Source organism: Urocitellus parryii, chromosome 15 (genome assembly GCF_045843805.1).
Source record: "Urocitellus parryii isolate mUroPar1 chromosome 15, mUroPar1.hap1, whole genome shotgun sequence".
NCBI lineage: Eukaryota > Metazoa > Chordata > Mammalia > Rodentia > Sciuridae > Urocitellus > Urocitellus parryii.
Genome location: NC_135545.1, coordinates 33,830,259 through 33,944,008, shown reverse-complemented (window position 1 = coordinate 33,944,008; position 113,750 = coordinate 33,830,259). Strand labels below are relative to the sequence as shown.

Genomic DNA, 113,750 nt, shown 5'->3' with positions numbered 1-113,750 from the left:
GTTGTTGTTAATATCAGTGTACTGACCCTCAAGTAAGACCAGACCTCTGGTTTTATTCTGAAACTTTAAAGACAGACGCCCCCCCCCCCAACACCCCAACCAACTAAAGGGAGATAGTTGGTCAGAAAGCTCAGAAGTTTCTCCTCCACCCAACCTTGCAGTCCCACTTGCTGCTGTCTGGAGGGCGGGCAGGGAATTCAGAGAGCGCAACTGTGAAAACAAAGCCCTTCCTCCCACCAGGAAGGCGCTCCCAGTTCTCAGCGGGAAATCTAACTCTCCAAGGAACCATTCCAGGAGCGTGACATTTGCCCTCTATCGGGACTTCTCTCCAGAATCTTGGAAAAGAAAGCATGCACTAGCCCCGTTCCAGCTGGAGAACTGCAACTGTCCTGGCCTGGCCTCCAGGACGCCCTGAGGCCCAGGCTCTTGGCTCTGTCTCCAGTCCAGATTCTTGACTGCCAGCCCAGTGCCTGGGCAGCAGCAGGAGGCAGACCTGACAGAGCTACAGGGCCACCTCCAGCCCGGGCCTGCCCCTCCTGGGCCATCCCCCTACCCACCCTCTCTGGTTATCTGCAGTAGCATCGGCCTGCACTGGGCTGGCTTCTGAGCGCCTTCTTTCTCCTCCTTCCGCACCCTGGAGGGGCATACTGCTGCTGACGCTGGAATAAAATGCAGCCTCTGTTTCGGAGACAAAGAACAGAGAGGCTCCTCCGGTCAGCTGTCCCTCTTGGCTGGCAGGCTCCCTGCTCTCCCCTAGGCCTCTCCCGAGGCTCCCAGGTGTTTTCTCTGGATCTTAAAGGCATGTTTGACCAGGACAAACCCCAGCAGTTTCCCTGTTCCTGGATGATGTTCCTTTGCTGGGATGGGGCAAGGAAGCACCAGGGCTGGGAAGAAAGCTTGTCTAAGCTGGGCGCTGGAGCTGGTGAGAGCTTGTATTTGCACAGCAGTGTGAGTGCGTGTGTACGTGTGCAGTTTCCTGAGCAAGTGCATATGTGTGTGTGCTAGGATGGGAAGAAACTAGAGTGAGTACATGAGAAACAAAGTGTGTGCACGTACCAGCTGCAGTGGGACAAAGTTTTGTACTCTTGATTTTGGAGCTGTGTGTACTAGTGTGAGGGTAACATTGTTACAAACGTGCCGCCTGGGGTGGGTGTGCACGAGGAAGCCTAAGTGTTCCCGTGCACTGAGTGTGAGGGCACGTGGACAGGCACGTGTTGGTAGTCGCGGCACGGGCGTGTTCAGGAAGGCACCAGCACACGTGCCGGTATGTATGCACCAGACGGTGAGTGCACACGCGTGCACCAGCGCGTGCGGGTATGCGGGTGTGCGTGTGAGCACCAGCCTTCAAGTGAGTGCGCACGCACCAGCGGCACCCCCACACACACACCAGTCAGAGCAGGTTGCCATGGGAACGCGCCGCTGCTCGAGTTAATCATTTCCTGTGGAAAGTGTGCGGGAGGGGCGGGCACGGGGCGGGCCGAGCCGAGGAGGCGGTGGCGTGGAGCTGCCTCCCGCCGGCTGGCCGTGCCGGGCCGGGCCGAGCCCCGGGCGCTGCGGCGACACCGGGATCCTGCCTCCGCCAGGCGGGTGAGTCGGGGCTTCAGCGGCTGAGCAGTCGGGCCCCACCCAGCCCCGACCGGGGCGTAGCAGCCGGCTGATTCTGCCCGCGGGACCCCTCCGCCGGGACCTGGTGGGGCGCTGGGAGGGCCGGGCCCCGAGACCTGGCTGTCCATGGGGTTCCCAGGTTTCTCCGGGGGAGTGGGGGCGGCCTGTCCCCTGGGATCGGAGCAGCCTGGGGACCCTGTTCAGATTGTAACTGCAAGAAAGAGCGCATACCTACCTGAGAGCCGCTGGTCAATTAGCACCGCCCCCTCCCCTGCAGGGGTCCCCCGCACCCCCGGGACACCCTGGAAAGCTGTCCTCGAGGTCCCTCCCACCACGTCCTCTGGGCAGTTGGCTTTCCCCCTGTCAGGCCGAGGGTGGGGTGCGCCAGCCCTGAGGTGGGGAAGCAGGGCCTGGGCAGTGTCCTTCCAACAGTAGGAATCAGCCGTTGACAGCTGCAGCCCCGTTCCGGCAGGGAGGGGGGCCCAGAAGCTGCCCCCTGCAGCCCCCAAGCCCGGTTAGAGCCACAACTCCGAACTGGGCTGGCTGGCGCAGGGAAGGGGCCTGGTCCCATCCCGGGAGATTTTTAAAACGGAAGCTGTATGTAAATTCTCAAGTACCATTTGTCACCCTGACCCCACAAGACATCTGTCTCAAGGTTGGGGGTTGTGACCACCCCCTGCCTTTCGGGTTCCCTGGCTTTTTCTCAGTCCTAGGCTAGGTGAGCACCAGGCTATTCCCTCTGCCCTTGACAAAGTAGCCATCTCCTTGGCCAGGCAGAGTCATTTGCTAGGAATGCAGCCTCAGAATGGGGCTCTGGATTCGCAGTGATTGGACTTAAGGGACATGGGGTGGTGAGTTCTGCTGCCGGTAATGGCACCAGGGAGCAGAGGCTTTGAAATCTGGATTGCCCTGGAAAACCCAGGATGTTTGATGTTGAGCAGGGGAAGTCCCAGCTCCTGTACAGCCCTCTTGCCCCCCACTCTCCCAGAGGAACCAGCCCTTCCCAGCAGCAGTCTGAGGGTGGGGTGCTGTGAAGTCTTTCCCTCCAACTTTGTCCCTGGTCCAGGGCAGTGGGGAGGGCTGCAGCTCTGTGTCCTGGCCCAAACTGAGGGGCAGATGCCCTCTCTCCCAACCAGGCCCTCTACATTCACCCAACACTGGGAGCAAAGTCACTGAATAACAAAAATTTGGATCTCTGAGTGTATGCCAGCATTGTTCTGAATACTACATGTGCATTGTCTAATCTTTAGACCAACCTTCTAAGGTGGAGCTGTTCCCATTTTATGGATGGTGATAATAAGGCACAGAGGCAAAGTTCCCAAGGTCACATGTCTACAAAGTGGCAGAGCCAGGTTCTGAACCAGTCCACCTCCCTACCCCATGACTCCTAGGTCCACAGAGGTCCCAGGACTCAGGTTGGGTATCAGAGGCCCATGCAACGAGGAGAGACAGACAGTGTAGAACCTCTTTCTTGGCCTGGAACCTGAGCTTGCTTGGGATTCCTTGAAACTTTTGACCTTCACATCCCTCCAGCTGCTAAATTCAGCTGCTTTTTCCTTTTGGGGATCAGCACACACCCTTCCTCTTTCTTCCTGACATCTTCCTGGCAGCCGCTCCAACTTCCCTTCCTGATAGCATAGAAAACGGTCTCCCCCACCCCTGCTGATCTTCCTCTCTTAACTGTGGAGTCAGCCCTCAGTGCCTGGCACCAGCTCACCTTGGCACACAGGTGCACCTGCCTCTCCTTCCTTGCCCCTTGTGGTGGGGCTGGGATTTGCCCAGCTCTGCCTCACACAGCCCGGTGAAGGGCCGAGAGTCTGCACCTTTGGCTCTCCACGCTGCCACTTCAGTTCCTCAGTGGTGCTGGGCCACAATTTGGATCAGGCACTGCCCTGTCCTTCAACCACATTCCTGTCCCCTTCCAGTGAGAAGCACCCAGGAACAGCCTACTTCAAGCTGTTTCCTCCATGAAGGAAGGAGGAGACCATGATTGCTGTTCTTCCACGTTTTAGCTCCAAAACATCAGAGATCAAAACTTCTGGCCTCCCAGCCCTGGACTCCCCCGCACCCCGCCACTTCTTTCCTGCACCTCTGTCTACCCAACAGGCCAACTCCCCTGTTCTAAATTCCACAGCCTCTCAGTGCATCCTCTCTCTCCCAAACTTCCCCAAGGAGAAGGAAGTAGCTGCTTCCTCTGGCCCCCACCCCACTTCCTGAGTCTTCCTCTGCCCTCCTCTGTGTGATTCTCTAAAAGGACCCCCAGGGCTTTCTGCCCATCTTTCTTCCACATTGACATGGCCACCTGACTGTCCTATCCTTCTCACTCACTCCCTAGTCCCTTATAAGGACTGTGGAGTGCCCCATGCTCCTGGCACTCGGATTTTCCTTTACCAGCTTCCCTTCCCACCCCTGGATGGAGCCCTGGCCTCGCCTAGTAAGCTCGTCTCTTGCTCAACCTTGGGGTTGTACCCTTACCTTTGGCAGCGGTGGCCTTTTGCTCTGGGTCTTGGTGTCCTGACCTGACCTCTCTTCCAAGCTTCAGTGGGAGTGTTTGTGGGTGTTTGTTTCAGGATGTTCATCCAGGGAGCCATGGCGAGCTCAGGCCATGTGCTGTGGGCCACAAAGGTGGATGTACCCTGAGCCCTGCAAAGGATGGGGAAAGTGGCCCACAGCACAGGTAGCTCCATGGGAAGTCCCTTGGGTGTCCCTAACTCAGTATTAAAACCAAAACCAGGGGCTGGGGATATACCTCAGTTGATAGAGTGCTCGCCTCGCACGCACTCCAAGCTGACTTTCTGTAAGTGGCTTCACTGAATCTAGAACTGTAGCTCAGTCATCTTAAATGTCCTCAAGGCTGCTCTGCACACAGTAGGTGCTCAATAAAGCAGTGAATGCACTGGATATGGTGGCCCACACCTGTAATCCCAGGGACTTGGGAGGTTGAGGCAGGATGATTGCAAGTTCAAGGCCAGCCTCTGTTACGTATTGAGACCTTGTCTCAAGAAAATCAAAAGGGCTGGGGATATAGCTCAGTGGTGGAGTGCCCCTGGCTTCACTCCCTAGTTCTGGGGGATGGGGGAAAGTGAATGTTTGCCGTGTGTTCTGTTTGTTTGTTCAGTTCACAAGGGACCTGCAGGGCTTTCTCTGTTGGCCAGAGCTCCCCACCCCACCTCTGTTCCCCACTACCTTTGGCCTCCATGTATCCTTTCACACCGTGAGGGTTTATTGAAGTGTTTATCTCCCTTCTGCCTGAAAGCTTTGAGGTCACATCTCCCCTAATCAACTAGAAGTTCCCCTAATCAACCAGAACTTCTAGGAGGAAGTCCATGGGAAGCTGCCCATGACCCTTCACACATTCAATAAATAACTATTAAATGGAGAATGAGTGAATCTTGGTGTCTCAACACCTGGCAGGGTTCTGCCATGCCCTTGGCTCAGAGGAAGGGTGCTGGGGTGCAGGACGGACTGAATTGTAAGAGAACGGCTGTATGTAAACCTGGCTGGCCACAGTCCGGGTTCTTCTGAGCCCCTCCTTAGTGAAATGCTGATGTTCGGAGCATTAGCTGAGGCAGAGGAGCCTGAAGGCTCAGGCCATGGCTGCTGATGATTAGAAAACGAGAGGTCTCCCAGAAACAGGGCAAGACTTACCAGGATGTTGCCAGCTCCCAGTGCTTCTTCCATGTGGGGCTCTGGCCGGCCATACCTTCCTGCTGCCAGGCTAGGGAGGAGGGGCTCAGACGTGAGGTCTCTTCAGAGTGCCCCAGACACATCTGAGCACTCCATATTCAGGAACAAGCACCCCCCAAATGGAGACAGAACCCATTTCGTCCTGCCAGCCCAGGGTCCTTGGGAGATGTTGCAACTGAGGCTGCAGGGCTGGGTAACAGGTGACCCATCCTTCACAGACCCTCCAGACTTTCCAGGGCGCCCCCAGCCCTCTTCAAGCTCTCCTCCCGTGTTCTCTCCGCAGGCTGCCCGGCACCCAGAGGAGGCTGCTGAGCCCCGGGCCATGGTCCCCTCTCGCAGGACGTGGAACCTGGGAGCCACGCCCTCACTGCGGGGCCTGTGGAGAGTGGGCCGGGCCCGGGAGCCCGAGCCGGGGATGGCTCGCCCCGCCCCAGCCCCAGCCAGCCCCGCCGCCCGCCCTTTCCCACACACCGGCCCGGGGAGGTTGAGAACTGGTGAGTCCGCATTTTTAAAATGCCTCTTTATTTCCCTTCCTTCCTCCAGATACCAGAGATGAGACTGAGGTTCTCGCCGGCTCCTAACCTCAGTCGGAGCTGTCAGGTAATTACAGGGTAACCGGCCCGGCCGGGCGTGGAGCGCGCTCCGGCTCCTTCCTGCGCCCCTGCCTGGAAGGAGGCGGCTGGAGCGAGCGGGCTGCCTCGACCGTCCTAGGGCAGGGCTCAGCCCGTTCTCGCTCGCCCGCCAGGTCGGGGCCCTGTGATCTGCTGGTGGCCTGCCGGTGGGTGCGCTGAGTCTCTGCCAGAGGCTGGTAAACAAGGTAGGTGAAGCGACTGCTCGGCCGGGCGCGGACACTTGATCCCGCCCGGGCTCGCCCCGGACGCACGGCGCGAGGACTGAGCCCCGGCGCCCCGGAGCGCGGCTGGCGGGGTTTGGGTGCTGTGCGCTCAACTTCAGGTCCACTTTGGCTTCTGTGGGGACCCTGACAGCAGGTGCACGGTGAAGGGGTTCAGGGCTCTGGGTCCCTCCGGGCCCCCTGGGGAGCTGTCAGAGCCAGCTTGTCTTTTCTGGGTCATGTCCCCTGGTGCAGGAACATCAGGAGTGATTCCAGGTGGGGCTGGATTGTCAGGGCTGGGGAGTTGCTCATGACCCTTCTCCGAGCTAATGTGTGGGCAGATCACCCAGAGAGTGTGGGAGATGGGGCTCTACAGGTGAGGTGCCTTCAGGGAGGGATTTGCCGTCTATCACTCCTGATTGACAGGGACAGGGGCTTAGTTTGCCAGTTTTGACCCTCTAAGCCATTAGGTCCAAATTTCTCAGTGTACAGAAAGGGAAACTGAGGACCAGAGAGGGCAGACTCCTGCCCACTTCCCCCCACTCACACTCAGACCACATTTTTAACATATTTATTTATTTATTTATTTATTTTTATATGGTGCTGAGGATTGAACTCAGTGCCTCACATGTGCTAGGCAAGTGCTCTACCACTGAGCTACCACCCCAGCCCTCAGACCACATTTATGTCATCAGTGACAGTCAGAGTGATTCCTTCCAAGGTCTCCCAGCAATTGGGGTGCCTGGGGCTGGCTGCTCCCTAGCATCCAATCCAGGTTGGGATAACCTGGAGACCCCCAGGAAAGGCTGGGGCTTGTGTGTCAGGTAGATCTGGTTGTCTGAAAAGGGTAGGGGATGTTCTCCATCCCGTGAGGTTGTCGTCAGGATTATAAACGTAATATGAATAAGTATGGCTGTTCTAGTTTAAAAAAAGAAAGAAAACAAAAACATTTTACCTTGGAAAACTTAAAAAAAAAACACACAGAAAAACATTTAAAAAAGGAAAATAAGTTGCTGGCCATGGTGGCACATGCTTGTAACCACAGCTACGCAAGAGGCCAAGTCAGGAGGGTCACAAGTTCAAGGCCAGCCTGGGCTAGTGAGACCCTGTCTCAAAACAAAAAGGGGATGTAGCACAGGGGGAAATTAACCTCTGGGCTCTATCCCCAGTGTGGCCAAAGAAAAGAGAAGTCAGTGGGCATTCTGTATAACTCTAATGGTGTGTGCACGCATGTGTATAGGTGTTTGAGACAAGCGTTACGACCACACAGACTTTTACCCACTTAAAAATTTAAGACAAAAGTCAAACAAAAGCCTAGGTGTGAAATGCAGGCAGAGCGGCAGCCCCTGGGCAGGATCTCAGCCGACTGAGCCCCTGTCCCCACCACCTCCTAGTGCCCTGCAAGGTGTGACGGTGGAGGGCTGGTTGGCATGTGGCACTTGAACACTAGCTCCACATGACTCTGGGCACTCTCCTGCTCCCCACCTCCCTGGGTGGTTGTGAGGAGCTGCTGGCAATTGCGGTCTTAATGGGCTGGACTGGGGGCACTTTCTGGGTGCTGGGCGCTTGGGGGTTCTTCTTGTGCCTCATCCCATTTGATCCTCAGCAAGGCGCTGAGGTTGGTTTGTTATCCCCATTTGATGTCAGGCAAACCGAGGATCGGGAGGCCTGCAAGACCTGAAAGGCACACAGCCCTGTGGCTGGCACTCAGGATATGATTTGTCCCCAGCAGTGGCTCGGAGGTTTGCCCTGTGAGGCAAGCCCCTTTTCCACGCTGCCCCGCCCCATGGCAGCCCCAGGCAGCCCCAGGCAATGTGTCAAAGGCCCATCAGGACGTGCTTCTGGTGACTGTAGGCACCAGGCCACCTGGCTCCTAACCTCAGTCAGTTTGGTCTTAATGAAGGCGGGGAGAAATTGCCACCTAGAGGCAGCCTGGGTAATAAAGCTGAGGCCCTGGGGTGGCAAGCTCTGGCCTCCTTCTCCTGCTGTCCTGTAGAGGTGCCGGTGAGGAAGTGCGTCCCATAAGCCACTGTGGGAAGAGGGGCCCCTGCCGGCATCTTGGGTGCCCTCCAGCAGAGAATCTTGGTGGCTTTTGTTAAGAAAGTTGCTCAGCTCTGCTGGTACCAGGCCTTTCCTCTGCACATGGCAGGCACGTGAGGGCATGTGAGTCCCTTCTGGCCACGCCTGGGCCAGCCGGGAGAATGCACAAGCCAGGCCCTGGCCAGTGGTCCATGGCCAGCAGTCTGAGCTTCTCACCTGTCTGTCTGTCCTGAGACAGGGCGTGGAAGAGATACCCTGGCTGGCAGCGAAGAGGAGTCCAGTGCCCGAGTAGCAGCTCGCCCAGCCCTAGCACGGTGCAGAGCCCTCAGCGTGGACTGGGCGGGCCCCGGGAGTCCCCACCGGCTCTACCTGACTGTGCAGGTAAGCCCTGGGGCCTTCAGCAAGGTGAGGGGTTGAGCTGGGCCGGCTGGGCCTTGGCCTCTGAGCTCCAGACATGGTCTCCCCAAAAGATTTCTGGGTAGAACAGGGGACTGCCTCATGTCTCTGCCCAGCTCCTTGCAGCCCACCCAGCAGCCCACCCAGCCATGGGCCTGCATGGATGGGGCACTTCGCTTTCTAAGTTATCTAAGGGAGACCACAGGTTGTGGGGGAGGTGACAGATGCTTTCACAGCCTGGCTGAGGTGTTGAAGTAGAAAGTATGGGGCCTTTGTAGGGAGAGGTCTTGGGAAAAGAGGCCCTTTTGGGGCAGCTGTTGATTTCCTCTCTGGCACATGAGCCCCTGGGGGGCAATGCTGTATTTCCTTCCTTTAAGTGAGAATCCCAAGCTAGACTGGGCTTTCACCAAAACTTGGGTTCTTTTCTCTTGCCGTTATCACTGACTTTTAAAAGGCATTTGTGTGTGTGTGTGTGTGTGTGTTTGGTTGTAGAAATAATACATAAAGAGAGTAGTACTCACGGCTTCTATTTATTGAACACTGTTACTACAGAGGCATTATATGTCCTATCAGGACAGTTACTGTTTTATAGATAAAGACAGGGAAGTAAGAGAGGATGAGTAAGTTGCTGCTGGTCACAGAGCAGGCTAGGACCTCAACCACCTAACACAGCTGACTTTATAACACACGGCACACAGAATTCACTCTATGCAGAGATACAGTACTTAGAAGCTAAAGGCCTTTTGTGGTCTTCTATCTTTGAAAAACCACTGGTGTGTATCCATCTGTCTTCACTTAGCTATATGATTTTTAGCACTTTGACCTATTATTCTTTTTTATTTTAATTTTTAAATTCGAGGCAGGGTCTTGCTAAGGCTGACCTCAAACTTAACAATCCTCCTGTCTCAGTCTCCCAGGTTACTGGGATTACAGGCATGCGCCACGGCGCTGGGCTCACATATTATTCTGTGACTAGTTCTTTTCTTTAACAGTAGTCTCGGTGATCTCTTTACACGTTAGTATACAGAGAACCACATTGCTCTTTTAAACAGTTGTATCACAGTCTGCTTGAGGTTTTATCATAAGTCATTATTGGATTGGGGATGTAGCTTATGATAGAGTGCTTGCCTAGCATGCTTGAGGCCCTGGGTTTGATCCCCAGTACCATTAAAAAAAAAAAAAGATTCTCTGCTGTTGTTTCTAATTGTGGGGAGCTCCTTGAACGTTCGTGCAGCTATAACTGAGTATTTTCATGGAGGCATGGGTGCTGCCCATCTTTAATCACTGAAGGGCATACCATGCGCCGGCACGTACTCTGGGTGGGGATACAGGGAGGAAATAGACCCACAGCCACCTTGTGGAGGCCCCAGGCCCCAAGTGGTGATGGCTGCCAGCCGGGCAGGGGCCATAAATGCAGGGACAGAGGACAAAGTACCAGGGTCATTGGGGGGCTTGGTGGAGGCCTTCCTAAGGAAGGTTGTACCGGGGAGGGCTGCGTTCCCCCACGTTCTTCTGACGTCGAAACACAGATTCCGCCCTTTCCAGAATCCCAGATGCACACAGCGCTGATGGTGTGGGCACAAATGGAGGTCAGGGGCGTGGGAAACTCACGTGCCCGTCTAGTGGACCCGAAGTCCTGTGGCCAGGCGTGGGGTGTATGGCCCCAGTCCCCACTGGTAGGGCCTGGGATTGGTGTTCCTTCAGGGACAGTCTTGCGTTCGGTGGTGGTTCTCAGCCCTTCTCATGTGGTTTATCTGAAAATGGAACCACATGGTCCTTCTTTTATCTGGAAGGCGAGGAAGGCCGGCCAGGGAGAGAACCACTCTTTGCTCTGCCTTGGGCCACTGGTAGTTAAACCCGGAGGCTGCGGTCAGGAACACGCAGCCTCAAGTTGGGTGGTGGCTCTGTTCTGCGCCTTGATTATGGGTGTTGGGCTGGGGCCTCAGCCCAGTCCTGGGGTCAGCAGATCTGCGGGTCTCAGAAGTTGCCGCCAGCAACCAGCTTCCGTGCTCTGGTCCTTCCCACCCCGCTACCCCACCCCAAGCTCTGTTCAGTTTATAGGTGCGTCAGGGTCTTGAACATGGGACGTGAGTGGGTTCCAAGCACAGCGAAGTGACCTGTAGCTAAGTGACCTGCAGCCTCTGCGCCAGCAGCTCCAACCTGAGCCCTCCGGTGGGGCTGCAGATTCCCAGCCCCCACCCCACCCGCCGTCTGCCCTTCCTGGGCCGAGGCCAGCAGGCCAGGAAGCCAGAAATAGTGTAACCTCTGCTGGGGTCGGCAGATGGACACTTCCAGCTGCTGCCGTCTCTGCCCCTGCCGGCGAGCTTGCTCGGGTTGGGGTAGCAGTTGGTCAAAGGGTGGGGACGGAATTAAGTCCCACCAACGAGGGGCCAGGGAGGGGCAGAGGGGTGGGTGGCAAAGCAGGGGGCCTGCCGAGGCCACTTCTCCCTTCTTTGCGATTCCTTCCACTGGGTTTTTAGTGAGCAAAACTCCCTGGCGCCGCGCTCTCCCCGCACCCCGCACTCTGTGCGCAGCCACCCGCCTGGACTCGAGCACTCCATGCGGCTTTAAAAAAACTTTTTTTTCTTTGCTTCAAAGAGAGAGGACACAAGGACGCACAGAGACCTGCCTGCCCAGGATCTCTCTCCCCAGAGGCCTCTGCTGATGTTAGAGAAACAAACCCCACTCAGTAGGCGTTTATAGGGTGAGCAGTTCAAGGGCCAGAAAGTGGAAGGCCGCCCCTGTCCCTCCTCCCCTTCCTGTTGGGACGGATCTTTTTGTTCCCCGAACGTTTACATGGTGTTCATTTCTTTTTAAAAAAAAAAAAAAATTATTAGTTGTTGGTGGACTGTTTATTCATATGTGCTGCTGAGAGTCGGACCCAGTGCCTCCCACCGGCCAGGCAGGCCCTCCACCACTGAGCCCCAGCCCGGCACTACACGGGGTTCGTGTCTGCCTGGCCTCTGCCCCATCACCAGCAATGGCCAGAGAGCCACCACCTAGACACTTCTCCAGGCTTCCTTCTCTACCTGATTCCTGTCCCTGATCACGCATCCCATGCCGATCTGCTGCTTGCCCGGCGTCTCTCTAGGTGAGAAGCCGGTGACTGTCTCTGGATGAAGCGCCTCTTTGTGGCCCTCCCGCCACCGGTCCACTGGTGGGCTCCGCCCCAGCTTCCTTTGCCTCAGTCTGTCCTTGGCCAGCAGTGGGGATCCCATGATAGCCACGAGGGCCTGGGGGTGGTGGCCCTTCCCTTGCTCTGGTGGCCCGTGTGCAACCTCCTAGCCCTGGGGGTGCCATCTGGAGGTGGGGGCCATTCCTAGGGGTGGCAGCAGCTGACATCATGGAGTGAGTGGCCTTGGTTTGATGTGCGTACAGCAGGGCCGGACTCTGGCCTGTGAAAGATGACCCTGGGCCAGAAGTGAGCCGGCTGCCAGGCCGGAGTCTCAGGTGTGGCCCACGCTTCACCGGAGCACTTCAGGTGCCCAGAACCTTCTTTGCAAAGTCTGGCCGCTGCAGGGCCAGGAGAGCCACGTCCACTGTCTTGCTGAGGGGTCTGGGCACGCTCTCTGCAGACCCAAGTGCTCCTGTGGCCCCAGCCCTTCGAGGGCTCGGACCCCGGGGCCCAGGCCTGACCAGCTCCGGGAGCGCAGCCTCTCCCTGCTCAGGGCCCCTCCGCAGCACGGTCCCCTTCACGTGAGGATTCTGGTTGTGTCTTGGCAGCGGGCCCTGCAGAACAAGGGGTGCGAGAGCCAGAGTCAGGGGACGAAAGAAGACAAGCTCCTGAAGAGGCCGGTGCCGGCCCCCAGGCGGGACCGGGAGGCCCTGGAAGCTGGTGGCACCATGAATGTAGAGAAAACAGGTAAAGGAGGTCCGCCCTGGGAGCAGGAGCACCCTGGCCAAGCTAGCATGCAGGGAGGCTCTCCTGGAGGCCCAGCTGTCCCCACACACTGTCCTCCCCAGCTGGAGGCAGCCCAGCCAGACGCTGGCCGCTCCTGAATCCAGGGACAGCGTCCGGTCTCTCCTTTCCCTCGCCACCCTCTGTCCCGTGCTACCAGGGCCCCACCCAGTGACAAGAGGCCTGGCCAGCGGGGGGCTGGGGTTGAATTTCCCTGCGTTTTGTCTTTCCCCAGCGCCTGTCAAAAGCAGGGCACAGGGTGCAGCCTCCCAGACGCCACTGCCCACAGGGAGGCTTCTGGAATCCTGGGCCCACAGGGTCTCAGGCTGCTAGGACAGGGCTCTGAGTCCACCGCCTCCAGTGGAGGAAAAGGAGCTGGTGGAGTCCTGCCGTGGCTCCTGGAGGCTGGTTCTGGAACATTCCACAGGCCCTCCCCCTTTGTAGTCTGAGGGCTGGTGCTGGGGTTTCCAGCAGGAAACCAGAGCCCAGTGACCACTGGGAAAGAGCATCTTGCAGGAGCCCCAGGGGAAGGCCGAGAGCGTGGGGAGGGCGAGGAGCTGGCCTTCCATTGTTTCTTCTTGTCACCGAGGGCTGTGTGTCTGGACTTGCCGGATGCTGTCAGGAGCTCTCCCTGCACGGAGGCTGTGCTAGGGCCAGGTTCACCTCTGGGCCCAAGCCCTCCTGTGATCCGGGCAGGCGTGGGCCTGGCTGAGTGGCCTCCAGGGCCCGGGGAGCGGCGTCTCCCAGTGAGGTGGGCTTTCCTCCCCGGGCAGAGCGGCGCTGATGAGAGGAAGGCCAGGTCCAGCTGAGCGTTAGGAGTGGCTTTTGGCAGGTGGCCAGGGCTGGGCGCACAATCCCCAAGCTCTGTGATGACAGCACTTAAAAAACTGACCTTCCAAGTCGGCGTCCAGCCTCGGGAGCAGGCCTGCTCTGCCTGGGGCCCCTTTGATCTATCCAGTCCTCCCTCTTACCCGTCCTCGGGCCTCCCTTAGACTCTCCCTTCCTTCTCCCCTGTCCAGGCCTCCAGGCTCCTTGCCCAAGGTGGCCTTCTGGGTCAGGCCCTTTGTCCCCCTCTCCCATAGGAAGACCCTGCAGAGTCCCTCCCACACACCTCTCAAGCGGCAGCACCGGCTCTGGGGCCTGAGTCCAGCGTGTTCCTGCCACACCGCAGCAGGCTGTGGGGGGCGGAGGGCCACGCCGGTCACATGCCTCCCGTGGCAGCCCCGTGTTTGGGCCTGGAAGCATCTGTCCACCCTCACTCTCTCTAGAACAGATCACAGAGGCTCGGCCAGCTCTGTGTGACTTGCATGCTGTGTCACATGCAGGCTACACAGCCAGGGTCACTGTCCAGCCAGGGTCACTGTCCAACTGGCCAGTCCCAGCCCTCTGGAAGGAGCCAGGCTCTCGCCCATCTGGCCCTGGGTGCCAGTGCTGAGAGGGTTCTGCCCAGCTGGGAGCCACCCCGCCCCCGCCCAGTCCACTGGCTGCTCGTGGGCAGTGAGGGCCCTTGCTGTGACTCGGTCGAGGCTGCCAGGAGCGGGCAACAGGAGGCTTCCACCAGAGTGTCCGGGGGCTCCTTTACCCCTGGGGAGCCCAGAAGCCCTGGCGCCCTGGGTTGAGGTGGAGGGCCACTCCCTGGCCAGCAGGTGTCCTCTTCTCTTCAGTCCTGGACACTTTGCAGGACCCTGTTTGGGCTCGAGGAGGCAGATCCCCTGCGCCTCCCTGTCTCCCCCTGTGCCCGCTCCCTGCCCGCCGAGCCAGGGCTGGTTCCTGGTGCCCTGCCAGTGAGCTGTGACCAGCAGCCAGGCCTGTTAGCAGGTCAAGGCCTTGACCCACGTCTGTCCTTCACCGTCTGCCTGTCTGTCTCTGTGTTGTCCCTGGTGACAGGACAGTGGAAAGCTGTGGGAGGAAGAGGCATCGGGCTGAGGCCCCGCCCAGCTGGGTGTCCGTCCCTTTCCGGTGCCCATGTGGTCCCCACGTGTCGGTGGCCTTGGAGCTGGCCTGGCTGACCCCCTTGCACACACCGCTCTTGCTTCCTTTGGTGACAGCTTCCCGCGGGGCCCCGCTGGGGGCCCCTCTTCTCTTCTACACTCTGGAGGGAGTTTGAGGTTTAGGAAGCCGTTTCTCCCGGGGACAGTGTCTTTCTCAGCAGCGGTTGCCTGCAGGCTGGCGGAGCGGTGTCTTGGTTCAGGCCGGGCATCTCCAGAAGCTTCCCAATGAAGTGACCTCTGGGAGCCTGCAGGCCCCCTGCTGGCTCAATGCTGTCGCCTCCCTTGCCCCTGCCACCCCTGCTGGCGTCCCTGTCCCACCGCCGATGGCCAGCCCCAGCCCTGTGTCCCTGGCACAGTGGGCCCTCTCCTGGGCCAGGCGGGCCCAGCTGCCCGGCTGATGAGCTGCTACTTTGCTTGTAGGTGGGCGGCTCTTTGGCAGCGGGAGGTGCTCCAGCCTGTCGGGGTCTCCGGGCGCAGCCCCCGTGGTGCATAGGATGGTGGAGGCCATGTCCCCGCTTCAGGAGGAGCTGGTGGTCCTACGGGAGAGGCTGGCCCTCCACGACAGTGACCAGCAAGCCACGTCCGCCCAGCTGCAGAACCAGGTACCCGGGGAGGCAGGGACAGCGGAGGTCCACTGTGGAGCGAGCGTGGAGGGCGCTGGAGGGAGACGGGGTCTTCTGAGCAGCCTCGGGGCGTGCTGGAGGGCAGGGTGCAAGAACCAGAGGCCTGGGCCTCCCTCCCAGCCTTCCTCCTGCCCGTCGCCTGTGGGGCCAGGTGTCCCCTTCAGGAAGTGCTGTACCGGGCCTGGAGCTGTCCAGGAGGACCAGCGACTGACCCCTGGCCCTCTTCTTCCCTCTCTTCTTCCCCAGCTCCATGTGGGCCCCTTTCCTGGGGCTTGGCTCCTCTTCTGGCTCAGCAGCTGTCTCCGAGGCCATCTTAGCCCTGCCGGCTCCCCCGCGGTCCCCAGCCCCACCTGCGGGGTCAGCGGCCTGGCCCGGCTCTCGGGCTCTTGGGCTTCCAGCCTGGGCTCTCTCCCGACAGCGCTGCCCTCAGGTGGGGCCACACTCTTCCTCTATCCTGTGATCTAACAGGTCACCTAGACGGGTGGCCGTCTGCCTGAGGAGCGTCACTCGATTCTGACTTGGCCTGAGTTCCAGGAGCAGTGGATACTCACCAGCCTCTTCTGAGCGCAGGGTCTCTTGCGGCTCTTCTTGAAGCTCTCTCTTCTGCCCACCCGCCCCTTGTGGCCTCCCTGTGTCCCCTTGTGCCCTCCCCTCATGGCTTTTCTGTCTTGGCCTGTCTGTCCCCATGACAGGAGGCTCTGCTCTGCATTCCTGTGCCCACTCGTGCCCGCCTGTCCTCCTCATGGTTCTGTGAGCCTTTCCTACCAGGCTGGGCATAGGGGATACTTGGGGACAGGCAAGCCTCTGCCCTGGGAGGCTCTGTCCTGGGGGCAGATGGACATTTGTTGCATCCATGTAAAGTGAGAATAGTGACGGGAAGGGCATGCACATGGCTTTGAGGACTTGCTGAGGTCAGGAACAGCCTCCTGAGAAGGCAGTCCTGGAGCTGAGGTCAGGCACAGAGCCGAGGGAAGTGCCTTCTGCACCGAGAAAACAGCCAGTGCAAAGGGACTGTGGCAGCAGGTGGAGGGAGGCTGGCAGTGCTGCCCTGGGGGCTGTGGTTGGGTCAGGGCCCACCCCGGAGGTCACACATCTGGCCCAAGGCAAGAACTCAGTAGCAGCACCTCCCTCCCTGGCTTAGGTTGACTAGACACCACTTTTCAAACAAGTTTTTTTTTATTTTTAATTTTTAAGAGCTTTGTGGAGACATAATTCATAGACCATTAAATCCACCCCTTGAAGGAGGTCAGTTTGGTGGTTGTAAGTATGTCAGGATGACGATGCACCCGTCACCCCTAATTTTAAGTCATTTTCATCACCCTAAAAAGACCTAGTGACAGTCATTCCCTGCTTCCCCTCCCCCAGCCCTGGGCAGCCATAATCCACTGTCTTGATGCTTCTCCTTTTCTGACGTCTCGTAGGATCAAAATAACATGGGGCCTTGTACCACTTGAAACACGTTTTTAAAAACTCTCTTTCCTTTTATTTGGCAAAACCGACTGACTTTTGAAGTGGGCACGTGGAAGGAGAGGCACCCTGGCTTCTGGTGTCCTTGGCCCCAGCTCTCCCGCCTGGTGGAGGAGAGCCCCAGCCCCCTCCCCCCCGTGACCTGGGAGTTCAGAACGGTCCCCGTCTCTGCTCAGGTCTTACCTGTGAAGCTTCTGATTCCCAGCACTTTTCTGGAAATTTCTCAGGGACATCCCTGAAACCCCAGGTCTCTGGGCTGCTTTCTGGAGGGTCAGACCCCAGGAGACGGGGCCCCCGCCTGGGCCTGGAGCCAGGGTCAAGCCCTGGAGTGGCCCTGCTCGTTAGCCATATGACCTTGGGCTAGTTAAGGACCACTCTGAACCTCGGCCTCCTCGTCTGTAAAGCGCCTGTAGCCACAGCACCTGGGTGAGGTGCCCCCCGCGTGTTACTGGGGTTGCCGTCACTGTCACCGCCATCACCATCACTGGGGCGCGTGTTGGGTTTGGAGTCCTGGGAGCAGAACCCTCATCCTGGCTGTGCTGCTCCAGCTGGGCCCCCGCAGGCAGCCACCTGAGCCTTCCTGTCCCCGGCTCTGGACGAGCTCGTACTTGTGGCTCTGTGGTTATGGGTGGGTCAGCTGCGAGGGAGGATGGAAACCAGCAGGCGCACTGTGGAGCGGGCGCCTGTCCTGCCAGGTCTGGTCCCCCGCGACCTGGCTGTGGTCGGACGCCCATTTCCACGTCCCTGAGGAAAGGCCACGTGGGGTACCCGCCGCCCGGTTCTCAGTGCTGGTCCCCGGCCTGGTCCAGACCCGCCCCTGCCTGTGGCGCTGACTCTCAGTGTGTTCTACAGGCCACCGGGGGGACTCTGCCAGGCAGCCAGGTCCCAGCTGCAGCCGAGGTCACCACAGAGCCACAGGGCCACCTCAGTCCTGCCCCTGGGGACCTCAGCTCTTCCTCCTGTGCAGTGGGCATGATGACAGCACCCACCACAGGACTGAGGGGGCCAGGTGACGTTCTTACCCAGCCTCTGGCCCCACTGGGACATGACAGGACACATGTGCCTGCTATTGTCACTCTTGGCACCTGGGCTGGTCTGGCCTCTTTGTCACTGTCACATGTGGTGTTTCTGATAATGAGAGCACTCAGGACAGGGGGCTGCAGTCCCCAAGGCACCCAGAAGGTCCAGGTCACAAAGGCCACTGGTCCTGCTCTGGTGACTGGTCCCAAGGACCCTACTGCGTGTTGGCAACCACAGCCCAGGCCATGTCCCGAGGCCTCCCACTCTCCTGTCCTCTATGGACGTCTCTGGAGCCATGGCTCTTGGTCCCCCAGGTTCCCCAGCGTCTTGCTGCCCAGCGGCCCCCCGCCTCTCCTCCCTGCACCCTGAGGTGGAGCCATCCAGGGCGTCCTCAGGGCTTGCAGAGCAGGAGACCAGCGCTGGGTCGCCACCGAGTCCTGTTTGTCCTGTTTTTTAAAACCCATTTTAAGCCAGGCACAGTGGTGCACACCTGTAATCCCAGCAGCTGGGGAGGCTGAGGCAGGAGGATGGCGAGTCCAAAGCCAGCCTCAGCAATGGTGAGGTGCTAAGCCACTCAGTGAGGCCCTGTCTCTAAACAAAATAGGGTTGGGGTGGGGCTCAGTGGTCAAGTGCCCCTGAGTTTGACTCCTAGTACCAAAAACCAAACAAACAAAAAACCCAATTTTAACCATTTTTCAAAAATCGCAGTCGAACGCACGTAGGATAAAAATTGCTGCCGTGACCACGTTGAAGTGCAGAGTCTGGGTGTGAAGAGCATCCACATCCACGGCAGCCGTCGGGTCCCTCCTTCTGCCTGGATGTCACTCGGTGCCTCCTGAGTGGGGTCCCAGCGGTGACTGGCTCCCCCCACTTGGCATAATGTCCTCAGGACTCCTCCTGTTGCATGGGGGCCAGATTGTCCTTTTACAGGCTGAAGACTATTCCTTGTGTAAACACACGACATTGCTTGTTCATGTCGTTTACCCTTGAACCCATCGGTGGGGTGCTGCACCTTCTGGCGATTGTGAATAATGCTGCTGTGAATGTGGGCGTGCAAATACTTCCTCAGGTCCCTGCCTCAATTCCTTTGGGAATAGACTCGGGATTGGAATTACTGGATCAGATGGTAATTGCATTGCTGAATTTTCGGAGGCACTGCCCTACTGGGTTCCATAGCGGCTGTACCATCTGACCTTCCTCCTAGCCACGCACAAGGGTTTCGCTGCCCCCACAGGCTCACCAACACTTATTTTTGTTACAATTTATAATTTTTTTTTTTTGGTACTGGAGATTGAACCCAGGGGTGCCTAATCACTGAGCCACATCCCCAGCCTTTTTATGTTTTATTTAGAGACAGGGTCTCACTGGGTTGCTTAGGGCCTCCATAAGTTGCTGAGGCTGGCTGCAAACTCTGATCCTCCTGCTCCGCCTCTGGAACCCTGGGATTACGGGCGTGCAGGCTGTATCTATATACCAGTGCTGTGAAGTGGCATCTCACTGTAGTTCTGATTTGTGCATCCCTAGTGCTTAGTGATGCTAGCATCTTCTCCTGGGCATTTCGGCCAGTTGTGTATCATCTTTGGAGAAAATGTGTAACCTGGTTCTTCGCCTCTGTTTTCATCAGCTTGTTGAGTTGTAAGAGTTCATGATGCAGGTTTATCTCCCATTGCCTTTTTATTCCATTAGTATACTTTGTCATGCAAAAGTTTTTATTTTATTATTAGTATTATTATTATTAGTAGTAGTATAGGAATTGAACCCAGGGGCATTTAACCACTGAGCCACATCCTCAGCCCTTTTTACTTTCTATTTTGAGTCAAAGCCTTGCTAAGTGGCTGAAGCAGGCCTCAAACTTGCCATCCTCCTGCCTCAGCCTCCCAAGTCCCTGGGACTCCAGGCATGTACCACCATGCCCCGCAAAGTTTTTAATTTTTTTGAAGACCAACTTATCAGTTTTTTCTTTCATGACTTGTATTCTTTCTAGGGTCATATCCAAGAAATCATTGTGAAATTCCAGGCCATGAACTTTCTTCTCAGAATATTGCAGTTTTATCTGTGATATTTAGTTGGTCCACGTTGAGTTGATTTTTGTCTGTAAAGTCCAGCTTCATTCTTCTGCATGTGGACATACCTGCGGGCTTCCAGCACCAGTGCTGAGAGGACTGACCTTTATCATTGAATGGTCTTGGCGTCTTGTCAGAACTTAATTCTGAGTCCTTTGTTCCTTTCCAATTGTCTTTAACTGTGACGGCCAAGGCCACCCTGCTTTGAACACCGCAGCTCTCCATTTTGAAGTCAGGAATGTGAGGCTTCCACCTGGTGGTTCTTTTCCAAGATTGTTTTGTCTGTTTCGTGTCCCTTGAGATTCCCTATGAATTTTAGGGTGAATTTATTATTACTTGTTTAAAAATGTCGTTGGAATTTCAAGGGTTGCATTGAACCTGCAGATGACTTTGGATACATCGAAACCTTGACAATAGGAAGTCTCCAGGATGGCATTTCATTCCTTGGTGTCTTCTTTCATCTCTGCTTTTTTTTTTCCCCCTTCAGGGCTGGGGACCGCACTCAGGCCCTGCTCATGCCAAGCTGTGCGCCAAGTCTCAGCCCCAGCCCTGCTTTAATCTCAGCAAACTCTTGTCGTTTGCTAGTGTCGAAGTTTTCACCTCCTTGATTCATTCCTAGCTATTTTATTCTCTTGGATGCGGTTGAAAACGGAATTATTTTCTTCTTTTCCTTGTTGAATTGTGACAGAAACACAACTGATTTTGTGGCCTCTCTGCGTGGACGTTCCTGACACGGCAGTCACTGCCTGTAGTTGGCCGGCAGCTCCCGTCTTTGGAGGTGCTGTGAGCCCCTTCCACACCTCCTAACCCACACCCCTCGTCTCACACACACTGTACCAGCCTCACCCACAGGCCCTGCTCCGCCCGGCCCCTCATGGATTCAGCATTTGTCCTCCATGTATTTACTGAGCACCTACTATGTGCACTGGGCACCACAGATAAAAAAATCCCTGACTTCACAGACCTTTTGTTCTAATATACTAGATATATAGGTTGATAATTCAGAATCAAATAATCCAAAGTTCTCCTGAATCCAAAACATTTGAGTATCAACATCATCGCACAAGTCGTCTGGTGGCTCAGTGTACACAAATTTTCCGTACAAATTATTACAAATATTGTATAAAATTATCCGAAGGCTATGTATAAGTCATGTGTGAAACATTAAAGGAACGTTTTTAGGGGGTGGGTATGAGTATTGACCTCAGGGGCAATCACCCACTGAGCCCCATCCCCAACCCTGTTTTGTATTTTATTTAGAGACAGGGTCTCACTGAGTGGCTTAGCGCCTCACTTTAGCTGAAGCTGGCTTTGGACTCACGGTCCTCCTGCCTCAGCCTCCCGAGCTGCTGGGATTACAGGCATGAGCCACTGCGCCCAGCATATGAATTTTGTATTTAGAGTTGGATCCCATCCTCAAGGTGTCTTATTACATATATGCAAATATTCCAAAATCTGAAATTAAAAAATGTGGTCTTAAGCACTTGGGATAAAGTACACTTAACCTGTAACAGGGTGCTGGGCCCTGTTGTAAGTGGTTCGTGGTGTATGTTTTCTCATTTAATATCCAAGACAATTGTGGTGAGGTAGCCTGATCATAAGATGAGGAAAATAAAGAGAACAGAGAAGGAAAGACGCCCCTCCAAGGTCACCTGAGGTCACCTGCATGTGAGAGGGGTCTGGGTTAGGACCTGGGCAGTCTGGCTGGAGAATCCATTGTTCTCGATGCTATTCCTGTTCCTTGGGGAAAAAGGACTTAAGTGTGAACTCTGGCAGCTGAGTGGACGGGCCTCCAGGCTGCTCCCTTGAGGCCCTCCCAGCTCCGCCACAGCCAATAGCAGGTGACCACGCTGCCCAGGCAAGGCGAGGTGGGCGGTAGGGAGGTAATGAGCAGGCTGCCCGCCTCAGGAGCTGACAGCTGATAAAACAGACCAGGGCGCCCCCGCCCCGTCCATTCTGCCCCAACGTGTGAATGCAGGTTTCTGTCAGGTCCGCAGAAGGCCTGGCTCCCTGGGCCCTGAGCAGGGCAGGGCCGAGGCCCCTGCACCGAGACTCGTCTTCTCTAGCTGGGAACCACCAGGAAGGGGGTGACACCTGCCCAGGCTGGCCCTGGTGAACTCTGAGTTGACCCCTGGGCTGGCCTGGGACACTTTCCGCCACCTGGTTGGGAGGCTGTGCTCCCCTGTGACTTGGCCTTTGGCTCAGGCGTGTGCACAATGCCTCTTGATGTCACTGCCAGTATTTATTGAGCAGCTACTTATGTGGGCCCCACACAGGGAGTGGCTCTCCCCTCTTAGGCTGACCGCCACGGGCGGCCATCCCTGGCTCCCCCCTCTCCACGCCCCACTGCTCCCAGCCCTGTCTCCTGTCTGGTCCTCTGGGTGCCCTGCTTGCTTCTGACTTCTTGTTCACTTTCCCTAACCCTGAGAGACTTGCCCGCTGTGCCTTCAAGTCCAGGAGGAGGTTGGTCTTGCCCCCAGCCCTCCTGGAGCGAGCCCTCCGCGTGGAGGGTGAGGGTCCCCCTCCTGGGCTGGTGTTCTTGTTTCTCAGCCCCTGATGGAGCTGGCCTGCAGGGGCCAGAGAGTCATTTAGTTGCTTGGGCCTGAGCAGGCTGAGTCACCTTGGCCAGGGTGCCTGAAGGGGTCAGTCCACCTGCTCTACTGCAGGCTACTTGTCCCAGGAGGTGACTTAGCATCTGACATCTCTGACCAATCCCACCCTCCTCCCCTGTTAAGGGCAAGCCCCCCCCCATCACAGCCCCACCTCCTGGGTGCTCCTGGCTGATTCCAGAGCCAGGAGCACCCAGGCCCCATTGTGATGCCAGAAAGGCCCAGCCTGAGGGGCAGGCCGGGAGGGGCACCTGTCACCCAGCCAACCTGCAAAACCCTCTTTCAAGGCATCGGTGGGCCTGAGTGCAGGCTTCGAGATGGTTGAGGTCAGAGCACAGCCCTGGGGAGGGGAGTGGCAGGGGGAGGTGCCCAGACCTTTGCATAAGCTGGACGTGGACCCAGGACCTAGTCCAGGGTGAGGGGAGTCCAGGGAACACACGTGAGACTTTCAGCAGTGTCTGATGCTGAGAAGCATCGGGGGTGGTCGGCTGTAGCTCTTCAGCCCGAGACCCCTCCCACCCTGGAATCTTGCTTGGGCTTTTCGTGTTGACAGCTGCGTTGGGCAGAACTGGGGTGTGTGTGGGGGGGAGGGGGTTGAGAAAGGGGCCGGGAGGGGGCTTCGTGGTCGCCGTGTGAAGCCCTGGCTTCCATCCGCAGCAGGGTGATGAGCAAGACAAAACCACCCCTTGGTCAGAGACTCCAGGTCCTCTCGGGGCTTGTGTGGGCAGCAGGCAGGAGGCAGCCGAGAGGTGGGACTGAGAACTCTTCAAACTTCACACAAACTCTAGAACAGAATCCCGGCCAGCGGCGCTGTGCGCTGAGACGCGGACGCTGTCATTTACCCAGCGCTGCCCCAATGGCGGCCATCAGGCCATTCCCCGTGCCATGACTTAGGATAGAAAAGCTGCCTCATGTGACAGATCCTTCTGGGATCTGAGCCCCTCCACATTCCAGGCTCCCAGCCCCAGAAAGGGGACACTGGGGGCGGGCAGAGGTGGCGCCAGCTTTGCCTCCCTGTCTGGCCCATGAGGTGCATCACTAGGTAGGACCATGCTGGAGGTGGTGACAGCGTGACAGATTTGGCCCTCAGGTCACCTGCATGTCCCCCAGGTGGCCATGGGCAGGCTGGTAGGATCGTCCACCCCCAGCTGGGTCTTGTGTCTGAGGACCCCTCCCACCCAGCAGCCAGCAGGGCTTTTGTTGAAGGAGGGGCAGATCTCCTGGCCCATTCCTCCCAGAGCCACCTGGAGGCAGAGGCCCAGCTGACTCCGGCCCCAGGAGGCAGTGACGTCCAAGGTCAAGGGCTGCCCACAGGCTTGATGAACAACAATATAAAATGGAGCAGCTCTGCACACCCCCAAATCCAATGTCAGCCTCCCTTGAGAGAAAAGGGAGTGTGTCCCCCTGGTTGAGGGACGTGGGGAGCACATGTGGCTGCCTCCTTGGGTGGCTCTTGGGCATCTGATCCCACACAGCCCCTCACCCGCCTTACTGGGCTGGCTCCTGGAGGTGATGGACGTTGTCGCCTGTCATTTAGTCATTGAAACCCAGTGTTTTTGTGGCCAGCTTATGTAAACCTCCTGAACCACCAGAGCAAGCCTGACTCTCACTGAGCCTTTTCCCAAGTGAGACGTGGTCATTGCAGAATGTTCTGGAAGAGAACCCAAATACACTCTGGTGAATGCTGGTGCTGAGGTCTTTTCTGCCTGTTATTTCCTGAGAAGAGGCTCCTGGGGGTGGGCGGCTCCTGCTGCAGGCCCAGGGTCTGAGGTGTCTGAGGCCTATGGGTCAGCTGGGGACAGGGAAGGGTCACCGTCCTGGGGTCTGTGCTCTAGGGTCTGGCCCCCTGTGGCTCTAGCCACTGTAGGGTGCCATTGCTTGCTGATGGGGTGAACACCCCCCTTTCTCTCTCAGCTTTGGTCAGCCACGGCTCTCCTGCAAAGGAGATTGGGGTCAGGGGTGGACACAGGTGCCAGGTGTGCTTTGGCTGTGGGCAGACCTGGCTCCACAGGCCAACCTGCCAGAAACTACTCGAAGAAGAAAATTCTGAGCACTAGGCAGGGATGAATCCATGTCTTTCGGGGCCTGGGCTTGATATGATTTGAGGGCCCTTTTAAAATTACAGACATGAATACAGGGGTCTGTGCCAAGCAGGGATCCCGTGTCTGTCTCAGAGCGGCTTCTGGGGCGGGCCCGGCCCAGCGAGTGACGCCTGTGTGCCTCAGCCTTTTCTTTTTTGGTACCAGGATTGGACCCAGGCACTTAACCACTGCTCACCCTCTCCTCCGTGCGGTCTCCAGGGCTCTCTTAACCACTGAGCCACAAAGAGCTGGGGAGCTCTGGCTGAGTTTCTTAGGGCCTCCCTGCCCCTCGGCTGCACTTCAGACCTCCCTGAGGTGCCTGGGCTGGCCTGGCCCTGGGGTGACAGGCACCCAAGGCTGTGGCGCAGGCCAGCTTCCTCCTACTTGGAGTCACAGGCCTGGCCTGAGGCTGTGGCTCGGGAGGGGCTGGGAGAAGCCTGGTCGGTCCTTGAACTGGTGCACATGAGAGGACGGGAGGGCTGAGGTGAGGACCAAGGCTCACCCTCCCTGGTTCTGTGCCCGCAGGTGGAAAATCTGAAGGAGAAGCTCATCAGCCAGGCCCAGGAAGTGAGCCGACTGCGCTCCGAGCTGGTGAGGCTCTGCAGGGTCACCCGGGGGCTGTCCTGTGCACCCCTGCCGTCCCCCAGGGGTGCGGCCCTGTCACCCAGCCCTCACGTCCCACCCAGAGACTACTGCCATAGCTGGTGGCCCTTGTGTGGCTCCTGAGCGGAGGGGGCTGGTTCTTCTTGGCTGACGTAAAACAGGAGTGTGAACTCTGTGCATAAATGTGACTTCTTGTTACTTTCACACTCGGGAAAGTAGGCGGAGGGGCGGGGCAGCGGGGCCCTGCTCACCCCTCTCCTTCCACTGTCTCCAGGGCTCTCTGGGCTCCTGCTCTCGTCCCTGTCCCTCTTCTCCTTCCTCCGTCGCTCCTCGCCTCTCTCCCTCTCCCTGCCCTTGCACGCCTTCGGTCTGCCCTTCTTGCTGTGCCACCTGTCCATGCCACATGCCCCCCCTGGGCCCTGGCTCTCCGCAGGGAGGCACCGACCTGGAGAAGCACAGGGACCGGCTGATGGTGGAGAATGAGCGGCTGAGGCAGGAGCTGCGGCGCTGCGAGTCGGAGCTGCAGGAGTGGCGGGCCCAGCCGGCGGGACCCTGCCCGGGCTGCGAGCACAGCCAGGTGAGGGGCTCGCCCCGGCCGGGCTCAGCTCCCCACGGGGAACCCAGTGCTCAGAGTGCCCCTGACCCCCGCAGGAGAGCACCCAGCTCCGTGACAAGCTCTCCCAGCTGCAGCTGGAGGTGGCGGAGAACAAAGGCATGCTGTCGGAGCTGAACTTGGAGGTGCAGCAGAAGACGGACCGGCTGGCCGAGGTGGAGCTCAGGCTCAAGGACTGCCTGGCCGAGAAGGCCCAGGAGGAGGAGCGGCTGAGCCGGCGCCTGCGTGACAGTCACGAGACGATTGCCAGCCTGCGGGCCCAGTCCCCGCCTGTCAAGGTGAGCCACCAGCGGGCAGCCAGGAGCAGTACCCTGTACAAGCTTGGGCCCGTGGCACCAGGGCTGGGCTGGCACGCAGGAGCAGCGGGTCCTGGGGAACAGGTGCGAGTCACCAGAGGAATCCTCCACTCGGTGCTCTCTGGTCCCTTCCCTCTGCGAATCAGGGCCAGGCCCAGTTAGGTAGCCAGCAAGCAGTGGCAGAGGTGCCCCCTGTATGCCAGGCCTAGATGAAGTGTAGCTTCTCGATTCTGCACCTTCCCGAGTGCTCCGGGCCAGGCTGGGTTGTGGCCAGGTCACTGTGCAGGATTTGTTGAGACGAGAAGATTCCACGAAGCCAGATTAGCAGCAGTCTGCAAAACTGGGACCCTGCAGCTCCTGTCATTTCTGTGGGGAGTCTTGAAGAGACATCCCAGTGGCCAGCTGTGTCTCAGGTACCCACACGCCTCCATGTGCCCATCCTCCCCTCACCTTGCAGTATGTCATCAAGACAGTGGAGGTGGAGTCACCCAAGACCAAGCAGGCCCTCAGTGAGTCCCAGGCCCGGAACCAGCACCTACAGGAGCAGGTGGCCATGCAGCGGCAGGTGCTGAAAGAGATGGAGCAGCAGCTGCAGAGCTCACATCAGCTGACCGTGCAGCTCCGGGCGCAGGTGTGTGGGCCGTGGGGTGCATGCTGGGCCAGGCCCTCTGTACAGAGGAGGGGTTAAGTATTTGAGGATCCCAGAGACTGGGGGGTCCAGTCCCTCATTTCTTTGATGGCCAAGTGGCCAAGGGCAAGTTCTCTGTTTTTTCGTCTGTAACATGATCTGGTCAAAGACCCTCCTGCATAGTGGGGACCCAGCATCATGATCACAGCATGTCTTTACTGCAGACCAGCCCAGCACCTGTGCTGTGCCTGGACCAGGTTGGTGCAGGGGCTGATGCAGGAGGTGGTAGTGCATGGAGCTCACAGCCCTGTGTGGAGGAGAGAGGCGGCCATGCTACCCCTCCTTGGGAGTGGGGTTCACTGCTTGGAGCGTGGCTTCTTTCCTGGTACCTGCCTCCCCCATTCGTGACCACTGAGCCTTCTTGGCCTGGTTGCCAGATCGCCATGTATGAGTCGGAGCTGGAGCGGGCACACGGGCAGATGCTGGAGGAGATGCAGTCCCTGGAGGAGGACAAGAACCGGGCCATCGAGGAGGCCTTTGCCAGAGCCCAGGTGGAGATGAAGGCCGTGCACGAGAACCTGGCAGGTGAGCCTGCGGCCTGGGCCCCATCCGTCCCACGCCTTGGCCTCATACCGTCAGCCTCATACCTCTCGTGTCCCCATAGGTGTCCGCACCAACCTGCTGACACTGCAGCCAGCGCTGAGGACCCTCACCAACGACTACAACGGGCTCAAGCGGCAGGTGCGCGGCTTCCCCCTGCTGCTGCAGGAGGCCCTCAGGAGCGTCAAGGCCGAGGTGAGGGAGGCCTAGAATCTGGGCAGATGTGCTGCACATGTTCCTTTATCTGCTATGTTTAATTTTGCGTGTGGTTTTGGTGGCTGAACCCAGGGCTTTGCACACACAGACAAGCGCTCTGCCACCCAGCCAACCCCCGAGGCAGTTCTCCACAGCTGTACTTGTGCACTATGGGAATAGGGCCACCTGCAGGCTGGGCCTTTTTTTTCTTTTACACAATGCCTTTATTTTCTGCAGTGCTGAGGATTGAACCCAGCGAGCTAGGCAAGTGAGCCACGATCTCAGCCCCATGCTGGACCTCTCGTGGCCTTTGGATCCTTGAATTTGTACGACAGCTCTTTCCAGAGTCCATACATAGAAAATAGTTCTCCTTTAAAAAAAATTCTGTAGCTGGCCGTGATGGTGCACGCCTGTAATCTCAGCCACTCGGGAGGCTGATCGCAAGTTCAAAGCCAGCCTCAGCAATGGCAAGGTGCTAAGCAACTCAGTGAGGCCCTGTCTCTAAATAAAATACAAAATAGGGCTGGGGATGGGATGGGGCTCAGTGGTCGAGTGCCCCTGAGTTCAATCCTCAGTAGCCCCCCACCCCCAAAGTTTAGCAACACATGGACATGGTGAAAAGCCAAGCCCTGCACAGGGGCGTGGAAAGGAAGGGGCTCTTGGCCACTGCATCCCCTTGCCGGGGGCCACCTGTCTCCCTGCCCTTCCCCCGATGTTCTGAGCATCATGAACAGGTACATGGTCAGCATATCCCTTTACCTGATGGGGGACATTACTGGACATGGGGAGGTACTGGACATGTGGCTTTGTATACCATGGCGATCTCTCCCTATCAGCTCCTGCAGATTTCCGGGTTCCATGCGTTACCCCCACTTTACAGATGAGAAGAGTGAGACTCAAAGGCCTTGGTCCAGTTCCTCAGGCCCCCCCGCTACTTGGGTGGAGCTGGAACTTGAGCCTAGCTGACTCTAGTAGTGCTAGTGCTGTGGAGGGAGGCGACTCCCGCTCTTTGCTTGTCCCCAGGGTAACCTTGAGCTATTGGCTTAGCCCTGGGGACCCAGCTTCTTCATCTTGACATGGGATGCTGGCAGTACCTCTCCGAGGGGTCATGGGAAATCGGACACGTGTCAAGCCCAATCCAGGGCAGCAGTCGGCGTCCGGCTGGGCTGGGCCGTTGGTGGGGTGAGGCTGATGGAGTCCGCCCCTCCCACGGCGCGTGTCCCTCCAGATCGGCCAGGCCATCGAGGAGGTCAACACCAACAACCAGGAGCTGCTGCGCAAGTACCGCCGGGAGCTGCAGCTGCGCAAGAAGTGCCACAACGAGCTGGTGCGGCTGAAAGGTGACTCCCGGGGACGTGGGCTGGTGAGCCGGCATACGGTTCCGAACTGGCTCTGCGGCCACTCTCTGCGCTGTGCCCTGTCCTCGAGAGCCACTGAAATCTTCTCTCGGTAGATAAGGAATGGAGGCACAGAGAAGCTGGGGGACTTGCCACGTGGCGGTCACTGGCCCAGCTCAGAAGCTCCAGTGCCATGGCAGGTTACTTGCCAGGCCCTGGTGGCCGAGGGGAGCATGTGGTGCTGCAGTGCTGGGTGGTGGGTGGCTGGAGTGCCACTTGTTCTGTCCTGGGGCCTGGTCCAGCTGAGAATGTCACCCTTGCCTGCACGCGCTCCAGGGACAACCTGCTCTGGGCCAGCGCTGTTCCACGCACAGGGGGTTCGGCTGTGGCCCAGACGCTGTGCCCGCACCCACTGTGCCCACACCCACTGTGCTCACTTTAGCCAGGGAGTGGACAGTGATGAGAAGTCATGGGGAAACCCTAACCCTGCCCCATGGCCAGGTGTAGGGCCCCCACGGTGCAGGGGGCTGCCCGAGGAGGCAGCGCCAGAGCTGATCTGGCTGTGAGTCGGAGAGGGAGGAAAGGCAGGGCCAAGCTGGCCACAGGGGACACTTCATCTTCATTGCAGGCACAGAGATCCCACCAAGGGGATGTGCCTGATAGATAACCATGCCAGTTGTCCACTGTCTCTCTGGTCCTATTGGCCCGTCGGGCACCCAAGCCTTGTCCTGGTTTTCACAGTGACCTTTTAGATTGATAGGACAAGTCCCTGGGCTCATAGGGCCCCAGCTCCTCATGGTGTAGATGGAATCCAGACAGGAGGTCTCCCCGAGACTGGGTGCAGTCTTGAGCCCCATGGCTGACCTTGCTCCCTGTTCAAGGCAAGACCCCCACCCTTGAGTGGTCTGCCCAGGAGGAAAATGAACTAAGTGAACCCATACTGTATTGTGAGTGACTAATGACAGCTGTGGGCCACCTTGTCCTGGGGGCTGTGACACTGGGCCCCTGGTCTGCCTGGGCTCATCTCTCCAACCCACACCACCCCAGGAAACATCCGGGTCATTGCTCGTGTCCGACCAGTCACGAAAGAGGACGGGGAAGGACCTGAGGCCACCAATGCTGTGACCTTTGATCCCGATGATGACTCCGTCATCCACCTGCTGCATAAGGGCAAGCCTGTGTCCTTCGAGTTGGACAAGGTCTTCTCCCCGTGGGCCTCACAGCAAGATGTGAGTGTGGCCCTGGGGGACAGCATCTGCAGGGAAAAGGGGGACAGAATAGACAAAACAGTGGGGGTGGGATTGACAAGTGGGACCCCAGGGTTCCTCTCACCTTCCCTCTGGGAGAAGAGGGTGTGGAAAGCCAAGAGCAGGGACTGGGGGTGCAGCTCAGTGGTAGGGCACTTGCCTAGGGGGGCCTTGCCCTGGGATGATTCCCAGCATGGCCAAAAGAAGCCTCCCTCAGGAATGGAGAGAACCAGGCGAGCCTTCCCACCCACTGACCATGGCCTCACCTACTGACCGCGGCCCCCATCTGCATGCCCGGGGCCTCCAGGCAGGGGTATGGTGGCTCAGGACTCAGTGCCCAGCCCTCAGCAGTGTGAGGACCTCATGTCTCAGCTTCGTTCTTCTGGCACCTCCACCCAGCTAACCTGCCAGGGCTGCCTGTCCTGTGCCCTCCTGTTCCCACAGCTGGCCCTCCTTTGCTCCATCCTGTCCCCTGGCAGGAAGGCCAGGCCAGAGGCGGTACAGGCCTGTGCTGCCTCTGTCTTCAGCCCTTCTTGGGCCCCTGCTGGCCCCTGTGGGCAGTGTGTGCCCACTGATGATGTGGCGACTCACTACTCAGGAGTCCCAAAGAAGGAGCTGGCTGCCGCAGTTCTGTCACTTTGAAGGGGCCCTGGGCAGGGGCGGTGGCTGGACTGGGCCCCTGGTCGCAGGGTGCTGGAAGCCTTCTCTCTGCCCCCCGCACCCCTCCAGGTGTTCCAGGAGGTGCAGGCCCTGATCACCTCCTGCATCGACGGCTTCAACGTCTGCATCTTCGCCTACGGCCAGACGGGCGCCGGCAAGACCTACACCATGGAGGTGGGTGCACCCCTTTTGCTGCTGGGGCTCCCTCGTCCCCTCCAGGGTGTGGCGCAGAGCCTGCTTCACCTCCTTTGGCCCTTGCACCCACCCTGGGACAGAGGCTGTCAGACTTCGGTCAGCTCCTGGCCTGAAGAGGGCCTTCCTGCCCCAGAGCACTGCAGTGTCCCAGCAGGACCGGCGGTGGGGACAGCATGCAGGGCAGCAAACCGTCTCGTCCAGCACAGGCCCCCGCAGTGCCCCTCAGGACGCGGCCTTCTCTCCCCACACACTGTGCAGAGCCTCCCCCTCCTTCAAGGCTGCCTCGAGCCGCACCAGGGTGGTGGGATGCAGGGGGTGGGGGCCTCACAGGCATCCCAGGGCATTGGGAGAGGCTGGCCACGTGATGGCTGTTGTGGGAACCCAGTTTTTTGGGGGTACTGGAATTGAACCCTGGAGTGCTGAACCACCTCCCCGGCTCTTTTAAAAATACTTTTATTTAGAGACGGGGTCTTGCTGAGTTGCTTAGGGCCTCACTGAGTTGCTGGGGCTGGCTTTGAACTGTGATCCTCCTGCCTCAGCCTCTTGAGCTGCTGGGATGACAGGTGCGCACCTCGGCGCCTGGCTAAACCCAGCTGTCAGGGCAGGGCTTCCTCTCTGGTGGGAGCAGGTGGCGTGGCCGAGGAGTAGGGCCTGAGAGGAGGAGGAATGCTGAGCATGGAGGGAAATGGGAAGCTGGCCTTCGGGGGTTTGCTGTTGGCTCATTAGTACTTTCCTGGCTCCTTGGGGAGTGTGTGTGTGTGTGTGTGTGTGTGTGTGTGTGTGTAATTCCAGGTAGGGGAGGAGGCAGGTGCCCCGTGTCTGGGTGAAGGTGGTGGAGGACTGGACGGACCCTTCCGGCCAGCTTATGGGTGCCCCCGGGAGCCTGCCGTGGCTCTGTTCTGTCTGGGCTCTCGCTCCCCCAGTTCTAGGGTCATGGAGCCCAGTTACTGAGGGGCAGGCCAACTGGCAGGCCAGGATGGAGGTGGTGACGTTAAGTGTGGCACCTCCTGGGTTCCCTGATGTCTTGGGGCTGCTCAGAGTTGGGGTGACTACCAGGACCACCAAGCATCTACTCAGAGCTCTGCTGAGGACTGAGGTGTCAGTCACCAGGCAGGCACTGGGGCCCCCACTGGAGCCCACCTGGCAGTGAGGAGACAGTGGTGAACAGAGCCAGTCAGCAGGTGCCAGGGACAACACAAAGCCAGAGGCGAGGCCCGGCAGGGAGGGCATCTGGGGGCTCCAGGAGACAGCACTGGAGCCCAGGGTGCGCAGGCTGTCAGGGGAGAGCATGGCTGCAGAGGGGACACAGCTAGGTCCTGGGAGAGCAGGGGAGTGGTGAGGGCCAGACCTTCTGGGAAGGTCTGCCAGTCCCTCAGGACCCAGCGCCTGTGGTTACCCTCCGCCACCCACCGAGCTCCAGGTGGCCGGTGAGGGGATCCACTCACTTCTGCTGCTCCTCCCAGGTGGCCCAGTGGGGCCAGGCACATCTCAGGTGCTCGGCAGCCCTGAGCAGAGCCAGGCCAGGCCCTCCACCCCACGGCTCTGTGTTAAGCCTCAGGGCCAACCTGGCAGGGCACTGCCCTCTAGGGGGGAACTGAGGCCAGGCAGGTGAAGTCGGCGGAGCTGGTGGGGGGGCTCCTGAGGGGGGGCGGGAGGTGATGGACTTCATGTGCAACATCAGGGCCACTGGGGTCTTCCCTTCCACCCTCAGGGAACCCCAGAGAACCCAGGCATCAACCAGCGGGCCCTGCAGCTGCTCTTCTCCGAGGTGCAGGACAAGGCGTCCGACTGGGAGTACACCATCACCGTCAGTGCGGCCGAGATCTACAACGAGGTCCTCAGGTGGGCAGCGTGCTGGAGCCCGGGGTGGGCAGCAGGGCCTTCCGGTGGGAGTTGACTTCCAAAGGCGGCGGCTAAGCAGCTCGTCCCAGGTCCACCCTGACGCAGCCCAGGAGGGCCAGGTGGTCTCAGCGGGAGAGGGCTCTCCCTGATCTTGCCTGGGAGGTCCTGCCCACAGGCCAGTGCACTGTGGAGGCCAGAGAGACCATCCGGGGACTTCTGGGGAACAGTCTGTCTCACCTCTTCAGCTGAGGCCTAGGGAGAGGCGTGGGGAGAGCTGGGCTTAACCTGATGGTCAAAGAAGGTGTGATGGGCAGGGACCCATCCAGGCTGGGGAGGTAGGGGGATGCAGCGACTGTCCTGCCTGCCCTTCCAGGGACCTGCTGGGCAGAGAGCCTCAGGAGAAACTGGAGATCCGGCTGTGCCCGGATGGCAGCGGGCAGCTGTATGTGCCGGGGCTGACGGAGTTCCAGGTGCAGAGCGTGGACGACATCAACAAGGTGCGTGCCTCGGGGACTTGGGGCTGGGGAAGTGCTGGGTGACACTCTGGACATGAGCAGGCTGTTCCAGAGGACAGGACCAGGCTGGAATTAGGCTCAGCCACGTCCCAAGGCCTCCGTTTCCCCGTCTGAAATGCAGCAGGTGGCGTCACCCTTCCCAGGGCTGCTTTTAGAGACAGGCGATCCCAAAGCCTCCCTCTGAACCCTGTGCCCCTGACTGTCCCCAGGTGTTTGAGTTTGGCCACACGAACCGCACCACCGAGTTCACCAACCTGAACGAACACAGCTCGCGCTCTCATGCCCTGCTCATCGTCACGGTGCGCGGTGTGGACTGCAGCACCGGCCTCCGCACCACAGGTGAGGCAGGTGACGGGTGGCCTGGCTGAGGATTGCCAGGGTCCCCGTCGTGGGCAATGGATGGGGACCAATGGCAACGGATCTGCCTGCCATCCTCCCCGCAGGGAAGCTGAACCTGGTGGACTTGGCTGGCTCGGAGCGCGTGGGCAAGTCGGGGGCCGAGGGCAGCCGCCTGCGGGAGGCCCAGCACATCAACAAGTCGCTGTCAGCCCTGGGGGATGTGATTGCTGCTCTCCGCTCCCGCCAGGGCCACGTGCCCTTCCGCAACTCCAAACTCACTTACCTGCTGCAGGACTCACTTAGTGGTGACAGCAAGACGCTCATGGTGGTGCAGGTGAGGGCCCGGGGGCAGAGTGGCACAGCCCTGGGTGCGCAGGATCCCAGGCTGCAGAGAGGGACCCTGGTCTTTGGTAGCTGTGGTCTGCACCCTCCCCTCAGCCAGGCCAGGCTGTCTCCACGAAGCCTTCTGGAGTCCCCTGGTTGGGAGCAGCCAGCTGGCCTGGGTGGGGTGCGAGCTGTCATGTCTCCTAGGTGTCCCCCGTGGAGAAGAACACCAGTGAGACGCTCTACTCCCTCAAGTTTGCTGAGAGGGTCCGCTCTGTGGAGCTGGGCCCTGGATCCCGCCGCACAGAGCTTGGGTCCTGGTCTAGCCAGGAGCATCTGGAGGTACTCCAGGCCTGTGTCACACTTAATGGTCACAGGCAGGGGGAAGTGGGGCACTTCCTTGAGTGGGAGGGAAAGAAGCTGCCTGGTGGGTGGGGTTAGAACTTGAACCCAAACCCAGTAGCCCTTTAATCCAAGTCTTCTTGGCTTGAGAGGTACTGAGGAGTGCATCCGTGGTCAGGGAGCTGCTGTGCGGGTCTGACACATGGGGCGTTACCATAGGAACTAGTTGACTCCTGTTCATATATTATCTCACTTAATTCTTGCAGGCAGGAGTATCATGAGGCCCGTTTTGCAGATGAGGAAACAGAGTTTTAGGAATGGGGGTGGGGAAGCATGGGGGAGGGGAGGAGCCAAGGCAGCCACGCCCACCCTCCCTTCCTCTTCACAGTGGGAGTCGGCTTGCCAGACACCACAGCCTTCAGCACGAGCCCACTCGGCCCCCAGCTCTGGGACCTCCAGCCGTCCAGGCTCCATCCGGAGGAAGCTGCAGCCCTCTGGTGAGATCCCCACACGAGGGACAGTCACAACCACCAGGCTGCCCTTACCTGGATGGGCTTTTCCTTTCCTTGTTAAAGCTTGTAACTTTAGCATGAGTCTCACATCCTCCCTGCCCTAGAGGTAGTCAGGGCAGGCAGGACTGTGTCCATTCTACAGATGGGAAATCCAAGGCCCCCAGAGAAGGGTGGTATCAGGAGGAGCTGCATCTCCTGCCCTGGGCCCTGGCTCTGAGGGTGGAAACTCAGGGCTCACCCGTGTCCCAGACGAGTGGGCCCCATCCCCAACTACAATCCAGGGCTCCAGCCTCTGCTGGGCTCCCATGGAAAGGCCTGGCCTGTTCCCAGTCCAAAGGGACAGGGCAGCATGTCCTGGTCAGGGGCAGGCCCACAGTGAGACGCCTGTTGCTTTGATTTCAGCCTGACGGCTGGGGCTGCAGTGTCCAGGTGAGTTGGGGCCAGCGGCCCAGGCTGCTTGCCTGCCACCCACCTGCTGCCAGCTTTGGGTGGCAGGGCTGTGCCAGTGTTCAGCTGCTTGGGGCTGGGCCCGTCCTGCTGCCGCTGCTGTCCTTGTGCTCTCCCAGGCCCCCTCCTGCACTGGCATCTGCCCCTGCTGTGGGCACAGCTGCAGTGCGGAACAGAGGCTGACGATCCCTGGCTCCTCCCACAGGGAAGTCCAGGCTGGTGCCTGTGTGAGGACATCCATCCTGCTGGCCTGGAGCTGGACCCTACGGCCTTGCTGGCCTGCTCCTGCTACAGCAGCACCACAGGAGGTGGAAGGTCCTCTGCCCTGCTCTCTTCAGAGATAAGAAACATGTCCAGAAGGAAGTAGTGTCTCTCGGCTGTGGCTCTGGGCACAATGTCATGGGCTTAGGGCAGGCAGGGATGGCCCGCCCTGCCTGGCAGGCCTGAGCCATCCGTTGGAGCTGGGCCCTCACAGGGAGGGCAGGAGCATGTGGGAGGGTGGGCCTCTGGCCCGGGCTGGCCCATCTCCTCCCCAGGCTGTGGGCCTGGCAGCCTGCTCCAAGGGGTAGGCTGAGGCCTCACGAAGGCACAGGAACCCTGGGAACAGAGCTGAGCTGGTGGGCACCAGGGGCAGCCTGTCCCTGCTCTCCACCAAGGAGAGAGGGGGGTCCCCAGCCGGGCATGTACATAGTGTGCCTAGGTGTACATAGGCGCCTGGTCCTCCCTGCCACGGGGCCAGGCTGTATTTATGGCTGGCAGAGGTGGCCAGTGGGCGGGCCTAAGTCCCCCGCATCTGCCTGGCACCAGGCGCTGTCCTTGCCCACTGGCTTCTTGACATTTTCCTTCCTCCGAAATCCTATTTAAAGACTTTTGGAAGCTTAGCCATTTTTACTTATTAAAATAAAAGCCTTTTTACACAAGTGTAGTCTGAGTTGGTCTTGGGGGAGTCCCCGCTGGCTGGACTGCAGGGAGCTGGGCAGGGGCATGACCAGCTGCCTCCCACTGCTGGCCAGTCACCAGCCCTCCCAGGACCACACATCTAAACAACTGGAGGAGGCGGGGGTCTTCGCTGCCCCCCACCCTGCAAAAGTGCCTGTTTCTGTTGTTCACGGTCACAGTTACCCTTCTGAGCCCAGCCTGTGCCTGCTGAGTGCCCTACCTGACAGGCTTTACCTGGGGAGCTGAGACTTGTCAAAGGTTTGCCCAAACCAACCCACCCACCACTGACCCTCTGCCCTGGCATTCCCGTCCTGGGTGAACGGGCCAGGGGAGGACACCACCCTCTCCTTGGTGCCTCTAGTACCCTGATCAGTGCAGCTCCCACCCCCCAGGGCGCTTGTGCTGCCCGTACTTGGTCCCAGCCCCAGGGGACCCTGTGCAGGAGCTCAGAGGGCCCCTCCTTTCCTTGCCTGGGCTGCAGTGCAGCAGGGTAGGGGCGCTGCCCTTTAGGGATGACCACAGGAGTGGGTCTGGCTGGCCAGCCAGCCCAGGGGGCTCCTGGAGGAAACGAAAGCTGTCAGTCCCCAGAGGACTACAGCTGCCCTTCCAGGCCTGTCCTAGAGGCATTCTGGGGGTCAGCCGGTGGCAGATCCTGGCACCCTGCAGTGCACAGCTGCCAGGGCTGGGCCTCTAGGGCCCTGAAGGGGCTCAAAGGACAGCTGGGAGTGTGGCCCAGCCCAAGCCCCAGCCCCACCTGTTCTCCTAGCCGCGGGAGGGGCTACCCTCTTCTCCAGTCTGAACTGACCTTTTCTGTTACCCTGCTGCCCCCTGCTGGCTTAGAGAGGACAGCACAGGCAATCGTGGGCCTGGGGAGCCCATGAGGCCAGAGGATGCCTCTCACAAGGAAACCAGGGAATAGTTACAAATTTAATAAAATTCGCCTTATAAATTACAGCAGCAGCCCCAGGGCTCAGTTTGCTGCCCCAAGAAGCAATAGTTGGGCAAAGCTGGGCAGCTGGAGAGGAAGTTGTGGCAGAATCCGGGCTGTGGAGGTGGCCGGTGGGCCAGCCCATCTCCAGGATAGCTGCAGCGGCAGGGGCCGGCAGAGCTCGTGGCCAGAGGGCACACAGAACAGAAGGGGGTGCCAAGGACAAGCCCAAGGGCTGCCTGGTGCCCCACCCACTGGCTCTTCAGTCCAGACTGGCCATGAGCAGATGCAGCTCGCGGAAGGCACTGCCGTGGCGGCCGCTCAGGCCCGACTTGCTCTTGACGAGGCCACTGATGCTCTTGAGCTGCTTGTAGCAGAGCCGGCACTTGTGTAGTCTGTGGGCAGAGGGTTGGCACCTGAGGCAGCCAGCCGGCCACCATGGCCCCGCCTAGCATCGGGACCCAGCTGTCCTAACAGCCCTCCTCCCAAGGGAAGGCTGTGGCCCTGAGCACAGAACCCTAGGCCATGCCAGGGCTCAGGGAAGAACCCAGGCTCTGGCCAGGCCCTGTGCCACCACCCCCAACCCTGTGTGCTTCCCCATGAGCTGCTGTATCAGGGCCATTAACATATGGGCCCTGTGTCCCTTAGCCTGCTGGGGCACCCCTGCCAGGCACACACTGGCCCTCACCTCTCCTCACGAGTGATGTCCACACCCACGGAGGGCGGAGCTGCCAGGATGTCAGTGATCAGCGGCAGAAACCTCTGCAGGATGAGCTTCAGGGAGGTACAGCCTGTCTGGACGTAGCTTCAGGGACAGACAGGTGGAGTCAAGGACAGACACCAGGGCAACCAGAAAGGTAGTGAGGTACAACAGGACAGTGTGGGGCGGGGCGTGGGGGGGCAGACACAGGCCACTTGCTCTGGCCACTGCTGCAGAGGGGCAGGGTCCCTGGAGGAGCCCCGCCAACCCCCATGCAGGCCCAACTCCCTACCTCTCGTACTTGCTCTGCAGAAGCTTCTCGATTTGCGGCAGCACCGTGGTACACAGGTCCAGCTTCCAGAGGGAGCTGGGGAAAGGCCAGGCGGGCACCATCAGGCCGGCCCCGCCACCCGTCCCTTCCCCTCCCAGACACTTACGCTTTCTGGTTGAGGATGTTCAGGAGGTCCACCACTACCGACAGGTCACTGATGGCCACCGCAGAGTCTACGGACGTCTGTGCAAACAGAGCTCCATGAGCGGGTGGGACATGTGGGGAGGTGTGAAGATGGGGCTGGGGTTTTACCAAGACCACGCGCCTAAAAGGAGGAGGGCAAGGCCCAGCAGAAACGGATGCTCCAGGAATGGCAGCGTGCGTCACACGGGAGGAGCGGGTCGGGTGAGACAGGGCTGCCCGCCCCAGCCCCGGCCTGGTGTAGTGTCGGCCAGGCAGCAGTGGGGCACAACAGCCCCGGGCAGAGGAGGGCACCTGCCTTGACATCGCCCGTGGTCCACACGGCCCGCACGGTATCCAGGTTCTTGTGGCGGCTGGTGAGCACCACACACATGGTGTCGTGGCCTTTTCGGATCTGGGACATGGCATCCTCGTCCACCAGCTCCGCCTGCTGGGGGACCTTCACGGCCTATGTGGGACAGGCACCCAGACGCTGACACGGGAACAGGTGGCAGGGCTCTGCCCTGGCCCATGGGCCTCCACCCACCCCACAGCTGGACCCCACTCACAGGCAGGAAGTCAGAGGCCTTTAGCCCAATGGGCTCGTTCCGCGTGGCAGGGATGATGGCGGGATCACCCTTGGGTGCAGGCGTGGAAGTGGTGACCAGGGGCTGGGGAAGGGCTTCAGGCTAAAGGGAGCAAAGGATTAGTAGGTGGCCACCCCGGGCCTCCCCTCTCTGCCTCCTAACATGGGCGACCCGGATCCTGGCTCAGGACTCCAGCCCTCCCAGCCCTGGCCACAGCCCTTCAGCTGGGACGTACATTTGGTGCTGGGAACTGCACGTCCATGGCTGCGCTGGGCTTCGCTGCCTCCTTGGCCGTGGTCGTGTCTGGGGCAAGAGGAAGACGCACTGGATCAGACCAGGAGAGACTGGGGGAGAGGCAGGCCCGGGTGGGACTCTAGGTGGCTCTGTGCCCAGGGGGTGGCACAGGGAGACCTGTGTCCGGGGGCTGGGCCCCTCTCCTCCTGTCCTCCAGTCTCTTTGTGGAAGGGACCAGGGGATTCACAGCCTTTTCTTCACTAGGAATGCAGCGAGTGCGGGTAGGGAGGGGACCTGGGCTGTGAACAGGAACTGGAGGGGGAGAGGGCCCCCCTGCCCCTTTCCATCTTCATCTTAACTCCCAGCAGGGCTGGCTTCCTGCTGGGCTGGCTGCTCAGCTCCAGGCCCCCAGGCCTCCTCAGTGCCTTCCTTCCCCAGGCTTCTCCCTCCTCTCACCATCCTCAGACCTCCTCAGAGCCGTCCCCTCAGCCCATCTCCAGTGGCCCTGGTGACCCCACTTCCTTCACAGCACGTGTCCCCAGGCAGGCCCCCTGCAGCTGTCTGTCCACTGTTTCTCCACCGTTAGGCACAGGCCTCAAGGGAGCACCTGCTTGCCTCACCCCCACTGTCACCAGGGCCGTGCCCTTGCAAACAGCAGGACTGTTGAGGAGGGAAGGACAGGAGCCCGTGGGGGAGGCTGAGGTCATGCCATGGAAGGGAGGCCTGGGAGAGCCAGGCCCCTAGAGGCCAGCTCTGCCCCAACTCACCATCCTCTGGGGGTGCTGGGAAGGGCTCACTTCTTCGGGGTGGTGTCCGACCTGCCGAAGCAAAGTGGGCTGACTGAGGACACCAGGGTCCTGTCTGTGAGCCCTCCTGGCCATGCCAGCCTAGGGCCCAGGGGCTAGTCAGAATGCTGAGATGAAGCTGTCCCCAGGCAAAGATGACACTGCTCCTGACCCCGGGAGCCCCCGCCCACTTCTCCTGTGGGCCCTCCCTTTGCCCAGGGCAGGGCTGGGGCACCGAGTGGCTGCTGGGCCTCTGCTGGGGAGTGCCCAGGCTCCTGCCCTCAGTCCCATGGAAGCCCAGCCCACAGGGCCTGGAGAACAAGGCAGAGAGGCTGGGTGCAGGAAGGGGCCAGGGACGAGGACAAAGGGCTCAAGCCCAGCCAGGATGTCCCTGGGAAGGACCAGGGCCTCCCCTCAGCAGGACAGGGGCCTCACTGATGCTGTTCTTGGGCTGGAAGATCTCGGTGTAGTCCTCGGCGTTCTGGATCTCCGCCCGGGACTCCCGCTCGTCCCGGTCGTCCTCACTGCTGGGGCTGCGACGCTCACTCTCCGAGTTGCGTTTCACCCTGGGGTGCAGGGCACAGCCCAGGGCACCAGGCCCAGGTGAGTCGGGCTGCCCCCACCAGCCCCCAGATGACCCGGGCCCACACCCCAGGCGCCCACCTCTGAGGTTTGCTGCAGGTCGTGCTGGGCCGTTCATAGATGCGCCGGAGAGGGACACTGGGGTTGGGCGACTGCTGCGCCAGGGGCTGGCTGTCCTGCACAGGGTCCTGGGCCACAGTGCCCGTCCTGGTGACTCGCGTGAGGTCCACCACGTAGGAGGAGACGTTGCTCTGAGAGAAGGCCACGCCTATCTGGGGAAGCAGGGGAGGGAGTGAGGAGGCTGGGGTTGAGGGGGCAGTGGCTTAGCAGAAGGGTGGACATGGGTGCCTCGGCTCTCTTACCAGCTGGTCATTGCAGATGGCCAGGTCGGCTACCTTGCCCCAGTTCACCAGGACCACGTCAAAGCAGCGCTCGGGCTCCCAGCCGTAGACACGCAGCGAGTCCTGACAGCCACTGTACAGGCAGCAGCCATCGGGGTTGAAGAGGACGCTCCTGGGCCAGGAAGAGTTGGCCGTGGGTCCCAGGGCACTCCCTGTACCCCACTCTGAGACACCGGGAGAGCCCAGGGAAGAGGCCAAGTGGAGACAGGGCACTGGGCCCACCGCATCCCCTGGCCAGGGCCTGGGCCCAGCGCTCTGCCCCTGCATACCTGACGGGGCCAGGCTCCCCTTCAATACAGCTCACCACCTGGAACTTCTCCAGATCCCAAAAACGGATCGTCCTGCAAAGGCAGCCGCTCTGTCGGAAACCAGTTCCCCCACCCGGCCGCCTACCCGCCACACGCCTCGGGCCTGCCCAGTGGCTTTCTCTAGAGACCTCTGTCCCCAGGGCCACAGGAAGCCCTGTCTTGGGCAGGGGCTGGCCCTGCACGGCAGCAGGAGGGTAAGCACGACCCAGCTGGGCTGTGTGGCCCTGCCTGCCGGGCTGGTCCCCAGTCACAGGCCTCCCCGACCTGAGGGAGCCCAGGACACCAGGGCCCAGGAACCAAGGCTGAGGGAGACAAGGGCCTGGCTCAGACGAAGCCCACTCTTCTACACAGTCACCAGAACATGACACCCAGGACAGAGGCGGGAGGGATGGCGGCCAGCTGGCCCTGCTCACCTGTCAGAGCTGCCGGAGGCCAGGAGGTACTCATTGGGGTGAAACTCTACCACGTTGACAGGTCCCGTGTGACCAGGGAATTCAGACATCATCTTGCCGGCAGTCAGATCCCAGAGCTGGGGACAGGGAGGGTGGGGGTCAGGGGCAGGACGGACACCTGGCTGCCTGCTCTCCCTCTAATCCAGCCACTGCTGACTCTGCCCAGGCTCAGGGCATGGGACACTACCGGGAGGGTGGCAGGTCAGCCTGAGTGTGACCAGCAGACCCAGGCTCCCGCCCCTGGGCCCAGACTGGGAGCTACCTTCACTGTGTGGTCGTCCGCGGCCGATGCCAACCACTTCCCATCAGGGCTGAACCGCAGACAGCGCACGGCCTGGCTGTGCCCCTGCAGAGACAGCACGAGGCTCGCGGGAAGGCCTGGACCCACAGGCCCCTCGCCCACCCCTCCAGCCCTGCCCCCACAGGGCTCTCCCGGGGAACAGGCACAGAGGGACAGCGAGCCACAGTCAGATGACTCCACATGTCACCATGGACTCACAGCCAGCAGGATGCCAGGATGTCAAGATCGTGGACTCTTTCAGAGATTAAATGCCCTTAAAGGCTCTGAAAACCCTCCAAAATAACTGCTGGTCGAACACAGGGCTGCCGGGCTCATATGGCCAGGAGCCCCTTCAGCTAATGCCATGCCACCTGCCTGCGGTGGCACAACACAGAGCAGCCTGGCACTCCGCTCACATCAGGGGAGAGCCACCCGTGGCTCACCTGCATCCGAGACCCACACTCCACGTTCCCACCCACAGCTGGCAATTCCCCAGACCCCAGGATCTGGGGCCACACCACACTCCCCACGCCATGGTACCAGAGGACACGGGCCTTACCCTGTACCGGAAGACACAGCCTTTCCTCCTGATGTCCCAGAGCTGTGGGGGAGAAGGGCCGAGGGGCAGTGTCAGGAGAGGTCAGGACTGGTCCCAGAGCCTGAGCCAGAGGGCAGCATACAGCCCTGAGCAGAGGGGACTCTGCACCTCCAGGTAGTGACAGCCACTAATGCAGACAGAGGCTCACTCAGGCTGGGCACTCTGAGCCCACGAGTCAGGAAAGCACCTGCCCGTCCCTTTCCCAGGAGGTGAGGGTGCTGCTCAGGAGGGAGGACATCCCCAGAACAAGGTGGAAGCCCACCCCTCAGGCAGCTCAGCCACAGCCAGCCAGTGTGGGACCCAGGGCGGAGCAGCGTCTCACCTTGATATTCGTGTCCTGGGAACCCGAGGCGACGAACTCGCCGTAAGGGTGGAAATCCAGGCTGCAGATGTTGGCTTTGTGTCCCATGAGTGTGCGCAGAACTAACACCGAGAGAGAGCAGAGGCCAGGCGCAAGGCCGGGTCAGCAGCGTGCTTCTCAGAACCAACCACAGAAAGCCGCAGCCCCGCCACCCTTGTCTCGAGAGATGGCAGCCACCTCTGTCACTGCTCAACTCCCCAGCAAACCTGCCACAGTGCTCAGCACCCAGCTTGTCCCAGCGTGCCCACGAGAGAATCTCGAGGCAGCAGAGCCAGACCTGCGCTCAGCCCAGGCTCCTGGCTGTGAAGCCCACTGGGCGAGTGACTTGCCCATGGCAGTGCCAAGGGGACACTAGCTGGCGGTGCAGCTGCAGGGAAGTGGCTTGAAGATGGAAACCCAGGAAGGCTTCTTGGGGGTGGTATCTGAAGAGGTGTCAGTGCGTGGAGGAGGGGCACTGGTGGGTGGAGGGGAGGACTCGTCTCGGGCTCTCACTGGCCCTCTGGGGTAATGCTTATCCACAGGAATTTTTTTTTTTGGCAGAGGGTACTGGGGTTTGAACCCGGCGCTCAGCCACTGAGCCACATCCCAGCCCTATTTTGTATTTTGAGACAGGGTCTCACTGAGTGGCTTAGTGCGTTGCCACTCCTGAGGCTGGCTTTGAACTCACGATCCTCCTGCCTCAGCCTCTGGAGCTTCTGGGATTACAGGCGTGGGCCACCACACCCAGCAATCCATGGGATCCTGAGAGTAGCCATGAGGTCAAATGAAGGGGCTGAGAGAACAAAGAGCGGCCACAGCTAAGGACAGCACTGAGCACCTCTGCTGCCCAGGAGCCACGCCCCCATCCTTTAAGGTTTGGCAGGCAGCTCCACGGCCCGGCCAGGGCCTGCTGGCTTCAAACCACGTTACTGTCTCAGGGTCTTCTCTGGTACCACGCAAAGCTGTCATGTCTTACTTTTTGAGACTTATACTTCCACAGTCTAGAGAAAACTGATCAGCCCAAGAGTACTGGGGCCGTGGGGTACGGGAGTCCAGCCATCTGAGGCTTGGGCCAGAGTGAAACCGGGTGCCTAGTGAAGCAGTGAGTTCTCTGTTGTGGGAAGTGTTCAGGACTTCGGGTAGAATACGTTAGGGACAGGAGCCATGAGACCCAAGCGCTGGGAGAACTCGAACTGTTGATCTTCTCCGTCCACTTACGTCAGGCTGTGAGCGGGGGAATCAGACCAAACAGACTCTTCCTGGCATGGCTCGTCTGCTCTGTGACCTAGGCACACACTCACCCCCGGAGCCTTGCATTGAGTTGGTAAGAACTGAGTAAGAAACTCATTGCAAATGCTCAGCTTGGACCTGACTCGTGCCAAGAGCTCAGTAAATGCCAGTCGTAATTATTCCTCCTCTGGTTTCTTCCTTGCTTTCATCCCCTTCTGTCTGTACCCCAGCTAGCAGTGAAGCCCACGGGCAAGCGACCTGCCCGAGGTGGTGCCAAAGGACACTAGCTGACGGTACAGCTGCAGGGAAGTGGGAGAGACCTCTCCTCCTGAGGTCCTGGAGCATGTGTCCTGCTCCTCTCCTCTGGCATAGTGACAAGGCACTACCCAGGGCTGTGCCATCTGGGCACCTCTCTTGTTCATCTACTGAGCACTCTGGTGCTCAGCAGGCGGATGTGGCCCTGTCCAGGCACTGGGTCTTTGTGGCCAAGCCAGGAGGCGTGAGGGTGCAGCGGCCTGCCTGAGGCCGGATGGCAGGCATAGGGCTGGGAGTCAAGAGTAGGTGCTGCCTCTTGAGCAGCGACCTTCACCGTGAACTTTGCCACAGCTGCTAGCAGAGGGCAGGCATGGCTGAGAGCAGGAAGAGAGGGAGCTGCTGTCCTCACCACCTTGGGCACAGAGTCCACTGCTCCATCTGGCCTAAGTGTCCTCTGCAGCAGGCCGTGACAGGCACAGGAGCTGGGACTACGCTTCCTTCCCACCTGGGGAGTGTGACAGGCAGCTGGCAGGTCTCCAGGGAGTACCCAGCCCACCGCGCTGTGCCCCGAGCTGTGCCCCTCCTGGCTCTTCGCATCTTGTGCTGCGTGGGCTCCCACTGCCTTGCAGGCTAACGAGGCCTTGGCCTGCCAGCCTCCAGCCCACCAGCGACTCACTTCGCCTCCCACAGCAAAGACTCAGAGGTCCTGTCCCGCCCTGCGTGGGCCAGCTTCATGAGGCACACACAGCCTCCTGGGGGACCCGCGCTGACCCGCCGGTGCCCCTGGCTGCCAGTGGAAGGCTGGCAGGACCACATTCTTCTGGCATGACTTCTGCCCTTGCTCGTCTCTGCCAGCTTCAGCTGCAGGATCCGGGAACTCTAGAGTCTGGGGAAAGCTTCTGAGAATCCCCAACTCGAGGCAGCAGCTGGCAGAGCAGGGAGCACTGGGCCAGGTGTCCTGCCACCAGGGTTCAAGTCCCAGGTCCTGCCACCTGTAGCCACGGGGATTTTACCAAGCTCAGTCCCCTCCCTGAACCCCAGTTTGCCTATCTGTAAAGTCAGGGGACCCTGTCAACCTGGCTCCGCATCATAATCACCTGGAAGCTCAATACAGCCAGACTTGGGGTCCACCCCACTACCAAATCAGGTCCTGGGGTGGGGGACAGCCATGTGCCCATGGCTCCTCATGCAGCAGGAACCCTCAGCTTCCAGTCCTTGGTCACTTCGTGGAATTGCTCACGTTTCTCTGATGAGAGGAAGAGCAGAGCCGAGGAAGTCTGGCCCCTGCTCTTCAGTGGCCTGTGTGCGGCTGCTGGCGCCCTCTGGGATTCGGGTCTAGGCAGAGGCTGCCCGGGATGCCGGCTTCTGACCCAGCTGGCTGCCTTCTCAGGTAGAGCCCGCATCCTAGATGAGCTCTCTCAGCCTGCTCAAGTCCAGCAAGGCCCACATGCCATATGGTGTGGCCAGGAGGGGACCCTAAGCTGAGACACACCGTGGGCAGCCATCTAGCATCAGAGGGTTCTTAGGACCATGTTGCTCTTCAATGGACCATCACTGTGGAGGCCCAGGGCGCCATCTTTCCCGAGGACTACTGACACAAACAGAGCACTGTTCTCAAGCACAGGGGACCTCGCTGCTGGGCACATGTGGCCAATGGCTGCTGTCCTGCAGATGCTGAGCATGTGTAAAAGAGAGGCCCGGAAGAAGCCCCAAGGCTCAGCCAGGCACGAGGGCCTCTCTGGAAAAGGCAGCCTTGGCACAGTCCCCACCCTCCTGAGCTGCAATGGTGGCCTCCTGCCTGGCACGCCCAAAGGTCCCAGCCAAAGCAGCCGAGCAGAGGTAGCAAATGGGCTCTATTTGTCTCACGGTGCTAGCCGTGCGGCATGCCACACAGTAGGGTGACTTAGCTATCAACAGTGAAGAGCGCGTGGGCTCCACACGGATTCCCAGACCCTCCTGACTTGTCCGTGGGGCTGGCAGCTGCGTCACTTTGCTGCACCCCAGCAGCTGCAGGCCTGGGACAGCCCTGCTGAGGGGAGGCGAGACTCCTGGAGGCCCAGAACCGAGGGCGTGCACCTCCAGACAGAAAGGACCAGGGGACCCCTCTCAGAGATGAAAACCAACCCACATCTGTGTTCCTTACTGTGAAACCTCACAAAGCTGGGGCACAGATCCTATAAGCTCAGGGCAGGGGACAGTGGGAGGGGAAAGGTCCCACATGAAGGATCCTGCAGAGGGACAGCACTGGAACCCCAGAGCCAGGGGAGCTGGACCCTCACAATCCTGAGGGCAAATATGTCTTGGGACCCAGGGTAGCAGACAAAGACAAGGAAGCCCAGGTGACAGAAGGGCTGCAGGTCCAGTGTTCCCGTGTCACTAGGACCTGAGAACAGAGCTCTGAGAAGGGACAGCTGGATTATGGGATGGGCATGAGGCAAACAGGAGGAGCTTTACTTTACTGGGACAGAATTTGGAATGAAGAAAACATACAGATGAAAAAAGAACAATGTTCAATTCCAGGGGAATAAATCGGTTGTGAGTACCATTCCCCAGGCCCTTACAACATGGCCCTGTTTAAACAGTGACACTGCGGGTGGTGGGGGAATGTGAGAGGGTCAGGGGTCAGATGTGAGAGACATCTTCATCTTCCACAGTAGGAGGACAATATTTTATGTGTATTTTCTTTTTCTCTGTGGTACTGGGGAGCAAACCCAGGGGTGCTCTATCACTGAGCCATATCCTCCTTTTTTAAAATTTTAAGTCAGGGTCTTGCTAAGTTGCTGAGGCTGGCCTCAAACTTGCAATCCTCCTGACTCGGCCTCTAGAGTCACAAGGAGTATAGGCATGTGCCACTATGCCCAGCTTATGACACATTTGTTTTGGCTTTTTAAACTACATATTACTTTTATCCAGATGAAAAATAAACTCAAAAAACAGAAGCAATCAGACCTGGCTGCTCCAGGCCCACGTCCCCATGGGGCTGAGTGGGGGCTGCCCCACGGAGATGTGCGCTGAACAGCCTCCCACCACCCAGGAGTCCTGTGCGGGCCCTGATCACTCCAGGCTCTGAGTCCACCCCCACGCGCACCTGCCTATCCACACAGCTACCCATCCAGACAGTCCATGGGCACCTCCCAGTGCCAGCTGCTCAGGGGCAGCAGTGCACGTTGCTCCAGGCTAAGGGGGCTGGGTGGGCACCACGCCATCTGGTCAGTGCCCCAGGAGGGAAGCGTGCGTCTGCCTCCGAGCCGGAAGCTGAGCACAAACTGCGCGCAGGGAAGTTAAGTTTGAGGCCTACTTTTGGCAGCTTCCAGGTCCCACACACGGATGGAGCCCGACTGGGAGCCAGCCACGATGAGCTCCTCGGGGGTGTTGAGGCGGACACTCTCCACTGGGGACGTGTGGCCTGTCAGGCTCTGTGGAGAGAGAGTGGCAACTTTAATGCGTTGTGGGGACACCCCCAGACTTTGCCCCAAACTCAGGGTCCCTGGGAAAGGCTTTGGCAAGAGGTGGCTGGTGTAGGGAGGCTGCCGGGGCCACACCCGGGCCCTCCTGCAGACCCCCTCCGTATGGCCACTTGCCCCCGCACAAACCCCAGTCACCCTCCAGCCCCTTCCCAGACATGGGTGTCACCAATAGAAATAGCCCTGAGACCCTCGCAGGGTAGCAGGTGACCATGATAACGAGACGCCTGCCTTTAGTGGTGAGTCCACTGCTCTCATCTCCCCCTCCCAGGCACAGGTCCCTGTGGGTACCAGACTCCCAAGGGCTACCCGCCCCAGTGGGAGACCCCACCATGGAACCCAGGGGGGCTGGGAGTGACTCTCGCCTACTCAAACCATCAGAGGGGAGCAGGGCCAGGCTGGACACTCAGGGTAGGAGGTGCCGGCATGTCCAGCTTTCTGGACAGAAGACTGGAACCTCAGTCCATGTGTTTGTGCTTCCCCACCTGCTGGTCCCCACACAGCACAGTGGCAACTCTGTCAGTGTTTGCTAGGACAACAGCCCTGCTGAGGGGGGGAGAGGACTGCTCCTCAGCGTAACTACCCAGAGGCCCAGTGGTTACGAGTAGCTTGTGGACTCGACCAGTCCAGCCCGAGTCTGGGGCACAAACGGGCAAAACCCACCCATATTAGAAATGCACGGTCCCCTCCAACCAGCAACTGCACCTCGGGAAAGTGCTCACCCTCTCTTTGCCCAAGCCCATACAAAACAATGCCAACCCAGGGAACTCAGTGCTGTGGACTGAACACAGGACCTTGCACAGGCCAGGCAAGGGCTCTGCCTCCGCACCACACCCCAGCCCAGCCGTGGATCTCTCTAACGAGAGACTGGAGACAACACAAATGCCCATCCTAGGAAAGCGGTTAGCTAACTATGGTCTCCATGATCACCTGCGCAACGAAAGACTAGTCAGTCATGGAGATGAGTAAGGCAGCCGTTCAAACACGACAGACTGATCGCCATGACCCCTTCAGGTGAAAAAGATGGACAACGGTGTACACAGTACGATATCATTTGTGTAAAAAAGCAGGAGCGGGGAACAGATATACATATTTGCTCACTGATGCACAGAATAATTCTAGAAGGCCACAGAAAGTATTTGGAGCCAGGGTTGCCTCCAGGGAAGGGGACAAGGGAGGAAGGAAGGAAGGAAGACTTCACCGTTCACACTCCATCTTTTGGATGTTGGGCCATATGAGCACATCACATGCTCAAACCTAAACCAAAGTTCACAACAGTGGACCTCCTGCAGAGGGAGCACATGTGTCCACGTCACAGGACACTCAGAATGCAGCAGGTTGGGACACTGAAAGATCTGGGCGCTTGGTCGAGGGTGAGTGACAAAACAGTGACCCAGATGAGGCCAGCTGGAAACCTGAAGGCTGCCCTGGTGCCCAAAAGGAGTCTGGCCTTCAGCCAGGTGGCTCCCCTATTCTTGAAGGCTGGCTACTGTCCTAACCAGCCTAGGTTGTCCTGGGCCTCACTGATTTAACCACCTGCTCTGGGGGACAAGTGCATGGGTCACTTCCTGTCCCATTTTTGATTATTTCCAACTCATGTATATATTACTTTGGCAATTCAGGGAAAAGAAAACCCCAAAATTTCAATTCCATTCTTATTGAACCCCAGTACACTGGTTGTAGTTCGAGTACATCATAGTTCTTCCCCTGGATGTCATAAAAATGCCTAAGTAATTAAGTTTCTACAAATAAATATCAATTCCCTCCGTTTTATCTTTATGTTTATTTGGGCAAGAGTCATAAGAATGGTAATTCCCTGTGTTGGCAAGGATGTGGGGGGAAAGTGCAGATTCGTATGCTACCGGTGAGGATGTAAATTGATTTCTGGAGGGCAATTTGGAAATATGTTTTGAAAGCTTTTTAAAAAGTGCACACCCTCAGATTAAATGCAATGATCACAGACGTGCTCAAAGGTTTGGGTAGAAGAGGATGTTCACCACAGTGTGGTTTAGCAGAGACAAAAATTGGCAACAGCCTCATGATGATAACAGGGTGTGGCTAAGCTAATTACAGCTCATCCCTATAATGGAATACCAGGAAGCCATTAAAAATCATGTTGTAAAAGAATATTTGTTGACATAGGAAAATCCTTATAACATTGTTATTCTTAAAAACCAGGTTATGCAAGAGAAAATAAGATGGTATTCTGGAGACAGAGTTTTATACATTTACATGTATATACACGTACATGTATTTGCACGTATGCACACACATACATGCCCATATATGTGCGTCTCTGAATCTAGAAAGGCACAGACCAAAATATCAACCATGGTGGTCTTTGGAAAATGGAATTGCCTGTAATTAATTTTTGTTTTTCCCTCCTTCATGCTTTCCTGCACTGAATATGGTTGAGTAACTAGGGAAACTGCTATTAAAGAACTAGCTCCCTAAGCAGCTTCAACTGGGTTCCTGCGAATCCTTTTTGAGGACTGAGGTTGGGAATCCATCACTGACCGGTGAGCAGGCCGGCTGGGCTGGTGTACTATGAGCATTTTGGCTCAACCACAGGCCCAGGGCTTATTTAGACTTTGAACACTCTGGAATTCTGCCCCTCAGCCAGGTGGCTTCCCAACTCTTGAGGGCTGGCCACTGTCCCAGCCAGCCTAGGTTGCCCTGGGCCTCACTGAGCAGACAGTGGGGGGCAGCACTGCTGGCCCCATCTGGCCTAGGTTGGGCCCCAGAAGACAGGTATGCCTTGGGCTTAACAGTGCCTGGAGAGCCACCTGCTGCCCAGCCCCCAACCTTGCCCTTCACAAGTCCCCTCCAGGTGCACGCCCCGACCCACCGAGCCTCACCATGATGCAGTTGGGCTTGTTGATGGACCACAGGTTGACGCGGCAGTCATCCCCGCCTGTGGCCAGCAGCCTCCCGGAGGCTTTGCCCAGCACCAGCGAGGACACATTGCTGGCGTGGGCGACAATCTCCTCTACACAGGAAAGAAAAGGGAGAAGGCAGTCAGGGTCCTAGTTGGGGCCATGTGGTGGGGGCCTGCTTGGCCACCAGCTCTGGATCGGAAACCTAGACAACTCCCACGAGCTGTAGGGCCAGCGACAGGACTGGGTATGGCCTGGGACTGAAAGGACTCTCAATGCCAGTCATTCCTGTCCTATGCATGATTTGTTCTTTTTCTTTTTTTTCTTTTTTGCACATCAACTGATAATACAGCTAACTACACAATCAGACCTCATTTTTTAAAATATTAGCAAATGAATGTGTGCACTGGACACAGACAGACACTCTTTTCTTGTCACTATGCTCTAAACAATAGAGTGTAACGACCACTGACATAGCACTTACCTATCAGGCATTATAAATAATTGAGAGATGATTTAAAGCAAATGGGAGGAAGATCATGGGCTCTATGCAAATAACATGCCATCTTATACAGGGGACTTCAGCATCATTCAGATTTTGGTATTTGCACATAGAGGACCTGGAACCAAGCCTACACGGATACCAAGGGACAAATAAACTCAAGTTTTAAGATTAACTTGCTATTTTCAGTTAACTTTGTCTTAAGCAATATGCTCATGATACTTTTTTCATAACAGGAAAAGAACAAAAAAAATCACCATCGAAATAAAAAAAAAAAAAATATAGGTGCCACTAGGTGCCACTCACACGCAGACCCACCCCAGGACACACTCTCAAAACAACGCAAGTCCACTCTAGGTGGGCTGTCCCCAGGTGAGCCCACATAGGGCTGCGCTCAGATTCCATCCTCAGGTGCTGGCTGAGCTCTGCTGGTTGCTACTGTGTGGCTTTAGACAAGTCACTTGTCCTCTGAGGGCTGATCCTTGTGTAATAAACAGGATGACCATAGTGCCTGCCCCGGGGGTTGCTGCGGGTTTGCTCCCTGAGATGCTGAGGAGGGAGCTGCTGGGGGGGGGGGGCGGCTAAGGGCCAGCTGCCCCTGGAGCGGGAGCGGCTACGGGGGCCAGGCAGGTTGGGGAGGGCTCTGTGGGGAGGGCGCAAGAGGCACCAGAGTGGGCTGGGAGGGGTGAGGCTGACCAGACACAGTAGGAGATAAGGCCTGTGGGCAGCCAGCAGGGCCCCTGGCCTGGGTTGTGGGGCCCCAGACCTAATCGTCGGGGGCAGGGAGGGGGGGGTGGGCTCATCTGTGCTCTGAAGGGAGCCAGGTGGCAGCCCAGGCCTCTGAGCCAGTCGCTGGGCCGAGTTCCTCCTGGGAACAAAGAGGAGCAAAGGCAGGCCTCCCCACACAGGCGAGGGAAATCTCCAACATGCCAAGGCCCTGAGGGTTGGTTTGGGTGACAGGAGGATAAGGTCTGTCGCAGCTGGTCTGCAGAGGGCCCTTCCTCTGCCCCAGCTCCGACTCCAGCCTGGCTGGGTGGCTCTGGTGTAGGCGGCAGAGCACAAGCAGGCTGAGAAAGTGGGCCTGGGAAAGCCAGGCGGCCTGACTCAGAAGGGCTGTCCAAGATGCCAGGGGCCCAGGCCACAGGCTTGACCTCACAGATGACACCTCCCCAGGGCCGGAGCTCCCTGCAGGCCCAGACATCAGCTGGGGTACTAGAAACCCACCATGAGGATTCCAGGGAGTTGGCCCTACTCAGCCCTCACACCAACCACAGAGCCTCCTGTTCTGAGCACCAGGGACAGAGATCTATTCCAAAGCTTCTGCCCAGCCCAGCAATAAGGGAACCCATCTTTTCCCTGAGCACTTTGCCCACAAGCTTTGAGCCCTGTCCCCTCCTCTGAAGCGATTCCCTATCTACTTTGCCCTCTCCCTGGACCAACTTGAGGCCTCCTTTAGTGTGCCCTGACTCTGATCCTTACCGCTGAAAGTTCTTGCTGGATCTCAGGAATGCGGTCCCTGGAGATGGCCATCAGTTCATAACAGAAGCATTTCTGGTCAGCCCTCACCCAGCCCAGTCCATTCTAGGCCTCGCACGGGGAGGCTGTGGGGAGTGAGAGCCAGGGTTCCTGCCTCAATGCTCCAGTGCAGTCCCAGTCCCAGCATAGGGCACAGGGATGGAAGAGCTGCAGACTCTGGGTAAGAAACACCTCTTCTCTAGCAGTGTGGCCAGGCACTGAGCACAGCCTAGGGGGATGGCAGGAGGCATGCCCCAGGAACGAGCAGGGGGCACAGGATGTGGGCTGAGACTCCCCCTTTGTCTTGGCTTGAAGGCCATCAACCAGCCACAGCCCACACCTGAGTGCCCAATTTTAATGCAGACACATCACAGTTCTCAGTGTCTAACAGCAGACTGGGTGACAGCAAACTGCTCTGCCCTGCAGCACAATCCCACATCACTTTTCCTGGGTAAAAAACAGAACACTTTGTTTTCTGGCCAGATATGCCAAGGACCTGCATCCTAGGTAGACGAAGCAAAACTGGGCTTCAACAGGTCCATCTGGCCAAGCACCTCCTGACCCTAAAGTCACACGATCCTGAGTTTTTCAGACAATTTATACCATGGAAAGCACTGTGCACATGAAATTGTCTGCAGATGCCCAACATGCCTGGGCACACTGCCTCCTGCTCCAATACTCTGATGGCTTGACCTTGCCATTCAGAGAAAGCTGTGTCAAAGGGCTGAGGTCCTATGGACACGGGCCCCTGCAGGACTCAATGGCTTCCTCTGGCACCATGTTCTCCCTACTGCTGAGCCTCAGCCCATAGTGTCCTTTAGGTCCTTTTAATACACCAACCTTCCTGCTTTGGGGTCTTTGCGTTTGCAGCTCAAGCAGCCTACAGCACCCCCTGCCCCAGTGCCCTTGTCACTCAGTGACTCAATGCACATGTACTATCTTGGAATTAGATAAGGTCGGAAATGGATGGATGTGGTTATCCACTCCTGCCTGTTGCTCTCCCGAGGCTGAGCTCCAAGTGTACAGTAACCCTGTCCATTCTGTCCCCCCACTGGGTCCCCACTGCCTGGCTCTAGGCTCAGCAGAGAATAGCTGTTGAAGGGATAGATACACAATCCCAATAAATATGAAATGGCTCTGTCCAAAGTTTCCCCATGCTTTGGGGAACCATAAAAGGGTTCTCCCAGAACTTTGTTCTCCATAAAAGTTCTCCACAGAGCTTTGGAGAACATTTTGCACATGCCCCGAGTGTCTCACTTTATAAGTGAGGAAAGTGGGATCCAGCAAACAGCTTTGCCCAGCACCTCGTGGCTAAAAAGTGGTGTAGCCTTACCCCAGCTCCTGAGAGCAGCCAGGGACAGTGGGCAGAAGATGAGCAGGTGGAACACATCAAATCTATGCCAACAAGTTACAGCTGAGGTAGGACCCAGAGAAGGGCCAAGGTGTACAGCAGTTCTCCAGATGTGCTCTAGGGATCCTTGGGATCCTCAAAATCCTTCTAGAGGGTACAAAAGGACAAAACTATCTTCCTAGCTACACTAAGATGGTATTTGTGTTTTGTACTTTCGTTTGCTCACAAGCATGCAGTGGAGTTTTCCAGGAGACACATGACATGATGACATCATCACTCTGTCCATGTCTGATTATACACTCTTGCATTTCAAACTGTCTCTATTAACTTCTAACATGGTGAATATTGACAAGAAAAGCACTTTGGGGTCCTCAATAATTTTTAAAAGTATAAAAGGGGTCTTAGATCAAAGAGTTTAGAACTACTCGTGTAAAGTAATGGTGGGGGTGGGGTGCTCATGTTCGGTTACATTCCAGAGCCCCATCAGCATCCCTCTGCTCACTCTTACTCCCACCACCCTTCCCCACCCATATCCCAGGATGCTTTCATTAGACCAAGGAAGTCCCATTCTGCCTGTTGGCCTAGCTGGCAATCCTAAGTTCGAAATCTCACTTCAAGCTCACAGCAACTATCGAATGTGGTGTGATCATCGTACAGACAAGAAAAGTAAGCCTTAGGTTAAGTCACCTGTACATTGTCACCACTCAGCAAAGGAGTGCCACAGCCACAATTTACATCTTTGTCTACCTTACAAGGCCTGGGAGTCTCTGCCTGTTCCAAGAAGAGACACAGCCGCAGGTTCAGGCTGCCCAGCAAAGAGCAGCTAACAGAATAAACAAAATGATACAGAAAAATGAAAACTACTCACGCAACTTCCAGGCTGTCTTCGTGACCACAGGGGTGGCCATCCTTCAGGGCTCGCACTTAAAGCCCCACCCACAAAATGGACTGTGCCTTCTTCTGGGGTGGGGGTGGATCCCCCCCAGATCCGCCAATCAAGGTGGCAGAGAGTTGACACACATCCAGGCAGAGGGAATGTCTCCTCTCCTGGCCCTGGACGACCTGGCGTCTTTAACTCATCCACAGCAGCAATAGCAGCAGCTTCTGCACATCTGTCAGGATCCCAGATCATGGAATATCAGGCATGGGCCATCTCAGCTCAACAGTGGGCTGGAATACAAACCGAGGTAAGGGTGTGTTAGGAAACATTTGGGAAGAGCTGCAGCCCCCTGGATCACCAAGGCCACTTGATAAAAACTGACCCGCACCAAAGCAAACCAGAACCAGGAGCTGCACTGCAAATTGTTGTTGAGGATTTGCAGAAGGGGCACCTCAGGCAAGGCCACTTAGAGCACAGGGAGAAAGGCCCTCCCAGAAGCTGTGATAATGGGCAGCAGCTCTGCCACAGGACTGCTGGCTGCCTGAAGTGCAGCAGCTGCAGTGAGGCGGGGAAGACCACGTGTCTAAATTTCTGGGAATGACTGTTTTCACCTGACGTATAGGATGGAGGGTGGAGTCAGAGGCTAAGCTTAGGGGCCCAGGAGAGGCACCCCAGAGGCTGCCATTGACAAGGTCCTCTCTAGGAATAATCCCAAAAAGGAGATTGAGGGTCCAATCCCCCAGCTCCTGGTAAGGGAACCTCTTCTGACCACTGAAATCCCCAAGGGCAGAGCTGGAAAGTAGGCCTCCATCAGAGCGTCAGAGGTATGACTCCTCAACTCTAAAGCCTCCCACAGCGGCTTCGCCTCTTTCCCATGAACCCTCTCCCTTGTGTTCCCTTTCTCCTGCCTCCTGGGTCTCCCATTCGAGCACATCTTACCTCCTGAACTCCCTAATTTGGTCCCCACCTCACCAGATCCACTTTACTTCCCTTGCTCCGCTGCCACCAGCGCCGCCCATTCATTCGCTCTTAGGCTTCATGTGCCCCTACTCATTACCCATCCTCCTTCAGACCCCCAACACTGCTTCCGGCCTCCCTAGCTTTCCCCCTCCGGCCTCCCAGCTGGCCCCGTTCGTCCCAAGGTTGGGGCTGGTCCATCGGGTTCGCCTGATCCTCCCACCCCTCTCGGCTGGCGGGGCACCGGCTGCAGGATCCCCCGCCCTGAGCCCTCTGCCAGCAGCTCGACCGGCCCTGCCGGGCTCGGCCCAGCCTAGGGCCCATCTTGCCCTTGCCTCCGCGCTCCCTTGCCCACTTTACCTGCAGCAGCTGCTCCGGAGGCCGAGGCTTTGCTCCAGGCGCGACCCCCACTTGCCTCCATCCCCTACCCTGATTGGCCGCTGCTTGACAACCGACCCTCACAACAAAACCTCCGGCCCAGAACCCCGCCCACCCCGCCTCCCACACCAATCATCCGCCGCGGACGCTCCGCCTTCTACCAAGTTTGCCCAATGGAAGCAGGCGCTTCTGCCGCTTTTCTTAAGTACCCGCCCCCTTTTCCTGAATCGGACTAATCACGAGGAGGGAGGGTTCAAGAGACGCCTTTTGGTCTCTACTATACCAACGCGGGCTGCCATTTTCTTTGACCCGCCTTCGCTTCACGTTTTCCCTTTCCTCTTCTTCCTCCAACCTAGGTTGCGTTTGAAAACTTTGCGAGTCGCCTCCAATGGCGGTCGCTCCAATCCCTTTAGCAACCGTCCTGGATAGACCAATCAGCATCCACATTATTGGAAAAACCAATCCCGCGGTAGCCAATGGGAAGGGAACTTGGAGAGCAGCCTGAAGCCGCGGACCCTTCCATCTTGGAACCGGGCGAAGCCAGCGGAGGACTTAGCATTTTGCCAGTAGTTCTCCTCCATGCATTTCCCTGCGGGCAGTGCCGCAGTGATCTGAAGACTTTGCGTCTTTGATCCAAACGGCGCCTTGAGTTCCCCGCGGGAAACTTGGAGCGAAACAGAGCTAGATTCCCGGTCCGAGTCAGGCGCGGAGCCCGGGAGTGCGGGCCCCTCAACCTGAGCCCCGGGCCGGTTGGATGAGTGGACAACAGCAGCAGTAGCAGCAGTAGCAGCAGCGTGTTGTCCATGCGGGATGCCCTCAGGGAAAGGCCTTAACTACCGAGTGCCTGAAGACCCTAGAACCGCCTGGTTTATCCTCCACGCTGCACCTCCGGTCGGGACAGCTTGGCCACAACCCCAAGGGGTAGGAATTACCCGTTTACAGAAGCGGAAACTGAGGCCCAGGTTAAGGTGCTTATAAAAGACCACGCATCCAAAAAGAATGGCCCCAGGACGCGAATCCTTGTTCTTAAAGTCAAAGCCTGGGAGATCCCCTCAGTACAGGACCCCCTCTGCCAGCGCAGGAAGCTGAGAGTCCACCCACCGTCACGTGGTACTTTTGGGAAGCTGATCCGGAGGGGAGTTTGGGGATTTTTAAGAGAGGGCTGGATTAGGAGAATAACTGCGAATGAAAGTTACCGCCTGCACTCCCCTACTTTACTTTGTACCGGACATTGCACCCAGCCCCTTTTATTTTTTGAGACAGGGTTTCGCTAAGTTGCTGAGGGTCTATGTAAATTGCTGAGGCTGATCTAGAAATTATGATCCTCCTGCTTCAAGCCTCTGGGATCGCTGGGATTGCAGGTGTGCACCACTTCCCGCTTTTTAATACCCCAAAAAATATATCTTTTTTTTTTTTTTTTTGGTACCGGGGATTGAACCACGGAACCACATCCCAGCCCTTTTTAAATATTTTATTTAGAGATGGGGTCTCCCTGAGTTGCTTAGAGCCTCCCTAAATTGCTGAGGCTGACTTTGAACTCAGGATCCTCCTGCCTCAGCTTCCCCAGCCGCTGGGATTACCAGCATGTACCACTGTGCCCGGCAAAACTTAATAGTAACTTTGAAAAATCATTTTTCTTAGAGAAAACTTGAAAATATAGCACATGATACTCATCATGTACATTGCGACGCTTGTTAACATCTTGCCATATTTGCTTTGTGTATTTTTTCCTGGACCCGTTGGAAATTGTAAATATTGTGACATTTCAATCCTGACACTTAGAATACTGAGCAAACATGTAGGTCTTTAAAATCGGGCTGTTATTCTAACATAACCGTTGTTATCACCACCCCTAAGAAAATTAATTCTCTGACAGCCAGTCCATACTTGATGCCCTCAGTTATCCCTCAAGTATATTTAAAAACTTTTTTCTTTTCTGTAGGAACCAGGCTGGGGGTGTAGCTCTTTCCTAGAGCCCCCATCTAGCAGGAGAACTGTTTACAGCACTGAAAAAAAAAAAATCTCACCAGGAACCAATCAAGATTCATCACACTTGGCTCTTTTTAAATTCATTCTGTTTTCATCCCCCAATCTTTAATTTGTTTTAATGACATTAATCTCTTGAAATTAAGCCCTTTCCTTATAAGGGACCCCATGTATTGGATTTGTTGTTTTTTCTTTCAACTGCCACTTACATTGTCCCTCCTCCCCTGAGTTTCTTGTGAACTGGAAGTTAGTTCTAAAAACTTGACAGATTCATGCCATGCATTTAAAGACATTTTTTTTTACAGTACACATACCCCAAAGCACGTGTTATAAGGTCAGTGAGGTTTTGCAGACTGAGAATCCCCTGGTGGAGATCCCACCTCCCACTAGGCCCCGCCCCTTAAGGCTTCCATCACCTCCCAAGAGCGCCACCCTGCGGACCAAGGCGTAGCGCATGGCCTTTAGGTCCTATCGATCCAAAATACCGCAGCCCCGTTGAGTGGATGCTACCGGTGGGATTGTTGGGCCAGAGTTTAGCTTTAGTAGGTAACGCCAGATGGTTTTCCAAAAGTGATCGGACTGATTGACACTTCACTAGGAAAGGTGTTTATATGAGAGTCTGTCCAGTGCTTCTCATGCCACCAACACTCAGCCCATGCTGGTGGGTGTGTAGTGGCGTTTCACTTTCCTGTTGACTAATGAGTTTTAAAACATTTTCGTGTGTGTGTGTGTGTTGGCCATTTTTTAAGCTGTCCTAGTGAGTGCTTGCTATGTGCCACTCCCAGCCCTCTCTGCTCTGTAGGTCTTATTTAAAGCAACAGTGGCGTCCCGTTTCACAGCCCGGTAAATGGTGAGAGGAGGAACCGGAATCCTTTGCACTCTAATGTCGAATCCCCGGACTCTTGGTTCTTGGGCATGGGCCTTGGTCTTGCCATTCGCACTTTGTAAGCAGGTCCACCCTCACCGTGTTGAGATCTAACCAGCTGTGTGCAGGTGGCTGTGGGACCCCTGATATTCCAACAGAGGGCAGGAAGCAGAAGAGCAAGGCAGCCAAGGAGCAGTCCCAGGCCGTAGGGAAAGGTTTTATGGTTTGGATTTGGATTGTCCCCCAAAGGCTTTTGTTTTTAAGGCTTGGTCCCTGATGCAGCAGGGTTCAGAGGTGGGCCTTGGGGACTGGTTGGTCATGAGGGCTCTGACCTCACAGTGGATCAATCCACTGAGGGATTCATGGCTGAGCAGATGATCAAAAGGTGGTAGGACCTGGAGGGGGTGGGACCTAGTTGGAGGGAGTGGGCCACGAGAGGAGAGCCCTTGTGTCATATGTCCTGTCCTTGTCACCCCTCTCTCCACTTCCTGGCTGCTGTGGGGTGAGCAGCTGGGCTCCCTCCCTGAGGCCCACGATTTATGGAGCCTGCCCACCCTGGACTGAAACCACGGGCCAAAATAAATGTTCCCTCCTCTGAGTCGTTTCTTCAGGTATTTTGTCACAGCAGCGAGAAGCTGACTAACCCAAAGGAAAGGAAAAGGGACAGGGCTGAAGCCTGGAGTTCAAAGGCAAATTCAAAGTGTTTATTCACAGAAACTATGAGGAGGGGGCGGCCGCAGTCGTGAGGCCAGGCCCTGAGTAGACAGGCATGAGCCTGCTCAGGGAGCACGGGGCTCACGCCATCTAGGTGTCCCTCCCCTGGCCCTTGCAGGGCCCCGCGAGGATGTCAAATGAAGACTTTCAGCAGCTCCGCCAAACGGGGGTCCTTCAGGAGCTTCTCCTCCAGCGCCAGGTACTTGAGTGGGGCCAGCTCCTTGTGCCTGAGGACACAGGGAGGTGGTGAGGGACCACGGAGCAGAGGCCCGGCCCTGCAGGTCCTCCAGGCCTGCCCCCTCACCGGTTGAGTCGCTGCTCCAGGATGCGGATGCGGAACATGGCCTGAGAGCAATCACTCAGGTACAAGTCCTCGTCCTCCGGGGTCAGCGTCACCTGGTTCTCCTGGTACCATTGCTGCTTCTTCTGTAGCTCCTGGGTCTCCTGAGGGTCAAGAAAACGAGTAGGCGGGATGGTGAAGGTGGACCCTCCCCCGGGCTGCCATCCCCCTGGTTACCAGGCAGCCCCACGGATGGTGGCCCCACTGTCCCTGCCCACAGAGTCAGAGGGACAGAGGCAGGGATCCCTGAGATGTCTTGGGTGGAAGAACTGGGGTCATGTTTAGAGCTGTTTCACATTCGTGAGGTCAGAGCAGGGTCAAGAGGGCCCCATGGCTCTGGACAAGGTTTTCAGAGCCTCTGATTCCTTGTCTCCAAAACGAGGGACACCTCTCCCTGCTCCTTGTGGAGCTCTGTGTGAGGACTAAGCGAGATGCTGCCTGTGTGCCAACCCAACAGAAATGGGTCAGGGGCTGGTTATGATAATGTGCCACCCACCCATCCATCTGCCATCCATCCATCCATTCAGTAAACCAGTGCCAGGAACAGCTCAGCCATCCAGAAATATGTCACCGACACAGTCGGTCCCCCACACATCTATGAGGTTTGGGCAGAGAGCCCCCGGCTGGACGAGGATGCCAAGGCCCCTCCCTGCTGCGGCCTGGCCCACCTTCTCGAAGCGGGCCTGGATGACGTTGGCCTTGTCAATGAGCCTCTGTTTGAAATCGCCGAGGCACTCCTCCTTGAGGTGCATGGCCTGCCAGCGCGTCAGCTTCTCTCCCGGGGGCAACTGGGCCAGGAATGGGGCCAGGTAGTCCAGCTGGGTCTCCACCTGCCGCATGTGCTCCTCGTGCAACACCCGCTCCTGTGGCAGGGAGGCGCGGCTGGATCAGCAGAGCCTTCCCCGACCCCTGACCAGCTCTATCAGCAGGGTGGCAGGTCCCAGTGCCTGCCCCTCTGAAACGGGACAGTCTCTTGTAGCCATCTTTAATAGTAACATCTAGTTCTATTCTTGACGTGAATTCACATCTCTACCTGAGCCTCAGGCTCCTCCTCTGAGGATTCAGATGCCATCACACCTATAAAGCACATGGCCTGGTGCCTGGGATCCAGTAGATGCTTGTCGGATGAAGGGCGGTGCTTACCGATGACATAGGGAATGCCAGCTGCCCCCTTCAGTTTTCCCTTTCACCCTGGCCCTTATGCCCTGCAGAGGTGACCAGGGAAGGTGGAGACATGGGGGCCGAGCTCTCCTCTGGGGATCTGAGAATGGTCATCTGATGGCGTGTCCTGCCTCGCCAAGCCCAAACTGTTTTTAGAAATCTGCACTTGGGACTTGGGTGGTGAAGAGGATTTAGAAGTTGGCTTTGAAAACCAAGCTGGGCCTTGTAGCCTGGCAGTGCGAGCTAAATACCTGGGGGGCCAGCGGCTACCCCTGGGCTACCAGCTCAGCCACAACCTGGAGAAAGCCAGGTGGAGGTGGGCATGCCATCCTAATTCTTCCACCATGACCACAGGCCTTGGCTTTGGGCACAGCCCCTGGGTGAGGGGACCTGGCCTGGATCCCAAATGTTTTTGGGGGTGACTCATGGGGTCAGCTCAGTGGCGAGGGTGATCTCACAGTATCAGAACCTCACCCCTCCTGGAGTGCTCGTGGCGGACTCCCTATGGGCCTCACCACCCTGGCGGCCAGAGAGTCCAGGAAAGCCCAGGCCTGGGCGAGGAAGGGCTGCTCACCATGGCCTCCCGATACTCCTTGCTCTTCTCGTTGCGCTTGGTATCGTAGATGGAGATGGTCAGCGTGTGCGCCTCTTCCTCCTCCTCCAGGAGCCTCAGGATCTCCAGCACCTGAGTTGGGAAGTGACGAAGGGCATGACTAAGACCCCGGCTGCCTCCCGCCCGCCCACTCTTCCCACGGGGACTCACCTCCAGCTCGGACTCCCAGACCTGATGTTTGGACAGCTTCTCCTCATTCTTTAGCTGCATCATGGTCTCATACTGGTAGAGAAGCTTCTTGGTGTGCTCCATGGGCTCCACCTGGGACCAGAACCACCACCGTGAGAGAGAGGCTGCCATGGTGAGGATGATGGGACCACTTGGTTCAAATCTACTCCCGCTTCTTTCTAGCTGTGTGACTTGGAGCAAGTTGATGAACCTCTCTGGATCTGTTTCCTCACTTACAAATATACAGATAGTAATGGAAGAGGAATTGAAGATGTGGGGGACTGAGGGATATGCCAGGAGGGTGTGGATTTGACTACTGACGGTGAAATCCTCAGAGGAGATGAGAACCTTCTCCCTTCCAGCATGGGTGGCAGGAGTCATACTGGAATCTGTTCTGACTGGGGGGCGGAGGGGGGACGGGGACCATGAGGAGCATTCTCAGCCTCCTGGGTTCTATTTTGGTGGAAAAGAGAAGATTTACAGGGGAGCTGCAAGGGGAAGGGTCCCCAGATGGAAGCTTTTAATTTTCGCAAGGGCAGAGATGAATTTCCAAGGTGGGCTTCGAAAGCGCCCATCCTGGTCCCCCAGGTTGCTGGAAGGGGACCCGGGGCCCGGGTCCTTCTGCTCCCCCCTCCGCGGCTGCAGCCCACCTCGAAGCTGATGCACATGTCCGGGGTCATGATGATTTTGTTGCCCTTGTTGTCCACCTCAGTGCGCCGCAGGAACTCGCGCTTGTTGGCGGTGATGTGGTCACTGCGGCAGTGGTAGCGCAGCTGGATGCGCTCCTCCGTGGTCAGGAACACGCGCTCGGCCACGTCCTCGTCCGCGGGCTTCTCGGGGTTGCGGTGGAACCGCTCAGTGATTTTCTGTGAGGCCAGAACATGCGGGGGTGAGAGGAAGGGGTTTCCGCCGATGCTCGGCGGCAGGAGCCGGGGACTCTGACACACTGGGTCTGGATCCTCTGGGTGGCCACACAGGGTACTCATGGCCCACAGAGTTCTCAGGGCAGGCCACTCCAGCCTCACATGGACCTGGACCCCTCTCCAGCTCCCTCAGGTGCCAAATAAATTGTAACGACTTGGAGAAAAATGCCGAGTTCAAGGGAAACAGGTTGATCCCAGGATTCTGATCCCCATCCCACCCAGATCTCAGTTAAATGAGAAAAAGACCAAACCCTTGGATCCACAGCAGCATCGAGGGCTCGTTGCAAGACATTCCCTTTACATTTCTGTTTCTGTTCCCATAGTTTCTAGGAGTTTAGTCCCACATTGTTTTTTGTAAGGAGGAGGAAAGAAATGCCGCCTTGGCCCAGGGCTTGAGGGCTCGGGTGGCCCCAGATGGCTGGGGGTGGTGCATTTGGTAAAATGCTTGGCCCTGGAAGTAACGTGGGCCTGATGCCACTCCACAGCCAGTGCTGTCCCCTTCCCGGGCGACCTCTGCCTGCCAGAGGGCAAGCAGCCCGGCCCAGGCCCAGCGAGCTCTTACCACCGTGGGTCGGGGATTCGAATCTGTGCTGTTCAGAGACAGCTTCTTGACCCTGGGCCCAAAGTTGATGTGGCGGTAGGAGAGGAAGTCTGGGCGTCCTTGGTAGTATTCTGTCATTGTCTTGGGCGTTTCCTCTCGCTTTAGCAGGCCATCGACGCGTGCCGTTTCATAAAACTCCATGACGCGGTCCATCTCGGGTTGCATGGACTTGTATGAGTGCACTGGGGGGGGGTGGGGGGAGCCTGGTGAGCACCAGGAACTCCAGCTTAGGCTCGGCACCCGGACCCCAGGCACTGGAAGAGGACAACGCTCCGTTATGGATGAGCAAGTGTTATGTCACCGATCCTGTATTGCTGGGTAGTTAGGCTGTGTCCAATTTTTTTTGCAATTATAAACAATATCATAATGAACCTCTGCACCATGCAGTTTTGTTCTTGTTCATTATTTGCTAAGAACAAATTCTCAGCAGTGGAATTGTTGGGTCAAGAAATTTTTGAATATCATTATTATTGCTTTGGCGCTCAGGACTGAACTTAGGTCCTCGCTCATGCTAAGCACATGCCCTACCCCTGAGTTACACCTCTAGCCCAACTGTATATTAATATATATTATTAATATATTCTGCCCAACTGTGCTCCAGAAAAGTTGAACTTGGTTTTGTTGCTCAGCATCTTCAGCCCCTTTAAATTCGGCCCCCACTGTGTTGGGATTTCTGCCCAATCCCAGCCACTGACTGGGCACACGGCCCTGGCTTTGACCTCCCTAGAGGAGCCTTGGCCATGCTCCCTTGGGCTCTGAGCGTCCCCCGACCACTCACAAGCCGGGTTTCTTAGGGAGGGAGAGGCGGGGTCTGTTGCTGGCCACCAAAACTGGAGGCTGTTCCAAGGCACGCACAAGGCCCCTCCCCAAAGCCCCAGGCTCCCAGCAGTGGGGTCCACACACCTCGCAGAGCCTGGGGGTGGCCCGGCTTGAAGTAGTCGATGATCAGGCCCGTGCTCTTGTTGATGTGCCTCAGCTCCAGCTTGTCCCCGCGGTTCTGGTACCACTCCTTGATCTCCAGCACCTGGGTACCTGTGGGGCCGATGGGTGCCGGCTGCAGCCAGGCCAGCCTTCCATGCTGCTAACCCGCCACTCCCAGCGCACAGAGTCCACTGGTGCCCATGCACACTGTGAGCATAGAGGGGACATGCCCCAGGCCACACAGCATGTTGGGGGACCCGCTAGGACACCCCACCCACCCCCACAGCTGGCGTGGCCTCTTACACTCGAGGTCCTCGTAGGTGGTGAGGCGGCACACCAGGCCGTTGGGGTTGAGGTACGGCGCCCACTTCTCCAGCTGCGCCCTCTGGTAGTGCAGCACCTTCTTCCCGTTGGGACAGCGGGTCTCGAACTCTGTGGATGCAGCGTTCCAGACTGAGAGCAGGGGGGCCACCACCTAGGGGCACTCCTCCATCTGCGGCCACCACCCTGCCCACTACAGGAGGCCAAGGAGCAGGTCACCAGCACTGGCTCCAGCCGGTGCTCGTTCTCAGCCAGGCAGAGCACAGATCCCCAAAGACGGGAGTCTGCATCCCTGCCACTCCATGCCCTCCGCCAGGCCCTGGGCGGGGCGGATCCCTCTGCCAGGGACACTGTTCCCTCCCAGCCTTGCTGAGCTCACTCTGGACCCTTCATAACTTGGCCCAAGTGTTCCCTGTTTCTGGACCCTGTTCTGTCTGCCCACCTCCAGTCCATTGTCCTGGGCTGGGCCGGGGGCTCCTGCCCTGGTCCCCGTGACAACCTCCCTAGCATCACCACCTGCTGGAATGACCTGTCCTCCTGCAGATGGGCACCTAGCAGTCATCAGGTGACGATACAGGGCACCTCCAGCCTTCTCTGCCTGCCCCTCCCAGGACCTGACGCCTCCTGCGCCACCTGCGGGCACTGCCCCTGGCCTTCTCCACCTGGGGTCTCAGGGACCAGTGGGTGTCATGCCCAGAGCCACGGAGCCAGGAAGGAAGGAGGGTGGGAGCCATGGTGGAGAGGGGAGGCCGGGCAGCCTCTGCAGAGTGGCCCTGCCCAGCTGTGGCTCAGACCTCCCCCGAGTCCCAGGGGCTGGTTCTGGAGAGGGGGCGTGAACCCGCGAACAGCAGAGACCTTCTGGGGTGATCTCAATCTGCTCCACCCACGAGGGCGGCATGTCGAAGCTCTTGTCCTCATCCTCCTTGCCCTGCAGGGAGAGGAGGGGGCAGGTGGTGGTGCTGAGGGCCTTGCAGCAGAGGTTACCGCAAAGACCCTGTCCCTGTCCCCCACTGCAGCCAAGCCAGGGTGGTCCCTCAGCTTCCCTGGGGAACCAGGGGCCAGGAGCATGACCCAAGATACAGAAGCTGAGGAGGACCCAGCTCTGGGCACGGAGCCCTCCCTGCCCCTGCCTGGCTTAGGACAGCGATGCTGGGCCCTGCAGGCCGCCTGTCCTGGCCAAGGCTCAGGCAGCCACCGGCTCGTGTCAGGAGCACACAAGACCCCACACACACACACACACCACACACTGCAATCTAACACCAACTAAGGGGTCCTGGGCAAGTCCTTTAGCCACTCTGAGCCTCAGTGTCCTTCACTGTAAGCTGAGCCACTCGGGAGGACTAGGTGACAATGTGTGTCAAGTGCTGTAGCGCCACCTTGCTGACATGATGACTTTTCCCTCTGAGCTTTGGTTTCCCACTCTGTGAAAGAAGGCCTGGGCTAGACAAATGGCCCTCGAACGAGGCAGCTACAGAAACTCGGATAGGATTTTCTCAGTTGATGACTTTTATCCTACGAACATTGCTCAGACCCGACACCTGGTCATCTAATCGTTACTTTCCACAGGGGACATGATAGGAGAATCATCAGCAGTGAGAATCGGCAGGAGTCTCTGAGGCATCTAGGTGACTGGGCTGTGGCTGGAGGCTCGGATTTTTCCTGGGGACCCACAGCTGAGTGCTCTTAAGAGGCCTGCCAGGAACAGGGGCTCCCTGGCCACGGAGGAGTCTGGTCCCATGACAGACAGGGTCTCTGGTCTCCAGGCCCGGCTCCCGGGGCAGGGGCTGCGCCACCTCTCATGACCAGCAGGGGGAGCTGGTGCCCAGGATTCACTGCATGAGGGAGGCTCCCGCACCCATCTCCAGAGATGACTCCACACAGGGCCAGGCCTGGCTCAGCACTGTGCCCAGCACGTCCCACCAGTGGCTCATTCTCAGCACTGTGCCCAGCACATCCCACCAGTGGCTCATTTTATTCTCACGCAGCACCAGGAAGTAGGAGAATCATTGATGAAACTCTGACTTTGGAGCCAGATTGTTTAGGTTCAAGTCCCAGCTCTGTGACCCTTGGGGAAAGTTCCTTCAAGTCTGTATGTAAAAGGGAGCAACAGTATGGAGGATGAAACCTGTCCCCACCTCGCTGGGTGGCTAGGAAGGTTTAGATGAGTGAATTCAAGTCCCTATGACAGAACCTGGCATGCTCCTGGTAGGGCCTGAGTGAGGTTTGTGGCTGTGGGTACTGCTCTGTGTCCCCCCAAACCCACATGCTGAAGTCCTAGCCCCAGGACCTCAGAAGATGACAGTATTTGGAGATGAGGTCTTTTTAAAAATATACAGACATATTTTATTAAATATTAAACATACTAATCTGTAGAGAAATTTACCCTCAATACAGACACTCAATAGACATTCAAGGGCAAATGCAGACAATCACTAAACTGACCACATATCAGGCCACAAAGAAAGCATCAAGATAGTCTAAAACATTTAACATCATGCCGATCACGTTCTCTGACCAGAATGCAACGCAAAAAGAAAGCAAGAAAAAAGAAACTGTAAAAACTCATACACCTGCCAACTTAATATCTAAAAAATAAATCCTTGGGTTAAGAAGAAATCATGAAAGAAGTTATAAGTAGGAATAAAAATACCATCAGCCAAAATTTACAGAGTATGTCTAAAAGAGTAATTAGAGAAATTTTTGTATCTTTAAATACTTTTTTTAAAAGAAAATCCTTTTTTTAAAAAAAAAGAGAGAGAGAGTGAGAGAGGAGAGAGAGAATTTTTAATATTTATTTTTTAGTTTTCGGCGGACACAACATCTTTGTTGGTATGTGGTGCTGAGGATCGAACCCGGGCCGTGTGCATGCCAGGCGAGCGCGCTACCGCTTGAGCCACATCCCCAGCCCTATCTTTAAATACTTTAAATCAGTAAACAATAAACACTGAAAACAAGTAAATATTTAAGATGTCGCTTATCTTAGATAAACACAAAAAAGCAACGAAGATAAAGTTAAGGTGAAAGGAGGAATCAAATTTGGTCAAGAAGAAAGACTTGACAGAACTAGAGGTGGATTCTGACAGCAGAACTACATGAAGACTGACTAAAGAAAAACAAAAGATAAAAAAATGGAGGAAATGTAAAATTTAAGCAAGATGCCACTTTACAACAATCAGAACAGCAAAAATTACTGTACTGACGAGGATGTGGGGAAACAGGTAATGCCGGTGGGAAGGAGATGAGGCCTTTAAAGAGGTGATTAAGGTTAAATGATAGCTGGGCACGCTGGCTCATCCCTGAAATCCCAGCAGCTCGGGAGGCTGAGGCAGGAGGATTACAAGTTTAAAGCCAGTCTCAGGGAAAGTGAGGCAGGCGCTAAGCAACTCAGTGAGACCCTGTCTCTAAATAAAATACAAAAAAGGGCTCAGGATGGGGCTCAGTGGTTGAGTGCCCCTGGGTTCAATCCCTGGTACTCCCCCCCAAAAAAAAGTTTAAATGAAGTCATGGGGTAGCCCTAATCCAATATGACTGGTGTCCTTACAGGAAGAGATTAGGCCGGGCACCGTGGCACATGCCTATAATTCCAGTGGCTTGGGAGGCTGAGGCAGGAGGATCACAAGTTCAAAGCCAGCCTCAGGAAAAGTAAGGCTCTAAACAACTCAGTGAGACCCTGTTGCTAAATAAAATACAAAATAGGGCTGGGGATGGGGCTCAGTGGTCAAGTGCCCCTGGGTTCAATCCTGGTACCAAAAAAAAAAAAAAAAAAAAGAGAGCGAGTGAGCTTAGGACAGATTCATACAAAGGGAGGGACATGTGAGAACACAGGGAGAAGAAGCTCTCTTCAAACCCAGGAGAGACCTGAGAAGAAACCCCCCTGATCCGGCACCTTGGTCTTGGACTTCCAGCCTCTAGAAGGGGAGACAGCATCTGTTTCTCAAGCTCCTGGTCTGTGCCATTTGTCACGCAGCCCTAGCAGACTGGAGCACTTATTTTTGTTCCTATGGATATGGCTTTGATTCACTCTCCCCATTGAACATACAGGTGAGGAAACCGGGGTTTTTAGTGGTTTTATTGGCCTTGGAAGGTTAGCCCAAGGTCCCAGCCAACAAGAAGTCCCCGGGCCCCTGACCTCCAAATACAGGGAAGATCATGCACACCTTCCCGGAAGACCCCTGAAGGAAGATCAGGGAGGTGAGGCTGGTGACTTGGGGAAGGCCCTGGGCCCGTGACCTTACAAGACTGACAGGGACAGAAGGCCACAGTGACTCCTGGGGAGGGAAGTGGAGGGCGGCTGGCCCTGGGGCTCCACGGGGCTGGAAGAGGCCTTATGGCCCCGCACCAAGGGGCAGCTCTCCAAGGAGGAGGACGAGCCCTGAACAGGGCAGACTGTAGGGGGAGGGAGACCAGGGTTCAAGTCCCCCCTAATCCTGGGGAGGGTCTCTGGAAGGCTCACTGAATGTGTCTGGCCTCAGTTTGCCCATCTTAAAGGGCCCTGTCCCAGGACCTTCTGCTTTGAAGACGCTGTCACTGGCCTGGTGCCCCCCACCCCACCCCACGCACACTCATGCTCTCAGGGAAACTGAGGCTGCCTGAGTGACAGGGTGCAAAGCTCCCCACACACACACCCCGGCCCCTGGCCTCGGGCCACTGAGACTCACCAGCGCTTCCACATCATCTTCATCGTTAAAGTCCTCATCCTCTTCCTCAGTCAAGGACAGGCGAGGCTTATCGGTCCCCAGGAGCATGTACTCCCACTTCACAGGGTCTCCCAGGTCAAAGACCAAATCCTGATGAGGGAAGGGAATCAGCCGAGTGAGCCACGGCCCCGTGCCTCCCCCTGCTCCCTGGGGACATGGGAACAGCTGCTCCCAGAGGACAGCGGGGGGACTGGGCAGCTCCGGGCAGCTCTGAGAGGCCACCCCACACTCCTCGTCGCACCCCGATGTATCAGAATGAAAGACACACGCTCGAGAAAGGAGGCCACGCGCCAAGTGGACAGACGGGTGGCCGAATGGAAGATGGCGTCGGTAATGTCTAAAAGTGACCTGTGGTTTGTATCCAGAATACATAAGGGACTCGTCTATAATAAACAGCAACAATAGAAAGGGGGAAGAATGGAAGTGAACAATTTACAGAAGAGGAAACCCAACAAGTTCAAAAGGACCTGAGACCCCAAGTCCGTTCAACAGAGAAGTGGGAAGGAGCGCAGCCCCCCTCCGCCCTCCCCAGCAGGCAGATCAGAAGTGGGGGCGGGCGGGGGGACAACGGGGTCCTCTCGCTGTCGGAGGGAGATGGACTGAAATGGTTTGGCCACTTCAGCTTCACCCCAGACCCCAGCTCAATGACACACAAACAAACCCCGGGACTCAGCGATCCCAGTCCTGGGAAGGGAGACCCAGGAAATTCTCCCACGAGGGAACAGGTGTCACTTGGGGACGTGGGTCTGTAAGGGGTGAGGGATCCTGGAGTCCGAGGCAGACAGCAGCCTCTGACTTTGAAACTTTGAAACAAGTGCTGAGCAGGAAACAGAAAAACTAAGAAAGGGTCCCACTCCTGCTAAGGGGACGAGGTCATGTGCTGGCCTTCTGCGTCAGTCACCTGCCACCTCTGAGAAAATCAACTCAGAGGGCGAAGGATTTCTATGGGCTCACAGTTCCAGAAGGTTCTGTCCACGGTGGGCTAGCTCCTAGCTCTGAGGCAGAGACAGGGTGGGGGAAAGAGCTTTCCTGGGGCAGTGGGGGAGGGGCAGGGAGGGTGTGAGAAAGGGAGGAGCAGGAAGTGGGGAGCCAGGGACATGAAGCCCTCCAGGGCGTGACACCCCCCACACCTGCTCCCGCACAGAGGTCCTTCCCCTGCACTTCCACTGCTTCCCAGTCGTCTCTACAGATTCATGTTAAATTAATAAGCAGGTTTCGAACTTGCTGGGTATGAGGGTAGTTGGAAAAATATCAAATGCATTTGGTAAATGCAGGACCATTCTAGAACAGCCAAAGGGAGCAGCATAGGAAATACCCAGGATCAGGACTTATGTCGGGGGAGCTCCTGGAACCTCCTGCGCTGCTGGGGACAGCGGAATCTGTGCGGTCATTTTGGTAAAATGGGCAGAATCAACTACCCCCTGTCACCCAGCAACCCCGCTCCTGTGTGTTCAGCCAACAGAAGTGATACGTATGTTCACCGAAACGCGGGTCGGAAAATATTCAGAGCAACACGGTCTAAAATATTTCCAAACTGAAAATGATCTAAATGTGAAACTCAAGCACGGAAAAATTAGATGTGGTGTGCTCGGGGGATGACAAATCCATGAGACAAATGAGAACTCACAAGCCACAGCTGCACACACTAACGATGACCCTCACAAACAAAACCAAGAGGGGAAGACTCCAGGCATCAAGAGCAGACGCGGCAGGACTCAAGGACACCCAGTCCAAAGTCAGGCGACACTAATGGGTGTTGTTTGAAATCAAGGGGGGCTCATCCACCCCAACCCCACCATGGCCGAGTCCCCGCAGCCCACCGCCCAGCCCGTCAATCACCACGCCCGCAAGAGCATCGTCTCCCTTTTGATCTGTGCCTCCTTTTGGAATGTGGGCTGTTGGTTTGCATGAACTTCTTTTTTTCCTTGCTGGGGATCGAACCCAGGGCTTCATGACGACGTTAAGCAAGTGCTGTACCATGGAGCCGGAGGGTGGAAGAATTAGTGACCAGGAGAAGAGAGGAAGGGGGCTTCTGAGACGCTGGTCCCGATTACACAGGAGTGTTCAGGGTGCGATAATTCAATGAGATGTACACCTAGGACGTCGCCCTCCTCTGCACACTCGTGTGTGTGTGTGTGTGTGTGTGTGTGTGTGTGCCAGTTACATAATATATGCATTCATTTATGGGAAGTAGTCCCTGGACACAGGGCTCCCTGGGGTGTGGGCAGTGTTCTTTTTGTTGATCTGGGTGCAGGGGACCAGGGCTCTGTCGATGGGAGCTCATGGAGTTCCACCTTGAAGAGGAGGACACATTCTGCTCTACTTCAACAGGGTCTGAAAATATCCAGGGGCTGGGAATGTGGCTCAGTGCTACATGCTTAGCCTGTGCAGGGCCTTGGATCCGATCCCTAGCACCACACACGCGCACACACACACACACGCACACACACAAGAAAGAAAGTGAATCACACAAACCAAGAATCAATATTTCAAAAGGATGCAGGAGGGGCTGGGGTTGTGGCTCAGAGGTAGAGCGCTTGCCTAGCATGCATGAGGCACTGGGTTCCATCCTCAGCACCACATAAATATAAACTAAGGATATTGTGTCCATCTAAAACTAAAAAAATAAATAAATATTTTTTTAAAAAAGGGTGCAGGAGTCAAAAGGGAGATGATGATTTTATCAGAATGGCTACTGACGGGTGCTCTGGTCGGGGTCTGAATGTCCCCCAAGGCCTGGTGTGTTAAAGGCTTGGACCCCCTGAAAGGAAGTTAGGTCACTGGGGAGGGTGTCCTGGAAAGGGATGTGGCCCCTTCTCCTCTCTCTCTCTCTCTCTCTCTCTCTCTCTCTCTCTCTCTCTCTCTCGGCCTCTGCTGCGTCTGTGTGTGTTGCCGGGGGTTGAACCCAGAGCCACACACATGATAAGCCTGTGACCTATCACTCTGAGTTACATCTTCAGGGATTTCTGCTGTGGTTGTTTGGGTGCTGGGGTGGAACCCATGGGCTCTGATCCACTGAGCTTCATCTTCAGCCCTTCTGGTCATTTTGAGACAGGGTCTTGCCAAGTTGCTGAAGCTGGCCTCCATCTTGCAATCCTCCTGCCCCAGCCTCTAGAGTCGCTGGGACTACAGGCCAGCGGCACCACTTCGAGCACCTGCCTCCTTTTGAGGAGAACAGACGTCACACACTCCTGCCATGATGTGCTGTGCCACCGCAGGCCAAAAGCTACGGGGCCTGGCCACCATCAACTGAAACTTCTGAAACCATGAGCCAAAATAAACCTTTCCTCCTTGAAACGTTTTTCTATCTCATGTATTTTGTTGTAGTATTGGAAAGCGGACGGGCACCCTGGGCAGGAGCGTGGGCTGTGGGAGCCCAGGGGTGGGGAGAGCCTTCCTGCAGGCTGTGCTGGCCACACATGGGGGGCCTGCCCCGGGGGTCACCTTGCAGCAGTTCCAGCAGTCCTGCATGTTCACCCAGTAGTTCTTGTGGTTCCAGAGGCTCTCGATGCCCAGGAAGTGCTCATCCTGGGGGCTGTAGCTGCGCCCCGAGAGCGCGTCGATGAAGAAGGTCTCAGGCACCTCGCGCTTCCCCGAGAGCACCAGGACCCAGGAGTGCACCCGCAGGCCGTGCAGGGAGTCAGGCTTCACCTTTGTTTCTTCCTGCATGAGAAAGATGGGTGGCCACTGACCAGCAGGGTGGGAAGAGGAGCTAGGGGTCTAGACTTCTCCCTGGGGCTGGGGAACGGGCAGGAGATAGGGTCCCCCTCACCCCAGTTTCAGGGATTGAACCCAGGGGTGCTTAACCACAGAGCCACATCCCCAGTCCTTTTTTATATTTTTATTTAAAGACAGGGTCTCACTGAATGGCTTAGGGCAGTGCTAAGTTGCTGAGGCTGGCCTTGACCTTTCAATCCTCCTGCCTCAGCCTCCCAAGCTGCTGGGATTACAGACATGCGCCACTGTACCCGGCAAGCTCGGTGTTTTAATGACAAAATGGAAGGATCCCACTGAATCCGTGGTTCACCAACTGGGCTCTGTCGCTCTCCCAGGGTTTACCAGCTGAAGGGACCCACCAGGAGCCGCTCCTTGGCCTCTTTGAGCAGCTTCTCCTCCTGGTCTCTGATCTCCTGCTGCCTCTTTTCCTCTTGCTCCTGCTCAAAGCGGCTGGTCAGGCCCCGGGGGGGTTTGATGGCGTACTTCTTAGGGGGCGCCTTCTCCTCCTTCTTGACCGTCTGTCACGCAGGAGAGAGGCAGAGTCAGCAGCCCTGATGTGCATCCTTCTCTCTCTCTCTTACACACACACACACACACACACACACACACACACACACACACTCTGCTCTGGCCCCAGGTCCTCAGCCCCTGGCCCTGCGACCAGGGCTCACAGCTGTCCCTCCGGCTGTGGGTCTTGTGGCCCTCAGAGCAGGGGAGCCACGGCTCCGGCTCTGGGAACCTGGGGGGTCTTCTCTTCTCTCCGGATCTCAGCTCTTCTGTAAAGTGGGCGAGAGCCCCGGGAACCTCCTCCCTGGCTCCTTCTGAGAAGTAGAGAGAGGAAAGTGCCCGGGGTAGGGGGGACCAGTAACTGGACACAGGGCTTCCTGGGGCGCGGGCACGTTCTCTTTCTTGATCTGGGTGCACGGGACCAGGGGGGCTCATGGAGCTGGGTGTTGAAGACGGGCACGCGTTCTGCTCTTCAAGACGAGGTTTTTAAAAGAGGATGAAGCTCAGTGGGAGATCGTATGCTTAGTGTGTGCATGTCCCTGGGTTCACTCCAAGAAAGAGAGAGAGAGAGAGAGAGAGAGAGAGAGAGAGAGAGAGAGAGAGAGAGAGAGGAAGGAAGGAAGGAAGGAAAAATTAATCTCACAAACCAACGATCCACATTTCTAAAGGATGCACGAGTCAAAGGGGGGTGATGATTTTATCAGATGGTGACTGACGGGTGCTCTACCTTGGGTCTAAAATGTCCCCCAAAACCTCATGTGTTAAAGGCTTGGTCACCAACCTGTGGTGCTTTGGGACATGGTGGAACCATTAGGAGGTGGGGCCTGGGGAAGGGAGGGTAGGTCCCTGGGGTGTGTCCTGAAAGGAGTGTGGCCCGCCTTTCCACTTCCTCGTTCTCTTTCCTCTTTCTCCCTCCCTCCCTTCCTCTCTCCCACGGTCTGTGCTGGCGGTTGGACCCCGGGGTTCTCTCCATCCCCGTCCCTGTTAGTGTCTCGCCAAGTTGCCCAGGCTGGCCTTGAACTTGCAACCCTGCTGCCCACAGGGCAGGAGCTGAGGGGTGGGAGCTTCTCCTTTTCCCCACCCACCGCCGGCCTAGGGTGACCTGGATCTGATCTAGAAGGTGGGGAAGTGGGGGGGGGGGTTCAGATCTTACCATTAGAGGGCTTCACATGTTGACTCAAAGTGTGAGTTGGCCAGCCCAAGAAGGAAAAGACAAGGCTGTGCACGCACGTGTGCATACATAAGGCTGTGCACGCACGTGTGCATACATACGCCTGTGCGAGGGTGAGAGCACGTGCACTCTGGTGCAGCTGTCTGTGTGCATGCAGGTGTGAGGGCGTGGCATATGTGTGTGAACATGTGTGTGTGTGTGTGTGTGTGTGTCTAAGCGAGTGCTAGGAGATAGGAAGTGTTCCAGCCACCGACAGTGCAGGGACAGTGCAGGGCTGTGGCAGTTCCTGAGACGGTTTGGGGAATAAAGAGGGACCCCGCAGGGGTTGGAGGCAGGCAGCCCCGGGGGCGGCCCTGGTCTCCCCCACATTGCTTCACCTCCCTGTGGGTCCCAACAGACTCATCTCTGAAATGACCGTGATAACACCCGTCCCACGGGGCTACTGAGAGGAGCAGCCACATCAACGACAGGGAGGTGGCAGAGACCGGAAAGTTCTCTCTCTCTGTTATTGATTGATCTAATTTTGATGATTAAAATCTGGGGCTTGGACTGCAGCTCCTGACAGAGCACTGGCCTAGCGTGTGTGAGTCACTGGGTTCCATCCTCAGCACCACATAAAAATCAAAAACATAAAGGTCCATAACAACTAAAAAATATATTAAAAAAACAACTCTTGGCCAGGGCGAGAGGCCCATAAGTGGGCTCAGAGGCCTTTGAAGTCAAGCTCCAGGCTCCAGCCTCCACTCCCCTGGGAGCAGAGCCCGAGCCACCAGGCCCTCCTCCCGCCCCTCTTCCTCCCGCCCCTCTTCCTCGCCTCCTTCAGCAGAGCCTGGGACCCCCAGGTGCTCCCCCAGGTGTGGCCCAGGTACCCAGCATCATGCTGGACCTCTCGGACCCCAGGTCCCATCCCTGATGGCAGAATCACCCGGGTCGCCTAAGGCACCTTCTGTCTGGAGGAGGACTAGATTCCCAGCGCAGAGAGAGGCCGCTGAGATTCTGATCATGGAAATCCACTTCAGGGCGTTTCCCCTGGCGCCCTCCATTGTGGCCCATCAGTCAACAGACACAGAATGGAGTCGCGCCCCGGGCGGGGCTGTGCGTGGTTCCTGCTGTTGTTTGTTGGTCTAGTTATTAAAGAGGCCTCTTTAGCTGAGGCGGGGAGTGGTGAGAGCCAAGCCTGTGGTCTCGGTTTCCCCCTGTGCCATCGACTGGCTGGATTTCTACTAATGACCCCAGATGGAAACCACGTGGCATTCAAAAAATGTCCCCGGCGGGAACACGGTAGCCTAAACAGAGTGAAGACAAGTGGGAAGGGACCGTCGGTTTGGAGAGTTGGGTGCTAAGGACAGAGAAGTGACTAGGGGCTTGGCGATGGAGCCGTGTCCTTGTGCCTGGGGAAGGACGCGCTCTCTAAGGAGGGCATCACGGTCCCGGGAAGGCACACCTCGGGATGTCACGGCCGCCGGCGCCGGGCGTACCTCCTGGGGCTTCACGGTGAGCGGGCACACCTCCCGCGTGAGGTCCATGTGGCACAGGTCCCAGGAGCCGTAGCCGTGGACGCAGTAGGCGTCGTAGCCGGCGCCCAGCAGCATGGAGCACAGCAGCGTGCTGAAGTCGAAGCAGTTGCCCTTCTGGCACTTGAGCACCGTGGTGGAGGAGTACAGGTGGGTGGGCTGGCCACCGCCAGCCGGTCAGCACGGCCGGGCACCTCTGCCCTCCTCCGCCCCATGCCACGGCCCCCGTCGGTGCCCAGGTGCCTCTTTCCTGCCTCGCCCCGTTCTCAATGAGAAGCTGACCCAACTAGTCAGAAGCCCAAAGATGGGGCTGCGGGTCCCTGGAAGCTGGGCCCCCCCACTGCTCTCTGTACCTCCTAAAGTCATGAAGAGGGAGACTCTGAGGCAGAAAGAGGAAGAGGAGACAAAGGAGAAGCCAGGAGACCCAGCTTGCTGTGCGCCCTCAGCCAAGTGGCTGTCCCTCTCTGGGCCTGCTTCCCCCTCGGGACTCTCTGAGGAGCTGTGGCCTGAGACTGGCTGAGGCTCCTTCGCTCAGACCCTGCCTGGCCTCCTGTCTTAGGCCTCCTGGGCCTCTGGAAGCAGCCGGGAGTGGCACTTACCGGCTTGAGGGGGTCGGGCAGGGGCACCATGGTGAGGAAGTCGGAGACGAACTGGGCACAGCTGTCCCAGTTGTAGAGGTCGGGGTAGGGCATCAGCGTGGGCCGCAGGGTCGTGCTCACGAACTTCTGCAAGTGGAGACACGGTCCTTGGGCCAGGCCCAGGGGGGCCGGGAGATCTGTGCCTGGGGAGACCCTGGAGCCAGAGCACACAGGAGGCCAGGCCCGCAGCCCCGAGATGGCGAGTCATGGCGGGTGGCCTGCTGGGAAGGCGATGCCCAGGCCCGGCACGTGCCAGCCCTCAGTGGCCGGGAGGAGCCCCCCACATGGGTGGCACTGGGGTGGCCCAAGCTTATTCCGCATCTGGACTGGGAAGGCTGAGGGAATGCCTTCCTCCAACCCCCGGGGCACCAAAGGGGACCAGAGAGGCCAAGCGAGCAGCCTGAAGCGACCCAGCAAGTAGGGCTGAAGGGGGAGATCAGGTTTCCTCCCAGGGCCTACAGAGGTTCCGGGCAGAGCTCAGGATGGTCCCCAGTCCCGGGGCTGTCCCCACCCAGGGAAAGGCAGGGAAAGAAGACAACGAGGTCAAGGCCAGGCCCCAGGACCCAAGCCACAGCTCCTTCCTGTCAGCCCTGTGACCCTGAGCACCTCCCTGGCTCTCTCCAGCTGTTGACAGAGGAGCAAGGCATCGTCCGGAGGTGACCCGGCCAGGCCAGCAGGTCCCACAGACCCCAGGCGATGTTCACCTTGTGTCCCACCCAAATCCGATTCCCCCCTCCTCTGGACCTGCTCACCCCAGGCCTCAGGCTGCCTGGGGCCAGGCCTGCAAGCTCCAGGCCACTGCGCTCCAGGGCCGGCCCTGGGACTAGAAACCCCGCCCACAGGAGCTCTGTGCGGTGGCCCCCAGACCTTGGAGAACCCACCCACCTCCCGCTGCCCTGGGCCCCGACCCAGCCCTGCCCTCGGGGACCCAGGCTTACGGGCACTTGGCACTCATTCAGGGGGTGCAGGAAGAGGGGCATGCGGTCGGGGCACAGGTGGCTGTACTGGCGGGAGAAGTTGTCCGCCACCTGCAGCAGGAGCTTCTCCCTGGGCGTGTTGGTTTTGTAGGTCAAAGGCAGCTTGGAGAGGTCGATAGTGTCCACGTCCCTGGAGAAGGAGGCCCTGTGTCACGACAGGGCTGGCGTTCAGTCGGAGGGGCTTCTCCTGGCCCTCAGGGGGATCCATGCGAGCTGCCATGGACTTTCCCCTTCCTCATGTAAACCTCACAACTAACTACCCAGGGCCGGCACCATGGTTAGCACCTGCCCTTGTTAAAGGAGACGGAGGCACAGAGAGACTGAGTGACTTGTCCAAGGTCACACAGCTGGGTCGGGGCGAAGTGGGGACTCACGCCAGGCAGTCTGAGAGCAGAGCCCCAGGTGCCACCATGGTGCTTGGCCCTTCCTGCGGCAGTCCCCGTCTGCCTGTGCCGGGGCTGCTGCTGGGTCAGAAGTCCCCACCCCGACACACTCACCGGTGATCCGCTGGGGTGGGGACCTCGATCTCCGACAGCTTCCTCTCCAGGTCTCTGAGCATCTCGGGCGACAGGGTGGTCTCCTCCTTCTGGGCCTCGGCTGGCCTCGTTTTCTCAGACCTCTCAGGCTGCTCGGCCGCCTCCTCCCACTCAGCCGCCTCATCCTCCTCTATTGTCTCCGTCAGGACCTCCATTCTGGGGGTCCCTGGCCGACTGGAGGGGGAGGATGTGTTGGGATCGGCCCAGGTGCAGGCCAGGGAGGCCCTGGAGGCCCCGGAGGTGGTTCCATTCCCTCAGGGAAGTGAGTCCCTCTTACCCTCTGCTTCAATCCAGGAGAAAGACTGTGTGGTGCTAGCGGGGACAGCAACTCCTGACACTTTAAAAAAGAGACAAGGCAGCCTCAGGCTGGGAGCCCTGGACAGGGCAGGAGCCAGTGACCCAAACACCTCCCCTGGCCTCGCTGCTGTTCGATGTTTATCTGGATGATTTCAAGCCCACGCTGAGGGATGATGGCATGCTCTGACGTTTCCCATTTAAATAGATATTCGCAAAATCCAATAAGTGAATTGGCTTAAACACAAGTCATGATAGGAAGGTGACAGAGACTAGGACCAAACAGAAAGGCAGCAAGTGAACAAGGCTTCGTCTCATCAAACTGGAAACCCAGGCACCAAGAGTTCCAGGGCAGGGCTGCCACCTAAGGTCAGCGGGTAACGCGACCCAGAGGACAATCATCCTGTTACCCACACTGAGGGGCCACACATGCCCAGCTGCCCCAGGAGAGCCTGGCCTGGGGCTCCTGTGGACTGCTGGTCACTCTCCAAAGACCCAGTCCCAGCTTCCAATGGCAGGACCGGGCTGGTTGGAAAGGTCCAGCTTCCCAGACTCTCTTGCAGCCATCGGTGGCCTGGGTGTGACCCAGTTCTGGACAGGGAGGTGGGGGCAGAAGTGCTGAGGGAGAGGGTAAAGGGCCCAGTGAGCGCAGACCGTGGTCCTCTCCCCACTCTCTGCCTGGCACCTGCGTGTGGAGCAGGGGGTGAGGGCCAGCCCATGGCCATGAGTGACCCACGTGAGGGCCAAGGCTGCCCGCTAAGGACGGCCGAGAGGAGACAGGTGAGCGGGGGGCCCCAGAGATGCTGCAGAGTCCTGAGTGCCACCTCAGACCCCAGTGCCTGTGGAAACTCAGCCTCTGTGGTGGTCCTGGTCACAGGCCACCCGATGCCACCCCTGCTGACCCACCAGTCCCCCACCTCCCAGCCCAGGCCTTTCCACCACCCACCTCTAAGACCTGCTCCCCTTTACAGCAAACAGGGCACAGGTCCAGGCCACAGGAAAACAGACCCAGCCCACTGGAAAGGCGAGGGGCCAGGGAGTCGGGAGGACTGAGAGTGGGGTCCCCCAGATTTGTCCTCACCCCCTGGAGCAGAGCCAAGACAGACAGGACAAAAGGGACCAGGAGGGTGGGATGGAGACGTGGCTGAGCGGGAGAGCCTTGCCTAGCACGCGCGGCTCTGGATTCCATCCCAGCACCGCCACGGACAGGGGACCTGGAGGTGAAGGCCGCCCCCCCCCCCACTCTGCACCCCAGGTCACCCGGGCCTCCTGGGGAGGACAGTCACTGGCTGCCAGCCAGGACTGAGCCTGCCAGCAGCCCCTGCTGAGCCCTTGGGCCACTCCCTGCCCCTTTCTGGACCTTGGTTTCCCCTCTGCAATAAAAAGGGGAGATGGATAGAATTTTCCATCCCATCCTGACATTCTGTGTCCCTGGACTCAGCAAGGCCTGAATGCTGAGGGTGTCCTGCCTGAGCCCCCGGTGGGTCAGCCGAGCTGACGCCTCGTGTCCAGCAGGCCCGTCAGGACCCCAGTTCTCTAGGGAGAAACCTCCAGTCGAGCAGCATGGCAAGGTCAGCAGATTCATTTGTCTGCCTCTTGGGGACAGAGCGGATGAGCCCAGGGTAGGCACTTACTGAACCCCTCTTGAGTACCAGGCCCTGGGCTAAGGGTTGCATGGAAACAATCTCATTTATTCTCAAATGACACCTTGAGGCAGACACTCTTCTGAGACCCACTCTGCAGATGGCAAGACCGAGGCTTAGGGAGACTAAGTGGAATTGCACAAGGTCACAACCAGAAGTGCCAGATCTGGGATTTGAACCCACATATTTCTGGCTCTGAAACCCATGCATTTCAGGGCCTCATGAGCCAGCCCTCAGCTGCAGCCCAGGGTGAGGAGGGCAGGGCTGCTTCAAAGACAGGCTCTTCTCTGCACCCCATCCCCAGCAGCAACCTCTCCCTCCCCACCAAACACACACATACCCCCCAAAACTTCCCCAGAAAGACCAAGGCCAGAGGGCCCCAGGCAGAAGAAGCCTTTTACCCCATGTCCCTTTTCTCCCAGCCAGGAAGGGTGCAGCCACCTCTGGCACCCTGCTCCCTCCTTACCCTGTCAGCAGGGAAGCCTTACTGTTAGTGGTCTCCGTGGTAACTGCTGAGGGCAGGTCCTGGAAGAGGGGCCTTCTGGGAAATGTAGTCTTCTGGGGTTGCCCCGTGTGTCAGCCATGGTGCTGCTGGTAGAGCAGATACCAGTGGGCAAGAGCTTTAGAAATCTTTATGAGCCCATCGTCAAACGGCTCTTTAAACATTTATTAAAAATACAGTAATAAAAACCTACAAGGAACTTTGCAAAGTAATAAATACATAAAACCCATCATCCCCTAATTATTTTCCTCTATTTCACATTTATCTGTGTTCTTGAGGTGGTTTACGGTTATTGTTTCTGTACAAGGGAAAAACTGCATAATAGTGAACTAATTTGCGTCTCTTCCTAACTTCTGCTCAGTGATGTCAGGCAATAGCTTTCAACTGGCTGTGGGGTTGTTTACACCCTGGAAATTGGTAAATGCTACAGACCAGGGCTGTTTCTCCCAGGAAGCCAATTGTTAAACATTTGTCAGACGTCCTCTATTCCACCACAGGGGGACTGTGGCCTTCGCCAGTGTGGGCCTGGGGCGGCTGCTCCTGTGGGGCCACAGAGCCGTGCTACCCGAGTCCCGGGTTCTAGGACCAGGTCTCAGACTGGGTCTCTGATTTAGTGGATTATCTCCTGGGACAAGAAAAGCTCATCTGTTTAATTAGAAGCCCATAACAATTTTTAATTTGCATTTCTTCAAAAATTCAGAAGAGGGTCTGGGTTTGTAGCTCATCGATACAGCACTTGTCTAGCCTTTGCAAGGCCCCGAGTTCAATCCCCAGCCCCACGCTTGCAAATCAGAAGGAAAAAAAAAACACCTGGAATAATAATGAATATATAATTATGATTATGCATTCACCCTGGGTTATACTTATCTTTGAGCCAATGCAGTCATAAAATACAAGTTTTGCTCTTTTGTTTTTGGAGAAAGGGACCCATGAAATTCATAATATCACCCTATGTGGGGCTGAGAGAAAGTCCAGAGAAATCCTATCAATATCCTGCTGAAGTTGTATAGTGATGCTATCAGTGGAAACTTAAGAATCTCTCACTTCTCAGTAAAAAAGAATGATTTCCCCTTTTCTGGCTGGACTATTATGCAGCCATAAAAATAATATCTGTATGCTGTATTAGTCAGTTTTCTGTTACTGTATCAAAATACCTGAAATAATTAACTTCAAAAGAGAAAATACTTCTTTGGTCTTGGGATTTGGGCTATTTCTGCCCGTGGTCAGTTGGTCCTGTTGTTCTGGGGTCTGTGGTGGCACCATACATCACGGTGGGGATGTATGGCAGAGGACAGCCTGTTCACCCCATGGTTGGGAAACAAAAGAGAAAGAGGAAGAGACCAGGGCCCCACAATTCCTTTCAGGACACACCCCCAATGACCTAAGACCTCGATCAGGCCCCATCTCTGGAAGGTTCCAACCCCTCCCAATAGTACCACTGGCTGGGACCACACCTTCAACACAGGGGCCTCTGGGGAGCCTCCAGATTCACACTCTAGCAAAGGCCAGATGAGGCAGGGGTGAGGGGAGGGGAGCTCACGACTATCCTATGTACCTCTGAGTGCTGGTCTTGGTACACAGTGACGGTGACATACCTGAGGGGGATTTGCATGGGGTGAAGGCAGGAAAGGAAGAAGGTAATGGAGATCAGGGGACATGTCAGGCTGGCAGAAGGGAAGGCAGCCTTCATTTCCTGTTTTTCCCACGTCATCTCATTCCTTTTACTTTCCTATCTATCCACTCTCCTCCCCCATCCTATACAAGCAACATCTTTTTATTCTTGTGGTCCTGGGGATTGAACCCAGGGGTGCTCTACCACTGAGCTACGTCCCCAGCCCTTTTTATTTCATTTTGAGACAGAATCTCACTAAGTCACTGAGGCTGGCCTTGAACTCGAAATCCTCCTGCCTCAGCCTCCTGAGTCACTGGGATCACAGTTGTGGCTACTGTGCCTGTCTCTCTACAATCATTCTGATATTGCTCTTTTTCCAAAATGAGCATTGTTTTGTCTGGTGGGATTTGTAATGTCTGTAAGTGATATCGTGTTTTTACATCTTTCTGTTTCTTATATTTTTGCTAAGAGCTGTGGGTTTAAGAACCCATCCATACTATTGTGTGAATCCACAGGAATTTCTCCTTAATCCTTCCAGGGATGGTGGCCCAGGGTAGGGCCCCCATCTCATTCCACTTTTCTTTGTCCTGATTGAGAAACAGAGAGCCCTGTTTTCCCTGGGCTTGAGCCCCAGCCGGGGCCTTGAACTTTCCCAGACGCCCGTATGAAGCTGTTTGGGTGGTTGCCTGAAGCACTGAATGATCAAACATGTCGCCAATTATGCAGGCACCAGCCCCAGGCCTGAGCCAGCTTCCTTCAACCCTCCGGGAAACTCCAGGCCCGACCCCAGGTGCAGACATGCCTGGGTAGAAGGCCTGCTTCCGTGGCCCCCCAGGACACAGGCGCCCCTGTCTGTGAGGTGTCGCTGTGATGAAGTACCTGGGGCTGGCAATTTTATAAAGAAAAGGGGTTTATTTCTCTCACAGCTCTGGAGGTTCAAGGGCTCACGTGTCATGAACAGGTGTCACGAGGGCAGAATCCCAAGATGGCCAAGGGCATCGCACTTCAAAATCTGGGAGGGCAAGCCACCAGAATGCCACCCTGGGGACCTCACCTGGTGATCCCATGGAATCCTAATCACTTTCACAGTCCCTGCCTCTAGACACCATGGTCAATTAAGTTCCCACCCTCTGAATTCCCCACAGTGGGGACCCTTGGAGGACCCTCCGTCCTTTCCCAAACCATTGCAGTCCCCTGGTAAATGTCACCCTGACCTGAGTGCTTCTGTCTTTGGAATGGCACCAGCCCTACCTCCGGACTGTCCCTTAATGGAATTTCGTTGTCTGTGCTTTTGGGACAACTCCAGCCATGGGCTGGGCCACATGGACGATGCTGCACACATGGCGGGTGGTGTCCCTTCTCCCCCTTGAGAACCTTTCTCTGGGATAAGTCCCGGGAGCAGGACCCCCCAGCCATGGCGGCTTCTCTGTCGGCGGCCACGCTCACTGGACCCTCCTGCCTCTGCAGTGCCTGGGGATCCTGGTCCCCCACCCCGCCAGCTGGCGTTGTCTAGGTTTCTGATGTTTGCCTGTTAAACAGGGACACGAGATCCCACTGTTGTAAGGGTCCGGCGGAGCGCCGGAGGGAGAGACCACACAAGAGACCAGCCTCATGCAATTGCAGGGGGAAGTTTTATTGAACCAGCATGCTGGGGCTCAAGGCTCACTCAGGAAGGGAGAGCAGCCCAGAGCCCAGAGCAGAGGTCAAGCAGAGCTTAAGTACACTTTTTGGAGAGGGTGGGGGGCTTTGCATACATCAGAACAAATCATCTTGAGGCACGGGAAAATTGAACAACAACCCTGAGCCATGATTAGTACATTCATTGGCGGGAACAGTCTGGGCAGGGGTGATTGGTCACTACTAAGCGGGGTACACATTTAAACTGATTGGTTTTGTGGCCTGGATGCTTTCCTACCGAGCTATTTGGAGCCCTTAGCTAATAAACAACCAGGGAATCAATGGAGATATTTACTGGGCAGTTCAGGTATTGTCCTAACAGCTACAGAGATTACAGGTTCCTGGGGTAGCAGAGGAATTTAACAATACCTGGTCTATTATTATTTTTTTAGCCCAAGCCTTTCAATTTAGAAACTTTACAATGCCCACTCTTTTACCCTTTAACTCAGACTCTTGCAGCTTAGAGTCAGCTTAGAAATTTTACCTTTACACTGTCATGGTAACATGCGGCCGAGGGGTGATGATCTGAAGCGAGCCTTCTGTCCTAACTCATCAGGGTTCCGTTTTGAAAACCTCAGCCCATTTTTCTCTATTAGGGAAGTGTTCGTGGTTTGGTTTGCCAGACTCCCAGATGTTAGTCCTTGGTTTTACATGTTTCGAGTACCATCCCCCATTCTGTCACCTGATAACATTGGCCCCGGTATCCTTCATTCAACAGAAAAACCTCAATTTTCCTTTTTCTTTTCTTTTCGTTTTTTTTTTTTTTTTCTGGTACTGGGGATAGAACCCAGGGCCATTTAAACACTGAGCCACATCCCCAGCCCTTTTAATTTTTTATTTAGAGACAGGGTCTCACACTGAGTTGCTTAGAGCCTTGCTACTTTGCTGAGGCTGGCTTTGAATTCTCGATCCTCCTTCCTCAGCCTCCCTGGCCACTGGGATTACAGGTGTGCACCCCTGTACCTGGGAGAAAACCTCAATTTTAAAGTAATGAAATGTATCCGTTTGGGGTCTGATGCTTGGCGAATTTTTCTTTGGGAAGTCGTTCCTTGCCCCTCCCTAGGTCACAAAAATATTTTCCTACACTGACGTTCACGTTTCACCCTCCCCTAGACTTTACTCCACCTGGAGTCCACCTGCACGGAAGGGGGCAGCAGGGATCTTGTCTTGATTTTTTTTTTTTAATTGACCCACGGATTTTAATTGACCCACGGACTCCTGTTGACCGTGCCATCTTGGTCGTGTGTGAAGTCCTCCAGGGGGCGCCACTGAGCACTCTGGTCCGTGGCCCCCCCCCCACCACCACCACTTGTCTTCCCTCCTGTCCCCACAGGTCTGCAGGTTGGCCTTGTCACTTTGGCCTCTGAACACCTTGTCGTCTGGAGGTCAAGTCTTCCTCCCGTGCCCTCTTTCAGTCAGGCTGACTCAGCGATGTGAAGTTATTCATAGATCACCATAAAAATTTCTAGAATGAATTTTCGGAGACTCTATAAAGAATAAGATCAATTGGAATCGCCTCTGGACCTGCATTGAATCAACAGACTCGTCTGTGAGGGATCTCACAGCTTCTCGTCTTCAGCAGAATGCAGAACTAGGCGAGGAGCCCGGGCGGAGGGACCCTCCCTGCGGCCCACCATGACCACGGGCAGGAGGTGCTCAGACCCCATTCCTGCTGGGCCACAGGGACCGGCGCTGGCAGTCCTTGCGGTCACTGTCTCAGGTCATCGTCCCCTGCCCATCCTGGGGGCAGCCACTGCGCCCCCTGTGTTGTGGGCCAGGAGGAAGGGGCCTGTACCAGGAAGCCGGCTCTGGTTTGGTTGGTCCCCACCCAGCAGCTCGCCTGAGGTTTCGGCTGCTCAAGGTTCCCCTTGAAGCTCAGGGTGGGGCCAGGTGACAGTTCTGGAACCCAGGGAACGTCCATCCTGGGGAAGGGTCAGCAACCCAGAGAGGCCAGCCCTGGCTTGGGCCTCGCCTGTGGAGGGGCTCAGCTGGGCGGGTCACAGGTCTTCCCTGGGCCTCTGACTGAGCTTTCTTTAAGTCAAAGGAGGGACTCGGGAGGAGGGAGCCGGTTGCTGCTGGGAACTTTACTTTGCCCCCCAGCATTCAGGAGCCCCATTTTATGCTGGGTAGACTCAGGCTCAGAGAGGCCAGGTGACATGCCGGGGTCACACAGCAGAGGCAGAATTTAAGCCCTGGACGGAAATACTCAGAGCGGCTGTTTCCCAGGACACTCAGGTTAGGAGACCTTCACCACGAGACACAGACATCCCTGAAGATAAGACCCCAATGTGTCCTCAAAAACACACTGTGGTCCAGCTGACCCAGTGTCCACGCCCCAGGACTTTCTTTCCAGGGACAGGTGACTGGCATCAAGTGACCCACCTTCCTGTCTCTGGTGGTCTGTCTGTTTGCTGGGTTGGACAAGAGGCGAGGAGGCCCCTCGGGTGGACACCGGCTGCTGGTGGGGGAGGGGGTCAGAGCCCACAGCTTGGGGGCTGCGGTGAGCATCTGGTCATGACAATGACAATGACTCCCCACCTTCAGGAGCCCAGCTGGAGGCTGGGCAGGGCCAGAGGGGAGAGTCAGGGTGAGCCTGGTCTCTCCTGGCTGCCGTCTCTCCAGGGCCACCTCTGCCTCTGTTCTCTGTGTGCATCAGCCCGTCCCTTGAGTCCCTCGGCCTCGGTTACTCTGCCACCTGGGCTTCCTACGAGGCCAGCCCAAGGCTAGGAAATGGAGAACCAGCTGCGGGAAGTGACTGGCCTGAGGCGCCCCCGGCGCAGAGCCCTGCAAACACACCCATCTGTTCAGCCCACAAGGATTTATTGAGATCTTATTGGTGCCGATATTTGGCTCAACACAGGCCCGGCCCTGTGCTCAGCTGGGCTGATGGAGGAGCCAGGCTGTCCTGGTCCCTGCCCTTGGGAGCTCAGACTCTCAGAAATGCCCACCTCTGCCCCGCCATCCCTCTCTCCTCTCCTGAGTCCCACACACTGAATGAATAGCTGTGGGGAGCCTGGCCCCGTGACCCCGCCCACCCCACAGTGACAGCAGATCTGAGGCCGGCTGGCCCACCCACCAGCAGTCACCAAGGGGGAGGGACGGGCTCCCGGGTGACACACACTAAGGGCCTCTGAGGTTCAGTGCCCCTGGGGGGCCTGGAGGGCTGGCCGTCCCCTGCATGGAGGATGGGCCCAGGACAGGCAGCTGGAGGACTGACCCACCCCTAAAACAGACCTCCAGTCCACGACTCCCCCAGTGCCCCAGGGGACAATGACCTCCCGAATGCCCCTCACCAGGACCAAAGCAGAGGGGGGGGGGCAGTCACACAGGGAGGAGCAGGGAGGCCGGGGTTAGGCCAGGCGCAGTGAAGGTGTGCTCTTTGCTCTTGGGGGCGGGGGTGGTCTCGGGACGGGAGGGCCTAAATCCCCTGCACATCTGCATCTGGGGACTCTGGGATCTGTGGACATATCTGGATGGGACCTTTGAGGCCACAGGATCCAACCCGTTTCCTCTTCAGCCGCGCCGTAAAGAGGAAGCAACCGAGGCCCCTGCATCCGCAGCAGCTGCCGAGGGCACACAGCAGACGGGAGGTGAGTCTGGGCGCAGGGCTGTGGCCGCCTACTCATGGGACACAGAGGGGGCCTGGTCCAGCCGGGCGGTGCCCCCTGAGGAGGAAGGCGTGGAGATCTGGCCCGGGAGGTAGAGGATGGCAAACCAGCAGAAGATGAAGACACCTGTGACAGGGAGAGAGACTTGGTGAGCCTGGGCTGCAGGGGACAGGCCAGCCTGGGCTGGTGGCTGCCCAGGGCAGAAGGGCTCCCTTGTAAACCTTCAAGGACTCATGAAAATATCAGGCAAAAATGAAGCCTACTCCTGAAAAAGAAGCAAACAGAAATCTTGGAAATGAAAAAACAAGGATCTTGAAATGAACAAAACAAAACAAAACAAACAAAGAAAAAAAAAAAACCCAGACATCTGTCACAGAAAAGAAAGAGCAAAATAAAAAGAATTGTTAGACACACAAACCTACTGCAGTGGGATTTCCTACCATCCTTCTCTAAAGGATTACTACAGGATGCGCTTCAGCAAGAAGGAAGGTGTGTGTATAGAAAATTGAATGAGAAACAAAGACTTTGTGTTTTAAAGGAATTTGTAACAAAAATACTGCACAGTAATTATAAAATTTAGAGGACTCAATGGCAATTAAAATGCCTGAAGTATTTGGGAGGAAGATAGAAATCCCAAATGACTCATACTCAATTGAAATTGAACTCAGTAGAGTGAGGCATGCAGGCTTAATTTCTGCAAGAATAATGGCACAATTTATAATTTCAAGATGTATCTCTCCCTAACTCTTAACCTCTAGAATTTTCCAGAGATGGACTCAATGATTCTTCAACTGGGTCTATCCTCAGATGGCTCTAAAGTCATCATGGCTATTGCTGTTAATACAGTTCCCACATATTGAAGATCTGTTGTCTCTCACGGACAAGATCGTAGTTATTCAACATGAAATCTGTCGAGAAAGTGCCGAGACTGTCCTGACTTTAGAGATGAATGAGGATCAGAGGCATTGAATGACTTGCCCGAGAGGTGAGTGAAACTGGGATTGAATCCAGGTGGGGCCTGGACCCAACTGCCATGCCACATGGTCTCATGGGGCATCCGAGACGACTGGGTTCCTAATGGCTCCCCTGGAAAGGGTGAGTCTTATCCCACCCTTCTTGCCTGTATCCCTCACAGTCAGGCATGATGAGCTGTGTGCATGAATAACTGGAAACCGAGGAGCAAAGAGATCAGGTGTGGGAAAGAGAGTGTAATCCATCGCCTGGGCTTCTCCTCCTTGGCAGGGGTCTCAGAGGGAGGACCCCGCCAGGGCCTAGTTCACATAGCAATCGCTTTCTTCCCATCTGACAGCTCCTCCTTAGAGACTATGTGACCTGCCCTGTCATGTAGACACCAAATCACATGACCTTGCCCTCCTTTCACAGTTGATTGGACCAGAGATGGTCACCTGTCCTCGAAGGTCATGCAGGGTCGAGGTGGGCCATGTGGGACAGCCGTTGGGGGCCATGGGTAGTAACAGGCAAGCAGAGAGAGGAGAATGAAGGAGTTTCCACAAATGCTAAGTGACCGACAACACCAGGCTCCGGAGAAAAGATGGGCACAGCCTCTGCTTTGATTGGGGTGGCTTTCCTGATCCTGGTGGCAGGTCCCATGAAGTCAGCCACCCTTGACGCTCTGATTGTAAGGGAGCCCTGGATATTTAAAGCCAGAGAGCAATCCTGTTTCACAGACCATCCTGTCCCCGACTCCCGGCACCTCCGGGTGCAGACAGGACAGCGGCCCAGGAGTCTCACCTTGCAGGGAGTTGAAGAGGGCGAAGATATAGATGGTGGACAGACCCAGGGGCGTGAGGACAGCCAGCCCCCAGGTCACGCCCACCAGGCTTGAGAGGCCCAGGATGGTGAGGACGGCCTTCCAGCTCTGTCCCTGCTCCTTGCCCGCTGTGACACTGGTCAGGGTGAAGAGCTTCCAGGCCACCAGGGCCAGCACCACGGCACCAAAGAGGAAGGTGATGAGGAAGTAACCGTGGACGGTGGAGTAGAGGGCAGGCTCTTTCTGGAACCAGCACCTGGAGGAAGTGGATGGCCACTGGGACTGGGGGAGGTGAGCCTGGCCAGCCAGCCCCAGGACTCCTGCCCCTGCTGACCTTCTGTGACCTGGAGGACACCTCCCCCCACCTCCACCTTCCACACCCCGCTCTTCCTCGGGGTATACGGGGCCTCCACGGGCTCCCTCTTGCATCTCTTTGTTTTATTCATTTATTGTTTTGGTACTGGGGATTAAACCAGGGGTGCTTCACCACTGAGCCACATCCCTGGCCCTTTCTAATTTTTTTTTTTTTTTTTTTTTTTTTGAGACAGGGCCTCACTATGTTGCTGTGGCTGGCCTTGACCTTGTAATCTTTCTGCCTCAGCCTCCCGAGTCTCTGGGATTACAGGCCACAGCGCCCAGCTCAGGTTGGTGTCTCTTTAGATCGTGGTGCAAAAGGGCCAGACCAACTCCAAAGGCCTGTTCCACTTGCTCCACGTTGTGGGGGACTAGAAGGACATTCTCCATCAAAGATTAGCCTGACAGCCCCCTGGGAGACATTCTGCCCTGAAGGCATCCTGCAGCTACCTATCTCCCTGGAACATCCTGCGGTTATCAGGATCATCAGACATCTTGCAGCTGGCAGTTTTACCACCCACATCCAGCAATTGCAGAGACCTTCCCCATCCCTAGCATATGAATACCCACCCAGCAATTGCTGATTAGAGAGCTTCCCCATCCCCAGCATATAAATACCCCTGTGTGAACAATAAAAGTTTGCAGCTTGATCAGAACTTTTGTCTTGCTGTCACCCTTCGTGTCTCTTGTCCCTTCATTCCTCCCCATGTAGGTTCGCTGCCCACGTTGATGTGTCCTGCCAGACGGGACACCATGTCATGTTGTAAAAAATATGAATTTGTAGCCAGTTGGGCATAAACACCCAGAATTTTGCTTCTCCTATAAAACCACTCATAGGCTGCCCTGTGGACGTCCTTCCTGGAGGATAATGATTGGCAGCCCCTTAGACAGACAGGGGACTCCCCCTCCACTGCAGAGCCCCGTGGCCACCATGTGCACTTATATGACTTATTGGGCTTCTGAGGACCCTGCATTTGGGGCCCTGTGGACAGGCACAAGGCTGCCCCAACCCCTCCCAGCACAGAGCCAAGAGGCCAGAGCCCCCCTGGAGATCACTGGGTAGAAGTCTGGAGGCTCAGCCAGTTCCACTGCTCCCTGCACCACAGGGCTAAAGGCCTGAAAGGTATGTCCATCAGCTGCTCCAGGGTACAGAAGAAGAGAGTGGGGTCCCAGTGAGGACAGGTTTTCCCAGGGTCACACTCACAGCAGTCGGGGGCAAAGGCTGACTGGACCCAGGGATGCTGGGAAAGGTTGGGCAGGTCATGTCCTGCATGAGGGCATCTGGATGAGGGTCAGGCAGGGGCTGAAATCCAGCATGCCCTGCACTCACTAGGCTGAGAACCAGGCATGGGAAGGGTGTCACCATGGTGGCTGGTGGTGGCCCCAGGGCAGAGGGGAACATCCTGGCCCAGGTCTCCCTCTCCCTTCCTGAGGAAGCCCCCTCTCCCATTTCACTTCCTTTCTGCAGATTTCAGTTTCCCCTGTGCCACGAGCCAGCTGGACCTGAGGATCCTTCTAGGCTTGACATTCTCCATGTGATTTCCTAGGATCCCCTCCCCACCTCCCTAGAGCATTAATATGGTGACGCTAGAGGCTCCTGATCACCCGTCTCCCGACAGCCACCACTCACAGCTCCAGAGAGGTGCGGTTCTCCTGGTCGCGGATGGTGTAAAGGCCATAGCTGTTGGCACTTCCGGTGCCAATGACCATGAGGGCGGGCAGGCCTGGGCACAAGAGCAGGAGGTGTGGCACTTCCGGGCTCCCTTGGCATGTCCTCCTCCAAATCCCCTCCAGTCCTGGGGGAGCGGGAACACCCTTCCCTCTCCCCAAGGCTGCCCCTCCTCTCTGTCCCCCAGGACCACCGTCCCCTGTCCCCCTCCACGCAGCACCTACCCCAGCCCACCAGGCTCAGCTTTAGGTAGTAATGGCCGAAGTAGGTGTTGAAGACCTTGATGACGAGGAGGTAGAGGTGGAAGGCTTCCAGGCCCATCCAGGTGAAGGTGCAGAGCAGGAAGTAGTGGAAGATGGCTCCCCGGATCCAGCATGCCGCACGGGACCCTGCCGAGCCGCTGCCCACGCTGACCAGGAAGGCCAGATTCAGGAGGAACAAGCTACTGCTCAGGGCCACGTGAATCTTGGGGGCATCTTCGGACTTGAATCTCTGCAGGGAGAACCTGGGGCCAGAAGGACCAGTGAGAGGCCCTGGGGGCTGCCGCTCCCTGGGGCCACCCAGGCCTGTCCATCCCACCATCTAGGTTCCTCCCCGACAGCCCGGGGCTCTCAGCCTCGTGGTCAGCTCCCGTGTCCATCTCTGCCAGCAGCCAGAGGTGAGTACCCTCAGGTTCAAGTTCAGGAGCCCTGCTGTGGCCCAAGGGCACCCTGGGTTCTGGAGTCTGCCAGCCTCATCCCTGGACTCTGGGCTTCAACCAGCTGCATAACTTGCCATCCCTTGAGCGCAATTTGCTTTCCTGCGCCTCCCAGACTTGGCCATGCCCAGCTCCGTTCTCAAAACCCTTCCTGTTCCTCAACTCTACCCAGGGGGTTCCCCGACTCCTGTTCTCCTCCCAAGCTCCCCGGGGACAGTTCCTTCTGGGGAGCTGTCTCCACACTCTCCTGACCTGAGCCCAGGCTGATCGGACGTTTCCAGCCACACAGCGAAACGTTCTCCTCTCCCCTCCCTGCACCATAGACGTAGTCCTGGCACAGGGCCAAAAGGGGCCCAGGGTTCATTGTTGGGTGAGTAGATGGGCATGTGGGTGAACAGGGGTAGTAGGAAGACAGGCTCATAGAGGGACAGGGACTTTCACAGAGTCACGGAGCCTGGCCTCAGCCTCCCTGCTCAGTGCTTCTTTGCAGGGCTCGCCTCCCCCCCACTATGGAGACCTCCCTCTGAATTCCTAGCAAATTAGATCCAAAAGGACTCTTGCCACTGGGAGCCGTGGCCCACACCTGTAATCCCAGGGGCTCCAGAGGCTGAGGCAGGAGGATCGCAAGTTCAAAACCAGCCTCAGCAAAAGCGAGGCCCTAAGCAACTCTGCGAGACCCCGGTCTCTAAATAAAATACAAAGTAGGGCTGGGGGTGTGGCTCAGTGGTTGAGTGCCCCTGAGTTTAATCCCCAGTACCCACCCCCCAAAAAAAGGACTCTTGCCTGAGGGATGGGAGCCTGGGGCTGCCTGGAGGGGGCATGAGGGGGCATGTCCCTAAGAACACCCTTCCCTTCTGCGCACTCATCCATGGCATGTGAGGGAGCTGGTGGCTGGTCCTGTCTGCTCCAACTCAGGAGCAGGTGTGTAGCCCGGCCTGGCCAGCGAGCGCCCTCCAGCCCCCGACCACAGTGGACCAGTGAGACGGCTCTGGTGTAGGCACAGGGTCGACGGCGGGAGCGGCCAGTTCCATGGGTAGGTGACCTCCGCAGGGCCTGGAGTCACGAAGGCCCTGGGCTTGGTTACAGCTCTCCTGACCCCATCCTGGCAGCTGAATAATGCCTGAACAGGGAGCCACGGCGTTTCATTTGGGAACAGGTCCTGCCGCTCCTGCCCCAGGACCCGTGTGTGTTTAAGATGATTAAAGTGGGAGGAGATCTGTGACCCACCGTCACCTTCCTGGCTCGGGTACTCTCTAGTTTCATAAGACGTCACCATCGGGGAACGTTGTGGGGAGGAACTATGGACTCTGTGCTATTTTTGCAATTTCCAGTTGGTCTATAATTGTTTCAAAATAAAATATGTTTTTACAAAAGACCAAGACCTGGGGACCTCTTTTGAGCCTCTGGATCTAACCCTGCCTGAAGCCCACACTTGTGAACCATGTCTGCCTTATCATGGTTTGTGAAGCCAATCTGAGTTGCTGCCACTTGACACACTTCAACCTCTACCCTGCTTCGTGGGCAAGGAGACTGAGGAGCGGTGAGGGCTCTACCCTGCTCCCCGGAGGTGTGGGCTGGGCTGGGGCCACCCACCTCAGGGTAAGATAGAGGACAATGGTGAAGGCCAGGAAGATCATGGAGACTCCACAGCCTGCCTGGGAGATGTGAGTGAGGACCTGCACGGTGGCCCGGTCCAAGACGGGCCTCTGCGGATGACAAGGACGACATAAAGAGCAGGTCCACACTCCCCCAAAACCCCGGCCCTGTCAGGAAGCCCCTCCCTGGGGCAGGACTACGGGGTCACAGTGGAGTGGGCTTTACCAACAGCAAGGCAAAGAAGGTCAGGTGGTCACAGTGGCAGACAGTCCCCTCAGCTCCGAGCTCGGTGGAGCAGCCCTTGGAGTCCCAGTCCCCAGCAGGCCCTGGAGGGGAGGAGAGGGGACCCGGAGGAAGGGAAGGGAGGCCCCTAGGGTGGGACTTGCCTCCCCCCCGTGGGAGCCCACAGTCTCCCTCTGACACCCCAGAGAGGGTCCTCCAGGCCTTACCTTTATTCACATCCCAGAACACGCAGGTGAGGGTCGCATTCTGAAGCCAGAGGGTGGAAGTCAGGAGAGAGGAAAGAGGCCAGGGCGGGGGTGGGCTGGGTGGAGGGGGGGAGAGGACACCGTCCCCAGGCCTAACCTGGGGTGCATTAGGGAAAAGTCGCCCCATGAGTTACATAGGAAAGTGGCCTGCACCTTGGTGTGCCTGGACCGGTAAGTGAGGGACACAAAGATGGCCTGGGGTGGTGGGCCGAGGGTCTGTGCGTCTGCACCTGTGCCTTTAGGGAGCCCGGTGTGGGCGGGTGTGGGAAACAGTGGGCATGCAGGCGGCTGGCCTGGTCCTCACGTGCCCCGCTGTGAGCACGGAAGTGCCAGGTGTCTCTGGCACAATTGTGTGTATGTCCCTCATGGCTTCTCTTGGGCAGATGGTCCCACGTGTGTCTGCACAGAGCCCCGGTGCCTGTGTGTGCCCACCCGCCTCACTGCCTGATAGTGAGGCCAGGCCCCAGGTAGGGACTCACGGGGGGCTGACGCTGGTGGGAGAAGGTGATCTCCAGAGGCTCTGGCAGCCCGGTGACAGGGGTGCGACCCACGCTCAAGCCCACCATGTGGTTGTTCAACACACTGCTGCCGTCTTCCAGGCGAAGCTGGGGGCCCTGCAGGGGGAGGGGGAGGCCAGGCTGCAGCAGGGACCACCCCAAGCCCCCCTGGCTGGAGATCCAGGAGACTCCAGGACTTGGGGCCCTTGCCTGGGGGCAAAGGCCGAGGCCCCGTGCTCCAGACCAGCTGATCACAAAGCCCTGTACCCTAGAGCCCTCTGCTGTGGGCCCGAGCTCCTCTGTCCTGTTACCCAGGGGGTCACAGGGCTAAGATCAGCCGAGAAACCAGGGGCAGTGGGTGTCTTCAGGTGGCTGAGCACCCACACCCAGGAGACCCCACATCTGTACACAAGTGGCCACGCGCCTCTGGGTACGCACACTGGGTTCCCATTTGCAAGAGCGTGAGCTCGTCTGTTCATTGACTAGGTCACATGTGAGTGGTGCAATTGTGTGTGTACAGAAATAGAAAAGGACACGCATGTTTGTGCCAGGGCACGTGAGCACGCTGGGGTCTCGTATGCAAGCCAAGGGTTGCTGATTATGGGGCGGTGGAGGCTGCAGTCCGTGCCCCCTACAAATGGCTCTGGATGACCTGGCTGCTCTGGAGACACTCTCAGGGCTGGGCACCTCCCTCCCCCCAACCCCAAGGACTCCAGCCAGGCTCAGGCTGGTGCATGGGACCCCGGAGAACCCAGCACTGAACCTGAATCCTCACCTTGAAGAGGTTCCCAGCACCGATGTCCAGAACAGATATGGCCAAGCGGACTGCTGACCTGCTGCCCGGCAGGGAGGCGAAAAAGCTCCGGGGAAGTCGGACTCTGTCAGGGGGCTTGTCCTCGCCCATCATCACCTGCCTCGGAATCTGCAATCACAGGCCAGCACTCCAGCCCCCACGCAGGTCCGCCACTGCCCCAGTTGGAAGGGGAGACTGAGGCGCGCTGGGCAGAGGGGCAGCACTTCAGACCACCACCCCCGAGGGACAGGACACTGGGCTTAGGCCGGGCTCTGCTCCTCACAGGCCATGGGCCCCGAACAGTCAATGACACCTGTACAGCCCCAGGGCCCCCACTATAGAAAACAACCACCTGCCACCGTGGCCACCTGCCAGGCTGAAGGTAGCTCCTGAGAGAAGACCCCTGGGCGGCCTCAGTTTGCAAGGAGGGGGAAGGCCTGCAGTTGAGAGCCTTGGGCGGGGACCTAACAGCCCCGTGCTCCCACATGGCTCCATGGTGACCGTGTCTGGCTTCGGACTCAGGAATAAGTGGAAAGAATCAGGCCACCAGGAAGGAAGGTCAGCAAGGGACACGAGGGCAGAGGGGCAGGACACACACATTCACTGAACGAAATCCTTCCTGCCCAACAGCAAATTGTTTAAAAGCGAAGGATGCTCAGAACATGAGAATAAACCCCAGGGGTGATCACAAAGCCCACTCTGTTCATTCTCTGATCTCCCTGACCCCCCGGGGGGCTGCAGCCCGCTCCCCGCTGGTCCATGCCTCAGCAGCATCCCAGGCGCATTGGAATAGAGGAGCCAAGAGCTGGAACGAAAGCCCCCGTTTTCTCGTTCTCAGTCCAGACACAGTTGAAAGGACCATGCCAGGCAGAGGTGAGTGACATAATCAAGGGTGGAGAAAGACCCTCTCTGTCTTCCCCTTTCTCCAGAAAGAACCAAAATTCCCTCAGGGATAACCAGCCTGCCCAGCCGCCTGGTTCTTCACCATCAAATCCGTCCCCTGGGCAGGCTGCTGGCCTGGGAGCCCCAATTTTACCAGGGTGGGTTCACTCCTCCAATCACACAGAGAGTGGCAGCTCCTTCATCATTTTACCGATAGGGAAACTGAGGCTCCGTAAAGTCATTTCCTCATAATCTTAATGGCAGAGCTGGGATGTTTTTCAATATTTTTTATTTGTTAATGGCCCTTTATTTTACTTATTTATTTTCATGTGGTGCTGAGAATCGAACCCAGCACCCCACACATGCTAGGCAAGCACTCCACCACTGAGCCCCAGCCCCAGCCCCAGAGCTGGAATTTGAGCCATGCCCCTGCCCATGTAGCCCTTCTGCTTCCAAGTGTGTCCTCCCTGGTTTTAAATGTGTTCCCTGGGCAGCAGAGCTCACGGGGATTTTAGACTTGGAGGAGCTTGAGAATTCATCCTACTGATGAGGATCCTGGGGCCCAGAGAGGGAGAGGGACTTCTGGGGACATCCAGGGAAGAAGTGGGAAGGCCAGTACCAGACACTGTTCTCTGGACTCTCAACTCAGTGGTCTCCCAGAGGTCTCCTCCCACCAGGTCCGCTCACCCAGGTAACGCACTGGTTAACTCACTAGCCCCCGTTCACAAGGCAGGAAAGTTCTACTGAATGGAACCCGGGAGGGTGAGGCTCTCACGGGCACATGGCACTGGACATGGCTCTCTCAGAATCTTTCACTGTGTGCCCAAGGACAACAGGGTCAAGGCCAGCCAAGGGGCTCGGGAGAGCTCGTCACCTGAGAGGGTCTCAGAGAGAAAAGCAGATCTTCCGAGGTGTCGGTGCTGAAGTTCTGGACCAAAGCCTTCACAAAAGGCAGATCCACCTTGTCCTCCAAATTCTTCTCCACCAGGTAGAACTCGTAGTGTAGCCAGTATCTGCAAAGGGCCAGGGTTGGGGGAAGTAGGAGCCTGCAGGCGGAGTCACCCACTCATCTGACCCAGAACACCAAAGATGCTGGGGTCACTGCGGGAGAAGACGGGTGGCTTGGGAATAACCAGGTCAGTCCCAAGGGATTCCAGCTAGGGGTCCCTCTTTTTTTTTTTTAATCTTTTCTGTGATAAAATACAAATAACAGAATTTACCATCTTAAAGTGCACAATTCAGTAGAAATAAGTACCTTCAAAACGTTGTGGGACAGTCCCCACTATCTAGTTCCGGAACATTTTATTATCTCAAAAGGAAGTCCCATATCCATGAAGCAGTCACTCTCCCCGCTCAGCCCCTGGCAAACTGTTAAATTTGCCTTCCTGCCTCTATAGGTCTGCCAATTCTGAATTGTTCAGGCAAACAGAACCATACAGGAGGTGGTCTTTGGCATCTGGCTTCTTCGTGTGGTGTTGTCAAGGTCAATGCATGTAGAATCATCATCATTATCTTATTCCCTTTTATGAATCAAGATCCTTTCGTTGTATGGATGTACCATATTTTGGTTACCCATTGATGGACCTTTGGATCTTTCCCACTTTTTGGCCAGTGGGCAAAATTACGAACATCCACGTGCCAACTTTTGCCTAAAGATTTGTTTTCAATCTTTACACGGGAAGAGAATTGCTAGGGGACGTGGTAATTCTACATCTAACCTCTCGAGAAGTTGCCAAACCATTTTCCACAACAGTTGCGCCATTTTGTAGTTGCCTAGCAACATCCGAGGGTCCCAGTTCCCCCACATCCTTGCCAACGCTTAAAATCTTTCATTTTTGTTTCATTTTAAGTTTGATTTTTGCCATTCTCATGGGCTGAATAAAAGGCTCATGGTGTCTCATAGTTTTGATTTTTCACTTCTCTGATGACCAGTAGATGTTGAGCATCTTTTCACCGGTGCTTATTGACCTTCTATAGTTATTTGGAGAAATCTCCCCCAGGCACATCAGCACACTGCTTGAGTACTAACTCAACAGAGAGAAATTTGGTTTTTGAGAACTGAGCTGCATGGGAACCGCCTGGGAACAGAGCTGGTGTTGGAACCATTGAAACAGGAATTAACTGGCATTTATTTTGCCAGGGCCACCCAGTGGCGCTCTCCGTGGTGCTGAAATCTCACCGTGCACCAGGATCCTTTTCCTAGGCATGGAGTCCCCAGAGCTCCTGCCAGCCTGTTCTAGAAATTCTGAGCAGGGGAAGGCTGAGGTAGTAATGGGACTAACGGGGAGGAGTGGAGATATGACCAAATGAAAGTTCTGGAAAGGAGTAACCATGGAGGAAAAAAGGGAGCCTTTTATTTTGCCATCATTCTTGAACAGTCTCTGTTATGAAGAGCAAAACAAAACAAAACAAAACAAAACCCCAGAGACTACAGAAAATATATTGTGCAACAGAAATGGCAAACCATGCAAATATATGCACAGATGCTTTGGTGGAAAAGGCATGAGAAAAGCAGCCAGCCAGATAGATGGTCCAAACCCATTGATTGAGCTACACCAATTGATCCTAGCTTTCATTTACCTTTAAAATATCTAGACAAAGAAGTATCATGACTTTTATGGCAATCAAATAAAATAACAAATTGTAGAAGTATTGTAATTTTGTTGCCAAATAAAACACTGAATCATATACATATATATTCAATTCACTATATATATTCACATGTATTCAATTATATATGCATATATACATATACATATACATGTATGAATATATGTGTTTATATTTATACATAAATATGTTTATACACACACACACACACATATATTAAATTCATGCACTTAAACATAATTCCTTTGCTTTGCAAAACAACCCAATTCACTCCTGAGGACAATTTTCTGATCTGATTCTCAGGTGTAGGAATTCTTATAATTTTATGTGGCCTCAGCATATCTTTTTTTTTTTTTAACCCAGAGGCACCTAACCACTGAGCCAGCCACAACCCCAGCCCTTTTCAGTTTTCATTTTGAGACAGGGTCTGGCTAAGTTGCTTAGGGCCTGGCTAATATGCTGAGGCTGGCTTTGGACTTGAGATCCTCCTGCCTCAGCCCCCGAGCCGTGATATTACAGGTGTGTCCCCTGTGCCCAGCCTAAACATACATTTTGAATATCCACTGGACTTTCTCTTAGCAGAAGCAGGCCTCGCCCTTGACACAGTTTCCTGCTCTCCAGCTCCTCCAGTTCGTCCATGTGCTCAACCCAGTTATCCACCTTGTACAACTGTCTCTTAGTGACCACTTCCCTCTGGGATAGCCAGAAACATCACACTTGACTGGCGCCAGTGACCCACATCCCCCAAATGAACCATGCGGACGTGCACAATGACCACATCCCAGTCCTGCATGACCTACTAGAATTCACGCCTATTTCCTTTAACCCCGCCAATAACTCCCCTGCAGAAATGCTTGAATAAGCCTTGGACCCCAAGGAAATCTTTGACACATAGATCTCTCTCTCTGTCTCTCTCTCTCTCTCTCTCTCTCTCTCTCTCCCTGGCTGCACTTCCTGAAGAGTGTGTGTGTGTGTGTGTGTGTGTGTGCACGTGCACACACATGCACGGTCTCCAGATGTGCCACAAACTCTCCAGGATCCATAAGTATAAAATATTTATTTCTATCTCATATCCCTCCTAATTATTGAAGAGTGCTCTCCATTTTAAAAATCCTAAATCACAACATCAGCCCACTTTAAAATATTATTTTAGTTGTGAAATGGGATACATATTTAAAAGTTTAAAGCATAGATGTATGATTAAATATTGTTATTATTATAATTATTTTCATGCTGGGGATTGAATCCAGGGGTGCTTACGCATTGAGCCACATCCCCAGCCCTTTTTATGTTTTATCTAGAGACAGGGTCTCTCTGAGTTGCTTAAGGCCTCGCTAAGTAACTGAGGCTGGCTTTGAACTTGTGATCCTCCTGCCTCAGCTTTATAAGCCTCTGGGATCACTGGCATGCACCACCATACCCAACCGGTTTAAATTATTAATCATAACATTGGCACTCACTGAAGTATCACCTTCTTTGATATGAATACAGCTACTTGGATTTCCCCTGGTTTACTTCAGATGTATTTTTTTCACATTGTGCCCTTTTTTTCAAAAGAAGTGCTATGAGATTCAAAAGTATATCTTTTACTTTGAAGGGCTCTCCTCACATTATCCAGGCCTCCAAATGTCCAGAAAATTCTCTGAGGCATAGGCCCCGCACCCTTGTGGGGTTTCTCTCCTATCCCGGATGTCTTCCTGAGGCACATTAAGGATTGTCACAGTGGTTCTTATGAATAATGTCCCCACGGACATCTGAATTCCAGTCTCTGGGGACATATGTTTTCCTTCCTTTTAGGCAGATACCTAGGAATGAAGTCAGGGTCCCATCGACTCAGTGAATGTGAACAGATCCCCTCAAGGTAAAAGACGAGGCTCTGGCCTTCACTCTGCTTACGTTGGTAAAACAGGCCCAATGTGGGGAAGAACCCAACACGCAAACGCGCCTCATCAGATCTACTCAGCACACCAGGGGGAGAGCGGAGAGGAGCTTGCAGAACATCAAGATGAAGAAGGTCTCTGTGAACTCTTGACAGAGAGCAGGAGAACTGGGAGAGCCCAGGTAATCACTGTGGCGTATACAGTTGGCGCTGCAAGATTACAGTAAACTGTTTACTGAAGATTGGAATGGAGAAAAAGCATTAGGCATGTGTTTGCTGTATGCCCATTGCCAGGGGCTGGGTTCATGTGCTGGAGCTGGCACACTCACGGGCAGCTGCAGGCGGCTGACCCCCTGAGGAAGTTCATCCTTGCCCCTTGGTCCTTCTTGAAGGCCACCTGACCCATGGGGAGTTGAGCAGGGTGATGTCACATCCCTGCTTCTGTCAGGTCTTGGATGGTGGCAGTGACCCCTCCAGTTCTTCCAGGGATGTGGTTTACTAACTCAATTGGAAGATGTGCCAAAACCTTCTATTTAGCCTTCCATGAAATGCCTCTCCAAAGCAATTCAATGGACAAAGGACAGACTACCCTTTGTCTTTCATCCAGTTCTTTGATGAAAGAACTGGCTATCCAAATGCAAAAATGGTAATTACAGTAATGATGATCACCACGTAAAGTTAGGCATTTGTCTCACATTGTGCACAAAAATTAATTATAAATGGATAACCCAATTATAAGAGCTAAAACCAGACCCTTGTAGAGGAAAACTCAGGAGAAAAATCTGTGTAACCTTGGGCTAGGTGAATATTTCTTTGATATGATATTAAGCACACATATGCAAATTTAAATTGGGTTTCATCAAAAAACGCTTTTGATCTGCAACAGACAGCATTAAGAAAATGAATAAGACTCACACTGGTAGAAAAATATTTGCGAATCATACATCTGATAAAGGACTTATTAATAATAATGAGATTGTTAATAGTAAGAAGGCGAATCAATAAAAAGGGGGAAAGATTAAATACTCCTTTCACCAGAGAGAATCTACAAAGGACTAATAAGCTCATGAAGAGCAGCTCAGCTTCATTCCTCATTTATGAATGCAAATTAAAACCACAGCACAACATCACAGCACGTGCACTGGAATGGCTACCCCTGAATACACTGGAGGGAATTCAAGTGAGTATTGAAACCAGAGCCTTCTTATGTTCTTGAAGTGAATGCAAAGGAGGCAGCCACTCTGAGAAACAGCTTGGCAGTCTTTCATGACGCAAAACATGCTTAACCGCATAGCCCAGCAATTCCCTTCCTTAGTGTCTACCCCACCCCGCAGGGGAAAACATATCCACAAAGACTTGAGTTCCAACGTTCATGGCAACGTTATTCAAAATAACCCAGAACTGAAGTCGATCCATGTGCCCATCAATTGGTGAATGAATACACTCAATGTCATAGAGCTATATGATATGTATATTAGCATATGCTAGAAATATGATTGGAACTCAATGCATGCCAAGAGAAAGTAGCTAAACCCCAAAGACCACCTGTTGTATGGATCTCTTGAGATAAAATGCCCAGAAAAGGCAAATATCAGACAGGAAATAGATCAGTGGTTGACCGTGGCTGGGAACGGGGGCTGGACTTTATGGCAAAGAGATACAAGGGTACCTGGGTGGACAGGGGGGAGGTGTTCTAAGCAGCTGTAGTGATGAGTCCACACTCTGTGCAAATGCACTAGCAATCATTGACCTGTGTAGATGGTGTGGGATATATATCCCAATTAATCTATCAAAATTAACAGAAGCAAATGATACACAAGTCTATTTACTCGGCAGGGGCTACAATTATCGCAAAGATGTGCGTAGCTGGAGCGCTCACACATGACTGGAAGGAGTGAAGGTGATACACCCACCACAGAAACTATGGCAGTGCTTACTAAGACAAGCCACATGCCCATCTGTGACAGAGCACCCGCTTCTTAGGTATTGGCCCAAGAGAAAGAACACGTTCCAAAAAATGTTCACTCCCAGTGGCTTGAGAGGCTGAGGCACCAGGATCGCAAGTTCAAAGCCAGCCTCAGCAAGGCTCTAAGCAACTTAGCAAGACCCTGTCTCAAAATAAAATATAAAAAAGGGACTTGGGATGTGGCTCAGTGGTTCAGTGCCCCTGGGTTAAATCCTCGGTATTCAAACAAAAACAACACAGAAAACGACCCAGGCTCCCAAAGAGCCTTAAATACATGGATAATATGTCCTTGAGACAATTTTCATAGTTCTGAACTGCACCGTCTGAGTGCTAACGGCAAAACCAAAACCCTCTGTGAAGCCGAGCAGAGCTTCTGCAGTCTGTTATTTTCCTGTAGGGGACTGTAGACATAAATGGGAAAGATATTCCATACAGCTTTTAGAAGAATAGGAGGGCCTCTTCCTGGGCTAGGGATGGGTGAGAACTTCGTAAACAAGACAGCTAAAACTTGACAACCCGCCCTATAACAAAATGAAGAACTTCTGGGCTTAGTCAAGACAGCACCGAGAGAAAGAGGTAACCCCCAAGTAGACAGACTATGATTCCCATGCGTGTATGTGTAAAGACAAGTATCAGGAACATGTAAAGAATCCCCCCAAATCAAAAAGAATAATTCAAACAACTTCACAGAACAATGAGCAAGAGGCTTAAAAGGGGTGCTTTGCCAAGAGGATATCAAGATGCCAAGTGAGCACGTGACAGGTGGGGACCTTGAACGTCATCAAGGAGCTGTCGATTATTATGAGCTGCACTCTGAACCTGCCACATGGCTCAAGTGAGAAAGCAGACCATCCCAAGTGTCGACAAGGCTGCAAAGCATCTGGAACTCTCATAAGCTGTTGGTAGGAGTGAAATTTGGCTCAACCATTTTGGAAAACTGCTTTGCAGTTTCTACTAAATTTAGTGAGTGGGTCATACGTCTATCCTCTGACCCTCCCTGCCTAGGAAGATACCTTACGGAAACACAGGCATTCAACAACATACACCATCAGGAATGCTCATAGCAACGCTCTTCGTATAGGCCATCCACAAGGAAGACTGGATAAATGAGTCATGAGTCGTGTGTGACATAAGAAGCTAAAAAGAAATATACCAGTTAAAATGATAGCTGTTCCCGGAGGGTAAGATTAAGGGAATCTTTTTCATGTTCCTTTCTGCACCTATTTTCCAAATATTTTGTGATGAAGACATATTTTATGATGAGGAAAACCATTAACATAAATAACACTAACACCCGTTGAGTTCCTACTCTTCACTCATAGTTCTTACCCGCATGATCTGATCCTCTAAGCTCCATGTTAACCCCCTGAAGAAGGCAGGAGAGCCCCTGCAGCAAAGGCTTTGGACCAGCAATAAAAGGACAGGGCTGACGGGGGACTCGGGGACAGCTGACATGTCTGGGTTATATATTCAGCCTCACAGTCGTTCTAGGATGAGGTGTTATTTTAGTCCCATTCTACAGATGGGGAAACTGAGAGCTAACCCATCCAAAGGCCAGTGCCACTTTTGAGCTCTGGTGGTCTCAGTCCAGCCTGGGTCACACGAGGCCCCTCCCTCACGTCCTTCCGAAGATACAGAAGCAGCTGCGGGTGGGGATGGGACCGTTTTTCAGGCCACCAAAGGAATGCTGTTCCATCAGGCTGCTGTCCTGAGAGCACCAAGTTTCCATTCATTCCTTCAAGGAGTAATTGTCGAGCCCCAGCTGGACGGCAGGCCCTTCTGGGGGTATTCGGAGGGGCGATGGGTGGAGAGAGGCAGGGGTATCTGGGGAGAGGGCTCTTGAAGGTGCGTTCTGAGGCCCTCCCTCTCCTCTCCCCCAGCTCACTCTGGCTCCTTTCTGCTGATCTCACCGTGCTCTCCCGGGGCCACCTGTCCGGCACAGCTTGCCTGGTGGCTTAGGTCTCGGTTCAGCCTTTGCTGGTGTCCACCCTGATGCGGGGCTGGGTGGACCCCAGGGCCTGGCACCCGCTAGGCAAGGGCTCTACCACCGAGCCACCCCCAGCCCTAGTCACGGTTTCTAAAGTGCAAAGTCGTCTACACTCTTTGGGGGCTTGACAGTTGGCACCTGCCTGCTTCCCCAGGTCGGACCGGCTTACACAGCCCCTTCCTCCTTGGTGCTTGCTTTTATTTCCCATCCTATTCCCCTGCCCGTCCCTCTTGTCATCGTCGCCTCCATCCCTAGAACTTTATGCTTGGCAGCTCAAAATCCTGTAGTCTTTCCCCATCATCTGAAAGTCTGATCACCCGCCATTGATGGGTCTAATCATAAAACTCCTACGTACTCTTCAAAACCCTGCCTCGCTTGCCCTTTCTACAAAGGCCTGGTAGACTTTCCTCCTTTGGACTACCTGGCACCTGTCCACCCTTGGGTCACACACCGGAGTCACCATCAGTGGGGTTCACGTTCATGTCTGTCCCTCTACGACTGCCAAGGACAGAGACCCATTCCTTTCTGCATCCCTTAGGTCGGGAGGACCCGTGACCTAGCAGAGGCAGAGAGGAATCGCCAGGGTGGGGGCTGCGTCGCGGGGAATGCGGGGCGTTACATAACCAGGTGGAGGCGAAGGTGGAGCCGCACCTTTGGAGACAGACGGTCCCAGGTCCTATCCTTCCCCTCCCCCACAGAGCAGCCCCGCCCCCAGGCCTCACCTCTCCAGCTTCTCAGGGTTGCAGGAGACGTTCCCCAGCTGCAGGCACCTGGCAAAGCACTCCCCGGTGCGGTTCAAGTAGAAGGGGTCGTACTGGTCCTGGATGTCCAGCCCCTGGCAGAAGTCGCGCGGCTTTTCAGGGCCCGCCCCCTCGCCTAAGGGAGGGATGCGGAGAGTGAATGGCTGGGTGGGCGGGGCATCGGAGTCTGTGATGGGGACTGGAGCCCAGCCTCCTCCTCCACGGAGACTGTGCATCTGGCTGGACCCCGCCCACCCTGACCCTCCCTTTCCAAGGGGAAAGGAGGCACCCCTGCCACCTCACAGGACTGGTCAGGGTAGATGTGGGAAAAATAGATAGACAGACAGACAGACAGATCACTTACACGAATTTACACTAATAGGATCACTTGGTGATATATCTTGAAGAGATTTTCATCTCAGTCTTTATATAGTTGCATACTATTCCATCCTATGGATAGCAAGACAATTTTTCACCTAGTCCCCTATGGATGGTATTTAGGTTTTTGGTTTGGGGTTTTTCTTTCCTTTTCCATTTTTACAAGTTGGAACAATGTTGCCATGACAATTCTCCAGCGTGCACCTTTGTCAGCTTATGCTGAGAATTCATAAAAAACATTCCTATCATAGGAAGTGCTGGATCAAAATGTATGTGCTTTTAAGCATTGCTAAATATGTGGGGGCTGGGTGTGTAACTCGGTGGTAGAAAGAACCCCAGCATGGCAAAAACAAAACAAAACCCAAAACAAGCCAGATGTAGAATACAGGCTTAGCAGGTGCAAGCGCCTGGGTTCAATCTCCAATGAATAAATAAGCAAACATTGTTAAATACTATTGAATTTTCCTTTAAAAAAGCCGCACCTATAAGTACTTCCACCAAAAGTGGGCAAAAGTGGCTATTTGGTCACATGTTCATAAAACCAATTTTTACCCAACTTCAAATTCTTGCCCATCTGAAAGGTGAACTTGAAAGTCCCATTCTAGTTTTAAGAAGGAGTTGGAACATCTGTCTATGTATCTGCTGGCCACGCAAATATTTGCTGGTATCTTTCCAAGGATTGCTTTGCCATTTGCTTCACACACTGGGGCAGGAAGGGGGTCTGGGCTCTGGGCATCTTCATCTTTCAGACCAGCCCACCCAGAGCAGTTCCCTGAGCCTCATCTGGGGTGAAGTGGGCAGGGATCATTTTAAACACCCTTCTCTGGTGTTACAATTAAAAAAACAAACAAACTAAAAAATTGCATGCAGTAGTACTTTCAAGTTAAACTAGTTGGGTTTTTTATTTATTATTATTACTATTATTATTAATTATTATTATTATTAATTATTATTTTAGTAGTAGATGGACAGAATACCTTTATTTATTTTTTTTAAAGAGAGAGTGAGAGAGGAGAGAGAGAGAGAGAGAGAGAGAGAGAGAATTTTTTAATATTTATTTTTTAGTTCTCGGTGGACACAACATCTTTGTTGGTATGTGGTGCTGAGGATCGAACCCGGGCCGCACGCATGCCAGGCGAGCGCGCTACCGCTTGAGCCACATCCCCAGCCCCCAGAATACCTTTATTTTATGTATTTACTTTTATGTTGGTGATGAGGATTGTGCTAGGCAAGCGCTCTGCCACTGAGCCATAACCCCGGCCCCTGGTTTTTTATTTTTAAGACAAAAAGTATATGGGGAACGATATTGGCCAGTTTGTATGGACATAGGGCCGTGCATGTAGGAACGTGTAACAACGTATCCCACCACTGTGTATCATTATTATGCGTCATAAAAAATATGGGGGAAGAGAAGTCCGTGGTAACTGTCATGGCAGAAAGGAGTAACTATGGGTTAAAAAGTAACATCTACCACATCAATAGACTTAAAGATAAGAACCATATGATCGTCTCGATAGACGCAGAGAAAGCATTCGACAAAGTACAGCACTCCTTTATGTTCAAAACATTAGAAAAACTAGGGATAACAGGAACTTACCTTGACATTGTAAAAGCTATCTATGCTAAGCCTCAGGCTAGCATCATTCTGAATGGACAAAAGTTAAAGGCATTCCCTCTAAAATCTGGAACAAGACAGGGATGCCCTCTATCACCACTTCTATTCAATATAGTTCTCGAAACACTGGCCAGAGCAATTAGACAGACTAAGGAAATTAAAGGCATAACAATAGGAAAAGAAGAACTTAAATTATCACTATTTGCAGATGACATGATTCTATACCTAGAAGACCCAAAAGGATCTACAAAGAAACTACTAGAACTAATAAATGAATTCAGCAAAGTGGCAGGGTATAAAATCAACACGCACAAATCAAAGGCATTTCTGTATATCAGCGACAAAACTTCTGAAACGGAAATGAGGAAAAACACTCCATTCACAATATCCTCAAAAAAAAATAAAATACTTGGGAATCAACCTAACAAAAGAGGTGAAAGATTTATACAATGAAAACTACAGAACCCTAAAGAGAGAAGTAGAAGAAGACCTTAGAAGATGGAAAAATATACCCTGTTCATGGATAGGCCGAACTAACATTATCAAAATGGCGATATTACCAAAAGTTCTCTATAGGTTTAATGCAATGCCAATCAAAATCCCAACGGCATTTCTTGTAGAAATAGATAAAGCAATCATGAAATTCATATGGAAAAATAAAAGACCCAGAATAGCAAAAGCAATTCTAAGCAGGAAGTGTGAATCAGGCGGAATAGCGATACCAGATTTCAAACTATATTACAGAGCAATAGTGACCAAAACAGCATGGTACTGGTACCAAAACAGGCGGGTGGACCAATGGTATAGAATAGAGGACACAGAGACTAATCCACAAAGTTACAACTATCTTATATTTGATAAAGGGGCTAAAAGCATGCAATGGAGGAAGGATAGCATCTTCAACAAATGGTGTTGGGAAAACTGGAAATCCATCTGCAACAAAATGAAACTTACAGTTGATTTTATAATAACCAGATCTATATGTGACGATGTTGTCTTCATTAGCTTAGAAAGGAGCTGCCCACTTGTGTTAGCCTGTGAGGATTTTTAGGATGCCTTGTTGGACGGGAAAGGCAGGTGCTCCGAGAGCTGAGAGCCGCCCAGGGTGGGATCCTTTTCTGCCCTGGAGTAAAGGGTGGGTGGGGAGGAGGAGGGAGAAGGGGACAGAGGGGGAGTGGACGCTGACTTGGGAGGGAGTGGCCCTTCCTCCCTGTCCCAGCCCTGCCCAGCCCTGGTCTGTCCCAGGCGCACAAATGTGCAGGAGCAGAGAGGCCCAGGGCGTGGGGGGACTGTGCATTTCAGGAGGTCCCCACGGAAGCTCAAAGAACATTGTTAAACAGCTTTTTGTGATTCTTGTTTTCCATGTCAGAAGCACTGAGCCCAGACAAGCAGATCCCCCAAACGGCCTCAGTGTGGAGAGACACCACCCACCCCAGACGCCCGGCCTGGTCCACCCACACTGCCCCAGGCTGCTCTGTGTGGCCCAGGGAGGGGGCAGAGGTGAGAGGGGAGGCCAGGGCGGCCTCCAGGCCTCCTCCCATGCCCTCCAGCCCCTCCCTCCTGCTCACCAGCCTCACTTTTCCTTGGGGACACCTTCCTCCCTTAGCCTTCAGACTCGGGTACTGAGAGCTTTCCTCAGAAGAGCCACTACGGGTGTTTGTTCCCCTCCTCCTCCCCCACCTCGGAAATGGGCCCTTGAGGATCCCTCCATTACCCCGGAGCAGGCATCTGACCCCTGCTCAGCCTTCACCCTCAGCCTCCACATGCGGGTCCCCAGCACACACCCCAGGGTGAAGCACCCCTGTCCGTCTGCTAGACCGTGAGCCCCGAGGGAGTAGGGACCAAGTGGCACAAACGGGATCGACGCAGGGCACCGTTGGTGCTTCTCGGATGAACGAATGAGTAAATGACGGAGTGAATGAATGAGTGAGTCGCAAGTGGAGACTGCCACATCAACATCCCCAAAGGACAGAGTCTCACCTCTAGACTTGAACCTGCCGAACTCCTTATGTCACTCAAATGGCTGCCCCTTCCCCCAAGCCCAGAGACCCCACACCACCATCAGAGGAGCCTTGAAGGCCCAACAGCAAAGTCTGGCTTTGGCGAAGACCCAGGTCCTAGGACACTCGTGAGGTCCGGTGACAGCCATCCCCCACTAGGTTAGCCTAACTGCCCGCACTGGGCCAGGCCCTCCCTGGCCATCAGAGGGGCAGTGCCACTGGGCACTGTTTTGAGGCAGAGACAGAAATTTGCACCTTGCTGGGTCTCCCAACCTTTGAAGAGAAGAGGGGGCTTTGTAGCCCAGAGAGGTTGGTCAGAGCCTGGGCCCCTGCTTGCTCCAGCTGCAGTGAGTGGTCAGCGCCTCTGTCTCCCTGATCCCGGGCTCTGAGGTCGGGGCACCTCCTGCCCCCTCTGCCTGAACCACACCAGAAGCCAAGGGGGGCACACAGAGCAGGCCGGGGCGGGGGGGCTGCCCCTACGTCTGTGTGTAGGGGCAGGAGGCGGAGGCAGGAGGCGTCTGGGTCCAGCTCAGGTCGCTGATAACCTTGGGGCACTTGGGACACAGGGGAAGTGAGCCCATGAGGAGTGGGTGGACGGCCGCATTCAGAGTGTCCCCCAACCCCCTCCCCAGAGTCCAGAGACCAGCTGAACAGCTTGTCCCAGAGCAGGCCTGGGAGGGAGCCCAGCTGGGATGGGGCCATTCTCCATCTTCCCCACCTGCAGGGGGGCCTGCGACCACAGGATGACCACAGGACCACCGGACCCACCCAGAGGGACAAGCCTGGAGGAGGCCCAAGGCAGTGGGGTGGGCTCCGCAGGGGACATGCTCCGAGCCCCCTTCCCTTCCTGCCTGCCAGCCCCCGGCTCTCCCCCTCCCTGCCCTGGGCCTCTGGCAACACAGGGTCTCCCAGGCTTGGCAGGAGGGGCTGAGGCGCCAACACTCACCTGAGGCCAGGAGCAGGAGGAGCAGGGTCCCCACGCCCCAAGGTGTCGCCATCGATGGCTGGCAGAGCCCTGCAGCTGTCTGGTCCTTCGGTCCCCAGCTCTGTCCCTCTGGTCTGCCTCCCCACTGCCCACCCCACTGTCGCTTCCGGTGACGGCCTCTTTCTCACCCTTCCTGCTCAGTGGCGCCATCGCCATCAGTTGTGAAACGTGACTATGGGGAACTAGGCAGTGCTCCCAGTGTCACAGGCCCAGAGACCCCCTGCAGAGGGACCCAGACTGAGCGCCGCCCAGGGGCTGCTCCCACGGCCTGCCAGTGGGGCTAGGGTCGGTGGCAACAGGGGACTCTGTACCAGAGCAGACCCTGGGGACGGTGAGCGCAGGCCCCGGGCCAGGGCTCCACTCAGACACCTCCTCTTGCCAATGGGGACCTCATCTCCGCAAAGCGCTGGTGGCAGCAGGTGGCCTCCCAAGTGGGGTCGGGATTTTCTGAGACAAGCCAGGCACCCGGCCTGGCTCTAGGGATGAGGTCGAGATGCTGGGCTGCCCCCCCCCCCAGCTGCTGGGGGCCTGGGAGGAGAGAGGAGTGGCCCCGAAGAGCTGCTCAGGATAACAGGAAGGACAGGGAGGCAGGGCGGCGTGGGGCAAGAGCACCGGCCCTGGCAGGGTGGTCAGGCCTGGGCTGACGTCTGTCCTCGCCACTTCCTGGCCAGGTGACCCTGCCTGGGCTATCTGCCACTCACAGGGCTTGGGAGGAACTCATGACTGAGGCGATGGGGACTTGCGGGTGGGGGAGGGGCATTATCCTCACTGTCCCTCGATGGTAATCAGTTCTGTGAATTAATCGTCATCCTCCCTAGACTGGTTGCTGCTGGCCCAAGCGGGAAGTGGGGGCAGCAAACACATGGCCACCCCCGGCTCCAACTCTGTGGCCTGGAGGAAGCCACAGGTGAGGCCAGGCCTTTGGTGTGTTCCGACGGCCACTCGGAATTCAAAAGGCAAAGGGCCCCCGTGGGTTGTCACCAGCAACCCCCAGGCCCCTGGGGCGGAGGCTAGCCCCGTGGTACCTTGGGGAGCTACCAGGCCTTCCCTGCCACAGGGTGTCCGAACAGGTCTCTGCTGGGTCCTCTGGGCCTGGGGACCGGTGGGGACAGAATTCAGGGTCACTCATGGGCTGTGGGAAGCAGGTGGGAATCCAGGGCAGAGCAGCAGCTCAGAACCCAGAGTTCCTGGGCCCCAGAACTTCCTCAGCAGGGAAGCTGGGACCCGCGGGACCTACCGGCCTCCACCCGCCACACAGGCAGGGGCCAGGGGAGGCCTCCGTGCTGATGTGCTGGACCCTCTGCGGAGCCCCACCCTGAGCCCAGGCCCTCAGGGGACCAACAAGGGCCAGCTTGTGAAGGGCCCAGAGATCTGCAGCCGGGGACACAGGGCAGCCAGCCCCGTGGGAGAGGGACCAGGGGTGCTGGGAAGGTGGTAGGAGGTCAGGCAGGACCAGAGGAGGGCACCAGGTCTACAGCTCTTCTGGGAAAGACCCTGTGGGGGGCCAGGGGACCACTGGAACCACTCACAGAGCCCTGGGTCCCCCAAATCTCAGGGCCAACACAACTGTGGCCACTTCTTCCACTACCTCCTGTCCCCAGCTTGTCCCAAAGGCTCTAGGAGGGCAGGGCCTCAAGCCCTCTGGTCAGACCTGGCCAGTGTCCACCCCTAGGCCACCCCATCCAGTTCCCGTGCCACAGGGACACCCACCTGGTCATGTCCTGGGGGAGGGTGATCCCCTGGTGGTCCCCTTCCACCGCCCAGGAAGAATCCTCAGGGCCCCAGGAGCATCATGGAGCCTGTCAGAAGATGGGACCGGACCCAAGACCCCCCCTCTCCTGAGCCAGCTGCAGAACTATGTTCAAGAAAGAGGAGGGTCCGAGGGGAGCCGTGCTCTGCCTGGGGGTGGGGTGAGGAGGAGGTGCCTCGCCCACCCCACCCCCCAGCCTAGACCAGTGATGAGGCTCAGAGACCCTCTGGCCCTGGCAGAGCGGCCTGCAGGACAGGAGCTGGCCCTGCTCCACCGGGCTGCCAGGCAGGCCGCCGGGTGGGGTGAGGGTGTCCTTGGGAGGGGTCGAAGGTGGGGGCAGAGGCCACCGGAAGGAGTGGAGCTGGGAAGTACAAGGGCTCCTACATACAAGGTCCTCACAGGTCCCCAAAGATCACATATCCGTGCCCTGCCTATCTACCACAGCCACCACGGTGGCCTGGTGCCATCCTGCCCCACCGCAGAGCCCCGTGCCTCTCTCTCCTGCCAAGCTCCCTCTTGCGTTGGCCACAAGAGGAGGGAGAAGGCTGGGTTGGGGACCAGGGGTGGGGCTCTGACCCCCACCACAGTGGGACTGCATACCTGAGCACAAATCGTGGTGACCAAGGTGACCTGAAGGGGGACAGGAGCCTATGAGACCTCCTAACCGGGGTCACGGGATGGGAGGGGAGACCTGGCAGAACCCAGTTTAAAGGCAGAGTGGGGTTCGTGATCCACCCACCCCATTCCCGCAGCCCACTGCTTCAGACTGGCCTCTGACACTGGCCACCTCCTGACCTGCGAAGTCAGCTCTCACGTGTCACCTCTCTGGCAGAGAATTTTTGGATTTACCAAAATTTAAAAATCAACAGATTGAACAACACAATCTAGATTTCTCTTCAAAGGCAGTGATCTGGTACTGACCAGCTGGGGTCAGTCACTCACAGCCCCTCAGCTCCTCCAGTTCCCCACGGACCCCCTAACCCCCACCTCGACCTGCCATTTGTCCTCCCGCCCTCCCTGGCCAGTGCTACCACGGGCTGGTGTTGCCAGCGGCTGACTTTCCCCCCACACACACTCCTCTCTCCCTTTCCTGTTCCCTGATTGGCCCCGTGGTGTCTCTATCAGTGACATTTTTAATAGAAGCACAAGAAAAAGCTGCAAAGGAAATACTCCAAGACCCCACACTGGTTTGTTAGACAATACGAACAGCGGATTTTTATTCTCTTCTTGACAATCTTTTGCAGTTTCTAAATTGTCTACGACAGACACATACTTCTTTTAATATCAAAAGACACAAATTGCTACTTACAAAGAACATCCTCGAAAAGAACACCAAAGAACAACCCCCTCCCCCATCCTTAAGAGCGAGATGTAGAAGGGACGCTGC

General features: G+C 56.2%; 4 protein-coding genes across 13 annotated transcripts; 1 reads left to right on the top strand and 3 right to left on the bottom strand.

The window, feature by feature from the left end:
* Nucleotides 1-1,518: 1,518 nt before the first annotated feature.
* Nucleotides 1,519-35,908, top strand: Kifc3 (kinesin family member C3). 9 transcript variants are annotated; one of them, XM_026395648.2, is made up of 22 exons: nt 1,519-1,587; nt 5,576-5,786; nt 8,403-8,545; nt 12,284-12,422; nt 14,870-15,051; nt 24,838-24,903; nt 25,349-25,492; nt 25,567-25,806; nt 26,282-26,455; nt 26,890-27,037; nt 27,117-27,247; nt 28,476-28,587; nt 29,632-29,813; nt 30,561-30,665; nt 32,398-32,528; nt 32,902-33,025; nt 33,253-33,382; nt 33,487-33,716; nt 33,914-34,048; nt 34,437-34,545; nt 34,963-34,989; nt 35,213-35,908. In XM_026395648.2, the coding sequence occupies exons 2-21, from the start codon at nt 5,615-5,617 to the stop codon at nt 34,965-34,967; spliced, it is 2,802 nt and encodes a 933-aa protein (XP_026251433.2). In that variant the 5' UTR covers nt 1,519-1,587; nt 5,576-5,614; the 3' UTR covers nt 34,968-34,989; nt 35,213-35,908. The 9 variants fall into 9 exon arrangements, with proteins under 9 accessions (XP_026251433.2, XP_026251434.2, XP_026251435.2 ...); XM_077793072.1 differs by lacking the exons at nt 1,519-1,587; nt 5,576-5,786 and adding an exon at nt 6,071-6,109; XM_026395649.2 differs by lacking the exons at nt 8,403-8,545; nt 12,284-12,422.
* Nucleotides 35,909-36,859: 951 nt separating this feature from the next.
* Katnb1 (katanin regulatory subunit B1) lies at nt 36,860-56,086 on the bottom strand. 2 transcript variants are annotated; one of them, XM_026395678.2, is made up of 19 exons: nt 55,983-56,086; nt 54,654-54,955; nt 47,376-47,493; nt 42,575-42,675; nt 42,214-42,255; nt 41,637-41,720; nt 41,336-41,451; nt 40,884-40,955; nt 40,576-40,726; nt 40,295-40,485; nt 40,067-40,197; nt 39,614-39,664; nt 38,848-38,915; nt 38,595-38,714; nt 38,345-38,494; nt 38,012-38,088; nt 37,867-37,941; nt 37,563-37,679; nt 36,860-37,269 (listed from the first exon to the last, which is right to left on the bottom strand). In XM_026395678.2, the coding sequence occupies exons 2-19, from the start codon at nt 54,915-54,917 to the stop codon at nt 37,137-37,139; spliced, it is 2,061 nt and encodes a 686-aa protein (XP_026251463.1). In that variant the 5' UTR covers nt 54,918-54,955; nt 55,983-56,086; the 3' UTR covers nt 36,860-37,136. The 2 variants fall into 2 exon arrangements, with proteins under 2 accessions (XP_026251463.1, XP_077649193.1); XM_077793067.1 differs by lacking the exon at nt 55,983-56,086 and adding an exon at nt 50,400-50,530 and having other exon boundaries at nt 54,654-54,793.
* Nucleotides 56,087-59,698: 3,612 nt separating this feature from the next.
* Drc7 (dynein regulatory complex subunit 7) lies at nt 59,699-78,525 on the bottom strand. Its single transcript, XM_026395727.2, is given in 17 exon segments — nt 59,699-59,792; nt 59,870-60,009; nt 60,574-60,768; nt 61,641-61,751; nt 61,830-61,940; nt 62,498-62,713; nt 63,333-63,553; nt 64,275-64,403; nt 64,596-64,724; nt 65,469-65,541; nt 69,272-69,400; nt 72,755-72,973; nt 73,387-73,545; nt 76,184-76,378; nt 76,819-76,944; nt 77,796-77,964; nt 78,326-78,525. Coding segments are annotated over 17 exon segments (2,616 nt in total).
* A 9,191-nt stretch (nt 78,526-87,716) lies between these two features.
* On the bottom strand, nt 87,717-110,629 carry Adgrg3 (adhesion G protein-coupled receptor G3). The gene is made up of 12 exons (XM_026395716.2): nt 110,575-110,629; nt 105,618-105,771; nt 97,328-97,466; nt 95,554-95,700; nt 94,761-94,895; nt 94,243-94,282; nt 94,019-94,119; nt 93,791-93,903; nt 91,725-92,005; nt 91,462-91,555; nt 89,459-89,733; nt 87,717-87,832 (listed from the first exon to the last, which is right to left on the bottom strand). Exons 1-12 carry the CDS (start codon nt 110,624-110,626, stop codon nt 87,717-87,719), a joined length of 1,647 nt encoding a protein of 548 aa, XP_026251501.2. The 5' UTR covers nt 110,627-110,629.
* Nucleotides 110,630-113,750: the final 3,121 nt, after the last annotated feature.

Bases quoted from the DNA above. Each gene is read 5' to 3' on its own strand.
- Kifc3 (XM_026395648.2), top strand. From the start codon at position 5,615: ATGGTCCCCTCTCGCAGGACGTGGAACCTGGGAGCCACGCCCTCACTG. The intron at 25,807-26,281 runs GTGAGCCACCAG...CTCACCTTGCAG, and splicing joins CCCAGTCCCCGCCTGTCAAG to TATGTCATCAAGACAGTGGA. The intron at 32,529-32,901 runs GTGGGCAGCGTG...CTGCCCTTCCAG, and splicing joins ATCTACAACGAGGTCCTCAG to GGACCTGCTGGGCAGAGAGC.
- Katnb1 (XM_026395678.2), bottom strand. From the start codon at position 54,917: ATGATCTGGGATCCTGACAGATGTGCAGAAGCTGCTGCTATTGCTGCT. The intron at 47,494-54,653 runs GTGAGTAGTTTT...CTCTCTCCACAG, and splicing joins GAAGACAGCCTGGAAGTTGC to AGCCTGACAGGCCACACGTC. The intron at 37,942-38,011 runs GTAAGTGTCTGG...GCCTTTCCCCAG, and splicing joins AACATCCTCAACCAGAAAGC to CTCCCTCTGGAAGCTGGACC.
- Adgrg3 (XM_026395716.2), bottom strand. From the start codon at position 110,626: ATGGCGACACCTTGGGGCGTGGGGACCCTGCTCCTCCTGCTCCTGGCC. The intron at 94,896-95,553 runs GTGAGGATTCAG...CTCCCCCTGCAG, and splicing joins GTGCTGGGAACCTCTTCAAG to GGCCCCCAGCTTCGCCTGGA. The intron at 94,283-94,760 runs GTGAGTCCCTAC...CTCTGGCTTCAG, and splicing joins CCCACCAGCGTCAGCCCCCC to AATGCGACCCTCACCTGCGT.